We start from the raw sequence: 132,150 nt of genomic DNA on the forward strand, positions 1-132,150 counted from the left end.
ACACTAGAATCGGAAATTGGACCATTTGTGAAACTCGATTAATAATATTCACTCATTGATTTTACGTTGGCTGTTTTTTATATCTTTTTTGATGCCATGATATAATTAACATCATTCCAAGTCTGTTCTCTGGATGTCTGGTTTGGAGCTTGTGGATAAAAAAAAGGGACTAAAGGATGTCTATAGTATGAATGCCTTGTTAGAGTTTGGTTTTGGGGTTTTACACTGTTATTTACGAGTGTATGACATCTAGTGATTAGAACGGGCATACTCAAGGAGCACTTATCTTTTTTTCGAGTAACTGGTACAGAGGACCTGGTTGGAATGTTTTTGAAGCTCAATGGATACGATATGTTATTACAACCTCTAAAACAATGATTATTCACTTTTCACTTTATTGAATCACTCCCTAATGAATTTGATAGATAACCACTTTTCACTTTTTGACATCATTCAGTATAGGGCTGGAAAAAAATCAGAAAATCCCGACCCTACCCGTTTTCCATCCCGAACTCTACCCGAAAATTTCCCGACCCAAAATGTCGGGATTTCTCCCGTCCCGAAGTTGATCGGGAGAGGGATCGGGAAAATCAATATTACCCGACGGGAATCCCGACCCGACCCGAATATATTAAAAATATTATTATTTTTAAATTAATAATACTATTTTTAATATTTTATTAGTCATATTAGGGTTATCTTTCTTTTGTTTCCACTTTTTCATATCGGCATGTTCTCTAATTTTTTCCGCCGCCGTAAGTTCAAATCCTACTTCAATTCATTCATCGTTCCAGACTTTCAGGTAATCCATCTACTAGGATTTTGTATTTCTTGCTTATTTCAAGCTTTAATTTTGTTTTTAATGGGGTCGCATATTTTCATATTTTATTTTGGGTGATTATGCAGCCGGTTTCGACTTTTGAGGTATGTTTATCAAGGATTACAACAATTCATGCTTGAAGTGAAGCAATTCATAGTTGAGGTACGTGATTATATATTTATATATTGAATCGGTTTTTTTCATGGATGATTTTTTTGGGGGATTTTAAGTGACAAAAATGGTGTGTTGGACTTTGGAGATTAAATTAATTAATTAGGCATTTTTAGAACACCGACGACTCGTATGGTCACTGCACCAGTTCTACCAATTGCCAAAAAAATTGAGAAATTCAAAGCCCAGACACTAAGTGCATTTGAGAAGAATATCCACAAATTGAAGTGTATCTGGGTTCAGAATTCAGATTAGCAATTGAAAAAGGTAGTGCTTTGACTTGAAAAAGGTATTGCTTTGACAGCTTTCTGAAAATGTATATCAAATTGAAAATGGACCCAGAAGTGGAAGCTGATGCTGATAGCATCATTTCAAAACATGATAAATCCCTTAAAATATAGAAAATGTGCCGAAAAATCCATTAAAATATATTTTCCCAATGAATCATGATTACAAAAATAGTGTGTTTGGACTTTGGAGTTCAAATTAATTAATTAGACTTGTTTCTTCTTTATCATATAATTTATATATGTATATATAAATTATTTTACAATTGTATGGAAAAATTACAATTGTATGGAAAAAATTGTATGGAAAAATTACCATTGTATTGAAATTTTTATCCTTTATCATATAATTTATATATATACGATCTAATAATAATAGATAAATTTACAATTGTATGGAAAAATTAATATAAATATGAAATGACGCATTGTTATATTGTATATGCTTGGTTCAAATTTATATATGCATGGTACACAAGAAAATCAGTTAAAAATAAAACAAAATTGCACGAATTTCTCGACTTTTTTCATGCAATCTAATTATACTCATTCTCTGTGCTACTAAATATACTAAATTGTATTTATTCAATATGTTGTTTGTTTTTAATTAAGTGAGCATGGATGCATCTAACGGAAGCAGTAGTATTCCTTCCACCACTCAACAAACACAATCTTCATCCGTACCAACCATTCATGAGGAAGTAGTGGATGTTGGAACCAAAAAAAAAAAAAAGTAGCGAATGTGTGGTCACACGCCAAGAAAATTGTGAGAAAAAATGAAAAAAATGAGGTAATTTCTATTGTTGCTGTTTGCAATAATTGTAACATTGAAGTTCATGCTCATAGCAAAACACATGAGAATAATGGTATTGATGGGCATGTGAAGAAATGCAAAAAAAAATCCTCATAATGCGGTAAATTCAGGTTCTTCTCAACCTATATTGGCACAGTTGTCCATGAATAATTCTTTGACACCTCACATCTTTAGCCAAAAAAAGCTTGAAGATAAAGTTGTCGTATTTGTTGTTAAAGATGAGATGCCATTTAGAGTAGTGGAAGGGGCAGGGTTTGTAGAGATGATGAAAGAGGCTCAACCTCGATTCAAGATTCCTAACAGAAAGAAGATTGCATCACTTGTGTATGATTTATTTGCAGTTGAAGTGGCTAAGATAAAGAGTGTCATAGGTGATCAAAGGGTAAGTATCACAACCGATACTTGGACCTCAATTCAGAATATCAATTATATGGTAATCACTGCTCATTTCTTGGACGATAATTGGAAATTGCATAAGCGAATAATAAATTTCACCAAGATCACCTCTCACAAAGGAGATGACATTGGCAAAGTTTTAGAATCATGTTTGAACGACTGGGGGATAGATAAAATTTTCACTATAACAGTTGATAATGCTAGCACAAACGATAAAGCGGTGGAGTACATGGGAAAGAGGCTAAAGGAGATGAGCACACTATTTTTTAATGGTAAGTACTTGCATTTGAGATGTTGTTGTCATATTATTAATTTAATTGTCAAGAGTGGGTTGAAATTTCTCAATGAGTCAGTTGAGTCTATTAGAAACTGTGCGAAGTATATTCACTCTTCTGGGGCAAGGTTGGACCAATTTAGGGAGTGTGCTATCCTATTGAAGATGGATAAGATGTCAACCGTTCCAATGGATGTGCCTACGAGGTGGAATTTCACCTATACAATGCTTTCTGTTGCATGTAAGTTAAGAAAGTGTTTGGTAGGATGACAGAGAATGCACAATTTGCTGAATACTTTGAGGAGGTTGATGGTTCGGAGAGAAAAAAGAGGTTGGGGCCTCCTGTGGAAAAGGATTGGGAGAATGCACAAGTATTTGTTAAATTTCTCAAGAGGTTTTATGACACTACTACATTGCAACTTAGTGCTAGCAAGACAACAACATCGACCTTGAATTGGGAGGAAATAGTTTCGATGAGGACAATCATTGACGAGACAATGCTCGACTCTACGGATCTTTCATTGCAAGAAGTTTCTTATAGAATGGAGAGTAAGTTCAAGAAGTATTGGGGTGATCTTGAGAAGGTGAACAAACTTGTTTTCTTAGGTCATATTCTAGATCCTCGTTATAAACTCCAAATGATCGCTATACACTTGGGAGATATGAGATTGGATGCTGGTAAAATTCAATCATTTATCGATGGTTTAAAGAATTGTCTATTGGAGTTGTATCATGCATATAAAGGGAATTCATCTTTGGATACTTTTAATGGGATTGATGATGGTGATGTAGACAAAGAGTTGATGGAAATATATAAGAATGATCCGGTCAAATTGAACTTCCATCTGAAAATGGCTCAAGTAAGAAAAGCTCAGAATCAAGTTGAAATAACCAATGAAGTGGACAAGTACTTGTCAGATCCTTTTGTGAAATGGAGCTCAAGCTTTGATATTTTGGAGTGGTGGAAAGGAAATACAACGACATTTTCAGTCTTTTCAAAGATTGCCAAGGATGTTTTTTCAATCCCCGCATCTACTGTTGCTAGTGAGAATGTTTTTAGCCTTGGGAGGAGGGTTGTGGATCCATTTAGGGCATCGTTGCATCCTAAAATGGTGGAGGCACTTGTGTGTACTAGTGACTGGCTTAGAGGTGAAGAAATTAATTTATACAAGGAGTCAACAGAAGAAGAATTCAATTTTTATAAGGATTGTGAAGAAGTTGTTACAAGTAAGTTAATATTTAATTTATTTAGTAATTTTTATGAATACTTTGAATTTTGTGTATCATTCTTTATGTATCAAAAGAAAATTTAATTTTTACAAAATGATGATTTTTTTAACTGAAATGCATCTATTTAATTTAGTCATTGATCGAACGTGGCTCAATAAGTTGGAGTTGGGTAAGTTGGTGCTTGATATATATTTATGTTTTTATTTAATGGTTAATATATTTATAGTTTTATGTAATTGTTGCATTTATTGTTACTCATAACATTGTCCTAGAGTACTAAAGATTTGTCACTGTGTTTGTTCTTTTAAACTTTTCTGTTGCTTTAAGTTTGTGGATCATTATGATTTCTCATCGATTTTTTTAGTTAAGATTTTGATGAATTCCTTATGGGGTTGCATTCTAGGAGTTAAGCATCAACTCAAAAATAATCTGATGTATTATTACAAAAAAATCTTGCATGAAACATGTCACTTTACCTATATATGACTTGTTTTTGATGAGTTAAAATACCGGGTTCATTTCAAAGGTAAGAATTCAAAATCTAATGCATATATTTTTTATTGAAAGATGTAATTTCCAGATTATGATGCAGGTATATATTTGTAAATTTTAATCTTGTTAAATATTATGATTAATGATTACTTGATATTGATTTGTTGTTTGTAGGCACCCTCATACACAAGGAAAAATAATTCATCCTCCTCAAGTGTAAGCTCAAATGGTTCCATGCGTAAAGAATAGCTCGATGTAATGCACTAAGATATTTGTAATGTGTTAAGATATTTTATTTCTAACAAAGACATTGTGTCTAGTTTATTTGTAATGTATTAAGATATTTTAGTTTTTAATGACTGTTTTAATTTATTTTTAATGTTGTAAGAAGTTGTTTGAGAGTTTCAAAAAATTATGAAAAAATATTTATTCGGGATTTAGCTTCCCGACCCGACGGGATCCCGAATGTTCGGGATCTCGAACATTCGGGTCCCGACACTTTCGGGTGCGGGATCGGGATGAAAAAAATAATCTCAATTCTTATCGGGACGGGAATCGGGTAAAGGGGTTATGGGACGGGTCTCGACCGGATTCCACCCCTAATTCAGTATATTTTTTAATTCGCCATAGTTGATTGACAATTTACTTTAAATACATTATAATGTTTTGTATGTTGTTTCCCCGATAATGACACTCTCTGCAATATGCCACTTATTAGAATTGGTGTTTCCATTTGCTGCAAGTGAAGCCGAATTAGATTATTTTTTTCCCATGAGTCTCACGTATTGTTACTTAAATTTTTAATATGGAACTGAGCTGAATATATTTTTATTACTTTTTCCAGGTTATCCTCCTTTTGTTTTTCTCCACAACATATATATTGGTGAAGCGTAAATATTTACTAAATAGTAGTCAATATTTGAATGATTATCTTTCTTGATGTTAATCATATCCGGCAATGCCTTTGCAGGTCGGAGGATATTCTTACATCTTGAAGAAGTTGATTCTTGCTTCTTTGCATGGGTGAATGGACATCCCGTTGGATATAGGTTCGCCTTGACATTTGTTGAATTGCATGTACTTGTGGAATTCCCGTCCTCTGTTTTCTTTGGTTCCAACAATTGTAGTCTATGCATTAATTGGTCAGTAGATGTTATATTCTAACATTCCTGCTAATCTTTTAAAATAGTGGGGCTAACTCAAAATAATGCATAAAGCGAGTTGTGAAAGTGGAATGAAACAAAGAAAAGGTGGAGATGATAATCTTTTCCTAGTAATTTGTTTATATTTCATTATAAAAACAAAGACTTTTTTTCTTGAATCTTATAGGTACTTGGCTCCTGAATACTTCCTGCACGACAAAGTGTCCGATAAAACCGATGTTTAAGCCTTTGAAGTCGTTTTGTTGTAACTAGTTGTTAGGATTGGAAATACGTTGATCTGGAACTGATCTAGAGTTTAGATGGGTTAGTAAATGAACTCTTGTCTTTCTCGTGTGTCTATGTTAATCAATCAGTGCGGAAGAGATTGACTAACAGATCGAACACAGATCAAATGGCTTGGTCGAATTTGTGAAGTGAGTGAACGTGTTAGGCAGAAGAGAAATAACACAATAACTTGTTTCTGGATGTTCGGAGCTCAATCTCCTACGTCACCCCTTCTTCTGTTTCCAGAAGGATTCCACTAGAAGACTTTGATCTTATACAAACAATTTGCACAGATCCGATCCAAGATTGGACTTACACCTCTGCCTATCTCAGAACTCCTAGACACTCAAGAACTCAGTCCTCGACTGATCCTTGTTACAAAGATAGTGTTTTGACAGACCACTCAACTGATCTGGTACAGTATTACAACTGAATAAACTCAGCACAAATGATCCTCACTTGATCTGATATGATGCTAAGTGTGTGCTTGATTAATCTGATCTGATTGCTGTTTGAAGCTCTCAACTTTCTGATCGTGTATTCTCTTGCTCTTGTGTAGCTCTGTTCGTATGTTTTCTCTTTTCTTTGATAGCTCTGTTCGTTATTCTCTTCTTGCTTGTCTCTTGTATTTATAGCCTCCAGAAAGTAGCTGTTGAGTTGTCACATCTTCTAAAAAGAAGCCTCCAATATTTGACTTTGTCTCCAACGTTCAAATCTTCATTTAATGATTTTGTCTTCTAGTACAACGACTCTTTGATCTTCTAGGCTCTTCCATAATCATTTGATCTTGCTTGATTGATCTGCTTACTTGATTGATTTCCAGATGATGTTTCTTTGATCTGCTTTCTTGCGCATAGATCTGCTTCTTCTGCTTTCTTCTGCTTCCTTCTGCTTCTTCTCGTCTGATCTGCTTTCTTCTGCTTCTTCAATTGATCTGCTTTCTTCAATTGATAACTCAAGTAATTTTTCAAACACCGAAACTTAGATCTTGAATTTCTAACAATTTCCCCCTTTTTGGTGTTTGATAAAACTAAGCAATTTATCTGTCATTTTCCCTCTTTTTGACAATCGCATCAACTGATTATCTTTTCCCTTTTTAGTCGTTCTTTGATCTGCTCTTACTTTCTTTGAATCTGTTCCCCCTTAAAAGGTGATTCCAAATGAAGTGTTCACTTGGATGAGTTGATTGATCTGGTTGATTGATCTTTTCTGATGATATTGAACTGGTCCTTTGTTTCTGGAGATCAGCTCATCTCCAAGTTGATCTGGCTCCTTTTGCGTCTATTGATTTGCTTTGCTCAGTTCTTCTGTTCTTCTTTCTTCTTCTCAGTACTTGTCACCTGCAAATACAAATAAAAATATGCTACGGTACCCATATCTTATGTGGGTCCTCGATGGATTAGTCCTTTAGGAACCCAAACTGTGATTAATCTAACAGATCGATCATTGAATGTGTCCCATAAAGTTTGTACATTGTGCTGTGTGTGCTGGTGATATGAATGTGAATGATAAATATTATATGCATTGTGTCGTTTGTGCATTGAATATGTCTGTCTATATTGATTAGGCCTCCAATATCTCTTTTGAACGGATCTATTTTTGAAATAAGGTGGTCTATGTTGTACCTTCATAGAGTCTTGTCTTGCTTGACCATATTCAGAACGAACTGGTCTATTTTTGATCCGGCTTGAGTTAGAACTCTTTGGTTCCACATATCCCAATCCTTGATTGTAAAGAGTTTTTGGTTGAGATATAGGTGAGCTAACATGATTATCAGGTTCTATATTTTCATATATCGTGTTGGACTTGACAAATTTCACATAATTTGAAGTGTTCTTGTCCAGACAGGATTGAGTAATTGGCTCAGCTTGTTTGCAGTCCTTGTCACTAAATCCGAGACCTGTTTTGTCTCCAAAAGATTTTTGTGACTCTTGCATCTCAGTTAACAATGCTGATGACTTATTCTAGGTGGTGGTCAGCTCAGTCAGTCTTAAATTTTCTGATCTTAACCGCTGACTTTCAACTTGTAGCTTATCATTTTCAGTCTTAAGCTTGACAATCTCTGCTTCTAGACTGATTTTCTCAACTGATGTTTCCCAATTGGGTTCAGTTGAGCAGTCCGACAGATCATTTTGCTTGGCTTTAACTTTCTCAAATGCTAAGCACAGTCGTTGATACTCATTACTCATGTCATGTAATGCATTTGCTAAATCTTCACGTGTAAATTCATCTGAGTTGAAATTAAATACCTGTTCACTGGAGAAGAGTTGATCTGATGATTGATTGCTGATAGATGGTTGGTCACTTTTGGCCATGAGGCAGCTATCTTCATCTTTGTCATCAGACCTTGATGTGCTCACTGAACAACAAGATTCTTCAATAAAAGTGATTGGTTCAGTTGAGCAACGTTCGAGAAAGTCAGATGAATGAATTGGTTGACTTGTGCTTTCTTCATAATTTGATCTGGAACTATCTGAGCAGCAGAGTTCTTTAAGATCTTCAATCATTGGACTTCTGTTCTGCTCAGCCTCCTCATCTGTTCCAAGATTGATCAACTGCTGCCAAAGATCCTTAGCAGTGGAGCATGTTTCAATAGTTTTGGCAGTGCAGTTGTCCACGGTGGTGTACCAGAAGCTTTTAGCGATTTCACCGAATGTGGCCATTTGAATATGTTCAGAGACGAGAAAGTACCTCGCTCTGATACCACTTGTTAGGATCGGAAATACGTTGATCTGGAACTGATCTAGAGTTCAGATGAGTTAGTAAATGAACTCTTGTCTTTCTCGTGTGTCTATGTTAATCAATCAGTGCGGAAGAGATTGACTAACAGATCGAACACAGATCAAATGGCTTGGTCGAATTTGTGAAGTGAGTGAACGTGTTAGGCAGAAGAGAAATAACACAATAACTTGTTTCTGGATGTTCGGAGCTCAATCTCCTACGTCACCCCTTCTTCTGTTTCCAGAAGGATTCCACTAGAAGACTTTGATCTTATACAAACAATTTGCACAGATCCGATCCAAGATTGGACTTACACCTCTGCCTATCTCAGAACTCCTAGACACTCAAGAACTCAGTCCTCGACTGATCCTTGTTACAAAGATAGTGTTTTGACAGACCACTCAACTGATCTGGTACAGTATTACAACTGAATAAACTCAGCACAAATGATCCTCACTTGATCTGATATGATGCTAAGTGTGTGCTTGATTAATCTGATCTGATTGCTGTTTGAAGCTCTCAACTTTCTGATCGTGTATTCTCTTGCTCTTGTGTAGCTCTGTTCGTATGTTTTCTCTTTTTCTTTGATAGCTCTGTTCGTTATTCTCTTATTGCTTGTCTCTTGTATTTATAGCCTCCAGAAAGTAGCTGTTGAGTTGTCACATCTTCTAAAAATAAGCCTCCAATATTTGACTTTGTCTCCAACGTTCAAATCTTCATTTAATGATTTTGTCTTCTAGTACAACGACTCTTTGATCTTCTAGGCTCTTCCATAATCATTTGATCTTGCTTGATTGATCTGCTTACTTGATTGATTTACAGATGATGTTTCTTTGATCTGCTTTCTTGCGCATAGATCTGCTTCTTCTGCTTCTTCTGCTTTCTTCTGCTTCCTTCTGCTTCTTCTCGTCTGATCTGCTTTCTTCTGCTTCTTCAATTGATCTGCTTTCTTCAATTGATAACTTAAGTAATTTTTCAAACACCGAAACTTAGATCTTGAATTCCTAACACTAGTAACTGGTCGGAAACCTATTGAATCAAGAAGAGGACCGGGAGAAGAAAATTTGGTTTCTTGAGCTACAATTTGAGCTGGAATCCATGGGGAAGGTCTCCGGTGTTTATTTATTCCATTTAAAAATTAGATTTCTCATTTTATTGATTGCATATGAATTTTATTCAGAATTTTGTAAATATTATTTTTGTTTGATGGAAAATTGTGTATTAAATTTTATTTTCAAATTTTGTATTTTAAATGATTTATAATATTGAAAAATTATGTATTAAATTATTATTATTTTTTGTTTTTTATTTAAAAAAAACTACGTTTTTTAACCGTTGTCGTAGGCTTTTTAAAACCGTTGTTTTTAACGACAAAAAACTACGGTTTTATTTCTTAAAAAGACAACGGTTTTAAACCGTTGTCTTTAACAAAAGACTACGGTTTGTCACCGTAGTCTTTAACCGCACTTTTAATTACACGACTTTTAACATCGGTTTTACAGCCCCAATTAACTACGTTTTTTCACCGTAGTCTTTCAGCGTTTTTGTTGTAGTGATTGTTCAATCTCATATGCGTGTAACAACAACATGCTCTAAAAAAACAAATAAAAAAAAACAACATGCTCTAGCCAATTAAACTCTTATCAAAAGTCATGTTCATTGAATAATAAATTTATTAAAAAATAATATCTTTTGGCACAAATGGATATTTAAAAATGCCAAGGATGTCATCTTTTGTTGTTGCCTACTAATGCTAAGCATGACAGCCTCCATTTTGGACTTCATTAGAACCTAATCATCACGCTAATGTTAATTTCATGCACGCTTCTTCAAATGCAAAAAACATTGTAGTATATATATACATACATATATATATATATCATGTTAGTCGATGAGATCAAAATTCAAAACTATATATATATATATATATATATATATATATATATATATATATGACTGAAAGTTGATTTCAGACGGAGAATTATGATACGTATGCAATTTTCCGACCAGCTTTTAGTTGTATATGGATTTCAAATGACTACGTTGATGGAGAAATGATTTAAAATTGAGTTAGAAAAATATATATTCGAGTCAAATGAGTACAATGAATTTGAGATGTAAATTTGAAATCAGATCCACTTTCAAACCATCATGAAATTAAAACTAAGCCGCCTCATCTTCATTTGTTAGTCTACTCAATTGGCTAAGAATGTTGTGAAAATTTTATTTAAAATCTTAATTAGCTCTTTAGAAAAATTATTTAGGTAACACCTTAATTAGCTCTTCATCGTTTTTACGATGTTTTTTCGTCAATTAATAAGTGTTTCTGGTTGTGTGTAGCTTATGATCGAACTTTAGGATACATTATATTATTTCTAGTTGTTGATTAACTGATGTTTTTTTTCATTTATTAATTATAGTATATTATTGCCTACACTGGACTGAGAGTCTGACTCCGCCCCTAGTTCAAGTACTACGAGTACGACGACCCACGCTTCGATGCACTCAACACATACACACACATATATAGAGAAACACACATATGATTTTGTTACTTTGCACACTATATATTGTGCAGGGTAACATAAGCGTCAACTCAACTTGTAGCTAGCTTTTTTTTTTTTCGAAAAATAATTTCAGATGTTCATGCATGTTAACATTTGGGAAAAAAAACACCTTTTTCTTTTTTAAAGAAAAACAAGTTGAGCAAATGACCTTGTTACTAGGGGTGTTCAAACTTCGGATAAATCGAAAAAACCGTAAATTCAAACCGAAAAAACCAAACACCGAATCAAACCAAAATTTAAAATTCGGATATAAATGTTAAAACTGGAATTTATTTTGTTCGATTTCGGATTATAAATCTCAAAACCGAACCGACCGAAAAAACCGAAATTTTATTAAATTAATAATTTTTTATATATTTTATTTATATTATATATTTTATGAGATTATATCTAGTGAATAAATAATTATTTTTAATAATTTTTAGTTGATTGTTGTTTATATAGGTTTTTTAGAATTTGAATTTAAAAAGTTTTATACAAAAATCATTTAAAAGATAACATATTATATTTTAAAATATATTTATAATATTAATTAAAATAATTATATCAAAAACGAATTAACCGAACCGATTTAGTAGAAAATCGAATCGAACCAAATCGAAGAAAAATGATTCGTATATCAGATATATTATATATTTATAAAACCGAAATAAAAAATCGAAAAACCGAACCGAACCGAATCGACCGATTAACACCCCTACATGTTAGGTTGCTCACTGATGTATAGGGTAACAAATACCACGATTAAATAGATGCACCGGACAAGAAAGTTCGGTAAAAGCCAAACGAAACAAGCTAGCTTTATTATTTCTTTAAATGGTAACATTTATTTATTTAAATGATTAAAATATTATCATGTGGTTGTGTATCGATCTCGAATAAATATATTTTTGAATATTTCATCTTTTTCTAAAAACCAGTTAATTAATTATTATTATTTTTTGGAAGCTTCCTGCAAAAATTACACAAGTCAATATGGAGAGTAGAAATATTTGATGCAATTGGTCGACTCGTCAACCCACTAAGAACCAACCAATAAAGAAGCATTTCTAATCAACCCACTAAGAATAAATTAAATCCGATTTAATTTTTATATAACAAGTGTAATAATCTTTTGTTCAATTTATGTATGCAATATTAAATATCACAATTGCAAATATTTAAATATGAAGACTCTTTTCCCATTGCAAGTTTGAGATATCTAATTGTTGGTATATGTTAGGACTTAGGACAACTTGTTCAATATATCGACATTATATAATTGTATTATATTAGATTTAGTTATTTTAATTTTGAGAAGCCAAGCAATCCAGGCCTATATATTAATTTTCCATATGCATTCGTCTTCTTTTGTCGATGTTGAACTATTTTTTTATTGTCCTAATTTTACTTTTTAATTAATAAATATATCAATTTTGTTTGAGAAAATTAAAATATGAATTTTGACCCGTTCTCCTTCCTAACAATGGATGTGTGTTTTTTTTTTTTAAAAAAACTATAATTATTATACAAGTCGAGTCAAACACACGATGATTTAAATATGGGATATATATCTCATCCTTCACACGTATAAATAAGTTTATACACACACACACACAAATTAATGGTAGGAATTAATGACAGTTGCTAGCTATGAAAAGAATTAATGCCTTATAGCGGATCCTAATTTACTTAACCGTACGGATAATGCTATGTGTATATAGAGTTTTACAAATAGGGTTATATGCCCTAATATATTAGGAAAGTTTCTCAAAATTCTTTTAAAATTTCTTTCTTTTCAACCTACAATTATTTGTTTTGATAAAAAAAACTTTTCATTAAAATATTATTTTTTATTTTATTACTTACTTATAGCATTAATTTTACCAAGTTCAACATAAGTCATTATTTTATAAAATTTTAAAACATAATTATGAAAATATATATAATTTTTTATTGAATTCAACAAAAATAATAATTGTTTTTTTATAGTAAATATATTTTAAAATTTTTAAAATTAAACTTTCAAATTTAAATAATATATAAACGAGATTTTATTATTATGTATTTAAATTAAAATATATTATTAATTATGTATAATAATTAATATTTTGTTAAAAAAACTCATGTATAAATAAAACTTAATATTTTAAAAATAATTCTTTTAGAATTATCCGAACATCTAAATCGTTTTTGTTTTTTTTCCAATAAAACCATTTTAAAAAGTTGGACTTATTTTCATGTGGTTCGTTTAGATAAATGTCGTGAGTGTTTGGAGTAAAAAAGTTCAAAATTAATACGAACTAAAGTTTGAGTATTTGGGAAAAAAAATTGTTTCCAACTTTTATTTTTAGTAAAATGACAAAAATATTTTAACTTATATAACACGTATCTCTTTTAATTATCTAAATTTTGGTATTCACATTATGCATTTATATAATTATTAATATTAATTATTATCACACTTCGACTATTTTGTATGAAATTAATTTTATCTTATTATAATATGAGTGCTTGAAAATTTATGTAAGACTAATTAAAAAATATTTTTTTAAAAAATCAAATGACAAAATTTATATAAATGCATAAAATATATAAAAAAATTTATGAAAATGAAAATCATAAAAAAATGCAAATTTTTTGAAAAAAAAAATAAATGCTTGAAATTTTATGAATTCAAAACTCCTAAAAACTCATGTATAAATAAAACTTAATATTTTAAAAAATATCCAAAAATATTTATAGAAACAAGGGGTCGTGGATCCGAGAAAAATATACGTAATATGTTAAAAATAATTGGAGACGGTTATAAAATGCGATAAGTTTTTTAAAGGTACAAATATCAAAATTATAGTTTAAAAACATTAACAAACAAACAGATGCTAAAAAAAAAATCACAACCTTATTTTTTAATCTTTTCGTTAAAAATTATAGAAGTTGAATCAAAAATAGGTATTGTTGGGAAATCGATTATTGAAAATCGATTAAGAATTAAGTTTTGGAGTTTATCTATTAAATACTAAACTGACAAGCTAAACTGAAAAAACCCGAGCGCTAAATTGAAATGATTCAAAAGCATCAACTGATTTGAGAAACTGGTCCGATGAAAGCATCAACTGATCTGAGAAACTGATTTGAGAAACTGATCCGATGAAAGCATCAGTCGATCCTACCATGAAAAGCAGATGTCGATCCTACCTAAAATCGGTTTGATTAAAAATCTACCGGCAAGCGCACCAGGTCAAATTATAAATAGTGAATAAAAATCAGATGTCGAACCCACAGGGACTGTTATTTTGTAACTATCAAAATATATTTATTTCTACTTAATCTAGACTAATGAATAAGAGCAATTTCAGATTTTAAACTATTAAATAAATTTGCAAATAAAATTAAATTAACTAAAATGCAGCAAGAATATTTGGATTAAATTCAAATGTGAGAAAAGCTCGATAAAGGTCACTCGTAGGTACCAAACAAATCATGTAACATGTAGTCGATTCGGGATTCAGATTTAAAATTATATTACGGGAATTTTTCTAAATTGTTTAAAGGTATATTTCTAGAACAATCAAACCTATTCAAATATTGACGGATTAAATTTTCATAATTCTTATCAAATTTGAATGCATTAATTATTTGTGAAAACTCAGTTTATACCTAAACAACACATTGAAACCGAATACTATTTATAGTCGGTTTTACCATGTGTTGATTGTTAGAGTGATCGAAATCGATTTCTCCTCTGTCGACTTAGAACCGATTAACATGCAAGCAACTAATTGACCAGATTATTCACAAGACAAGTATAAATCTAATAATCAATAACATAAAATCATTTCTGAAAAATCCCAAATAAACATCCAAGTTTTCTACATAAATTTGTCCGGCCCAATCACGTGGCCTTGATCGATAAAAACTACTCACTAAACAAAATCATAATTCAAACAAAGTTTTAATCATGAATTGAAAATCAAAAGAAGAAAAGAAAGAAGAAAAGAGAAATCTTCTCTCCCAAGCTTGTAGTAGCCGCCTCTGTGTTGTGTGATCTGATGTTGTGATCCCGAACCCCCTCTATGCGTGTAAAAGTTTCTATTTATATGGCTTTTAAAAGCCCACAAAATAAAGCCAGTAAAATAAGATTTTTAAATTTTCGAAATTCTGATTTTTTTTTGCTTCCCGATCGCTCGCTCGAGCGCAGTAAGAGTGAGCTCCAGCGCGCACTCTTACTGCGCTCGAGCGAGATGATTTCTGCCCGAGATTTTATTCTACACACAACATAGCGCAACAACGCTTCTTCAGTTTCGCTATTGCGCAGCTGCTCATCTCTTTTTCTTTAAGGGCAAATCCTCATTCAACTCATCATGCGTGTTGTTCTTCTTCTTGCAACAATGCCGGGTTTTCGTCTATTTTTCTGAAAATAAACCAAGGAAAGTGACATGCATACACCTGAAATAAAACACACAAAAACACTTAAGAGACACAATGAATGAATGCAAAATAGGCATAAAAATGACACAAAATAATGCATACAAAATGCACTTATCAACACTCCCATACTTAAACCTTGCTCGCCATCGAGAAAGACATGCTAAAACAATTTGGAAACACAAACATAAGTAAGGACGAGTCATGTAAATTACAGCCTCAGATAAGTTCCAACACCAACAAAACAAAATCCCACATGCTCGTGATTTTCCATAATACACCATCAGTTTAGCGTGAACGTGTGTGTGTGTCATGTTATTCCAACTACATGCAACTTTAAAAGAATCCGTTCTATGACTGCTTAACGACCTATGACATATCATTGCAAGTCTCACAATCCAGTGATCCTTCCTCCCAAAAATCTCTAACAAAAATACAACTCCCTTGAGATATTTTACGCACCTCCGGATTTTACATCCGGTTTCTATTAATCCCCAATAATTACCCGCAAAATTAGATATAACTATGATAGGATTAGAATTTTAATTCCCTCGTCTATAGCCCGGATGGAGCTACAATCCCATTGAACCCGCAAACTTAGCCATGGATTAGTGATTAGGATTTCAATCCCTTTCCAGGCACGGATGGAATCGTTATTAATTCAAAATTTTAGATTTTTAAATTTGTAACCCCATTTAATCTGCATACTTAGTCAAGAACAAGGTAATTAGGATTTCAATTACTCGTCAATGACCCGGATGGAGTTAAATTTTTTTTCAAAAATTCATATCAATTTAAATTTTTCAAAAATTTTGGTGCGCCTAAGATTATAAGTGTAATGTTAGAAAATTATTGGAACTCCAAAGACACTATCAAGATTAACAAACACCTATTGTCGTGCAATGTTAAATAGACATGAACAAATAGACATGACCATCATCCAATACATCGCTACATTTCACCGGTATAACATGCGTGTTTTAAAAAAATATTCACTACACAACCTACGGTTCTCATGTCCAATCAAGAGCAAAAAAATTTCAAAAATCCATTTTTTCAAATCAACTTCATCATCATTGGCTATTATGACTCATCCTACTCATGCAAGACAAAACAAACAACAACATAAACAAACTAAATGCAAACAAACACGAAACATTACTAATGCAACACAAACATAACAAACAATGAAATAAACTAATCTACCCCCCCCCCCCCCAATACTTATCCAAAGCATTGGTCTCAATGCTTCAGAATAATGAACAGAATGCAGAACAAACACACAAATTCTAGACAAATAAAAACACAATGAAAACAAAAATAACACTCCCCTGGTTGTGTATTCGTCCTCTTTCTTCTTGACAGTATCAGCGGGGACGGTAGCAGCAAACTGGGTATATCGGCAGGCACGACAAACTGGAATGAGAAAGAAGCAAAAATAAAATAAAAAATAAAATAAAACTAGGCAAAAGGAAACTAAAAAGCAAGGTAAAGAACACTGGGTTGCCTCCCAGTCAGCGCTAAATTTATAGTCTATAGCCCGACTATATTCCTCTTTTTAGTTTCATGGCGGATAATCCACTATCGTGGTTGTATGTCCAGTACTATCCCGGCATCCTTCAACTCCTTTAGCAGGCGATTCTTGATCATGGTGCTGCAAAACTATATCGTGGTTGTCGTTCCCCTGCAACAATTTACCCACACAAATATCAACAACATCAATTGCAAAGAAAGATTTCACAATTGGGTTATTTCTAACCGACTTCAGCATATTAAAAACCACTTGCTTATCATTCATTCTCAACACTAGCTCCCCCTTTTCGATATCAATTAAGGCCCTACTAGTGGCAAGAAACGGACGCCCTAAAATCATAGGAACCTCAAAATCCTCATCTATATCAAGAACAACAAAATCAACATGAAAAATTAGCTTTTCCACTTTAACTAAGACATTCTCCACTACCCCTCTAGGATATTTGACAGAACGATCTGCAAGCTTAAGAGAGATGAGAGTGGGTTCAGTTACTCCTATACCTAATTTCTTAGCAAGTGAATAGGGCATCAAATTGATACTTGTTCCTAAGTCACACAATGCATTATCAATAGAAAATTGACCAATATTGCACGGTATAGAAAAACTCCCTGGATCTTGAGATTTTGGTGGGAGCCTATTTTGCAGCATTGCCGAACATTCCTCATTCATTGTTGCTTGCGCCAGATCATTCATCTTCTTTTTATTCTTCAATAAGTCCTTCAGAAATCTGGCATAATTTGGCATCTGAGCTAAAGCGTCTGCAAAAGGTATGTTAATATGTAGTTTCTTGAAAATTTCAAGAAACTTGTTAAATTGATGATAAAATAATAATTGCTTAGCTCGATGGGGGAAAGGTAAAGTAGAAATATCAACATCAACATTAACTTCAAATTTTAAAGTTTTACCTTTCTTACCTGCCGTGGAGGAATTTTCAGAACGCGCAAACTTCTTGATTTCTGAACTTTTCGGCCTCTCCAAATTCTTCTCTCCATCCCTCTTCTCAGGTTCCTCAGACTGTGATATCGTCACTACCATGATAGCATTTACGTCCCTGGGATTTGTTTCAGTATTACTCGGCAAAGCTCCAGTAGGACAAGTTGACAGTTGGGTTGCTATCTAGTCCATCTGAATCTCCAACTTCTTTAGCATAGCTTTCTGATTCTGTAACCTTGTCTCGGTTTCCTCAACATACTTCATCATTATTTCCTCAAATCTGGCTTCTGTACCTCTTGCTTAGGTTGAATCTGCCAGTTCTGATTATAGGTGTTGTTGTACGAGTTGTACGGCTGCTGTCCTTGGTTTTCTGCAAAATTAGCCGCCTCCACCTCAAACAACTGTTGTTCTTCTGGCATATTCCCCTGTGCGTGATTAACTGGCGCTGCTTTCATAAGTGTCATCTGGTGTGTCAGAGCGTCCATCTTCGCATTCAGGGCCATTAAAACATCAACTTCAAGAACTCCAGCCTTCCTCTCCTTTTTCACATCCGGCCACCCAATATTACTCTCTGCCATATTACAAATTATTTCCCAAGACTCTGCCGGTGTCTTCCTGAATACACTTCCACTGACTGCAGCATCCAACATAGAACGCACTGATGGTTCGGCTCCATTATAGAATGTCTGCGTCTGCTGGCTCTGAGTGAGATTATGCCGAGGACACATCCTCAACATCTTCTTAAATCTTGTCCATGTTGCATATAAGGACTCTCCCTCCTTTTTCCTGTAAGAAATAATGTCAGAAAATAACTGCGCCATCTTCGTAGGAGGAAAATACTTGTTCAAAAAAATTTGAACAAGCTCAGTCCAGGTAGTGATAGAACCGGTAGGCAGATCATCAAGCCACTCAACTGCGTCCCCCTGTAGAGGAAAAGGAAATAACCGCAGTCTCACTGCATCAGAAATTACCCCATTGAATTTAAAAGTGTCGCATATCGACAAGAATATATCTCTCCAGATGAGCGTAAGGATCCTCTACAGAAGTGCCCCCAAACCGTGCTTGAAGCTAGATCATCTGAATAATAGAAGGTTTCAGCTCAAAACTGTTCGCCTCAACTGCAGGACGAACTATGCTAGATCCATATCCTTCAAATGGCGGACGAATTAAATCCAAAACTGTACGATTGTCCGCCATCTCTTCCTCGGTCTTTGATTCAATTTCTAAGTTAATAACTCTTCTAGCTTTCCGAATTCTGCTTAGTGTGCGCTCGATCTCCAAATCAAGTGGTAGAAGATATTTGGTGCGTCTCTTGCTATGCATGCACAAGCAAAAAGTACCTGAAAATCAAAGACAAAGCAAAAGTTCAGAATTTAAAAACCAAAAAGAAAAATAAAAGTCTAGTCTCAAGTGAAATAAAAATTCTGATATCACTAACAGTCCCCGGCAACGGCGCCAAAAACTTGACCGCTAAAATCGGTTTGATTAAAAATCTACTGGCAAGCACACCAGGTCAAGTTATAAATAGTGAATAAAAATCAAATGTCGAACCCACAGGGACTGTTATTTTGTAACTACCAAAATATATATTTATTTCTACTTAATTTAGACTAATGAATAAGAGCAATTTCATATTTTAAACTATTAAATAAATTTGCAAATAAAATTAAATTAACTAAAATGCAGCAAGAATATTTTGATTAAATTCAAATATGAGAAAATCTCGATCAAGGACACACGTAGGTACCAAACAAATCATGTAACATGTAGTCGATTCGGGATTCAGATTTAATCATAGATTACGGAAATTTTCCTAAATTGTTTAAAGGTCTATTTCTAGAACAATCAAACCTATTCAAATAGTTACGGATTAAATTTTCATAATTCTTATCAAATAACATAAAATCAATTCTGAGAAATCCCAAATAAACATCCAAGTTTTCTACATAAATTTGTCCGGCCCAATAACGTGGCATTGATCGAAAAAAAACTACTCACTAATCAAAATCATAATTCAAACAAAGTTTTAATCATGAATTGAAAATCAAAATAAGAAAAGGAAGAAGAAAAGAGAAATCTTCTCTCTAAATCATGTAGTAGTCGCCTCTGTGTTGTGTGATCTGATGCTGCGATCCCGAACCCCCTCTATGCGTGTAAAAGTTTCTATTTATATGGCTTTTAAAAGCCCACAAAATAAAGCCAGTAAAATAAGACTTTTAAATTTCCAAAATTCTGATTTTTTTCTGCTTCCCGATCGCTCGCTGGAGCGCAGTAAGAGTGCGCTCGAGCGAGGAAACTTCTCTCCGTGCGCATTCTCCAGGCTCGCTCGAGCGCACTCTTACTGCGCTCGAGTGAGATGATTTATGCCCGAGATTTTCTTCTACGCACAACATAGCGCAGCAGCGCTTCTTCAGTTTCGCTATTGCGCAACTGCTCATATTTGTTTCTTCAAGGGCAAATCCTCATTCAACTCATCATGCGTGTTGTTCTTCTTCTTGCAACAATGTCGGGTTTCCGTATATTTTTCTGAAAATAAACCAAGGAAAGTGACATGCATACAAATGAAATAAAACACACAAAAACACATAAGAGACACAATGAATGAATGCAAAATAGACATAAAAATATCACAAAATAATGCATACAAAATGCATTTATCAGTTCATCAGAAAAAATCAAGAAGGATTCCACAGAAGAAGTTTTCAAAAGAAAGATGCAAATGAAGAATCTAGAGCCTGCTTCAACTGTGGCAAAACATGACACTTTATAGCAGACTGTCTCTAACAGAAGAAAGATGAGAAAAGATCAACAGAGAAAGGTAAGAAGAAATTTGAGAGAAGGAAGAGTTCAAAAGATGCTAAGTACACATCTAGAAAGAAGCATGAAACACTAGTTTCAGAGGAGAGCAAAGCCAAATGGGCAGAAACTGACAGTGAATCAGATAAATCAGATTGCTCTTCTAGCTCCAGTGATGATGAGGAAGAAGTAACGTGCCTAATGGCCAATGATCATGAACAGACATCTACAAGTGAACAGGTATTCGACTTCAGTTCTGAAAGATTCACTAGAGATGAACTCATCACGACACTTTATGAAATGGCAAATGAGTATCACAAACTGTCCATAGCATTTGATGAAGTCAACGCAAAGCAAAAGGATCTACAAGACATCTCAACTGAACCCAACTGGGAACAATCAGTTGAGAAAATCATTCTTAAAACAGAGATTGCTAAGCTTGAAACTGAGAATGAGCAACTTAAGATCGAACTCATGAAACTTACAAATGAAAATCATAGATTAAATGATTTGGTAAGTTCATGGAATAGATCCTCAAGCATGCTGATAGAGATGCAAAGTTTACAAAAACCCACAAATGACAAAAGTGGTCAAGGGTTTGGTAAAACTGAAAACATCGGTAAATCCAGTACTTTACCTAAACTGAATATGTGCAAAGGGAAGTATATACACTTGGTATGCCTGTCGCAAGCCAACAAACTAAAAATTCCTACTCCCTAACAAAACGAGTATAGTAGTGAGCAGGGTCGAATCCACAAGGAACGAGTATTTATTTCTTTCGAGGAATAACAACGAAAAAGGGGGATTTTTGGTTTGCAGTAATAAAATAAAATTTAATACTAATGCAAAAATTAAGTAAATAAAATGAACAAATAATTAAAAGATAAAATTTAATATATTACCAAACTCTGATTCAAGGAATTTCCGTATTTCAATTATATCACTGGTCATCGGCTAACAAATAATTTATTCATGCAATTCTAGCAATTAACCTTAAAATCATAGGGATAGCCACTAAGATTTTTGTGTTCTCCTATTTTAATTGACCAAACCCAGCATCCAGTCAAAATTTATCAATAACCAACTGGGCACGATAGCGTTCCATATTGATTAAAAATAGCTTTTCGATTTGTGAAAATAGTTAATCATAAAATCTAACAATCGAGATAGCTGCAACTGTTAAATCTAGTTTCATTGATTTATTTAGATCAAACATGCTATGATAGCACAACACACCTAATCTATCGCTACTCAAGTACCAATCATTCATGACAATTACGGATCACTGAATTCATGGATAGCATTCAAAAGACGTAAAATCAATTAATTTTTCAGATTAATCGACCTACAACTTTCATGAAATAAATCATAAATCAACAAATACTAGAAATAAGCAAGAACATCAATTCAAACTCAAAAACTCGCAGTGATAAATTGAAATACAAGAAAATATTCCTTGAATCAGAACTAAAAACTTAGCCAAGCATAGTTGGCTTCATAATTTCCTAGAAAAATAAAATATTAAACCTAGAAATTATGAAGAAGAAAAGAAGAATATTTTCTCTGCCTGTAGCCGTGCAAAAACGTGCAGAACGCAGGAACATAAATCTGTCTCCCAAAAAAAACTAAACTAACGTCTAAAACATGGAAAAAAAAGGAAAAAAGATAAAGTCTAAAATTAAAAACAAAAAAATAAAGCCTAACTAAAAGATAATGTGGAGATATTGTTTTGAATAAAAAATCTCCAACTATCTTTATTTATCTAGAAGAAAATCTTTAATTCAGAAGTCTTCCATAAATTAAATACCATATTTAGAATTCCTAAAATATGGTATTTTCTTCTCAAATTCTGAAATCTTAAATCTCCCATCAGACAGTAAAAACGTAGTAACACAGCGCGCCCACGCCTTGCTCCAGATCCTCTTCTAGTTTGCTCAATTCCTCAAGATTTTTCTTGGCAACTCCAAATGTGATAAAATTCAACTCTTTTAGCCCAAATTTTGTCTAAGATCATCAAAATTCCTCCAACTACAAAACACAACAAAAATACACCAATTAACATATGCAAAAGATAAAAACCCGAGAAATATGACACTAAAAAATATAAATATTATGAACCTATCAAAATCTCCCACACCTAATCCTTTCTCGCCCTCGAGCAAGTTATGCAAAAACAATATGAAACAGAACAAACACCTAAGCAAGGATGAGTCATGACGTCATAGCCTCAGAGAAGTTTTCCCACAAAAAAAACAAACTCATAACGACTCTCGATTATCAATGATACACTTTCAGTCGAATGCGAACGTGCGTGTGTGACATGTTACCTTAGCTACATTAAACTTCAAAAGACAAAGCTTCAAGACTATTCGCCGACCTAAAACAATTCGGTTCAAGTCTCACAATCAAGAACTCTCCTCTCAACAATCTATCAACACAACAAAACTCCCTTGAGAAATAATTACGCACCGTCGGATTTTTGCACCCGACATTTTAAAAGTCCCAATAATTACCCACAGACTTAGCTATAACTAGATAGGATTCGAATTTAAATCCCCTCGTCTATATCCCGGATGGAACTACAATCCCATAGAAACCGCAAACTTAGCTAGGAAATAGTGAATAGAATTTCATTCATATTCCAAGCCCGGATGGAATTGTTATTTCAAAAAAATTCAAAAGTTTAACCCCATTTTATCCGCATACATAGCCACAAAACAAGACGAATCGGATTTCAAACATCTCGCTTGCAGCTCGGATGGAGTCAATTGAATTTTTGTAAACATAGCATAAATTTTTTTTAAAAGGTGCGCCCAAGAGTATATATGTCATATCAAATAGATCATCAAGATTCAAGCACTATCAAGTTTCCCAAACACCTATTGTCGTGCAATGGTCCAACAGACATCCACAATATCTACTACATCGCTACAATTCATCAGGTTAAACATGCGTGCTTAAAAATATTCAACAAACAACCTACGGTTTCTTAAATCTGATCAAGAGCCAAAAAATTTCAAAAATTCATCATTTTTCAACTAACTCATCATAGGCTAAAATCTCATCCCCAACTCATGCATTCGAACAACGCAAACAACGACACAACAAATCACAAATTAAATGCAATAACACAACAAAAAAATTGCAACAATATGAATACACCCCCCACACCTAAATCTGGCATTGTCCTCAATGACATAAATAAATGCTCAAAATAAAAATAAAAAAAAAATGAAAAGCGCAAGGAAAGTTAGAGGACTCCCCTGACAGGTTTGAGCATCAACAAATGTGCCATCTACTGCTGAGGTGGGGGAAACGGCGGATCAAAACCCATGTGTCGATAAAATGCTAGAAGATTTTTCTCCATCCTGGTGAATTACTGCCGGAGATCAGAAATTTCCTCGCTGAAGCGCCTGGTAGAAGGTCGAGAACCGTATGGTGGTGTAGAAATCGGTGATGGTGGACGAATGTCCAGTGGCTCGGGCGAGATATCAGGATCAAAATTGGTCTGGCTAGACTTTGCTGTAGCAGGACCTGGTGCACAAAACGAGAAAACTCCCTGCACTTGTTTTACGAGTCCCATACTCTCTAAACAACGCAAATCCAAAGGATACATAGGACAAGCCAAATGCAAATTATTATCATTCAAATCAAGCAATTTGGCATTGACAGCTAGTGCAGTAATCAAGGAACCAAGAATCAAATGACGTTTATTTGCTACTACACTAGCAAATTGTGAAACCAACCAATAACCCAAATTTACTTTTTTCTGGCCTTCCATGCACCAAAGGAAAAAAAGTTCAGATTTTGTTAGCACACCTGCAGAATCTTTTCGACCCGAAAAATTAAAAGCCAAGAACCTATGAATGTATTTCCAAGCTGGATCATAAAGGTACGAGTCCTTGGACTTACTTGGGTCATAATATTTTTGGTTCGATGTAGCTCGATAAACAAGAATGGGAGTAAATTTGTCATCATAGTCACAAGCACTAGTCAAATAATCATCAGTTTTAGCAAATTCTTCGGTGATAAAACCAAAGGTCAGATTAAATTCAGTGATTGATAATTTGAAAGTGCGCCCCATCAAATGAAAACGAACTACTCCTGGGCTCGAGAGTGTAAAATTTTCAGGTTTGACAAATTCAAAAGTAGTATAAAACTCTCGAACCAACTCAATATATGCAGGACATGATATAGAGAAATATTACTCCCACCCAATGTTATGAATTAATTTCAACACTTTATCCTTAAGATTCAAAGTCTCCAAGGTGGGGTGATCAATATACTTACAGGGAATTATCTTCTTTTGACAAATCAATTTGTACCTATCCTTTTCCGCCTTTTTAGTAAAAACTAAATTACCATTCAAATCAGATTCAGAAGGCGGTAAGACATTCATTCCCTTGCCCATTCGAGCCCTTTTATACGCAGGAGACGAACTAGATTCACCGACTCTCTTTTTTGTAGCACAAGACTCTCGACCCATGATATCAAAAATATATTTTCAACAAAGTAACCGGCAACAATGCAATCACAGTAACACACAAATAAATAATCAATTAATGAGCAATCAAAAGATGAGAGATATCACCAATATGTCGCTGGCGGCAAAAGTAGGCGTGGAGATGACAGGCGCTGATGATGATTTCCGATGAGGATGATGATGTAGCAGCGGCGATTGGAAGATGATGCAGTGGTGTTCGTGATCGTTCGGCGCCCGATGAAGCGCTGGTGTTCCGAGGAATGGGACGGGCGTGAGGGTTGTGAACAGTGATGGAGAGACGCACAGGCGACGATGATCTTGAGGAGTCGCGGCCTTGAAGGAGAAGAACAGCAGCAGCGTCCTTGTTATTCGGCGATTCGGTGTTGATGATGCTGAAGGTAAGGGACGAACAGGGGTATGCAGTGGCGGAGTTCGTGTTGGACAGGAGATAAACGAGTTCGGCGATGATTTTGTGAGGAAGATGGCAGGGTGAAGCTGTGGTGTTCGGAGCAGTGGTGTGGGCGGCAGGCCACGACCAATGATGTTGAAGAACGAGCGGCGGCCTGTGATGGTGGTGATCGGTGATTGATGATGATGAATGGAAGTGGTTGTGAACGGACTATGATGGTGATGGACGCACAGGACTATGATGGTGATGGCAGCGGCGTTCGTGTTGTACAGGAGGAGAAAAGATGGTGATTTGTGATGGAGAAGATGATGACCAGTGATGACGACCAGAAACAGCGGCGATGGGAATTGAGAAAGGACAGAAGCGCCGGCTGTTTTAGAAGGTGGCGAGTTGCAGACGGTGATTCTCTGGTGTTGATGGTGAAAAGTATGCGGCCGCTTGCTGGGAGATGGAGGAGAAGGAAAAAAAAAATTTCGGGAGGAGGAAAGAAACGAAAAGGAAGGAGGCGGCCTGTACAAAAAAAAAAAAAAAAGGCGATAAACCCTATTAAATATTATTAACGTAATTATTAATTAAAAAAAACTAAAACAAATTATTAAGTGTTATTTTAAAATAGAAAATAATTTTTAATAGGGCGTGGGCACGCCTTGTAAAATATTATTTTCTGAAATTTTTATAGATTTAAAGAAGAAAATTTGATTTTTTTTGTACAAAAAATGATTTTTCATAGGGCGAGAAAAATATTTTCTGAATTTTTTTTTTTTTTCAAAAGTAAGCATAAAAAAAAAAACTAATAATAATAATAATAATAGTAATAATAAAACGTTGGGTTGCCTCCCAAAAGCGCAATTTTTTTAGCGTCGTTATGCTCGACGTTACCAATCCACTCAGGTTGTGGAATAATCAGGATTTGTCAACTCGATTTTCATGTACGACACACTCTCATCTTCAAGAAACACCTTCAGTCGATGTCCATTTACTTTGAAAATTTTCTCTGTATCCAAACTCTTAATTTCTACTGCACCATAAGGGAACACGTGAGTAACAACAAATGGACCAATCCATTGAGAACGAAGCTTACCTGGCATGAATTTCAACCGAGAATTAAAGAGCAGTACTTTTTGGCCAACAACAAATTGCTTCCTCAAGATAGAGTTATCATGAAACAACTTCGTTTTCTCTTTATAAATCCTTGAGTTCTCATAAGCCTCCAATCGTAGTTCCTCTAACTCTTGCAGGTGCAGCTTCCTAGTCTCTCCTGCCTCATCCAAATTCATATTACAGCGTTTCACCGCCCAATATGCTTTATGCTCAATCTCAACTGGCAAATGACACGCCTTCCCAAACACTAATCTGTAAGGGGACATCCCAATAGGAGTTTTGTATGCGGTACGATAGGCCCAAAGTGCATCATCCAGACGAATACTCCAATATTTTCTTCTTGGATTTATCGTTTTTGCTAGAATCGATTTGATCTCCCTATTGGAAACTTCTGCTTGACCATTTGTTTGTGGATGGTAAGCGGTGGCTACCCTGTGATACACTCCATATTTTTTTAGTAAAGCTTCAACAGTTCTATTGCAAAAATGAGTCCCTTGGTCGCTGATTAGCGCTCTAGGGATTCCAAACCTGTTGAAAATGTTAGACTTGAGGAAACCTACAACAACCTGCGAATCGTTAGTCCTGGTGGGTTTTGCTTCCACCCACTTCGATACATAATCAACCGCCAAAAGTATATAAACATAACCACATGATGAAGGAAACGGACCCATGAAATCTATACCCCAGATATCAAAAATTTCACAAACAAGAATGGGAGTTTGGGGCATTTGATTTCTATGAGATAAAGAACCCGTTCTTTGGCACTTTTCACAGTTTTTACAAAACAAATAAGCATCTTTAAACAGAGTTTCCCAGTACAAACCACTATCCAAAATTTTTCTAGCAGTTCTTTTCGGTCCAAAATGACCACCACATGCATAATTATGACAGAAAACCAAAACTGACTTGTACTCATTTTCAGGCACACATCTCCTAATGACTTGATCAGCACAAAATTTCCATAAATCAGGTTCCTCCCACACATAATACTTTGCCTCACATCGAATCTTATTCTTACGGGATTTACTAAGGGAAGAGGGAAAAATTCCACTAACCAAATAGTTTACTATATCCGCATACCAAGGAGCCATACCTTTAACTTGGAATAAATGTTCATCAGGAAACAATTCAGAAATAGGAATGGATTCCTCTTCTTTCACCAATCTGCTCAGGTGATCGGCCACTGGATTTTCGGTTCCCTTCCGATCTTTGATTTCAAAATCAAACTCTTGGAGCAAAAGTATCCACCGTATCAACCTCGGTTTTGACTCCTTTTTTGCCAATAGATACTTCAGCGCTGCATGATCAAAATACACCAACACTTTAGAACCAAGTAAATATGATCTGAATTTATTTAAAGCAAAAACAATTGCTAAAAGCTCCTTTTCAGTAGTTGTGTAGTTGCACTGTGCAGGGTCCAACGTCTTTGATGCATAATATATGACATGACTCTTCTTATCAATCCGTTGGCCTAAAACAGCTCCCACAGCATAGTTACTGGCATCACACATGATTTCGAAAGGCAAGGTCCAGTCAAGAGGTTGGATTATAGGTGCAGTAGTCAACATGTTCTTGAGTTTGTTAAAAGCCTCCTTGCATTTCTCTCCAAACTCGAAGGGCACATCCTTTTGCAATAACTTGGACATTGGCAAAACAATCTTTGAAAAATCTTTAATAAACCTGCGATAAAACCCTGCATGGCCAAGAAAAGCTCGAACTTCCTTAACGTTAGTGGGGAATGACAAGTGTGTGATCAAATCAATCTTTGCTTTATCAACCTCTATACCTCTTGAAGAAACAACATGTCCCAACACAATACCTTCATTCACCATGAAATGACACTTTTCATAATTCAGAACCAAGTTAGTTTCCATACATCTTTTCAAAATCTTGGATAAGTGATCCAGGCAAACCTCAAATGAATTCCCATAAACAGTGAAGTCATCCATAAATACTTCAATGCAATTCTCAATATATTCAGAAAATATACTTAGCATGCACCTTTGAAACGTACCTGGGGCATTAAAAAGTCCGAATGGCATGCGTCTGTAGGCGAATGTTCCAAAAGGGCACGTGAAAGTTGTTTTCTCCTGATCTTCCTGAGCAATGACTATCTGGTAGTACCCTGAAAATCCATCAAGAAAACAAAAATAAGTTTTTCCAGCTAGCCTTTCCAATGTCTGATCAATAAAAGGTAAGGGAAAGTGATCTTTTCTGGTGGCTAAGTTAAGCCTTCGAAAATCAATGACCATTCTCCAGCCATTTTGTATCCTCGTTGGTACCAACTCATCATTTTGATTTCTTACCACCGTGATGCCTGTTTTCTTTGGAACAACATGGATCGGGCTCACCCATTTGCTATCCGAGATTGGATAGATTATGCCTTCATCTAAGAGCTTGATGATTTCTTTCATTACCACTTCCTTCATTCTCGGATTCAGTTTTCTTTGGAACTCTCTTACCGGTTTGGCATCATCCTCCAAAAGAATTTTATGCATGCAAATTTACGGACTTATGCCTTTGATATCAGCTAAAGTCCACCCGATTGCAGTTTTGTGCTCCTTGAGTATTGTGACCAATCTCCTTTCCTGATCTTCAGTCAATTTCTTTGAGATGATCACCGGTAAAGTCTCTTCATCACCCAAATATATATATTTCAATTGATTTGGCAAACTCTTCAACTCTAGTTTGGGTGCCTGCAAAACGTAAGGTAGCAATTTTTTATGAGATAATGAAATTTCAACCTTTGAATTTGTTACCCTCGTTTGATCAATTTCTGGTTCTGAAATCTCATAAGCCTCAGCTAAGTCTCCTTCCACCTCCAACTGTGCATACATTTGAAAATTTTCAGTCTCACATTCTTCCTCAAAAACTTCCTGCACAATTGAATCAACAACATCAATAGAGCATATAGAATGATTTTCACTTGGGTACTTCATAGCATCAAAAATATTAAATTTTACAATCTCTCCATCAAATTCGACGGAGAGGGTACCATCATCGACGTCAATCTTAGTCCTAGCTGTCTTCATGAATGGCCTTCCCAACAGAATTGGAGGTGAATTCGACATGGAATCATCTTCCATTCGCAAGATATAGAAATCTGCGGGAAATATCAATTCTTTAACCTGCACCAAGACATCTTCAACAACCCCTTCCGGGTAAGCATTAGAACGATCAGCTAGTTGAATTACCACTCTAGTTTCTTTCAAAGGACCCAGATTTAGAGCACAATAAATTGAATATGGCATGACATTTATGGATGCACCTAAATCTAACATGGCACGCTCAATCTTCAAATTCCCAATAACACAAGGCATAGTAAACATACCTGGATCTTTGCACTTACTTGGTAATGACTTCTTTATCACAGCCGATACATTTTCTCCCACACTCACTTTCTCATCACCTTTCAGTCTCCTCTTGTTAGTGCACAAATCCTTCAAAAATTTCGCATACCTTGGAATTTGCTTAATTGCATCAATCAAGGGTATGTTAATTTCCACTTTTCTGAACGTCTCCAACACTTCATTCTCATAGTCAGTCTTCTTGGATTTTTCCAACCTAGAAGGAAAAGGAGGAACAACCTCCTTAGATATATCAGATGAAGGGAATGTGGTTTTTACCTTTGTTTGCTCCTCGGATGTGTTTTCAGTCTCCTTGTCCATGTCCTTTCCTTCACTATTCTTCATAGGGGAGGTAGACTCAATTTTGACCTTCTTTCCACTTCTCAACACCATTGCACTTGAATTTTCTCTTGGATTTACTACCGTTTGTGATGGTAATTTTCCAGAATTTTGAGTCTCCAAATTGCTGACAGCAGTAGCTAACTGGGTTATCTGATTTCCTAAATTCTGAATGCTGACCCTCGTTCCCTGTTGGAATTTTTGAGTGTTAGTTGCAAGGGCTTTAACAATTTCATCTAGAGACATACCGGAGTCAGAGGATTGTGCAGGTGCTGGTTGTTTGTTGTAGTTCTGTTGTGGAAATCCTTGTTGTCCTCCTTGGTTCTTGTAGCTGAAATTCGGGTGATCTCTCCATCCCGGATTGTAGGTATTGGAATATGGGTCATATCGACGTTGTGGTTGTCCAGGAAAACCGCCAATTGAATTTGCTTGTTGTGTTGGATCTTCTTGTAATGTTGGACACATATCCGTCGGATGTCCAACAATCGAACATATCGCACAAGATTTGACCTGTTGTGCTTGTCCTACAACCAGTTTTTCCAAAAGAGATGTTAAAGAATCTAATTTTTGATCAATGGGACTAACACTTACCTCTTTAACTTGTCGTGGAGCGTTGTCTTCTCTTGTTCCGAACTGTTGAGCATTAGCTGCCATGTTGGCAATCAGATCACTTGCTTCTTGAGGTGTTTTGTTCACTAATGCTCCTCCACTCGCAGCATCCACCATGTTCCTATCAAAAACTGAGAGTCCCTCATAAAAATACTGAATTAAAAGCTGTTCAGAAATTTGATGTTGCGGACAGCTCGCACACAGTTTCTTGAATCTCTCCCAATATTCATACAAAGTCTCTCCCTGTAACTATCTGATCCCACAAATGTCCTTCCTAATGTTTGCTGCTCTCGAAGCTAGGAAGAACTTTTCCAGAAATTTCTGCTTCATTCCATTCCAAGTTGTTATTGTTCCAGATGGCAAATAATAGAGCCAGTCCTTGGCCTTGTCAGCTAGAGAGAATGGAAAAGCTCGCAGTGAAATTTGTTCTTTTGTGATCCCTTGAGGTTTCATGGCAGTGCAAACAATATGGAACTCCTTTAAATGCTTATGCGGGTCTTCACCTGCAAGACCACGAAAAGTTGGCAATAAATGAATCAAACGAGACTTTAATTCAAAGTTGGCTTCTGTAGTAGGAAATTGAATGCATAATGGCTGTTGAGTAACATTAGGATTAGCCAACTCCCTGAGGGTTCTCTGCGCTGGTTCTGCCATTGTTTCTTCGTGCTCACTTTCTTCAGTTTCAAACTCGGGGTCAGATTCCCTTTCAGATTCGCTCGAGTTCAATTCCGCGTTCAAACTAGAAGATGGAATTGATGCTTGGTTACGTCGTAGCTTCGCCTCTTTCCTCAACCTCTTAGTTGTCTTCTCGATTTCTGGTATATATTCTAATTCACCTGTACGAGAAGAACGAGGCATAAAAAATAATTAAATAACAAGAACTCGAAAGAAATAATTATAAACACCGTTCCCCGGCAGCGGCGCCAAAATTTGGTATGCCTGTCGCAAGCCAACAAACTAAAAATTCCTACTCCCTTACAAAACGAGTATAGTAGTGAGCAGGGTCGAATCCACAAGGAACGGGTATTTATTTCTTTCGAGGAATAACAACGAAAAAGGGGGATTTTTGGTTTGCAGTAATAAAATAAAATTTAATACTAATGCAAAAATTAAGTAAATGAAATGAACAAATAATTAAAAGAGAAAATTTAATATATTACCAAACTCTGATTCAAAGAATTTCCGTATTTCAATTATATCACTGGTCATCGGCTAATAAATAATTTATTCATGCAATTCTAGCAATTAACCTTAAAATCATAGGGATAGCCACTAAGATTTTTGTGTTCTCCTATTTTAATTGACCAAACCCAGCATCCAGTCAAAACTTATCAATAACCAACTGGGCACGATAGCATTCCATATTGATTAAAAATAGCTTTTCGATTTGTGAAAACAGTTAATCATAAAATCTAACAATCGAGATAGCTGCAACTGTTAAATCTAGTTTCATTGATTTATTTAGATCAAACATGCTATGATAGCACAACACATCTAATCTATCGCTACTCAAGTACCAATCATTCATGACAATTACGGATCACTGAATTCATGGATAGCATTCAAAAGACGTAAAATCAATTAATTTGTCAGATTAATCGACCTACAACTTTCATGAAATAAATCATAAATCAACAAATACTAGAAATAAGCAAGAACATCAATTCAAACTCAAAACCTCGTAGTGATAAATTGAAATAAAAGAAAATATTCCTTGAATCAGAACTAAAAACTTAGCCAAGCATAGTTGGCTTCATAATTCCCTAGAAAAATAAAATATTAAACCTAGAAATTATGAAGAAGAAAAGAAGAATATTTTCTCTGCCTGTAGCCGTGCAAAAACGTGCAGAACGCAGGAACAGAAATCTGTCTCCCAAAAAAAACTAAACTAACGTCTAAAACTTGGAAAAAAAGGAAAAAAGATAAAGTCTAAAATTAAAAACAAAAAGATAAAGCCTAACTAAAAGATAATGTGGAGATATTGTTTTGAATAAAAAATCTCCAACTATCTTTATTTATCTAGAAGAAAATCTTTAATTCAGAAGTCTTCCATAAATTAAATACCATATTTAGAATTCCTAAAATATGGTATTTTCTTCTCAAATTCTGAAATCTTAAATCTCCCACCAGACATTAAAAACGTAGTAACACAGCGCGCCCACGCCTTGCTCCAGATCCTCTTCTAGTTTGCTCAATTCCTCAAGATTTTTCTTGGCAACTCCAAATGTGATAGAATTCAACTCTTTTAGCCCAAATTTTGTCTAAGATCATCAAAATTCCTCCAACTACAAAACACAACAAAAATACACCAATTAACATATGCAAAAGATAAAAACCCGAGAAATATGACACTAAAAAATATAAATATTATGAACCTATCAACACTTTGTACGAGCATGTGAGGAAAATGAACATATTGAAATCTGTGATAAACTCGTCCTAAAAAATTGGAAGTCAATTTAGAAAATGAACATGAATAGATTTGGTATTGGTTTCATTCCTGAAAAAATCAAGGTTGAAACTGTTAAAAGTCCTGATCGGACTAATACAAATCAATCAAATTCTATGAGAGAAAAACAAAATCAATATCACAATCAACGTTCGATTCAGAAGAGATATCGACAATTCAACAATTTGGGACATAGAAAACAACACTTTGTATCACAAGCACATAATTATTCACAACCTAGGGCACAAAATTCAGCACACACCTATAGGAACACTGAAACTGGTAAACTGGTCAAAGTAATCCAGATTTGGGTTTCTAAAGAATTAATCCCTCGTGGAACCAAATAGATATGGGTACCAAAATCATTCAAGTCTGTGACTGTAGGTAACAGGTGTTGAAGAAAGTATGGATGAATCGTGGTATCTAGACAGCGGGTGCTCAAGACATATGACTGGAAATGCTAAACTGATGTCTGAACTCATTAAAAGCAATGGACCTACAATTATCTTTGTTGATAACTCATAGGGTAGAACCGTGGATAAGGGTAAGATTATCCACGGTAACATAATCATCAAGGATGTCTTATTAGTTGAGAACTTGAAATATAACTTGATAAGTATCAGTTAACTTGTGATTACGAGCATATGGTTGAATTTCAAAAAACTCATGCCTTGTTAAAAATATTTCTGGTGATATTATCCTAACAGAAAACAGGTGTGGAAACATATATAAAGTATGTTGGAATGATCAGTCTAGCAAACCAATTTGCCTCGTAGCTTCAAATTCTAAGCGCAACTGGATATGGCACAAGAGATTGAATCACCTTAACTTCAAGGCTATTTCCAGACTGAGTAAGCTTGAGCTAGTATCATGACTGCCTAAAATCGAATTTTCAAAGGACAGAGTTTGTTCAGCTTGTCAGTTTGGGAAGAAAGTTAGGTCATCTTTTAAAAACAAGGGTTATAACTCGTCCACTCGATGTTTGGAACTGTTACATATGGACTTGTTTGGTCCTATACCAGTGACAACTTTAGGGGGAATGAGATATACTCTTGTTATTATTGATGACTACTCTCGATTCACCTGGGTCATTTTCTTAAAATCAAAAGACCAAATTGCTCCTCAACTGATCAAGATTTTCAAAATACTTTTTAATGAAAAATCTAATATTGACAGAATCAAAAGTGACAGGGGAACTCAATTCGTCAATCAGACGTTGTCTTCATTTTTAGAGCATTATGGAATCAAACATGAGTTTTCAGCAGCTAGAACACCACAGAAAAATGGTATTACATAAAGGAGAAATTGTACTCTAAAAGAAGCTGCGAGAACCATGTTAGCTGATTCCAAGGTGTCTCAAAAATTTTGGGCAGAAGCTGTGAACACTGCTTGCTATACTCAGAACAGATCGATGATATGTAAGAAATTTTTGGAAACACCATATGAGATGGAATGGTAAATAGCCTAATGTGTCATACTTCAAAATATTCGGATGTAAATGTTACATTTACAACAATGGTAAAAATCATATGACTGCATTTGATGCAAAGTCAGATGAGGATCTATTTCAGGAAATACAGTTGGAAGATGACAGTGAAGATGACTCATCTATGGTAATAAGATATCTTCAAACTCCAGAACCTGAACTGATAGATCCAGCAATTGCAAGTAACCAAACTGAACAAACAGTTGAAGATCAGCAAACTCAACCAACTGAAAAAAAATGAAGGACATCAACAAGAAAATTTGAGAGATCATTCTTACGTTGAAAACACAATGAATGATCGGGAAAACATAAATGATCAAGATCAAAGAGGACCATAGGATCCTGAAAGTGAAATTAGACCCAATCTCAAATGGTCAAAGAAGCATCCACCAAATCTGGTGATAGGAAATCCAACATCACCTCTGAGAACAAGAGGACAAATGATCAAAGAATTTCTTCATACAACATTTATATCACAAACAAAGCCAAAGAAAATTGATGATGCATTAAGCCATTAACCGACAGTTGATGGATAGAAGCAATGCAAGAATAATTGCCCCTTATAAATAATATTATTTATATTTTATTTATTGTTACGAGGACAAAATGATAATTTTGTATTTTTATATAAAATTCAATCAATCAAATCAAATAAACTATAATCTATCAATAAAATCAAATAATATATTCACTATCATTTCTTATTTATTTATTTATTTATTACATTACATTAATTATCTATATATTTTTTATCCTATCACTCAAACCAAACGGAGTCGCATAGAATAATATCATATAATTTGTAATAACAAAAAATATATCTTTATAAAATCATAAAAAAATTCATGCTAATTTAATAAAAAAATATTAAAAACCTATTTTAGTCAACTTTTTTTTTTATTTAACTATAAGACTATAGCTATCATATCTAATAATTTTTTTTAATCTTTATCTGAACGTCGGAATTTTTAAATGATTATATCACATTTAATATTAAAAAAATATTATAAAAACTATTTTTAAAATTTCTATTTTGATATCATCTTTAGAAATTTGACAAAAATATAATTATTTAGGATCTCTACTCTTAAATATTAAACATAATTTATATGAAAATACTTTTAAAATATAAATATATTACGTTCATGTCATATATGATACTTGTATATTATATTATACATATAATGCGATTGTCTCAACTATTAGTAATTATAATCAGAGTTGTCAAAACGAACTAGCAGACAGGATCGGCCCACCAATAAGCGAGGCAAACCGTTTTTTTAGGCAGGTTGAGAAAATACCAACACAATCCACCAATTTTAGGTGATGGGACGGATACATTTGATCTTAACATATTAATTAATTTTTTATCTGATTATTTAACGTATTATCTTTTATAAATATGTGTTTTATTACACTTACTTATTTGATTCATATCATTTTGCACATTAAATTTACAACAAAAAAAAAAACAATATGATACAAAATTAACTATCTATAATATATAATTCTGAAAAACAAATAGAAAAGAAAAAAATTGAATTTAATAACATTTTAATGGTTTTATTTTAACATTGTACGAAAATATTTCGTAATCATGTTTCCAATCGATAGTCACCCGTGATGCGGCATGCGACCTACGTCCACTTTTCTAGTTAATTTAAATACGCTAGTACTCAAATGAACTATTGAAATCAGAACAAAGTGATAAAAAATCAGAACATAACCTATTTAAATTTGGATCATGCTATATGTACAAATGAAATTATATGTTGTGTTACAAAGTACATTTGAAATTATAAAATTATCCTAAATGTAATTTTGAAAGATTTTTTCCAAATAAAATTTAGGAATAATTTTGTAATTTCAAATGCATTTTGTAACCCAATTTATAACCCTCATTGTACATATAGCAGTTTCCTTTAAGTTTTCGCTAACTCGTCTAATTACATACAAGAATCGGAATGATCAGATCAAAATAATCCAATCTTCCTCATCTATTTGATTTCAAGAAAATATTACTAAAATAACATAATAAAGGATTATCTCTCCCTTATAAAAAATTTTCACTTTAGACACCATTTTTTTCATTTGTTAAAATTGTCCTCATTTGATATAAATATTACACTTTATTTTTATTTATTTATTTTTAAATTTTGATATTTCAAATTTTATTTTTTTCTTAAAGATAAATTGATAAATAAATTTTAAATTTATTTTTATATTATTTTATAAATAAAAAAAAATAAAACATTATATATAACATACAATATTAAATATATTATATGATTTTATAAATACAATCAGCTCAGTTCAGTGTCTCCACACTAATCATATCCTGATGCTGTGTTCTCTGAAACCAAATTCACTACTGAAACTTGAAGCTTCAATTATGGCGGCGGCGTATGCAGCTCTTATGTCTCTTCTGAATACTTCAGAGCTCATCTTGCACCCTTCCCAGCACTGGCTACGTATAAACATAATACAGATCGAGTCCCTGCTACAAAAGGTCCGTCTCCTTCAAGAATTTCTCGAAGATTATTCACACAGAGACCACCAAGAAATGGCTGGAGTGGAGAGTCAAATTGCTGATATGGCTTATGAAGCAGAGGATGTCATTGAGTGCTACGTATTGGCTCAAATTCCAGCGCGATCTACGGGTAGCGAGGTGAAGTACTCGACCGCCTTCTCCCAATGTATCCATAAAGTGATAGAAGAGATGGAGGATCTGATCAAGAACAAGCTGATGAGGATAAAAGAGAGTATTGGGAAGTTTGAGGAAGATCCGACTTTCATAGATTTTTCGCCTGCTGTGTCGTCAAGATCAGCTCCCAGTGAGCAAAATACTATGGTGGGTTCTGATGAGAAGTTGGAGGAAATATTGGATATACTCACTGGACAACAATCAAATCGTCAAATCGTAGCAATTGTTGGAATGGGAGGAATAGGTAAGACCACTCTAGCTAAAAATGTCTACGAACATCCATATATTAAGAATCACTTTCATATTTGTGCTTGGGCTACAATCTCTCAAAAATATAGTGCACGAAATATTATTTATGAAATGCTATCAGAATTTGGACAGAGTAGATCAGAGAGTCATTTAAGTGATGATCATGAGTTGGGCCTAGCCAAGTGTGATACTGGTGAAGAACAATTGGGTGAACAATTGTACAAAAGCTTATATGGTAGAAGATATTTGATCGTGCTGGACGATTTATGGAGCATTGAGGCTTGGGATGAGATAAAACGATTCTTTCCAGATCATTGCAACAACGGATGTCGAATCATGATAACGACGAGGGAAAAGAAGGTCGCAGCGCAATTGAGCTCTTGTCGGCCTTTTGAAATGGATTTGTTAGATGACAACAGCAGTTGGGAATTGATGAGAGAAAAAGTTTTCGGACATCAACAAGGTTGTCGTCCTGAACTGGAAGAATTAGGGAAGACAATTGCGAAAAATTGCAATGGACTTCCTCTAGCAATTGTGGTGATTGGCGGACTCCTTGCCAAGTCTGATAAGACGATGAATTCATGGAAGCATGTCGCAGGAAATATGAAGTCAATCATAAATTCAGAGGACAACGAGAAATGCCAAAAGATATTATATTTGAGTTACAAAAACTTGCCTATTCATTTGAAACCATGCTTTCTCTACTTGGCTGTGGCTCGACAACCATATAATATTGATATCCCTACGCTCATCAAGGTATGGGTTTCTGAGGGATTTGTAAAACCGATAAGAGGTAAAAGTTTGGAAGAGGCAGCAGATGAATACATAACAGACCTTGTTGATAGAAACCTCTTTATCCTTCCTAGACGAGGGGTCCTTGGTAACTTACTACGTTGTGGTGTCCATGATCTCTTGATAGACCTATGCTGGAGGGAGATAGAAAAAATAGACCTGTTTCGTGTCATATTTGATCAGAACCCAAAATTCATGTTTCAACTCCGTATTCATCCATCTCCCTTGAAACCTGAATTGGGATCGGTACCCCGTGCCCTTGGTATATTGGGACCGGCATCACTAAGTGCGTCGGACAGCACGCTATTGTACGCTGTTCAATTACAATTGTTGAGGGTGTTGATAATGACTGATTCAATTCTACCTGATGAAAACTCGCAGCTAATGAACCTGCGGTTCTTGTCTTTCCATGGTCATTTGGATGGGAATTCGATTTTGAGGTTTTATTCTTTGATGTCTCTATTTTGGAATCTACAGACTCTGCATATTCACAATTCCTTACCCGAACCTTTATCTCTGCCACCGGAAATTTGGTGTTTGCCACACCTTAGGCATCTCCATATTGAAAGATGTGTTTTACCTGATCCTCCCGTTGATAAACATGATTCTCATATTTTGGAAAATCTGCAGACTCTCCTCGTGGTTGTATTTTTTAGGTGTAGTGAGGAGGTTTGTAGAAGACTTCCAAATCTGAAGGAATTACAAGTTATGTATGTTGATATACCCCAAGGAGTGGAGTGGCCCTTCTTCTGCCTTCACAATCTGGTCCACTTGCAGAAACTCCAATCACTGTCTTTCTGCACAAAAAGCCCCATTTCTTGGGAACACCTCAGCTTCCCACTCTCTCTCAAAGAGTTGGCTTTAATTGGATGCAGGTTACCTTGGGAAGATATGAGCATTGTGGGTTCATTGCCTAATCTTGAGCTACTTCAGCTCTGGTTCCACGCGTGTAAAGGGCAGACGTGGTGTCCGACACAAGGGCAATTTGTTAAATTGAAAGTGTTGGATATTGCGCAGACTGATTTGGTACATTGGAGAGCAGACAAGACACACTTCCCAGTCCTCGAGCACTTGGTTCTTCGATATTTAAATTTGGAGGAATTTCCTCAAAACTTTGGGGAACACCCAACACTTGCAAAAATTGAAGTGTTTGATTGTAGCGATTCCACCAAAGCTTGGGCAGAGCAAGTAGGTGAGGAACAAGAGAACTTTGGAAATGAAGTCTTTCGAGTCATAATACCTGAAAGAGAGGAAAACAAGACAACCATAATTACGAGCGTTGGCGGTTACACCTTATCACAAGGTATTTTCCCTTCCCTTCCCTTCTTAGTGCTAATTACTTTGACAACAAAATACGTAGATATAATAACATATTTAAATGAGTAATTTTTTTTTTTGAAACTATTTAAATGAGTATGTTACTTTGTTTATATATAAGTAACTTTAAAACATAGATAAATATATGATTGAAATATTTTGAGTATGTTTATTGTGCGACCGTTTTTTATATCCGTGAGATAGGTAGATCTGATCCTTATCTATTATGAAAAATAATAAGTTTTGCATATAAAAAGTAATATTTTCATGAGTAGATTGAATAAGAGATTTGTCTTAGAAAGTTAACATGTGAGAACATCTCATGTGAATTATTGTGTTAAAGAGAAAAATTATTTTAGGAAAACAATGAAAAATATTTATAGATAAAGTTATATAATGAAGCTATTATTGTAAGTTTAATTAAGAATTTACCATACCAATTAAGTAGAGAGCCTAAACTTTAATCAAGAGTAAATGTCTTGTCAGATGGGTCAAACTACCCATATTTATCAAAAAATAACATAGAACATAATATATTTTCATGGAAAACCCAAATAGGAGATCTGTTATACGAAATTAACTGTGAATTATTAAGTAGTAACTGTGACACCTGTGACACATGGTCTTAACCCGTAAGACCATCTCAAAAGAGTTTGAGTAACACTCATATGAGACAGTTTCATTCGTGAGACGGGTCAATCATACCCATATTTATAATAATAAGTAATACTTTTGACATAAAATATAATATTTTTAAATGGATAACCCATATAAGAGATTCGTCTCAAAAAAATGACCCATGAGTCCGTATCATAGGAGTTTTTATCAACGAGTTTTTGTGTGAATTAATAAGTAGTAACTGTGACACATGGTTCGTGACCATCTCACATCGATAATGATTTTTGTTGTATTTTTTCTGTTTTAGATGATTTTGTGGATTGTGACAAGAAAAAAATTGGAAAATAATTCGAACAAAAAGATAAAATTAAGTTTAAGATGTTGTGAAAAAGTAAAAATTTACGGTAAAAAGTAAAAACTCAAAAACTCAAAATTTATCAAATTCTACACTTTATAAAATTTTTCTCTCTTCACAATTGTGTTTTTCTACACAAATGGAGAGACCTATTTATAGATCTCAATTGGAGATTAGTCAAAAATTAATACATCATTAATTACATCATCACACACTAATTTTCAATATTTTACAACTCAATTTTCAACTTTCAACCTTCAACATTCAACAATAAATAATAATATATATTTATATATATTTTCAACACTCCCCCTTGTGATGATGATCATGATAGAATGACTATCTCCATTACGTGTTGTATACTGCCTCGTTAAAAACCTTACTAGGAAAAACCCATTGGGACAAAAACCATAGTAAGGAAAAAAGAGTGCAGCCACGTAAACTCCCCCTGATGTCAACATGAATTATTCTTCACATATTTCGTAGATTGCGCATCCCAATATTATAAATGTGTTTTCTGAATATCGCCGTGGGAAGTGCCTTTGTGAAGAGATCGGATGAGTTCTCACTTGATTGAATGTAACAGATATCAATATCTTTATTCTTCTCCAGCTCTTGAGTGTATGCAAAGAATTTAGGAGGAATATGTTTAGTTCTGTCACTTTTGATGTATCCTTCTTTCATTTGGGCAACACATGCGGCATTATCTTCATAAAGTGTGATTGGATTCTTGTCCACTGATAATCCGCAAGAAGTTTGGATATGCCGAGTCATTGATTTAAGCCAGACACATTCACGGCTTGCTTCGTGTAGTGCAATAATCTCGGCATGATTTGATGAAGTTGTAACAAGTGTTTGTTTCTGTGATCGCCAAGAGATTGCAGTGCCTCCACGAGTAAATACATATCCGGTTTGGGAACGTGCCTTATGTGGATCAGATAAGTATCCAGCATCAGTATAACCAATTATTCTCTGATTTGTATCTTTTGGATACAAAAGTCCCAAATCCGTCGTTCCTCGTAAATAACGGAATATATGTTTAATTCCGTTCCAGTGCCTCTTCGTTGGACATGAACTGAATCTTGCCAATAAATTCACTGCAAAAGATATGTCTGGTCTAGTGCAATTTGCAAGATACATAAGGGCACCAATGGCACTTAGATATGGTACTTCAGGACCAAGAACAACTTCATCATCTTCACATGGACGAAATGGATTCTTTTCTATATTCAATGATCTGACAACCATTGGAGTACTTAAAGGATTTGATTGATCCATATTGAAATGTTTAAGGACCTTCTCTGTATAATTAGACTGGTGAACAAAAATTCCACATTCTTTTTGTTCAATTTGTAAACCAAGACAATACTTGGTTTTTCCAAGGTCTTTCATTTCAAATTCTTCCTTCAAGTATAACATCACTTCTTGAATTTCTTTATTCGTTCCAATGATGTTTAAATCATCAACATATACAGCAATAATCACGCATCCCGATGTTGTTTTCTTGATGAAAACACAAGGGCATATTGGATCATTTACATATCCCTTTTTCATCAAGTGTTCACTTAGCCGATTATACCACATTCGGCCGGATTGCTTTAACCCATACAATGATCTTTGTAATTTCACAGAATAAAATTCTCTGGGTTCTGAACTTTGTGCTTCTAGCATCTTAAATCCTTCAGGGATTTTCATGTATATATCACTATCAAGTGATCCGTATAAATAAGCTGTAACAACATCCATTAGACGCATGTCCAAGTTTTCAGACACTGCTAAACTGATCAAATACCGAAACGTAATTGCATCCATAACAGGAGAATATGTTTCTTCATAATCAATTCCAGGTCTTTGAGAAAAACCTTGTGCAACAAGTCGAGCTTTATATCTCACTATTTCATTTTTCTCATTTCTCTTTCGAATAAAAACCCATTTGTACCCAACAGGTTTAACACCTTTAGGTGTAAGGACTATAGGTCCAAAAACACTACGTTTATTTAGCGAATTTAATTCAACCTGGATGGCATCTTTCCATTTTGACCAATCCTTTCGAGTTTTGCATTCACCAAAAGATTTTGGTTCATTATCTTCATTTACGATGTCACATGCCACATTGTACGAAAATATCTCATCAATATCTTGTACATTCTTTCGGTTCCATATTTTTCCAGTATTAATATAATTGATAGAGATTTCATGATTCTCGTCAGTTTGTGGTTCTGACAGAATATTTTCATCATCGTGTGTTTCTTCTGGAACACCATTTTCTATTTTCTGATCATCATTTTTCTCTATGTATTTTCTTTTCCGAGGATTTTTATCCTTTGAACCGACTGGCCTTCCACGCTTCAGGCATTTTATGACATCATGAATGTCTTCATTTTGTTTCTTTGGAATTTCAACTCGAGCAGGGGCATTTACAGCAGGTATATATGATTTTGTTACCCCTTTTGTGTCTGCAAATGCATCTGGCATTTGATTTGCTATTCTTTGCAAATGCACAATTTGTTGTACATCTTTATCACATTGTTTAGTTCTAGGATCCAAATGTAATAATGATGGTACATACCATGTGATTTCTTTTTCGATGTGTTTCTTTTCTCCCCCTAACATTGGGAAGTTATTTTCATCAAAATGACAATCAGCAAACCGTGCTGTAAACACATCGCCTGTCTGAGCCTCAAGATATCTAATGATTGATGGACTATCATAGCCGATATAAATACCATTCTTTCTTTGAGGTCCCATTTTTGTTCTTTGAGGTGGTGCAATAGGCACATACACCATACATCCAAAAATTCTCAAATGAGAAATATCTGGTTCTTTGCCAAATACAAGCTGCAATGGGGAGTGTTTATGATATGCACTTGGCCTGATGCGAATCAATGCAGCAGCATGTAAAATTGCATGTCCCCATATAGAAATAGGGAGTTTCGTTCTCATAATCATTGGTCTAGCAATCAATTGTAGACGTTTAATCAATGATTCAGCTAATCCATTTTGTGTATGAACATGAGCTACAGGATATTCAACAGTAATTCCCATCGACATAAAATAGTCGTTAAAAGTCTGGGAAGTAAATTCTCCAGCATTATCAAGTCTTATTTTCTTGATCGTATATTCGGGAAATTGATTCCGCAATTTTATTATTTGAGCCATCAATTTTGCAAATGCCACATTCCGAGTGGACAATAAACATACATGTGACCATCTGCTAGAGGCATCGATCAATACCATAAAGTATCGAAATGGTCCACATGGTGGATGAATTGGCCCACAAATATCACCTTGAATACGTTCAAGAAATATGGGTGATTCCTTTTGGATTTTAGCTGGTGATGGTCTTATAATAAGTTTCCCCAGAGAACATGCTTTACACTGAAACTTATTATTCTGAAAGATCTTCTGGTCTTTCAGTGGATGACCACTTGTATTTTCTATAATCCTTCGCATCATTATTGAACCAGGATGTCCCAATCGATCATGCCAATTTGTTAGTATTGAAGAATTTCCAATAACCATATTTGATTCGATTGAACTTATATGTGTATAATGCAATCCAGTAGGGAGCATTGATAATTTCTCAATTACATATTTCTTTCCTGATTTATATGTAGTAAGACACATATATTTCTCATTTCCTTCGGTTATTGTTTCCGTATCATAACCATGAGAATATATATCATTAAAACTCAACAAATTTCTTTGTGATCGTGGTGAATATAAAGCACTATTTATAAAAAATTTTGTACCATTAGGTAACAAAAATTGTGCTTTGCCACATCCTTCAATCAAGTCTACAGGACCTGATATTGTATTCACCATTGTTTTTGTTGGTTTTAATTCCAAGAAATATTTTTCATTTCTGAGGATAGTGTGCGTTGTACCACTATCTGGTATGCAAACTTCCAGTGCATTATTTCCATCTTTGATCATAGCATTTTCCATAATGATCTTCAAAAACAATATGCAATAAAATCAATTAAGAAAGATACATGCAAATTATAATATGTTACAATTTAATTGCAGAATAAAACAATACATGCAAAATATAATATGTTTTACAATATAAAAATTACATTGTTACATTCTTTTCCCACCAATACATTTAATCAATATCTTCGAAATCATTCAAAAAGTAGGCAGCATCTAAATTCATTGAACCACTTGCATGGTCAATGTTTTCAGTAAAATTGGTCTCTTTTTCTTTCCCCTTTATTGAATCTTTATAGAGCTTACACAGATGCTCAGGGGCTCGACAAGTTCTTGACCAATGTCCTGGAGTGCCACATCTATAACAAACACTCTCAGTTCTTTTTGGATGATTTTCATTTTCACCCGTATTATCATGCTGCCTCTTTTGTGGGTGGTTCGTGACGTTCCTTTGAGATGAGTTATTGAAATAACTATCTCTTTTATTTTCAAATCCACGTCCTTGACCACGACCGCGATCATTTCTACGCCCACGTCCACGCCCACGTCCTCGTCCACGACCTCGACCAAAATCTTTTCTATATCTTTTATTTTGGTTTTCATTTTTACTTACGACATTTGCTTCAGGAAATGCCGTTGAACCAGTAGGTCTGGACTGATGATTTCTCATGAGCAATTCATTATTCTTTTCCGCCACGAGTAAACATGCGATGAGTTCTGAGTATCTTGAAAATCCACGCACTCTATATTGCTGTTGTAGAGTTATATTTGATGCGTGAAATGTGGAAAATGTCTTTTCAAGCATTTCCATCTCAGTAATATTATGCCCACAAAATTTCAGCTGTGAGACAATTCGATACATCGCAGAATTATAATCACTCACCTTTTTAAAATCTTGGAATCTTAAAGTATTCCATTCATCTCGTGCGGTCGGAAGTATAACTTCCCGTATATGCTCAAAACGTTCTTTTAACCCTTTCCACAAAATCATTGGGTCTTTTTCGGTCAAATATTCACATTTCAACCCCTCATCAAGATGTCTGCGTAAAAATATCATCGCTTTTGCTTTATCTTGTGAGGATGATATGTTATTTTCTTTGATAGTTTCGTTAAGACCCAATGACTCGAGATGCATTTCTACATCGAGGGTCCATGACATATAATTCTTTCCGGTTATATCAAGTGCAATGAATTCGAGTTTCGCCAAGTTCGACATGGTGGTATTGTTGAATATTTTTGACTTCTTCTTGTATTTTGGAGCGTCGGAAAATATAGAGAACCTTCGAGCGATCGTGCTGATAACGTGTTGTGAAAAAGTAAAAATTTACGGTAAAAAGTAAAAACTCAAAAACTCAAAATTTATCAAATTCTACACTTTATAAAATTTTTCTCTCTTCACAATTGTGTTTTTCTACACAAATGGAGAGACCTATTTATAGATCTCAATTGGAGATTAGTCAAAAATTAATACATCATTAATTACATCATCACACACTAATTTTCAATATTTTACAACTCAATTTTCAACTTTCAACCTTCAACATTCAACAATAAATAATAATATATATTTATATATATTTTCAACATAAGAAAAATTGTTATATTAGGTATTAGGTGCTCTTCTATATATATATATATATAGACTGGCATCACATATCTCACACGTTAATGCCTATTATGTATAATATAATTATAAAATTAGTCACGATATTATGATATCAACACTGTGTTTTATTTCAAAAATATATTTGATAAGAATATAAATATTTATACAAAATTTTGTAATTACTAGTCTTTTTAATTGTGAATTTCTTTTCATTTTTTTTTGGTAATTATTATCATGATACATATGAGTTCTTCTAATCCTGATAATAAAGCAATAAATATGTGAATTGTTTTCATTGCCAATGTTTGATACATTTTTGTGTAATTATTATCCTTGATACTTAGGCTCCATTTGAATAAATACTTATAATTTTTTTTATAATTTTAAAAAAAAATCATTTATAAAATGTTTTAAAATTTGTTTTAAGAACAAGTATGTGCTTGGGTAATATATTCAATAAAAACAGTTTTAGAGCTAAAAATAATATATTAACAGTCAAATTTGGTTACTAAAGAAACTATAAGATGCAATTAATATTTGGTTACTTAGAAATTTGAAAATCTAAAACATGTATTAAAACTTCCAAACTATATATAATAGATTTGAATCATTTGATAGGATACATCAAATGGTGGAGTAACAGTACTCAAATTGTAATTCTACAAATAAGTAGCAATTGTATATTTAAATAACCAAAGAGACTATAAGATGCAATTAAAAAATAACTAAAGAAAATCATATTGTAACAAATCTGGTGAATAAAGCAAGCGTCTCTGATATAAATAAATTTTTGGCGAAGCCTTCTTTCATAATCTCAAACTTGCCCTTCATACATGTTAGATTGAATACATTAATTTTTTTAAAAAAAATTAACTTCAAAAATAGTTTTAAGGACAAAATATACAAAATACATAATATTCATATGATTATGTTACATACAAACATGGCGAATCATACCACTCCTTAATGAGCCTCTCTTTTTTGTCCGATTGCCGAGACGATTTAACAATATGATGCCAGATAATGTAATAAATTGTGTTAAAATTTTTTAGTTACAAAATAAATTTGTAGGAGAAATCCATGGCCATTGATCTTCTAAAGCCCAGGAAAAAAAAAAGTGATTTTTTCTTTGCAATAAATGGTGAACTTTATGTGGTCACGTGTGGCTATGTGATATATATGTATAAAACTGTAAGTCTGTAATGTGTTTTAATCACAAACTATTTGTTCTGGAACTTTTTCCAAATTAAATTACAAAGTATATGTTATTTGTTTATTTTCTTGTTGCTTAATTCAGATTGTTGATTTTTTTAGAGTCATTGCGCTCATGATTTCAGTAACATCATGTGCAGGCCTTATGATCTACGATTGAGCTCGAGCTTAATTTGTTGTATATATTTTTTTCTATTTCAGTAAGATCATCATTTTAGTGATGTTTTGTGGTTGTAAGATATACAAAGATATTCTAAAATCATGTTATACTTCAAAAACAAAAGTACCTGTTATATTGATCAGTGAAATTTTCACAATTGGGCATGACATCAAGTCTCATGTTTTACCTAACTCCATGAAATTGCAAGTGCCAAATATATAATGTGAAGTTATCTATTAATATAGAGCACAGACCGTGCATGCATGGTCGTTTTCTACTTTTCTATAATATATCAAAATAAGTTTTTGCTAGTAAAACTCAAATTTGAGTCAATACACACTGCATGTCTGCATTGATAAAACTCAAATCTTATTTCCGTCACATTTTTTCCAATTATAATGAAATCGACTTCTTTCCTTTTTTTTTTTGAAAGGTAAGACTTGTAATTTTATTCAACATCAGAAATATCTGCATTTACAAGATTTACCATCCAAAACGCAAAATTCTCAGTTTTTCAATATACCGGAAAACTAGAATAAAAAACAAAGTGAGCAATGGAATGAGCCACCACATTAGCTTGTCTTCGACTATGAAATAATTGAGCATTGTTGCACATACATAGAAGACAACAGACAGATTGTGCAATAGCGCCAACGTAGCTAAAATCCTCATCCTGACCAGCGACTGCTTGCACTGCCAAGAGAGAATCAGTTGAAATTTGGTGAATATGAATACCCTTACCAACAACAATTTGTAAATCCTCATAAATAGCCATCAACTCTGCATGAACAACTGATGGAGGTTGAGGCCCTTTTTTTCCAAATGCAATAACCAGCCTTCCCGAACAGCTCCCCCGATCGCAAATAAATTTGAATCTACATGATATGCTACATCCAAATCCATCCGCAATTGTCCCCTCGGAGGAGCCATCCATTTATGCGGAGCTAAACTTGTGATTTTGGTTGATGGAGAAAGAAGAGAAAGGCTGGCCATCTGAAATTCACGGATCATCACGGCACTCCCATCCAATGAGTTTACATCAAATCCTGAAGAGCTTCCATGCACAATTTTTAGTCTTTGATTCCAAACAGCCCATGTTCTCGATACAAATAATTCAAAATCTCTTCTGTCCAATTCTTGTTTCATCCATAGTATCACTTCCAAAGTACCAAGATGGCGGACATGCTTAAGCAAAGGCCAGAATTTGGTTTTCTTCCAGCAAATTTTAACTACTGGACACCAGAAAAGAGCATGAAAAGTGGATTCATTCCAACCTTTACATAACGAACAGAAGTCCTCCGTAGGAACATGATTGACTCTCAAGTTTGCTGCCGTCGGAATAATATCATGCATAACTCTCCACCAAAAGATCCTAAGTTTGGGAGGGATTGACAAATTCCACATATACTTCCACCATTTACTTGAATGAACTTCTGAGCTATGTGATGGAGTATCATAACATCCTATTTCCACACGATATCCATTCCGAACCGAATATTTACCTTTAGGATCAAAAGACCAGAATCTAGTATCCTTTTCTTGTACCGAATTGATGGGAATGGCTAGAATTTTTTCCTCAAAGTGCGGATCAAAAAGTGAGTGAATAAGGTTAGAATTCCATCTACCATGCTGCATTAACAAGCTTACTGTTCCGAAGCTCCCTTGGCCAAGTTTTTTTAGAGGTTTAGCATGCGTACCTGGGATCCATTTGTCTTGATATGTTCTAATTTGTTCCCCATTTCCAACTCTCCAACACAATCATTTTTCAAGCAACGATCTGCTCCATATGAAGGATCTCCAAATGAATGAAGGGTTACTGCCACATTTTGCTTCCATAACATCTTGGTGTTTAAAGTATCTTGCTTTAAGAACTTTAGCCACCGATGAGTCAGGTCGAGTAACAATACGCCAAAGTTGTTTAGCTAGGAGTGCCTTGTTAAAAGATTGAAGGTGTCTAAAGCCCAAACCCCCCAAGCACTTTGGTTTGCATAATTTTTTCCATGATTTCCAATGCATCTTCCTTCGACCATCTTCCATTCCCCACCAAAAATTGGCACATTCCCTTTCTATATCCTCACAAATAGAAACCGGTATTCGAAAACAAGACATGACATAGGTGGGGATCGCCTGTAATACAGATTTTATAAGAATCTCTTTCCCTCCTAATGAGAATAATTTGTTGCACCACCCCTTAATTCGCTTCACAACTTTCTCTACCAGATACCGGAATTGTAATCTTTTGCTTCTAATCGTGAAAGTCGGGAGGCCCAAATATACTTCGTGCCCCTGGACAATTGGGATGCATAATGATGTTTTAATCAAGTCCATCGTCCCACCATCGGTATTTGGGCTGAAGGAGAGTGAAGATTTTTCAAAATTGATAAGTTGTCCAGAGGCTTTCTCATACAAATTTAAACAAGATTTGATTCCATCACATCCTTCTTTTGTTGCATTAAAAAATATGAGGCTATCGTCTGCAAAAAAAAAGGTGAGAAATCGATGGAGCGGAGGAAGCAATTCTAACTCCAGAGAAAATGTTTCGAGCTTCATAAGTAATAAATAACGACGAGAGTCCATGTGCACATAGAACAAAAAGATAAGGGGATAATGGATCAACTTGTCGTATTCCTCTCTCCGGGACCAGCCGTCCACAAATATAACCATTAAGAGAGAACATGTACCTGACAGACCGAACACAACCCATCACTTTGCGGACCCAATCATATGTGAAACCCAAACGAAGCATGACACTTTCCAAAAAATCCCACTCAACTCTGTCATATGCCTTGCTCATGTCGAGTTTCAATGCTGCATATTTCCGCTTACCTTTTTTCTTACTACGGATCCAGTGTAATGTTTCAAAACCAAGGATGATATTGTCTGAAATGAGTCTTTCTGGGATAAAATCACTCTGAAACTCATTCACTGATTTTTTGAGTAATGGCCTCAATCTGTTTGTCAATGCTCGAGCAATTATTTTGTAGACAACATTACAGAGACTAATAGGGCAAAAATCTTTCAGTGTCATTGGATTTTTGATTTTTGGTATCAAAGTAATAATGGTGTCATTCCATTCAGTCAAAGGTTTACCCTCATTAAGCACTCCCAACACCATTTGAGAAACATCAAATCCAATAATATCCCAAAACTTTTGAAAGAAGAAAGCAGACATACCATCAGGCCCCGGTGCTTTGTCAGGATGCATATCAAATAATGCTTTTCTCACTTCTATAGCAGAGAAAGGAGCACAAAGTATGGCATTTGAAGTGGCATCCACCTTCGGCTCAATACAACTCAAGACAGAGTCCATATCACTAGTTGTAGGATTTTGTGACTTGAAAAGGTTCGCAAAGTAGTCCATCACAATTTCAGACATGCTATTCCTATCAGTGCACCAATCACCATGCGATGAAACCAAGCCACTGATAAAATTTTTTGATCTCCTAACTGAGGCCTGACCATGAAAATATTTAGTGTTCTTATCACCAAATGCTAACCAATTTAATCTGCTCCTTTGCTTCCAATATAGTTCTTCCTTCATACTTAGCCTTTCAATCTCACGCTCTAGTTTCAAAATCTGCTGGGTTGAGGCAGTCCAATTAGAAAGTGTTTTGAGCTTGTTCAATGTTCCCCTTTTTTCCTTGATTTGATTCGGTATGCTCCTGAAACGATCACCCGCCCATATTAACAGAGTTTCTTGACAAGCACTAATACGACTTTGAAGGGTTAGAACCGCATTCTCTTTCTGCCACCCTTTTTCAATTATCTCAAAACAATCAGGTTCTGTAATCCAATGAGTCTCAAAGCGAAACAACCTCCTTCTAATGATTGGAATTTGTAGGATAGTTCCAAGCTCGAGAAATATGGGGCGATGGTCCGAGTGATAGAACTCCAGAGACTGTGCACGAGCTGCTGGATACAAAGAACGCCATGCAAAGGTTCCCACATATCGATCAAGGCGTTTGAAAATAAGCTCCTCAAAAGGGCGGGGGTTCACCCATGTATAAAACTCTCCTTGACCATGTATATCATGCAATGAACAATAATCAAGTGTGTCACGAAAAGCCTGCATCTGGACATACGGTTTAGCATTCCCTCCCAACTTCTCACTATCATAGCATATACCATGTATATCCTGCAATGAACAATAATCAAGTGTGTCACGAAAAGCCTGCATCTGGACATACGGTTTAGCATTCCCTCCCAACTTCTCACTATCATAGCATATTTCATTAAAATCTCCACCGACAAGCTAGTAAATTCTATATTCATAAATATTTACATTTAAAGAGTATGTAGAAGTTTCATAACTAATACATGAAAATTAAATACAATGTTTTTTGAATGAGAATTTAACGATGCACAAAAAGCATTTCTATTTAAACCAAAAAAAGAGATAATATAACGATTTAGAAATTTTTTCAACCATTATAGTTTCTAAACTGAAACTATCGAGATGGTCATCTACGAGCTTCGAACAGTTGAATAGAACTTGAAATGAATAAAATCATTGATATCTTTTCCATGTTGTGAAAGATTTATTTTTGTGTTTTGCCTTTCTAGGATTGATAGTTAATATTGTGTTTTCTATCTATATATTTGATATATTTTAAACTATGAATTGTTTTGATTTGAATTGAGACAATACAATATTTCTAGATTTAAAATATGGTTGATTGAGTTAATTATATTAGGAGATATTATCACTTATTCAACTTTTATATCTATCTTCTAATTTAAATTACTTACCTTATCTATGCAGATTTCTCACGCTTAAAAGTAAGCAGATTGGCGTGCAGAACGTAGTGTGCATAATAGAGAGAGCGAGAGCAGAGAAACACATAGAATGCACAAGAGAGTTTCACGTAGAAAATTCAGAGACGCATTCACGAGAAATCAAGAGCTCTGAATTACATAAAAATATTGGAGATTTCACAGCCGTGGTTGCTGTGTTTCTGAATTGCCGTGAAGCTTGTCGAGAACACTTGAAGATTACACTTGCAAGAGTGTTGATCGAAAGACCGTTTGTGGTTCTCGAATTTCGGCAATCGGGATCAACTCCATCTGGTTTTATCGTTCTGTTTTTCGTGATTTTCGTTGATGCCTTACAGGTTTGAGAGCATTGAAGATTGGTGATCGAAGTCGTGTTGCTCTCGTATTTTGGCATCAAGGATCAACTCCTTTCTTTGGTTTTCTTGTTCTACTTTCAGTAGACTTTTAAGGGAGTTGTTTTATTCTTTATTTTCTCACATGTTTTGAGAAAAATGATTTTTACAATAATTCACTAGTTTTAGGATTTGTAAAACTCTTTGATTTATTTTTTAGTGAAAGTTTTTCCCTGAGGCGTTGCAAGAGTATTGTATACTCTTGCTTAAATATTTGAGTCAGTTTATTTGGTTGCTTATTTATTTACAATACTCTTGCTTAAATATTTGAGTCAGTTTATTTGGTTGCTTATTTATTTTATTCATGCTTTCATAAATTCTACTGCATGTTACTCAAGGTGTTATTCAAGATGTTGTCAACACCTTGTGACAACATCTGAATCTGTTTGTATGTACAACCTCTTATTACTTTAGTACTTGTGCTTATTTACTCTTGAGTATTTTTATTGTTGGTTTGCTGTTAATATTCACATTTTAATATTTTTGCTGCATGTTGTGTAGGATGTTGTCAACATCTAGTGACAACATCTGATTCTGATAATTTTTATGAACCATGATATACCTTACAAGTGGCATCAGAGACTACTCTTGATACACTAAGAGCTGATTCTGGATTATTTTTTCAGGAATATTATGGATTCAACAACAGCAAACTCATTCTTCAAACCTCAAGAAGTATTTTTTTTTTCTGATTTGGGAGATGACTCGATCTCACTATTCACAAAGAAGTTTGGTGAGTATCTGAAGAAGATGAGGGAGACAAAAAAGATCGATCAGAAACTCAAAGCTCAACTTTTTCCGGCTGCTAATAAACCGTCTCACAAAATACCTACTCGAAAATTAATTAACTTAACGAAAGATAATGAAAATAACATTAAATTTAAAAATTCATGTTAATTACTCATATGTGAATAATTTGAAAAAAAATTTAAAACATTGGAATACACAATTTTTTTTTCTCATATCTGATTTTATCGTATCATTTTTTTTTGTTATATTCTTATCGCAATTATCTATCATCATGTTTTATTAAAATAATTTATAAATATAATCCACAAGAAAGCGTTGGTTGGAAAAAAATATTACAAATTATAAAATTAGAAACCTAAAAAATATATCAAAATGATTTTTTATTTAGTTTTATTTAAGTAATTTATAAATAAAAATCATAAAAAATGTTAGTTGCAAAAAAATTTGATTTAAACACATAAGTTCAAATAGACACGAAATTCTCCCTAAGTGTAACAGAGTTTCCTGAGACATTCAATTTATATTTAAGTGTTTCTAACCATATTATCGAGAGCTAGCAAAGAGCAGTGTGCTACCGAGTTTGTAGCGAAATTGTGCTCAGTTGAGGCGCTCTCGACTTCTATGGACTAACTATAGATGAAATTATTGTCCTGAATCCTTAATAGTTATGTAGTATCTGCTGGATTAGCAAATACTTTTAGATTTTTTTTAAAAAAAAATAGTGATATGACATCCACTTATCTTTAGACTGGTACTTAGATTATGTGCTACCAGTTTTTTAGAGGTACATAACTATTGACATAGGTATCCAGCTGAATATGCATGTTTATGTATTGCATTATTATCTATCATATGATGTATTTTTATCCCGTAATGTTATGTATGAACATGTGATAAACATGTTGAGTCTGATATCCCTTGAGATAGTCAGTTTAGTTGGATCGCTTAGCTCTTGTTTCTTGTAACCGTGTGACACTCACTGGATCAATAAAATAGCGTGTGCGGTTACCTATGACAGTGTTTGTCCAAGATTACTGTCAGTACATTTGAGGACACCACATCAGTCACATACCGGCATAGTCTCAGACCTCTCTCATTTCGGTATAAAATCGGTTCATTCATGTTTTTCTTTACCTAGAAGTCTGTCAACAGCCGCTTCTTTTAATTTTTTGACAACGACGATTACTCTCCACCCTCTTGTCAGTCTCGGACGTCACAAGTACAGTCTATAACTTTGACTTTGTGCAATGATGCAACATAACTACGTAAGGTGAGTGAACTCTTTACACTAAATGAGATACTTGTATATTTGAGTTTTATACAACTTAACCCATTTAATATTTTCATTAGTTCACGTTGTGTTGCATCTTTTACTCCACTTACATTGTAGTGAGTCATTGTAGCTCAATCAAATGTTAATTTTTGAGATTTTTTTTTTAACTAAACGAAGCCTCACACTTTCCCCGATCTTCAATCTTCAGAATTCAATATTATTAAGCTATAGGTAATAGCCATGTTTTCAAAACCGGACCGGACCTTCCGATTCGACCGGTTCGATCATGAACCGATCACTGGTCTGGTCCGAATCACCCTTAAAAACCTCTTTAGCGGTCAAAACCGGTCGAACCGGTTAAAACCGGCCAAAAAACCAGTTCAACCGGGTTTTTATTATTATTTTTTATTTTATTTTTTTTTATTTTCAAAACTTAATTTAATATTTTATTATATATATATATATATACAAGATTATTTGGAATTTGTACTTCATTAAAAATATTATTTTAATAATATTAGAGTTTTTTTTAAAATTTATTTATTTATTTATTTATTCTTAAAAATATATAACTATGATTAATATTTTGAACATATTTATATGGTTATTTAGTTTTCAAACTATGATAAATATATTTTTTTTTCTATTTCTATACATTTTTAAGGTTTTTAAAAATTTTAAATATATTATTAATTATATTATATTATATAAATGGTTTTTCGGTCCGACCGTCCGGTTAAAACGGTCTGACCGGTTGAAACATTTTTTAAGGTAAACCGGTTCGATCACCGGTCCGGTTATGAAAACATTGGGTAATAGACAATTATTTAGTTTTTATTTGTGGTACTTTTTGTTTAATTGTGTAGTTTTTTTTCTATATCTTGTCTAGTTCATGTTTTATGGTTTTTTTTTTAACTTTTATATTAATGATTATATGTATTACATGCATACAATATACATCTAAAATTAATATTCTAAATATCAATATTTATGCGTCAAAATAAATTCATTGAATCATAATTTAAGAACTATTTACAAACTAAAATATACATCATAATTAAGATTCAAGATTAACATGCTGACATATAATTGTAATAAAAATATTAAGAATAAATGGCGTTAGTTCAAAAGACAAAATATGATAATTGTAAATGACTTTAGCTTAATTAATTTGAATTTTTTTAATATATTTGTTTAATTAATTATTAGAAAGTTTTCAATATAGTATGTTGATAATTGTTTTTTTTTTTTGTATGAGTTAGTGATTGAGTCCTGTATGATCATATTTTGAATTTTTTTTCCGCCTTAAGCTCTAATAATAGTGTCTTGTGAGTTAAATACCAAATGAACAAATTATCAAAACAAAAACTAATTATACAATTCAAGTAATTCAAATGGAAAAAAAGAAGAAAAATATAGCTCACAATAATTTCTTCACTATGTTTTATGCAAGTAATGTATACACATAAATCTTATAAATTAAATTAATTAGAAAGTCACAAATAAACACCATTAATTAAAGTCATTAAATAAATAAATAATTTTTTGTAAATTTACAATGAAACTTGCATATTTACATATAAAAATTAATACTTGGAAGCATAAGTTTTAGTTACAAATCACAATTAAAGAGATAAAAAATAAGAATTCAAATGAAAAAAATAGCTCACAATAATTTTTTCTCCATGTTTTATTCAAGTAAATGATAAATGTAATCCAACCAATTGGTGCAAAAATTTTTTTAAAAACACATTATAGTTGTAACGTCACAAAATATTGGTTGCAACAAAATTTATTTAAGCACATAAGTTCTAGCTTTATTTTTAAAATAATCAATGGACATAGAGACAAAGTGCGAAGAAAAACCAAACAAACAATGCCAAAAAATATTAATGAAAAAATGAAAAAAAAAACAATTAATTTTAGCTTTATTTTAAAAATAATCAGTAGACTTGTTAAAAATAAAGTGTTATGAAAAAACCAAACAAACAATGCACAAAATAATTAATGAGGAAATTAAAAAAACAATTAAATTAAATGGAGAATTAATTTCAACTAAAAAAATATTGGCTACAAAAAAAATTTATTTGAAAACATAACTTTTAGTTAACAACCACAACTAAAGAGATAAAAATAAGAATACAAATGAAAAAAAAAACAGATAGCTCACAATAATTTTTCATCATGTTTTATAAGAGTACTAATGTATAAACATAAACCATATAAATTAAATTAATTAAAAATCCAAAAAGAAACATCATTAATGTTAGGATCGGAAATGTCTTTCTTAGTTATATGAAGTTCAGATGGGTAAGTAAATGAACTCTTGTCTTTCTCGTGTGTCTATGTTAATCAACCAACTTAAATCAGTGCGAAAGAGATTGATTAACAGATCGAACACAGATCAAATGGCTTGGTCGAATTTGTGAAGTGAGTGAACGTGTTAGGCAGAAGAGAAATAACACAATGACTTGTTTTTGGATGTTCGGAGCTCAATCTCCTACGTCACCCCTTCTTCTGTTTCCAGAAGGATTTCACTAGAAGACTTTGATCTTATACAAACAATTTGCACAGATCCGATCCAAGATTGGACTTATACCTCTGCCTATCTCAGAACTCCTAGACACTCAAGAACTCAGTCCTCGACTGATCCTTGTTACAAATATAGTGTTTTGACAGACCACTCAACTGATCTGGTACAGTATTACAACTGAATAAACTCAGCACAAATGATCCTCACTTGATCTGATATGATGCTAAGTGTGTGCTTGATTAATCTGATCTGATTGCTGTTTGAAGCTCTCAACTTTCTGATCGTGTATTCTCTTTTCTTGTGTAGCTCTGTTCGTGTATATCCTTTTCTTGTGTAGCTCTTGTATTTATAGCCTCCAGAAAGTAGCTGTTGAGCTGTCACATCTTCTAAAAAGAAGCCTCCAATATTTGACTTTTTCTCCAACGTTCAAATCTTCATTTAATGATTTTGTCTTCTAGCACAACGACTCTTTGATCTTCTAGGCTCTTCCATAATCATTTGATCTTGCTTGATTGATCTGCTTACTTGATTGATTTCCAGATGATGTTTCTTTGATATGCTTTCTTGTGCATAGATCTGCTTCTTCTGCTTCTTCTCGACTGATCTACTTTCTTATGCTTCTTCAATTGATCTGCTTCTTCAATTGATGACTTAAGTAATTTTTCAAACACCGAAACTTAGATCTTGAATTCCTAACAATTTCCCCCTTTTTGGTGTTTGATAAAACTAAGCAATTTATCTGTCATTTTCCCTCTTTTTGACAATTGCATCAACTGATTATCTTTCCCTTTTTAGTCGTTCTTTGATCTGCTCTTACTTTCTTTAAATCTGTTCCCCCTTAAAAGGTGATTCCAAATGAAGTGTTCACTTGGATGAATTGATTGATCTGGTTGATTGATCTTTTCTGGTGATATTGAACTGGTCCTTTTTAATTGTTTCTGGAGATCAACTCATCTGTTCTGGTCAAATTTTGATATTGTCTGGTTTATTTTGATCTGGTCTGGTTCGAACTTTGATCTTTTCTGGTTTGATTGATCTTGTCTGATCTGGTTGAACTTTGATCTGGTCTGGTTTGATTTGTCTTCTCTAGTCCAATCTGATTTGATTTGACGTTGATCTGGTCCAATTTTAATCTGATCTGGTATGATCTTTGATCTGGTCTGGTTGATCTTTGATCTGGTCTGGTATGTTTCTTCTGATCTGATCTGCTCCAACTTATCTGGATTCTTATCTCTTGCTCTGTATCTTTGAGTTGATATGTTACCGCCAAGTTGATTTGGCTCCTTTTGCGTCTATTGATCTGCTTTGCTCAGTTCTTCTGTTCTTCTTTCTTCTTCTCTAATTAAGATGCCAGAGAAAATCTTCATTCCCCCTCAAACTGTTGCGTTTCTCTCCAAATTTTGGGTTGTGTGATGTATTCTTGTGATCTTCAAAATCTCTTTTATATGTTGATGAAATCCCATCGATCTTTTATTTTTCACAGTTCATCTGCAAATACAAATAAAAAATATGCTACGGTACCCATATCTTATGTGGGTCTTCGATGGATTAGTCCTTTAGGAACCCAAGCTTTGATTAATCTAACAGGTCGATCATTGAAAGTGTCCCATAAAGTTTGTATATTGTGCCGTGTGTGATGGTGATATGTATGTGAATGATAAATATGATATGCATTGTGTCGTTTGTGCATTGAATATGTCTGTCTAGATTGATTGTACAAGTTAGGCATCCAATATCTCTTTTGAACGGATCTATTTTTGAAATAGGGTGGTCTATGTTGTACCTTCATAGAGTCTTGTCTTGCTTGACCATATGCAGACCGAACTAGTCTTTTCTTGATCCAACTTGAGTTAGAACTCTCTGGTTCCACATATCCCAATCCTCGATTGTAAAGAGTTTTTGGTTGAGATATAGGTGAACTGACATGATTATCAGGTTCTATATTTTCATATATCATGCTGGACTTGACAAATTTCACATAATTTGAAGTGTTCTTGTTCAGACAGGATTGAGTACTTTTCTCAGTTGATCTACAGTCCTTGTCATCAAAGCCGAGACCTGTCTTGTCTCCAAAATACTTTTGTGACTCTTGCATCTCAGTCAACAAAACAGAGGACTTATTCCATGTGGTTATCCGTTCAGTAAGTTTTAAGTTTTCTAACTTTAACTGCTGACTTTCCACTAGTAGCTTATCATTTTTAGTCTTAAGCTTGACAATCTCTGCTTCTAGACTGATTTTCTCAACTGATGTTTCCCAATTGGGTTCAGTTGAGCAGTCCGACAGATCATTTTGCTTGGCTTTAACTTCCTCAAATGCTAAGCACAGTCGTTGATACTCATTACTCATGTCATGTAATGCATTTGCTAAATCTTCTCGTGTAAATTCATCTGAGTTGAAATCAAATACCTGTTCACTGGAGAAGAGTTGATCTGATGATTGATTGTTGATAGATGGTTGGTCACTTTTGGCCATGAGGCAACTATCTTCATCTTTGTCATCAGAACTTGATGTGCTCACTGAACAACAAGATTCTTCAATAAAAACAATTGGTTTAGTTGAGCAACTTTATTGTAAGTCAGATGGATGGATTGGTTGACTTGTGCTCTCTTCATCATTTGATCTGGAACTATCTGAGCAGCAGGGTTCTTTGAGATCTTCAATTAGTGGACACTTGATCTGCTCAGCCTCCTCATTATTTTCAAATTTGATCAACTTTTGCCAAAGATTCTTAGCAGTGGAGCATGTCTCAATAGTTTTGGCAGTGCAGTTGTCCACGGTGGTGTACCAGAAGCTTTTAGCGATCTCACTGAATGCAGCCATTTGAATATGTTCAGAGACGAGAAGGTACCTCTCTCTGATACCACTTGTTAGGATCGAAAATGTCTTTCTTAGTTATATGGAGTTCAGATGGGTTAGTAAATGAACTCTTGTCTTTCTCGTGTGTCTATGTTAATCAACCAACTTAAATCAGTGCGGAAGAGATTGATTAACAGATCGAACACAGATCAAATGGCTTGGTCGAATTTGTGAAGTGAGTGAACGTGTTAGGCAGAAGAGAAATAACACAATGACTTGTTTCTGGATGTTCGGAGCTCAATCTCCTACGTCACCCCTTCTTCTGTTTCCAGAAGGATTCCACTAGAAGACTTTGATCTTATACAAACAATTTGCACAGATCCGATCCAAGATTGGACTTACACCTCTGCCTATCTCAGAACTCCTAGACACTCAAGAACTCAGTCCTCGACTGATCCTTGTTACAAATATAGTGTTTTGACAGACCACTCAACTGATCTGGTACAGTATTACAACTGAATAAACTCAGCACAAATGATCCTCACTTGATCTGATATGATGCTAAGTGTGTGCTTGATTAATCTGATCTGATTGCTGTTTGAAGCTCTCAACTTTCTGATCGTGTATTCTCTTTTTTTGTGTAGCTCTGTTCGTGTATATCCTTTTCTTGTGTAGCTCTTGTATTTATAGCCTCCAGAAAGTAGCTGTTGAGATGTCACATCTTCTAAAAAGAAGCTTCCAATATTTGACTTTGTCTCCAACGTTCAAATCTTCATTTAATGATTTTGTCTTCTAGCACAACGACTCTTTGATCTTCTAGGCTCTTCCATAATCATTTGATCTTGCTTGATTGATCTGCTTACTTGATTGATTTCCAGATGATGTTTCTTTGATCTGCTTTCTTGTGCATAGATCTGCTTCTTCTGCTTCTTCTCGACTGATCTGCTTTCTTATGCTTCTTCAATTGATCTGCTTCTTCAATTGATGACTTAAGTAATTTTTCAAACACCGAAACTTAGATCTTGAATTCCTAACAATTAATTAAAGTCATTAAACAAACGAGAAAATATTTTTAAATTCACAATATATAGAACCTGCATATTTATATATAATAAAAATAAAAAGTAATGTTTGAAAAGATAAGTTTAACTTGGCAAACAACCGATACTAAAGAGATAAAAAAATAATAATTCAAATGAGAAAATAAATAGCTTACAATAATTTTTTCACCATGTTTTATGCAAGTAATATTTAAATAAACTATATAACTTAAATTCATTAGAAAATAATTATAAAGAAAGCTCATTAATCAAAGTTATTAAACACACAAGGACAACCATATAATATTTATAAATTTACAATAGAACTTGCATATTTATATATAATAAAAATAAAAATTAATATTTAAAACATAAGTTTTAGCAAACAATCACTACCAAAGATATAATAAATAATAATTCATATGGAAAAATAAATAGCTTACAATAATTTTTTCATCATATTTTATGCAAGTAATGTTTAAAATATGAAATCAAATGGAAAAAAAATAGCTCTCAATAATTTTTTCATCATGTTTTATGTAAATAATGTTTAAATATAAACCATATAATTAAATTCATTAGAAATTAATAAAGAAAAAGATTTAATATAATATAATATAAATAATAGATATTAATATTTATTATAAATTGGTTCAGTTTTAACAGGATATATATGTATAAATTTGGTTTAGTTTCTGTCATTAAATAATAATAATAATAATAATAATACGTTTCAATTTGTAACCGAACCGATCGACTCTCATCCCTCGTTAGAAGTTCAAGAGATGTATATAAATAAAATATATCAAAAACACATATAATTTGAAACAATGAATTGGAAAAATAAAAGATAATCTGAAAGATTGTCGGTAGTCTCAAGATCAACCAATTAACATTAACTGTTCAATTTTTTTGAGAAAAAAATGTATATTTAAAAAATAAAAATATTCGTTGAGCAATTAACAAAAGATCATTATTTTTTTTTTTATATAAACAAAAAATCATTTTAGTACCTATATAGGCTATAACTTGTACAAACATCAAGTTTCTCGGTCTCTCTGGTTTTATATATCTCATATTTAATTTAAAAACTACGTATATGATTATTGAATATTTGTAATATTTACTAGATATTAATAAATAGATATTTAACTTTGTTCATCGTGCGTACGTGTAGGGTGAGCAATTTTTCGGTTAAACCAAATTAACCGACCTAATCAAGCCAATTCGAAGATTCGGTTCAATTATTTCGAAAATTTGGTTTTAACATTAAAAAAAAGCGATCATATCGATTAATTCGATTCGGTTACGGTTTTCAAAATTTTACATTCGGTTAACCAAATTAACCGATATATTAAATACTATTATTTTACAATATTTATAATGTTGTACATTATTTTAATTTTAAAAACCTGAACCCTAATTTCTAAAACACTTTCCCTCATTCAATCGTTCTCTAATCTCTCCATTCTCCAATATGTGTACAGTGTACCTTACTAGTTAATTAAAATTGGTATGTGAGGAGAACATGTTATGTGAGTTTTTTTTTTTTTTTTTTAAAAAGAAAGTTAATTTAAGAAAATAACAAAAACAATGCAGCCTGAAAATGAGTTTTTCTTTTTCCTTTTCTTTTTCAAAGCCTTTAATTAAGTAGGGTCTCGACACTATTCATATTACATAAATGGCAAAAACTCATATGAGACGGTCTCAATGGTCATTTTTGTGAGACGGGTCTATTATATGAATTATCCATTAAAAAGTATTACATTTTATGCCAAAAGTATTAATTATTATTACAAATATGGGTAAAATTGATCCGTCTCACGAATGAGACCGTCTCACAAGAGTGTTACTCTACATAAATAAACAAAATAATCTTTTTTTACTTTTCAAAGCAATAAATGTGCAAAAATGACAATGGTCCATAATCCTACTGAAGTATATCTGCAGAAGCCAAATTCACTAATGAAACTTGAAGCTTCAATCATGGCGGCGGCGTATGCAGCTCTAATGTCTCTTCTGAATACTTCAGAGCTCATCTTGCACCCTTCCCAGCACTGGCTACGTATAAACATAATACAGATCGAGTCCCTGCTACAAAAGGTTCATCTCCTTCAAGAATTTCTCGAAGATTTTTCACACAGAGCCCACGAAGACATGGCCGGATTGGAGACGCAAATTGCAGACATGGCTTATGCAGCAGAGAAAATCATTGAGTTACATGTATTGGATCAGATTCCAGCACGATCTACGGGTAGCGAGGGGAATAGCTCGACAAGGTTCTCTGACGATATCCATAAAGTGATAGAAGAGATGGAGGATCTGATACAGAACAAGCTGATGATGATAAAAGAGACTATTGGGAAGTTTGAGGAAGATCCGACGTTCGTAGATTTTTCGCCTGCTGTGGCGTCAAGATCAGCTCCCAAGGAGCAAAATACCAAGGTGGGTTCTGATGAAAAGTTGGAGGAAATATTGGATATACTCACTGGACAGCAATCAAATCGCCAAATCTTAGCAATTGTTGGAATGGGAGGAATCGGTAAGACCACTCTTGCTAACAATGCCTACCAACATCCACTTATTAAGCATCACTTTGATATTTGTGCTTGGGCTACAATATCTCAAAAATATAGTGCTCGAAATATCATTTATGAAATGCTATCAGAAATTGGACAAAGTAGATCAGAGAGTCATTTACGTGATGATCAGCTGGGCCAAACCAAGTGTGATACTGGTGAAGAACAATTGGGTGAAGTATTGTACAAAAAGTTATTCGGTAGAAGATATTTGATCGTGCTGGACGATTTATGGAGCATTGAGGCTTGGGATGAGATAAAACGATTCCTTCCAGATTTTGGAAACAGAAGTCGAATCATGATAACGACGAGGGTAAAGAAGGTGGCAGAGCAATTGAGCTCTTGTCCGCTCTTTGAACTGGATTTGTTAGATGACAACAGCAGTTGGGAATTGTTGAGCGAGAAAGTTTTCGGACATCAACAAGGCTGTCCTCCTGAACTGGAAGAATTAGGGAAGACCATTGCGAAAAATTGCAAAGGACTTCCTCTAGCAATTGTGGTGATTGGCGGACTCCTCGCCAAGTCGGATAAGACAAGGGATTCATGGAAGCATGTCACAGGAAATTTGAACTCAATAATAAATTCGGAGGACAACGAGAAATGCCTGGAGATGTTATATTTGAGTTACAATAACTTGCCTATTTATTTGAAACCATGCTTTCTCTACTTGACTGTGGCTCGACAACCATATAATATGTATATCCCTATGCTCATCCAGGAATGGGTTTCTGAAGGATTTCTAAAACCAATAAGAGGTAAAAGCTTGGAAGAGGCAGCACATGAATACATAGCCGAACTTGTTGATAGAAACCTCTTTATAGTTAGTAGCCGAGGGGTCTCTGGTAACTTACTACGTTGTGGTGTGCATGATCTCTTGATAGACCTATGCTGGAGAGAGGTGAAAAAAATAAACCTGTTTGGTGTGATATATGATAAGAAACCAAAATTCATCTCTCACCTCTTTACTCGTCCATCTATCTTGGAACCCCAAGGATCCGTCCCACGTTCCCTTGATATATTGGGACAGGTATCACCAAGTCAGTCTATAACTAGTGGGTCGTATAGCGCGCCATGGTACGCTAGTCATTTACAATTGTTGAGGGTGTTGATAATGACTGATTCAATTCTACCTGATGAAAACTCGGAGCTAATGAACCTGCGGTTCTTGTCTTTCCATGGTCGTTTGGATGGGAATTCTATTTTGAGGTTTTATTCTTTGATGTCCCTGTTTTGGAATCTACAGACTCTGCGAATTGATAGTTCCTTATCTGAGCCTATATTTCTGCCACCGGAAATTTGGTGTTTGCCACACCTTAGGCATCTCGTAATTGAGAGATGTGTTTTACCTGGTCCTCCCATTCAAAAACATGATTTTCATATTTTGGAAAATCTGCAGACTCTGGCCACGGTTGTATATTTTAGGTGCACTGAGGAGGTTTATAGAAGACTACCAAATCTGAAGGACTTAGGAGTTCTGTATGGTCGTCTACCCCCAGGAGTGGAATGGCCCTTCTTTCAGCTGCACAATCTTGTCCACTTACACAAACTCCAAATACTAAATTTCCAAGTAGATAGCTCGATATCTTGGAAATATCTAAGCTTCCCACTGTCTCTCAAAGAGTTGAATTTAAGTGGCTGCAGGTTACCTTGGGAAGATATGAGCATTGTGGGTTCATTGCCTAATCTAGAGGGACTTCAGCTTTGGTTCCACGCATGTAAAGGGAAGACTTGGTGTCCAACACAAGGGCAATTTGTTAAATTGAAAGTGTTGCTGATTGGGGAGATTGAATTGGTCAATTGGAAAGCAGACAAGACGCACTTCCCAGTCATCGAGCGCTTGATTCTTGGATATTTAAATTTAGAGGAATTTCCTCAAGAATTTGGGGAACACCCAACACTTACAAAAATTGAAGTGGTATCTTGTGGCGATTCTACCAAGGGTTGGGCAGAGGAAGTAGGTGAGGAACAACAGAGCTATGGAAATGAAGGCTTTCGAGTCATAATACTTTGACGAGGTATTGTGTTTTTCATCAATCTATTTACACTTCTTAATGTTAATTACTTTGACAACAAAACACGTAGCAGCTATACATATGATGGTGGTGATCGTCTGAAAAATGAGACTTGTCCAGTATTCTTTTTGAACTATCAACTTTCTTCATAATTTTTTTTTTTTAAAAATGACTTTCAAACATATTTAAATGATTAGTTACTTTGTTTATATATAATTAATTTTTAAAATATAGATAAAATATACGATTGAAAATTTTGAAAAAAATAAAAGTCTTGTGAGATGGTTTTCTATATTCGTGAAATAACTCGATGAGATATATATCTGTTATGAAAAATAATAGCTTTTAAGGGTGTTCATCGGTCGGTTCGGTTCAGTTCGGTTTGATTTTCGTTTTTTTATTTCGGTTTTTCTGGTTTTCGGTTTTAGAAATATATAATCCGATATCCGAACCATTTTCCTTCGGTCTGGTTTGGTTTTCTATTAAATCGGTTCGGTTACTTCGGTCGGTTTAATTCAATTTTGATATAATTATTTTAATTAATATTAAAAATATATTTTAAAATATAATATATTATCTTTTAAATGATTTCTTTGTATAAGTATGTGTTTGGATAAGTACTTATAAAAAGTTTTTTAAAAAAACCGTTTATAAAATTTATAAAAAAATATTGTAAGAATAAGTATGTGTTTGGATAACTTATTCAATAAAAACATTTTTAGAGTTAGGAAATAATATGTTTTCCCCTAAAAAAAATAATTTTGATTTTCATCATTGTATTTAATTTTAAAAAAAGCATGAACACGTCTAATTTTTTTTTATTTAAAAAACTATACTTTAACAACACTTTTTAACAAATTTGGTGTATAAAGCAAGCGCCTCTAATATAACTAACTTTTTGGTGAAACCTTTTTATAATCTCAAACTTGTCCTTCACGCATGTTAGATTGAATGCATACAATTTGTTTTTATTTTTTTTTTTATTTTTTTATATTTGAAGAATACCTTTCCAAAAAAAAAAAGAACAAAATGTATAAAACACATAATATTCATATGATTATGTTACGTACATACAAAGTGACGAATCATACTGCTACTTAATGAACATCTCTTTTCTGTCTCAGTGCCAAAACATATTTAACAATATGATACTAGATAATGTAATAAATTGAGTTAAACTTTAGTTAGAAAATAAATTTCTAGGAGAAATCCATGGCCATTGAAAATCATGGATTAATGAACACAGAGACACCTTTTAAAGTCCATGCTAAAAAGTGAAAAATTTCCTTCGCTATCAATGGTAACTTTATGTGGTTACGTGTGGCTATGTGATATATCTATTCTATCTATTATCTATTACATCTATAACGCAGTGTTTGGTACAAAGGATTAGCTAGGTAGGTTTGTGTACGTGTGATTTTTTATTTAATCCATTGTTTGGTAGGATTTTTATTAAACAAGCTAATCTAACCTAGAAATGATAAAATTGTTTTATAGTAGGTTAACTAAACCATCCTCTCACCCTAGTATTATTTATCCTTGTTTTTATCTCACTCACAAATTCCATAATTACCCTTTCCCTCCAATCTAAAAATCACCCATCCAATAAAATATAAATGGTATTTTTGGCAAAAAAATTTAAACCATTATTTAATCTTATTCCTAAAAATCAAACCAAACACAATACTATTTTTAACACAAATTATCAATCTTTATTTATCATTTATTTATCATTCATTTAATAATCATTCAATAATCCTATCAATTGAATTTTTGAGAAGACTCATTTCTCCTTGTTGAATTTACTGATGTGTCTTCAATATTTACCACTTCCTTGATTGTCTTATCTGGTGTTTGCCCTTAACCGTCCATTTGTCTTATAACTGTGAAGTATATGGTTGACTTTACAATTAGTTGTCATTGGATGGCTCAGATTTAATCTTAGCTTTAAAGCCTAATCCAATGGTTGAGATCTAATTGGGAGTTGGTTCATGATCTATTAAGTTAGTTAGCAGTTGTTAGCAGCTTAATTGGGGTATTAAGCCTTGACAGATCTCGAGAACACTAGAGAGAGCGATTGAAAGGAAAAGAGAGTATCGTATCCTCTGGGAAATTCGAGAGCATCTCTTTTGGAATCAATCTTGAAGTTTCTTCTCTTAGCTCGGACGCCGAAGATCATTCGATTCCAGATTTCATTAGAGAAGCATTTTACTTGTTCTGTTCTTGACAAGCTTGTTGTAGTTCTGGTGTGAGGGTTGTAACGATTCATACTCTTCGTTTATGGTGAATTCATATGGGATTTATCTCAGATACTTGGATGTAGGATTGATATCAATTCAAACCAAGTAATTGTCTTGTTCTTGCATTTTGTTCTGCTCATCTATTGCTTTCCGTTTATTTCTTTTGGTTTCTGGAGTTTGAGAGTGGTTTTTGTCTGGAAGTGTTAGTCTTGAGTTTTGAATCACAACAAGTGGTATCAGAGCCTCAAGATTAAGATCTTGGGGCGGAAAAGTGATTGGGGGTTCAGTCTTCGTTCACACCTTTGTTTCTTGTCGATCTCTGCATTTTCTTGTTTGTGAAGCTTCTCGGTGAAGGATGTCTACTGGCCAGGGACATTCTTTAGCAATGCCCACATCAAGGTTTGAGGTGGAGAAATTCGATGGAAAGAACGACTTTAATCTGTGGAAGGAGAAGATGATAGAACACCTTGGTAATTTAGGCCTGGATGATGCTTTACTAGGTGAATCCAAAATTCCAGATACAAAAGAAAACAAAGCAGAAATTCTGAAGAAGGCAAGAAATACAATCATCCTTAGTGTAAGCGATCAAATTCTGAGAAAGGTTGTAAGAGAGAAAAGTGTTGCTGATATGTGGCTGAAGTTGGAACAACTATATATGACAAAGACCCTGCCTAATCGAATATATTTGAAGCAAAAATTCTACAGCTACAAGATGGATGAAAGTAAGACAATAGATGAAAATATTGATGAATTCACTAAATTGTTGTCAGATCTTGAAAACATGGATGTGAAGGTTGAAGAAGAGGATCAAGCCATTTTTCTGTTAAATGCCCTACCTAAATCATATGACCAGCTGAGAGATACTCTTAAGTATGGAAGAGAAACACTCACTCTTGAGGAAGTTACTGGTGCAGCATATTCCAAGGAATTAGACTTGAAGGCAAATGGTAAACTTAAAAAACCAGCTGGTGAAGAATTAAATGTGAGAGGCAGGTCTTTAGAAAGAAAGGAACTCAATGGTAAATGGAGACCTCGATCAAGATCAAAGTCAAGACCAAAACGGGTATGCTGGTCTTTTAAAAAGGAAGGACATATTATAAGGTTTTGTCCCTCCAGAAAAAATTTCCAAGGTCAAGAATCAGCTCCAATCACTGACACATCAAATATATTGGAAGAATATGAAGTCGCTGAGGTTCTAACCATATCATCAGATGACACAAAAGAAGATTGGATACTTGATTCAGGTCGTTCTTATCATATGACTCCAAGAAAGGACTGGTTTGCAGATTTGAGACAAGTTGATGATGGTTATGTATTGCTGGGCAATAATGAATCTTGTAAGATTCATGGCATCGGATCCATAAGATTAAAAATGTGGGATGGTACAGTAAATATGATAACAGATGTGAGATACATCCCTGACTTAAAAAGGAATCTAATTTCCTTAGGTACACTGGACCTTAAGGGGCTTAGTTATAAAGCTCAAAATGGCATCCTTAAGATAATTAAAGGCTCACTAGTTGTAATGAAAGGAATCCTGAATCAAAGCCTCTATGTACTTCAAGGAACTACTCTAAAAGCAGAGGTGAATATGTCTATACCAGCAAAGGACATTATCTTTGGCACCAAAGACTCGGCCATATGAGTCTTAGAGAACTACAAGAGATAAGTAAACAAGGGCTACTGGATTCAGAACAGATAAGTGATCTCAAGTTTTGTGAGAATTGTATACTGGGAAAATCTCACAGGCTCAAGTTCAATAAGGCCACTCACAATACAAAACAAGCACTAGATTATATTCATGCAGATTTGTGGGGATCACCTACGGTACCATTTTCACTTTCTAAATGTCAATATTTTATTTCCTTGATTGATGACTATTCTAGAAAAGTGTGGATATACTTCCTGAAAACAAAAGATGAAGCTTTTAATAAGTTTGTGGAATGGAAGAAATTAGTTGAAAACCAATCGGGTAATAAAATTAAAACTTTGAGGACCGATAATGGTCTTGAGTTTTGCAATCATGAGTTTAATGATTTCTGTGCTAAGAATGACATTATTAGGCATAGAACTTGTACATATACTCCGCAACAAAATGGTGTTGCTGAACGCATGAATAGAACTATAATGAAGAAAGTAAGATGCATGTTAAATGAGAGTGGCTTACCTTCGAAATTCTGGGCAGAAGCTGCTTCAACAGCTTGTTACTTGATAAATTTTTCCCCTTCTACTGCCATTGATTTTATGGTTCCTGTACATAAATGGTCTAAACAGAAACCAACTTACAAACACCTTAGAACTTTTGGTTGTATTTTCTTTGTTCATTCTAACCAAGGAAAGTTAAATTCTAGAGCAAAGAAGGGTGTTTTTCTTGGCTATCCAATGGGAGTTAAAGGCTATAAAGTGTGGTTGCTTGATGATCTTAAATGTATCATTAGTCGGGATGTGGTTTTCAATGAATGTGAATTCTATAAAACTAACATACATATGCAGAAATAGCCAGCTCTAATCAAGCTGAGCAGAATCTCCTTGACAGGAATTTTTTGCAAAATTCTGGGACTAATGCAGATTATGGTTAAGGTGGAGAAAATCAAGATACACCAGAAGGATTCTATGATATTCATCGGCATGAGAGTCAAGAATCTAATGGTGCTGATACTAAAACTTATGCAAGACAAAGCGATCATGAAGACTCTAGTCAAGATCAATCACTCGATGAATATCTTCTTGAAAGAGATAGAGTAAGGAGAGAAATTAGACTACCATCAAGATTTGCTTCATCTGATTTTACTGCTTTTGCTCTCAATGTGGCTGACTTAACGGAATTAGAAGAGTCAACTTCTTATAAAGAAGCTGTGAGGTGCAAAGAATGGAATCAATGGAAGATAGCTATGAAGGATGAGTTTACATCTCTGATGAAAAACAGAACTTGGGTACTGGTTGAGAAGCCTAAGGATAAAAGGATCATAGGGTGCAAGTGGGTGTTTAAAAGAAAACCAGGTGTACCAGGGGTTGAAAATCCAAGGTACAAGGCTAGACTAGTAGCAAAGGGATTCTCACAAGTTGAAGGAGTGGATTATCTTGAGGTGTTTTCTCCAGTGGTTAAGCATACATCCATCAGAATTTTGTTAGCATTACAGCTATCCAAGACCTGGAGCTCGAGCAATTAGATGTGAATACTGCGTTTTTACATGGAAATCTAGAAGAAAGGATATTCATGTCTCAACCAGAAGGTTTTGAAATTGATTCACAATCTGGAAAAGTTTGCTTACTACAGAAATCTCTTTATGGTTTAAAACAATCTCCTAGACAATGGTATAAGTGTTTTGATGACTTTATGTTGTTGCAAGGTTTTACCAGGTCCAAATTTGACAGCTGCGTATACTTTAGGTTGTTACCTAATGAGTTACATATCTATCTTTTGATTTATGTTGATGACATGCTTATTGCATGTAAAGACCCTAAATAGATATAAAAGCTGAAGCATCAACTCAAACTGAAATTGAGATGAAGGATCTTGGATCGGCTAAACAAATTTTGGGAGTTGAGATTAGCAGAAACATGAAGGACAGTAGATTAACATTGTCTCAAGGAAAGTATGTCAACAAAATTCTGGGTATTTTTAATATGACAGAGGCTAAGGCAGTAAATACTCCAATTGTTGCTCACTTCAAATTAATGGCTGTGAAAGGTGAACAAGAGGAGCTGGAATCAGTCCATATGATAAATATTCCATACTCAAATGCAGTGGAAAGCATTATGTATTTGGTGGTATAAACGAGGCCTGATATCTCTTATGGACTGGAGCTTGTAAGTAGATTTATGAGCAAACCAAGTAGAGAACATTGGCAAGCTGTTAATTGGTTATTTAGATATCTAAAGGGATCTACAAATCTGAAATTGGAGTATTCAAATCATTCTGCAAATACATGTGAAGTTAAAGGATATTGTGACTCTGACTATGCTTCTGATCTTGATAAAAGAAGATCGATTTCTGGTTATATTTTTACTGTTGGTGGGAATATAGTGAGCTGGAAATCAAGTCTTCAGAATGTTGTAGCTTTGTCTACAACTGAAGCCGATTATATCTCTATTACTTAAGCCGTAAAGGAAGGCCTATGGATTAAAAGTTTTTTTTCTGAATTGGGTTTGGATCAAAAGACTGTTACAATCTTTTGTGATTCTCAAAGTGTGATACATCTGTCCAAGAATTCAGTAATTCACGAGAGAACAAAACACATTGATGTTAGGCTACATTTTGTGAGAGATATCATTGCTCAAGGAACTGTTAATATCCAGAAGATTGATACATTGGTCAATCCGGCAGATATGATGACAAAGATAATACCAGTAAGCAAACTTAAAGGAGCGCTTAGTGTGCTCTACATGATAGAGTAAAATAGAATCTGTTTTGTTGGGATTTCTTTTATGAATCTGCTATAAACATCTAATTTCAGTCAAAGGTGGAGATTTGTGAAGTCTATGGTTGACTTTACAATTAGTTGTCATTGGATGGCTCAGATTAATCTTAGCTTTAAAGCCTAATCCAATGGTTGAGATCTAATTGGGAGTTGGTTCATGATCTGTTAAGTTAGTTAGCAGTTGTTAGAAGCTTAATTGGGGTATTAAGCCTTGACAGATCTTGAGAACACTAGAGAGAGCGATTGAAAGGAAAAGAGAGTATTGTATCCTCTGGAAAATTCGAGAGCATCCCTTTTGGAATCAATCTTGAAGTTTCTTCTCTTAGCTCGGATGCCGAAGATCATTCGATTCCAGATTTCATTAGAGAAGTATTTTACTTGTTCTGTTCTTGACAAGTTTGTTGTAGTTCTCGTGTGAGGGTTGTAACGATTCATACTCTTCGTTTATAGTGAATTCATATGGGATTTATCCCAGATCCTTGGATGTAGGATTGATATCAATCCGAACCAAGTAATTGTCTTGTTCTTGCATTTTGTTCTGCTAGCTCATCTATTGCTTTCCGTTTATTTCTTTTGGTTTCTGGAGTTTGAGAGTGTTTTTTGTCTGGAAGTGTTAGTCTTGAGTTTTGAATCACAACAATAACGTGGGTTAGTCTCTTGGCATTCTGAATGCCTATCGTAATGAAGGGTTTTGAATGGGTTTTGAATGCTGCTTCTATGCTCTATAAGTTCATCCGTTTATCTCTCGCTGTCACTGATCATCATCATGGCTCGTATTTTCTTCCGTTGCAACTGCAGTTGCTCCCCAGTTTGTTCCATGCACGTCGTCATCGTTTGCAGATCTAGGGACACCTATCATTTGTGATATTTTCTGCAGCATTAATTCCCCTTCAATGGGTTAATGATTCGAACTTCTGTTTGTCCACGACCAATGGGCTTGTGCATGGTACTATGTTGTCATGCTTATTGTTAGGTTTTCGTAGTTTGTTTGTGCATCTATCAATCTGTTTTATTTTGGTGGTAGCAGCTTAACATTTTTTTGCATCTTGCCACCATTAGTTTTTGTGTGACACAAAATGATGAACATTAACTACAAAAAAAATCATCAATTCACAACAGTCAATAGACAACGTTTTTAGGAAAAAAATGTTGTCTTTAGGAATTTTTTTTTGTAGTGATTAGACTGGGGTTATTAAAATGTGTGTGTGTTTTTTTTGGTAATAATTCAGGTTGGTTTTCTCCTTGTCCAAAACAAATGTGTGGGTCAGCGGTTGAAATCTAACCTCCCTGAGATTTTCATCATGTTTACCAATGGAAGTTGATCATTGGTTATCTAACAATCAATGAAAGATTAAGAGAGACGATTAACAAAAACAGACGGGAACCAACGATGCGACATGCATGCAGGAGTGGTGCAACTTATATTTTAAATTGTTTTCTAACTAAGGAAGAGACCAGATATATGTACTAGATAATATTGCGATAAGGAGTCACTGCATCACTACACGGTGAAGGAAAATTTAGCCCAAACAATGAACGAAAAAGACAATTACGAATAACCAGGAGACAGCCAAGTGGATATCCACAAATTAACGTGTCGCATGTTCTCGATCCCAAATTGAATTATAGTCGAGCCATCTTTTACATTAGTTAAGTCATAAAATTGATGATCGCATTACGTGTTTCCATTGATTAACAAAATTATATTGATTTTATGAGAAATTGTATATATTACCCTTGTGAAATCCCGGATTTGCTGATAACCTCCTATGAAAGTTTTTTAAGCTGATAGTCCCTATTCCCTTGGGATTCTAGCTATGTAGCAAGCAAACCTTTACAGCTAAAATGACGAAAATACCCCTACTTAAAAAATGATTAAATTATTTTTTTAATAATTTTTTATATTTAATTGAATAAAATAATCAAATTTTAGTTAAATAACTATGAAAATTATATATAATTATTTTATATTAATATTTTCATTTTTAAGCACGGGTATTTTCGACATTTTTTTCGTTATTTGTAGCTGGAAAGGGTGTACATGATACATATCTAGAATCACAGGGGGTTATGAGCTTAAAAAACTTTCATACGGGGTTATCAGCAAACCTGTAATTACACATAGGTAATATATGCGATTTCCCCTTGATTTTAAAAAGTGTTCTATGTATTTAATTTTGATGTTCTTGACACGTAATATAAAAAAAAACCAATGATAGATAAGCAATAAACAACTAACGTAACTAAAATGAGATATTGTATTGCTTTTTATTAGCGGAGACTTGTATGCCTATGCGCGCAGCAGTAGCGCTCTCGTTGAATCTCGATGAAGAACGGTTAAGCGCTGATCAAACCAGATATTTTTAAGGGAAAATTGCATATATCACCCCTGTGAAATCCCGTGTTCGCTGATAACCCCTTGTGAAATTTTTTTGAGCTAAAAACCCCCTGTGTTTCCGGATCTGTAGAACGCGCACCCCTCCTGCTGTGTTTTGTGGCTCACGCGCTGTTAGATGCGAAAATGCAAGGGTTTTTTTTATAAATTGGTCCAAAATACCCTTAAATCATACCCATTCAGTTCGGCCATTGAACTCGTCACCTTCATCTTCTCCGATCACGACTCCGACCAGCCGTATTTCCGACATTTCTTGCTTGCTTTAGACTCCTCTTCACCTTCCCTACAAGCCTCGACATTTTTCTCTTCATTTTTCCCCTCAATATGTCGAGCTAAAGATCCAATCTTACGTTGGTACTCACCACGAAGCTGACTAGTTTTTCTTAATTTTCGACCAACTCCGACCACCAATCTTCCAAAGAAACCCCGATCTGTGACCCTCTTTTCTATACGAACAAAACACACACATCAATTTCCCCGATTCGTACTTCCTTTGGGAAGATAAGATATGGGCAATTTCGTCATTTTTATGGTAAAATTCTGAATGGTATGCGTGTGCTACAAATCCAAAAACACAGGGGGTTTCTAGCTCAAAAATATTACACAAGGGGTTATCAGCGAACCCGGGATATCACAAAGGTGATATATGCAATTTTCCCTATTTTCAATGGTGGTGATTACTCTCGAACGAAAAACTTTGTTTACAAAAAAACACACTATATTAGAAAGAAAAAAAATACTATGCATGTTATTCTTTAACCCATCAAACATAATATTTTAATATTTTATTTTCAAAACATCAAATTACTATTTTTTTTAACCAATCAAACACAATATTTTAATTTATTTTCAAAAATATTGAATTTATAAAGTTTTAAATTTTTTATAAGAAAATTTGTAAAGTTAACTCTCTATACTATTGTAATATAATTAAGTACGTACAATCAATAAATAAACTATATAGATAGAGAGTATCACCGCACACACACACACACATATATATATATATATATATATATATATATATATATACTAAGAAGGTGCACATGCGATGCACGTGATAAACTTAGAATTATATATATGTTTATTAATTTCTAATAAATATTATAGATATTTGATCGACAATAGTCATTGACATTATTTTCAAACTAAACAAAAAGATAATAAATCCTAAAACTGAAAAACCATAATGTTCATTATAAGTACTATAATCATTGTTTGTTAAGTTTTCAAAATTAAACATAAGAGAAATAAACTCAAAAACTGAAGATTCGAAAAATTTACAATTTTAGTCTAAAAGTTATCTATTTTGGCTTTTAGTTATGTGACTTGTCAAATTTTGGTTTTTTGGGTCTTTTTTTTTTTTTTTTTTTTTGCTTGAAACCTCTAAATCTATAGAATATGGTTTATGTTGGGTTACAATAATTGTTCCTGCTTGATCGATCGAACCATGACGCTTGGGCTGCTGTGTAGTTTAACAAGATTTGAGTTGCACCATTACCACCAGCTATAACTTTTGGTAAAACAGCAAGCACTCGGTCCTGGTCATAGATTTGATTCTCATTGATTGCAAGGAGTGTAATTGTTGAGAGGGTTAATGAAATCTTACATTTAGGGTGTTGCCCAAATCATGGATCCAATGCTCTATATTGGGAGGGAGATTTTTTTGGTGCAATAATTGTTCCTGCTTGGTAGAGCGATCGAACCATGACACTTGGGTTGCTATGCGGTTAAAAGATTTGAGTTGCAATATTACAACCAGCTATAGCTTTTGGTAAAGAAGCAAGTGTTCGGTCCTACAGTTTATTTGAAACCGGTGGTTTCCTACATTGCACGTGTGTTGAGGATAAAATTTAGGTTGCACACATTAAAATTCATCTGGGTAAAAAAAAATGAGGAAAATAAAGCAAAATGACCTCAAAACATGCATCAAAATGAGAGGGGAAAAAATTGTTGTTTCCCTTATTTTTGTTTGGAAAAATTGCATTTTTGATTCCTTAAGTTTGCCACTTATGATTTCGGTATTTTATGTTGTTATAAGATTTCAGTTTTAGTCTGCTATATTTTATTTTTTATTTTTTAAAGCAATTTTAGTCATTTTTTCGAATGTGACGCTAATGTGTCACTAATGCAGCGCTGATATGGAGCTGGCGTGTACAGTGTCACACCAGCATTTTCAACAAAAAGGGACTAAAGTAGCCAAAAATCGAAACACGCAAGACTAAAACTGAAATGTGAAAAATAGAGGACCAAAATCACAAAGTAACAAAATTAACGTACGCAAACTGCAATTTTTCCTTTTTGTTTAGGTAATTTTTTTAAATTTGTAATATAAACTTTATTTTTATCACATTAGCCACGTAAAAAAGCGTCGGTGTGAAATAAGAAATCTTTAGTGTATTTAGTGATTTCGAGTAACCAAAAGAAATCAACTTATAGGATGAAATCCAAACTTTAACAAGCTATATGATAAAATCAAAACAACCCAACTTACAAAAAAAATTACACTTTTTCCTTCAGTCTAAAGCTCTTGCTTAATTTTAATTATATAGCGTAGATACTGTCATGATTTCCTATTTGAATGAAAAACACTTGAAAGAATTGAAGTAATTAAAGTAAATGTAGATAATAATTTCAAAATTATTTATATAAGTGCTGGATATAAAAAAATAGGTGAATCTAAATGACAATTCAAGAGCAGTTAATTAATAGATTATAAAAAACATTGTCATAAAAAGAAGTAAATGGACATTATTTGAGAGGAGACAAAAAATATTCAAATTAATTCATAATTGAGAAATTCAATAAAAATAAGTGTAGTTTCTTCTTGCAAAAAAATTAATGTGACACATCATAATCATTAGATGCACATATTAATATTTCTAAAGTTACTAAAAAGTTGCCGTTTAGATTTAAGCTAAAAAAATAGTACATACATGACAAAAGATGCATATATATATTTACATAATTCAATAACTAATTTTTTTTAGGAAAAAGTTGTAAAATTATTATTCCACACCGTCTACTACAAGTTTAACCAACCAAGAAAGAAAAATCATCATTCACCCAAATAAAAAGAGAAGGGATATAACCAATGTTTTCATAACCGGACCGGTGATCGAACCGGTTTACTTAAAAAAATGGTCCAATCGGTCGGACCGTTTTAACCAGACGGTCGAACCGGAAAATCGTTTATATAAATTAATATAATAAATAATATATTTTGGAATTTTAAAAACTCAAAAATTATATAAATAAACATAAAATATATATTTAACATAGTTTGAAAGCTAAATAAATATGTAAATATATTTAAAATATCAATTATAGTTATAAATTATTAAAATAATAAATTATTTATTTTTAAAAAAATCAATAATTATTAAAATATTTTTTTAAAATTAAGTAGAAGTTTCAAATAATAATGTATTTATATATAAAAATATTAAATCTAAGGTTTAAAAATAAAAAAAATTAAATTTTCAAAATAAAAAAATTCAAAAAACCGGTTCAACCGGTTGAATTGGTTTTTCCGTTCTTTGCCGGTCCAACCGGTTCTTGACCGGTTTTGACCGATTCTGACCGGTTGGACCGGTTTTCCGGTTTTTGGGGTCGGACCGGACCGGTCCGGCGACCGGTTTCCGGTCAAACCGGCCGGTCCGGTTCCGAAAATAGTGGATAGAACAAGCAAAACGAGCAATACAATGGGCTACTCTGTTAGCCGAACGATGAAGCGTGACCAATTATATTCAACCTATATCTACAACAACATTACATTGACTTATGATAGATAAATAAATCCAACTTAATTTTTTTTATATATATATTTCTTATTATTTATTTATAATTATTATTGCAATTATGCTAGCTACATTTTTTTCTAAACTTTATATTTTTGAATGTGCATCATTTTCAATATTGAAGAACTAACAAATAATATATAACTTGAGTGATATAATTTTAGGGATGAGCCGAAAATGAAAAACCAATAAGAAGAGATTCATTGTTTTTTTTCTCCCAAAAACCGTCTTTTGTGGTGGGGGGTTAGGCGAACCCCTACCCGTTTATTAAATAAAAAGAGAAATACAGAGGGGGACCAGACCAAAATCTCTCTAGAAATTACAAGATGAAGATGCCAAAATAAGAAACAATAGATTTAATTCTAATGTAAGGCAGACCAGATTTATGTAGTCTATAAATCCCTTTAAGCTTCCCAGAAATATCTGTCGGGTGAAGTATGGCCGATCCAAGGCCAAGCCGAGGTTAGCTAATTCATCTACCGCTCCATTAGCTTCCCTATAAATATGTGATTTCCGCACCACAGAATCCAGAAGAATAGCCTGAATCTTAGTCACAATCCCAGTGAGTTCCCAAGAAGAAAATTCCGCAACCAAAATAGATAGAGCTGCTAAAGAATCCACTTCGAGCCAAAGGGGAAACAAATTATACAGCTTGCAAACCTACAGGCCCATTAAAATAGCTAGAAGTTCTGCTCTCATATTAGAACCAATCCCAATATAATCGTGGAAAGCAACAACCACCAGCCCATGATGATCCCGGATAATTCATCCAATGCCAGATTGTCCTCCCACTTTAGAACATCCATCAGTATTCAGTTTGAAAAAACCGATCTCCGGAGCCAACCAACGTACTAAACGAATGGTAGTAGTCCTCGAAATTGCAGGGTTCAGACCCATTGATGTAGCCACATCCTCAAAACCAGCCCAATGACTCACCTTCAGCAAGCCTGCTCGGCTAATAGAAAGAATAAACTCATTAATAAGCAGCATAATCCTCTTCGAGTGAATTCTGGTACCCTTATGCTTGTGTTCATTTCTCGCCTTCCATATAAACCAAATAATCAAAAACGGAATAAGTTCCCTAATGTGGCCACTCTTACTCCAGCCATTCGAAATCTTCCAATTAGAGAAGAGGCGAAAATTCTGAACACGGAAGAGCCGACCAAAGTAAAAAAATTAACGTACCCAAATTGAAATTTTCCCTTTTTGTTTAGGTAATTTTTTTTAAATGTGTAATATAAGCTTTATTTTTATCACATTAGCCACGTAAAAGAGCATCTGTGTGAAATAAGAAATCTTTAGTATATTTAGTGATTTCGGGTAACAAAAAGAAATCAACTTATAGGATGGAATCCAAACTTTAACAAGCTATATGATAAAATCAAAACAACCCAATTTTCAAGAAATTATTTATTTATTTATTTATAAATATTATTGAAATTATGCTAGCTACATTTTTTTTCTAAACTTTATACTTTTGAATGTGCATCATTTTCAATATTGAAGAACTAACAAATAATATATAACTTGAGAGATATTATAATTTTAGGGATGAGCCGAAAATGGAACAACTAATAAGAAGAGATTCGTTGTATTTAATGTCTAAAAGTTAATGTTAATAATTACTATTAGTCATTTAAGATGACAATTGAAAGTGGTATATATATTTTTATTTGGAGAGAAAAACTCGTAAAATTATTATTGCACATCGTCCACTACAAGGTTAACCAACCAAGAAGGAAAATCGCTATTCACCCAAATAAAAGGAGAATGGATAGAACAAGCAAAACAAGCAATACAATGGGGTACTCTGTTAGCCGAACGACGAAGCATGACCAATTATATTCAACCTATATCTAAAACAACATAAAGTTGACTTATGATAGATAGATAAATCCAACTTAATTTTTTTTATATATCTTTATTATTATTTATTTATTTATAAATATTACTGAAATTATGCTAGCTACATTTTCTTTTCTAAACTTTATACTTTTGAATGTGCATCATTTTCAATATTTAAGAACTAACAAATAATATATAACTTGAGGGATATTATAATTTTAGGGATGAGCCGAAAATGGAAAAACCAATAAGAAGAGATTCGTTGTATTTAATGCCTAAAAGTTAATGTTAATAATTACTATTATTCATTTAAGATGGACAAAAAAATTACTAATGAACCCACACAAAAAACATTTATTTATTTATAAATAATATTGAAATTATGCTAGCTACATTTTCTTTTCTAAACTTTATCATTTTTAATGTGCATCATTTTCAATATTGAAGAACTAACAAATAATATATAACTTGAGGGTCGATGGACAAAAAAATGACTAAAGAACCCACACAAAAAAAGTATATTTATAAGATAGATAGATAGATAGATAGATAGATAGATAGATAGATAGATATGTATATATTAAGAATAAGTTTCACATTAATATAATAATAAAAGCACACTATATTAGAAAGAAAAAATACTATGATATTTTTTTAACCCATCAAACATAATATTTTAATATTTTATTTTCAAAACATCTCATTGAATTTGTAAAACTAACTCTATGTACTATTGTAATATAAGTGCAATCAATTAATAAATTCAAAACATCACATTGAATTTGGAAATCTAACTCTCTATACTATTGTAATATAAGTGCAATAAATTAAAAAAATATTTTGATATAGGTCTTTTATTATTATTATTAAAATTTTAAATTATTTCTCACTATCACAATAAAAATAACTAATATTTTTTTAGCAATATTTACACTTATAAAAAATTTGTATCAAACATATATATGAAAATTTAAAATATTTGACAATATAAAAAAATTGTGGCCAAATATTGTTCGTGGAATTTTATATTATTATATATATTATACATTGTCTACAAATAATTAATTTTGAGATGATAATTGATTATAAATGAAAAATTTAATACACATTCATCACTCGTGATACAACAAATTTCTCCTTAAAGTTTGACTAAAATTTTAATCCCTTTTTTGCACTTGTTTTTTACATAATTTTTCCGTAATTGCCTATACATGTTTTTTGATCCAAAGACAATTTGAGGGCAAAGTTATAATTAATTCACAATAAAAAAAACTTTGCACATCATTCATAGTTTTTTTAGTAAAAATAGATATTGTTCAACCTCCGATGCGAGTAACAACAATACATATGCTCTAGCAAATTGATCAACTCTTACAAGAAGTCATGTTTATTAAATTAAATAATAAAATTGTTAAAGAAATAATATCTTTTAGCGCAAATTGATAATTAAAAATGGTAATGATGTCATCTGTTGTTGTTGCTTAATGGTTCAAACCATTATTATGAAATTAAAACTAAGTCGCCTCATCTCCATTTGTTAGTCTAATCAATATTGTTCGCCCTCGTACGCCAAGTGACAATAATGCCACAACAAATTCAACTCCTAGATCAAGTCATAGTCATTTGATGATATAATTAACAAATAATGTCGTAGCTTAGTTGATATATAAAACATCCTAACGCATATCATTATGCCAATGTTTAAATAAAACGAAATCAGACAGCAAAGTCAACTATGCCAATGGTTAAATATATCAAACGACCAAGTCAACTGCAAGTATATCATCTCCATGTGTTTATGTACATGCATAGGAAAAAAATGTTGTGAAGGTTTTATCCAAGATCTCAACTCTCAGAAAAATTATTTTGATAACACTCTTATTTGTAGTTTGCAATCAAGTCAAGAAGCATTTGCTATCAAGTGGAATATTGATTTCTATATTTCAGGCGTGGAAGTAATTAAGCTCTACAATGGAGGAGCAATGGACTTTCTAACGGCTAGCTCATGTTTGGTATGACACTTTCTTGAAAGTAACTAGCTAGTTTTGAATCATACAACAAAAGCCATACCATTAAAGAGAAACCTGCAAAAAAAAGAAAAAAAGAAACAGTACTTGTAAAGAGTGGCCTCATAGGTAAGCATTGTCTAATATTAATGTAACCAACAGTTGTTATGATCTTGAATGAAGTGGTGACTGATGTCAATATTTCTTGTTCTGAAAACCTTTGAGAAAAGTCAACCATGCTTATATTTTCAAATAAAAATAATACTTTTGAAATAAAGAATAATAATTTTCATCGTCTCTCAAATATAAAATCCGTCTCGTAAAATTGACTCGTGAGATCGTCTTGCATGAATTTTTATGTTAATTTTGTTTCGAATTTTAATTATTTCATTGTACGATTTCCACGTGCAACGCACGTATATTTTTTCTAGTATACATAAGAAATTTAAGATTAACCAGAGAAAATATTAGCTAAATAAAATTACAAACGATTGTTTTATAGTTCAGTACCTGATTTTACCAAAAATGTAGAACCAATTTTCTAGATTAAACCAATTTGATTGCTTACCGTTTACTTAATCAAATATATTGTTCGCCCTCGTACGCAAGTGACAATCAGGGCCGGTCCTTCCATGAGGCTGAAGATTCAATGGACTCAGGTCCCAAAATTTAAACTTTTTTTAAGGCCCATTTTTTTAAGGTTTATATAGGTATATAGTAGTAATAATAATAAATACAAGTACCTCAAAAAAAAATTACAAGTCCATTAATTTTGTGATTGTGAAAAGACCCAATTATGTTAAAATAAATTGTAGTCCCAATTCAATCGGCCCAGATTCTTTCTCATTCAATCATTGTCATTTTACATGAAGGGTGAACTGCGGAGCTTCTTTTCTGCCTTTTCTTTCTCTGAGAAAATTTCTCTGCTTTGGAGGATTGCAACTTTAAGTTATTTATCATAATTTATAAAGATTAGTGGAGAAATTTTGTGCATAAAGAAGTTTTCAAAGTTGAAGCTTATCAAAACATTTTTCGGATCGACTATGTCGCAAGAAAGATTGAATGGATTGGCTATGCTATCAATTGAAAATGAAGTTATTGAACAACTTGATTATACAGATTTGATTAATATTTTTGTTACCAAAACTGTTAGGCGAGTTGTGTTTAAGTGACCATTTTCAATATGTTTGACATGATTGTTTAGTTATAATAGAAATATTGCATTGTGATAAATATTGTATTTAGTTTTGTTTATTTAATTTAAGAAAATTGTTATGAAGTATTATGATTGTTCACAGGGGCCTTTTTTAAAGTTAAACTCAAGCCAAAAAACTAATAGGATCGGTCTTGGTGACAATGATGCTACAACAAATTCAACTCCTAGCTAGATCAAGTCAACAATTAAAAATCCCCACCTAGGCGGTTGGCGGCGGCCCGCCTAGGCGGCTTGGTCACCGCTTAGGCGCCTGCTGTCTAGGCGGTTTACCCATTAATAAAACAAATCTTAAAACTTTTTTAAAACTATAGAGCAAAATTAAAAGAAGAGAAAGGGCCACAACCCACAAATTTTTTTAGATTTGATATCAATTTAATATATTTTGGAAATTTGTTGAAGATGTTTAAATATCATGTATGAAGACTTGATATTTATTAATAGAGAAAATTGCATATATCACCCCTGTGAAATTTTGGGTTCACTGATAACCTCCTGTGAAATTTTTTTGAGCGAAAAATTAACCCCCTGTGTTTTCGGATCGATAGCACACGCACCTCAACTTAATTTTTAGTTAAATAAAAAATAAAAATGACAAAATTACCCCAACATAAATAATAAAATGAAACTGATAAAGGGGTGATATATGCAATTTCCCCTTATTAATTTTGTCATTTTGATTTTTTATTTGACTAAAAATTAAGTTGAGGTGCGTGTGCTATCGATCTGAAAACACAGGGGGTTTTTCGCTTAAAAAAATTTCATAGGGGGTTATCAGCGAACCCGAAATTTCACATGAGTGATATACGCAATTTCTCCTTATTAATATCTATGACTATTGACTATATTAGTATATTACTATATTATTAAAATTATAAAATAATTTAATAAAAAAACTGAAAAATATAAGAAATAAAAATTATTTTTTATAGTAGAACTCATAAATATCTCAATATATTAATTATTTAAGTTTTATAAAAAACCATCTAGGCCCCACCCAGGTGGCTAAGTGTTACGCCCGCCTATCACTTTGCTTTTTAGAACATTGTTAATTGTCATTTAATGATAGAATTAACAAATAATGTCTTTGCTTAGTTGATATATAAAATATCGTAATGCACATCATCCCAACTTGTTACTTAATGGTTAAATAAAACGAAATCAGGCAGCAAATTAGTCAACTAAGGCAATGGCTAAATCAAACGACCAAGTCACCTGCAAGTATATCGATCATCTCCATTTGCTAACGTAAATGCATAGACAAAAATTGTTGTGAAGATTTTAATTTGTAGTTTACAATCAAGTTAAGATGCATTTTGCTATATCTTGATTACTAAATTTCAGGTGTGGAGTTTAATTTTTAAAGCTCTAAATTGGAGGATCAATTGGCTTCCTAGCGGCTTGCTCCGGCTTCAACTCATATTCGGTATTGCTTGCACCAACACTTTTCAAAAATTTCTAAATTTCTTGAAAGTAACAAAGTTTCATAGATAAGCACCAACACTAACACTATCAATATCCTGATACTGTGTTCTCCTACATTCACCCGCAGAAGCCAAATTCACTACTGAAAGTTGAAGCTTCGAATATGGCGGTGGTGGCGTATGCAGCTCTAATGTCTCTTCTGAATACTTCAGAGCTCCTCTTCCACCCTTCCCAGCAATGGCTACGTATAAACATAACACAGATGGAGTCCCTGCTGCAAAGGGTTCATCTCCTTCAAGAATTTCTCGAAGATTATTCACACAGAGCCCACGAAGACATGGCTGGATTGGAGACGCAAATTGCAGATATGGCTTATGCAGTAGAGGAAACCATCGAGTCCTATGTATTGAATCAAATTTGAGCACGATCTACGGGTAGCGAGGCGAATAACTCTACCAGATTCTCCCAATATATCCATAAAGTGATAGAAAAGATGGAGAATCTGATCGAGAACAAGCTGATGATGATAAAAGAGACTATTGGGAAGTTTGAGGAAAAATATCCCACATTCATAAATTTTTCGCCTGCTGTGCCATCAAGTTCAGCTCCCAAAGAGCAAAATACTATGGTGGGTTCTGATGAGAAGTTGGCTGAAATATTGGATATACTCACAGCAGAACAATCAAATCGCCAAATCATAGCGATTGTTGGAATGGGAGGAATAGGTAAGACCACTCTAGCTAACATTGTCTACCAACGTCCATGTATAAAGATTCACTTTGATATTTGTGCTTGGGCTACAATATCTCAAAAACATAGTGCACGAAATATTATTTATGAAATGCTATCAGAAATTGGACAGAGTAGATCAGAGAGTCATGATTTAAGTGATGATCAGTTGGGCCAAGCCAAGTGTGATACTGGTGATGAACTATTGGGTGAACTATTGTACAAAAAGTTATTTGGTAGAAGATATTTGATCGTACTGGACGATTTATGGAGCATTGAGGCTTGGGATGAGATAAAACGATTCTTTCCAGATCATTGCAACAATGGAAGTCAAATCATGATAACCACGAGGGTAAAGAATGTGGCAGAGCAATTGAGCTCTTGTCCGCCTTTTGAAATGGATTTGTTAGAAGACAACAGCAGCTGGGAAGTGATGAGAGAAAAAGTTTTCGGACATGAACAAGTTTGTCCTCCTGAACTGGAAGAATTAGGGAAGACCATTGCGAAAAATTGCAAAGGACTTCCTCTAGCAATTGTGGTGATTGGTGGACTGCTCGCCAAGTCTGATAAGACGATGGATTCGTGGAAGCATGTAGCAGGAAATATGAAGTCAATCATAAATTCAGAGGACAACGAGAAATGCTTGGAGATATTATATTTGAGTTACAAGAACTTGCCTATTCATTTGAAACCATGCTTTCTCTACTTTGCTGTGGGTTTAAATCCATATAATATGCATATCCCTAGGCTCATCAATTTATGGGTTTCCGAGGGATTTGTAAAACCAATAAGAGGTAAAAGCTTGGAAGAGGCAGCACATGAATACATAACAGACCTTGTTGATAGAAACCTCCTTTTCCTTCGTAAACAAGGGGTCCTTGGCAACTTACTTCTTTGTGGTGTGCATGATCTCTTGAATGACCTATGTGAGAGGGAGGTGAAAAAAATAGACCTGTTTCGTGTGATATTTGATAAGAACCCAAAATTCATGTCTCAACTCCGTATTCATCCATCTCCCTTGAAACCTGAATTGGGATCGGTACCCCGTGCCCTTTGTATATTGGGACCGGCATCACTAAGTCGGTCTATTACCAGTGCGTCGGACAACACGCTATCGTACGCTGGTCATTTACAATTGCTGAGGGTGTTGATAATGACTGATTCAATTCTACCTGATGAAAACTCGCAGCTAATGAACCTGCGGTTCTTGTCTTTCCATGGTCATTTGGATGGGAATTCGATTTTGAGGTTTTATTCTTTGATGTCCCTGTTTTGGAATCTACAGAGTTTACTAATTCATAATTCCTTATCTGAACCTTTATCTCTGCCACCGGAAATTTGGTGTTTGCCACACCTTAGGCATCTCCAGATTGATAGATGTGTTTTACCTGATCCTCCCATTCACAAACATGATTCTCATATCTTGGTAAATCTGCAGACTCTCTCTATGGTTGTAAATTTTAGATGCACTGAGGAGGTTTATAGAAGACTTCCAAATCTGAAAGAATTACGAGTTATTTATGATCGTCTACCCCAAGGAGTGGAATGGCCCTTTTTCTGCCTTCACAATCTGGTCCACTTGCAGAAACTCCAATCACTATTTTTCTGCACAAAAAGCCCCATTTCTTGGGAACACCTCAGCTTCCCACTGTCTCTCAAAGAGTTGGCTTTAACTCGCTGCAGGTTACCTTGGAAAGATATGAGCATTGTGGGTTCATTGCCTAATCTTGAGCTACTTCAGCTCTGGTTCCACGCGTGTAAAGGGCAGACATGGTGTCCAATAGAAGGGCATTTTGTTAGATTGAAAGTGTTGGACATTCGGAAGACTTATTTGGTACATTGGAGAGCAGACAAGACACACTTTCCAGTCCTCCAGCACTTGATTCTTGGATATTTAGATTTGGAGGAATTTCCTCAAGACTTTGGTGAACACCAAACACTCACAAAAATTGAAGTGATTTCTTGTGGCGATTCTGCAAAGGGTTGGGCAGAGGAAGTAGGTGAGGAACAACAGAGCTTTGGAAATGAAGGCTTTCGAGTCATAATACCTCAAAGATTGGAAAACAAGACAACCACAATTACGAGCTTCCGCGGTTACACCTTGTCACAAGGTATTTTCGATACAGCTATTTACTTTGACAACTGAATACGTAGCAGCTAGCTGTACATCTGATGCTGGTGATTGTCTGAAAAATGATTTTTGTCAAGTATTCTTTTTGAATTATCAACTTTCTTCAAAATTTTTATTTTAAAAAAATTGATCTTCAAACATATTTAAATAAAACTGTAATGTGTTTTAATCACAAATTATTTGTTCTGGAACTTTTTCCAAATCAAATTACAAAGTATATATTATTTGTTTATTTTCTCTTTGCTTAATTCAGATTGTTGAGTGTTTTGAGTGTCATTGTGCTCATGATTTCAGTAACATATATCATGCAGGTATTGTGATCTACGATTGAGCTCGAGCTTAATTTGTTGCATTTTTTTTTCCTATTTCAGTAGCATCATCCTTTTAGCGATTTTTGTGATTGTAAGATATATACAAAGAGATTCTTAAATCATGTTATACTTAAAAACAAAAATATTTGTTATCTTAATGAGTGAACTTTCACATTTGGAATTGGACATGCATGACATTAAGGCAAATGTTTACCCAACTTCATGAAATTGCAAGTGTTTCTTTTGTTTGTACTAGTAACACATACGTGCGTTGCACGTGGATATCGAACTTGAATGCACTATGAATGGTCACAAAATTGTGCAAATGAACGTTATACGCAATTTTTTTCATCTTCTATTCAACTATTTTAAACAACTGTTATTTTTTCAAACATTTTTGTTTAATTTTCTAATCATTCAATTTTTTTTATCTTTTATTTTTATTTTTCCTACTTTATTTTCGATTAAATTCATCAATCCTATCTTTATCTCTTATTTCCATGTTTCTTTTTCATTATCGAATTTGATGTTATTTAGTTTCTTTGACACTTACCTGTTTTTTTAATTGTAATATTATTGTTTTATTTATTTGAGTTATTGTAATATACTTTTTTTTAAGTTAACTTTTTGGGTTTTATTTCCTCAAAACCAACACCCCTCCTTTTGTCTTTTGTGTTTTATTAAGAATCACTCGATTTTATCATTTTTTTCTACCGTAACTTAAAATACATAATTTTTTTTAGGTAATAATTTGTCAAATTATAAAAAAAATTATTGTGTGATTTGTTGTTTGGTTCTTTAAAGTTTTTTCATGTTTAGACATGCATTTTTCTTGTAAATGAACCAAACGTAATATTAAATAAATTTTCAACACTCTCCTTCGATACATTCTAAATTTTTTTTACGCGATATATATCTTCGTGAAATATTATTATTATTATTATTATTATTATTATTATTATTATTATTATTATTACTAATGTATAGTTTTTCGTTTAATGACATTTCCTAATATATTTATTTATTTATTATTAGTACTACTAATACTAATACTTATTATATGTATTTATTATTATTATACATTAATTAATGTATATATGAAGCTATTTTTTATGAGAATAAACCATTTCATTATATATTAATCTTTATTTTTACGTGCAATCAGATTTTCTCATTTATTTATTATTATTATTATTATTATTATTATTATTATTATTATTATTAACTATTATATTTATTTATTTGTCATTATAATTATTATCATCATTAATTGGTTAATATTGTATAGATTTTCGTGCAATGACATTTTCTAATTTATATATTTATTAATATTATTAGTATTACTAAAATTTATTACACTTTTATAATAGTAATAGATATATTTATATTATTAGACGAACAACATACAATTAAACTAATTTACACTTTGTTTTTTATGAAATATATCTACACACAATCACATTTTGTATTTATTTTTATTATTATTATCACTAATAATTATTATATGTATTTATTATTATTATTATTATTATTATTATTATTATTATTATTATTATTATTATTATTATTGTTGGAGATCAAACTTTCGGTGATTACAAAACAAAACCAAGTAAATAAATTGGACTCATCATATTTTAAGGACTCAAGAATTCGATGAGAGTCTTCCAGATCAAAGATCAGATCAGATGTTCAGCAACCAGATCGAAGTTTCATTTGGAATCTATTCGTTGAAGAAAAACGACAAAATCATTTAATGAAATTTTGAACGTTAGTCGGTCTTCTCCTTAAAGTCAAAAGTCTGTAAACTTTTGCTGACAGCCCAAAATTCAGAAACTGTTGACGGCTCACTGACGGCTCACTGTCTACTTCTTGAAACTATAAATACCCAAGCTTTTCGAGAATTGAAGATGAGAGATTAAGAGTGAAAATCACAAAGCAATCAAAATCAAAGTTGAAAAAGCATTCTCTCTGTATATCAACTCAGATACTTATTTCATCAGATCAAAGTCTCGATATTCTGAGTTAGATTACAACACAGATCGATCAAGCTAAAAGATACACTTCAAATCGATCCAGATAAAAAGTTACAGCTTTTCAGATCAAACCATCATAGCATACCCTGTCGTTTCACATTGTAAACTCTAAGTAGAAAAGTAGTTCTGCTTCGAGTTAGAGTATTGCTAGGAGTTCCTGTCAAAGAATTGATTGGATTGGATTTGTACAAAGAAGTTGTATAAATCAAAGTATTCTAGTGGAATCCTTCTGGAAACAGAAGAAGGGGTGACGTAGGAGAATTCATCTCCGAACATCCAGAAACAACTCTATCTCCTTATTGCTTTTTAAATTATCAACATATTAAATGATCCACATAAATTTATACAATGTTTTTCTACTTTATCTCAAAGCTCACGTGTTTTTTTAGTAATAATTTTTTGCATTGTTTTTCAAATAATTAATAACTTATTAATTTTAATAAAAAAAATAATATAGTTACCTAAATATTATTAAATAAAAATTTGATATATTATAAATATTAAATTTTAATAATGCATGTATTTTATTAGGGATGTAAATGAGACGAACAGTTCGCGAACTGTTCGGGTCTCGGCTCGTTAAAAGCTCGTTCGAGCTCGTTTAATGAGGCTCGTTAAGGCAAACGAACCAAGCTCGAGCTTTACAATATTCGGCTCGTTAGCTCGTGAACATGCTCATTAACAGGCTCGTTAACAAGCTCGTAAGTCATCTCTTAGACGAAAAAATAATAGTATTGATATTTAATTTATAAATTTACACTTTACTTATGAAAAATATTGAAAAATCTATAAAAATTAATTTATTAGAATAAAATTACAAATTTTAATAATAATATTATATTTTTTTCAAATATATAATTTAGTTTTTAATTAATTTAATGAATATTTAAATTTATAGTTTAAATATATTAAGCTCGTTTAGGCTCGATAAAAGCACGAATAAGCTCGTGAGCCATGAATATATTCGTTAAATAAGCTCGGGCTCGGCTCGTTTATAAATGAACCGAGCTTGAACATTCAAAAGCTCGGCTCGGCTCGGCTCGTTTACATCCCTATATTTTATATATGCTGTAATTTTTTAAAATAAAAAAATTGATAACATTGTCATCATAATTTTAATTATTTTTATGCTATCACTATTTTTTTATCCAATTAAGTTTTAAATGATTACTACCAAATTTATAATTTTGCATTCTATCTCCATTAAACATGATTAAAATCGAACAAATAATTTTTTAATTTAGTAAAAATAAAATGAAAAAATTTAGTAGATACATAAAAAGTCACAAATTTGGATACAAAGATCAATTTAAGAGAATATTTTAAACATTAAGACAATTCGGATAATAATAAAAAATTATTTAGACATTGAACTTAAAAACACAATTTATTTTAAAGCATGGCAAAAAACATTAATTGAACAGTGAGAGGCATAATATATTTGTAGGATAAAAATTCATCTAAGAAGACAATAAATTAATAGGAAAGCATTTAAGAGGAAGACTCACAATTAAACTATCACAATTTTAATGTTATTAAATTCAAACCTAAACTCTCATCATTTTAATGTTCACACAAGTACAAAGTGGACATTTAACAATTAAACTCACACTTTTTAATAAAAAAATTATTTAGACAATGAACTTAAAAACACAATTTATTTTATATTTACACAATAAATCAAAGAGAGCATAAAAAAAAGTTAATTGAACAATGAAAGTCAAAATATACTTGTAGGATAAAAATTCATCTAACATGACAATAAATTAATAGGAAGACATTTAAGAGGAAGACTCACAATTAAACTCTCACCATTTTAATGTTATTAAACTCACATCTAAACTCTCATCATTTTAATGTTCACACAAGGACAAAGTGGACATTTAACAATTAAACTCACACTTTTTAAGATATATTAGATATTTGAATTATATTGCCTGCATATATCATAAGTTCAGTGAGTTAGGCCAAATATATAATGTGAAGTTATCTATTAATATAGAGCACAGATCGTGCATGCATGTTCGTTTTCTATAATATATCAAAATAAGTTTTTGCTAGTAAAACTCAAATTTGACTCAGTCCACGCTGCATGATAAAACTCAAAATCTTATTTCTGTATCATTTTTCAATAATAATGCAATCGACTTCTTTAAATCCTGATATACGTATCAAAACCATTGTTTGAACTGAGAATTTGACGATATGAACAAAAAACATTTTTATTTAAACAAAAAAAATCAGATAATATAACAATTTATAATTCTTTTAGATATATTATAGTTTTTTATTATCAACTACTATTTATTTGAAACTAGAAGTTCTATATTCATAAATATTTACATTTTTTTTAAACCTATAAATATTTACATTTAAAGGGGGTGTATTCAATTCAGAGTTTTAATGACTTTCAATGACTTTTTAAAATGATAGAATTTTGTGGAGTTGATGGATTTTTATTGACTTTTATAGAATCTCACGGATTTACAAACACATTTGCATGAATTTTTTTAGACTTTTATTTGAAGGACTTTTATAGAGATTTGTAAACTTTTCTTACAATTACATGAATTTTTATCTTTAATATATCTTATTATTTTTTCTCTTTTTTTCTTTGAAATAATAATTATTTGACATAAATAATAAATTTATTTGAAATATTTTTTTTAATTTATTGATGAAAATGGATTTCATTTATTTTAAATGTATATATATATATATATATTAACGTAACAAAATTATAAACTAACAAATTTGCGATTTTGTAAAGTTATTTTTTTTAAACAAAACATATGATAAATTATAAATTATTTTATCAATTATATCATAAAAATTTATTTGTCAATTTTTATTTTTTATCATGTCTGTTATCCACTATTCAAATATTTGAATTAAATCATATTATAATTTTTTGAATCATATATTATTATCATTAAATATTATAATTATTGTTATAAATCATAATTTAAATAGCAAAAAATATTTTGAAAATTTCAAATATTTAAATAATATTTTTTATTTTGATTTTAGGAAAAGAACGAATATATATATATATATATATATATATATATAGAGAGATATATTAATTCATTTTGAATATGGGAGAGAGTGAGATAGAGAGGAGATTCATTTTGAATATGGGAGAGAGTGAGATAGAGAGGAGATTCATTTTGATTATGGGAGAGAGTAAGATAGAGAGGAGTGAGATAGTGAGGAGTGAGGAAATGTGAGAAAAAGAAGGAAATTATGAGTTTTATTATTTTAAAAATCCATCCAAATCTTTGGGTTATACCAAAGACTTTTTTTTACAAAATATAGTTGTACCTTAAACATTAATGTTTGTATGTCCATGATTTTCATGGAGTTATTAAAAGTTCATTGACATTTTGAATAACACTAGACTTTTATAGAGTTTTTAAAAGTCAAGGTTGAATACCACTTGACTTTTAAAACTCTATAAAAGTCTATTTTGAATATCACTAGACTTCTATAGAGGATATAAAAGTCATGATTGAATATCACTAAACTTCTAAAATCCATAAAAGTCAATAATTCTCCAGATTGAATACACCCTCAAAGAGTATGTGGAAGTTTCATAACTAATACATGCATGAAAATTTAATACAATAGTGTTTGCGATGATAATTTAACGATGCACAAAAAAAACATTTCTATTTATATATCAAGAAAGACAAGTTAAACAAATTTTCAACAATTAGAGTTTCTAATTTTCAAACAGTTATTTGAAACTATAATGATACCCCGTGAAATTATTTTAACTCGAACCCGTTCATTATGAGTTTATGAGGGTTGGCCCAAAAATGGGATTATTATTGTTAAGTACGGTCCAGCCCAGTTTTCTACCTCTTAGATAGGGGTGGGCATCGGTCGGTTTGGTTCGGTTTTACTCTATTACGGTTCGGTTTTTTTGGTTTCGGTTTTCAAAACCTTTGGTCCGAAACCGAACCATTTTATTACGGTTCGGTTCGGCTTTTTTTTTATACGGTCCGGTTTTTTTGGTCGGTTTTATACGGTTTATGTAATGAATTAAATTTATTTTGCACGATAGCAAATATTAGTTTAGGGACAAAGAAAATTATGAATTGTTTAAAATAATTATGGATTTAAAACTAAAATGAAAACCAAAATATAAAAAGATTAATACTAAAAAAAATTAAGAACTAAAATGATATCTCACTTGATGCATGTAATAAATAATAGAGAACTAATAACTATAAAACATAAATTATTCCATTAGAATTTACAATATGGACTTCAATTAAAATAATAAAGAGACTATTAAGTTCCATAAAAACCATATTTAATTAAAATAGGCTTACATCTTGTAAGAAAAAACATAGAAGTGATAAAAAGGCCCATTTGTCAGGCTCAATGGTCAATATCCATAAAATTCTTATTTTAATCAAAATTTGGCCAGTTCGGTTTTTTCGGGGCATAAAACCAAAAACTGAACCGAAAAACCGGTTTTCATACATTTTAAAACCGAAACCGGCCAAAAAACCGAAAAAACCGAACCAAAAAAACTGAATTTTTCGGTTCGGTCGGTTTTTTCGGTTTTAACCAAATTATGCCACCCCTACTGTTAGGTCTTGTCAAGACCTGGGCTGCTGTTAATGGGCCGACCCGAGCTGGGGCCCAATGGGCTGGGTATAAATTCCGAGTTCAAGTAGGATTCGCATGCCTTGAAGATAAGGTTGATCATTCTACTGATATTCATTAGATAGGGATAAACTCAAAGATGATCCAATGAGTGAAGAGTCCTACTACAGGACGTGTTATAATTCGACTAGGTAACTTACTTTATTTTCTCTATAAATACAGGTACTGTTATGGTTGTGTTCATTCATTACTCACTACTCATTATTCATCACACATTCACTCTCACTTTTACATTCACGCACCCATACTTTCTCGTTTTCGTTTTAATCATACCCTTTGTCTTCAAGACACTGAGTTAGGCATCGGAGAGGTCACGTCGAAAACACCTTCGGCGCCCCTTGACCTAGCTGTTGCTTGTGCAGATTTTAGTGGTGCCCGACCCGACCTGTTTCATAAAGGATTTGGAGGATCCATTCTACCAGACCGAACCCGAGGTAAAAAATCGACATCATCAATCGGCGCCGTCTGTGGGAATTTGAAGAAAAAGAGTTTCGATGGCTAATCAGAATGAAGATAACCCAAATTTGGATCAGTTGATAAATCAAGCCGTCCAGAGGGCTTTTGCAGAAAGGGGTGGGGTTAATCCTTTGCACCCTGATCAAAGCACTCACCTGGAGGAAATCAAAAGGTTGAAAGAGGAGATGGAGCAGCTAAGGAAGAAACAGGTCGGGTACCTAGCTACCACCACCAGAAACATTCCTTTCACTCAGGAAATATTGGATGCCAACCTCCCCAATCATTTTAAATTACCTCACGTTGGGGAGTATGATGGGAAAGGAGATCCAGAGGAACACCTAGCACGCTTCGAGAATGCAGCCCTGTTGCATAAATACTCTGACCAAATTAAGTACGGGTCTTTCCTTACTACTCTTGTAGGACCAGCTCACAATGGTTCAATATGCTACGCCCTAGGGAGATCAAGGAATTCAAGGATTTTAGTAAATCCTTTTTGCATCATTTTTATAGTAGTAAAAAACATCATACTACTACTTTCAGCCTCTTTGCAATCAAACAACGTGAGCACGAAAATTTGAAAGCATATATTCGCAGATTTAGTGGCTTGGCTCTTGAGGTACCCATGACTACTCCAGACCTGCTTATTAGTGCCTTCATGAAAGGGTTGTATACAAAAGACTTTCTTAAATCTCTAATAAATAGGCCGCCGGAGACATACGAGGAATTACTCGCCCGAGCTGAGAAATATGTCAACATGGAAGAAATACAGGTTTCACGAGCAGCTGTGAAGAGGGAACGACCAAAAAGTCCAAAGAGCAATAGGGTTCCGAGCAGTAATTCAGGGATGGGACAACCATTCCGACCTGCGTTGTTGGGATTCACCTCTTTCACTCCTTTACGCATGAGCAAAGTCCGAGCTCTACAAATTTGTGACGATCGGAAACTCACACAAAGGCCTTCATGCTGATAAGGGACCTTGAAATAGGGAACCGGATAAATATTGTCACTTTCACAATGAGTATGGGCATACTACGGAGGACTGTCGTCAATTAGAACAAGAGATTGAAAGGATAATACAGCAACATTCTGAATTAAAAAATATATTGACCCGTCAAGAGGGGTATCACCCGAACAGGAGACACCAAGAAAGATCGAGACAAAGAGCCAGGACTGCTCCTCCCCACAAAGATTTCAATCGCCCAAAACAGGACCAGACCAGGGATGACAGAGCTCATCAAAGATCGGCCCCGCCTGCTCGAGGAATTATCAACATGATTTTTGGAGGCCCTACTGATGGAGATTCCAATCGAGCTAGGAAAACTAGCAGCAAAAAATTAATAAATATGGAGATTGCCAATCAGATTGTCCATACTGGCCCGACCCTCTCTTTTGGGCCGGAAGATTTGAAAGGGGTTTCTAGCAACCATAATGATGCTCTGGTAATAAGGGTCATGGTCGCAAATTATGATGTAGCTCGGATATTTGTGGATTCAGGCAGTTCTGTCAACGTTATATTCCAAGAAGTAATAAATCAAATGGACTTGACAGTACAAGATGGAGCTTGTTGTGACATCACTGATAAAGGGATGATATATGCAATTTCCCCTTATTAATTGCCCCAACATAAATAATAAAATGAAACTGATAAAGGGGTGAAATATGCAATTTTTCCTTATTAATTTTGTCATTTTGATTTTTTATTTGACTAAAAATTAAGTTGGGGTGCGTGTGCTATAGATCCAAAAATTAACTTCTGAATGTATCCATATAGTTATAGAAGAGATGGAGGATCTGATCCAGAACAAGCTGATGATGATAAAAGAGACTATTGGGAAGTTTGAGGAAGAAGGGGAGGCGGCTAGGGAGATAGAAACGTAGGGTAGGTTTGATGAATATTAGATTTTAGGTTAAAACTTTGATAATTAATTAATTAAGAAATAATTACCTAATAAATATAAATAATACATATTAAAACTCCTAATAAAAATACAAGTCTGATAATAAAATAAAAAATCCCGAAATTAAAAATTAAGAGATTTTTAAATGTCTTTAAAAGTCATTAAAATGATTTATTTTGGCTAAAAATAAACTTGCTAAAATATATATATATATGAAATGCCATAAAATTTCATTAAATAATACCTTAAAAATAATATTTTATGGCCACTAAAAATCTCATAAAATAATTTGGGTGAAAAATAAGTATCTCGTCCGTCCACGGTCCCGTATACGCGATAAAATAAATTATTTACTCAAAAATCCAAAAATACATTAATTGCGGGTTAAATGCTAAAATAAATTTAAATCATGCATATAATTCACATAATGACACATAAATATCATTTAACCCAAAATACTAACTTTTAAATAATTATTTTTCCTAATTATGCATGCGATTTTACGTATAAAAATTTTCGGGTGCTACAATTCCCACCCCCCCCCCCCTAATTTGAATTTCGTCCTCGAAATTTGACTGATCAAACTCTAATAACGGAGTCTCTAAAAATCCAAGTTACTAAATCCACGATTACCTATCTAGTTCACAAGTCTCAGTATCCCAAAAGTCATGCTTCTACTGTGCACTCTGATAAACAAAATATTTTATTCTTCCCAGGTGTCCTCTTCATCTTCATCAAACCTACATTTATAAACTTCCGTTGCTGAAATACCTCGTCAAGAGAATCATTACAATTTACTTACATTCCACTGTAAACAAAATCTGACATTTTATACAAATCTTAGTACTATAATGAAAGTACACCCACATACTTACCTCAACTTATATGTAAAACTCAATTAATTCTATTATTCATCTTCCTAAACACAAAAATCGCACTATGCCAAAACCTGACTGATTTTATATGCTTATACACTCTACTTATCAATCCTCCAACATTCGTAAGCCGAACTTTTGTTCCTAATTTACTTATTAAAGCATAGGATTACAATATAAACACCAATAAATTCAACTTGTAAAGTTTATCCACACACTAGCTTTTTATAACAAGTTAAACATCTTTGAGTTGAACATCTGCCATTCATCGCAATTTTTCTTCAACTTATCCGTTTACCACTACACTTCCAACTATTGAACATTTGAAAGTCTTAAATATCGAGTGCTATAAATCAATGAAACCCAAAAATTGAATTTAGTGTCAAACTTCATGTACAACATAAATTCTCCTAACGTCAGGAATATGCTTAAAATATATGAATTCTAATTCTGTGGTTAGTTTAGGCTTAAGGCACTTAGATTTACCTATTGGAGGAGTGAAATTCCCCGAACAGTATTTACATGTCATCGTCTCTAAATAGCGTAATCATATAACATTCAGTAGTTAATTCCATATCATTTCTTAGTTGCCTCTACTTATAGTCCATGGAATCTGAACTCCTCAAAATCAAAATACTAAATCAATTACCTAATAAACTGAATAATCCGCTCACAAGTAATACATGTTGGTCTCAAGTACAGTCAAAACACAATTAGTACCTTTTTGCTCATGCATCACAAAAATCTTGGTGGAGACACTCCTATAACATGACCCCGTAATTCAAATTTATACAACCCAAGGATATTGAAAGAACATCAATACAAATACTTATATAAAATTAACCCCAACGTAAAACGAAAGTATCGAGATAACATTTATAATATCAAGTCATTACGCTGACTCGTGATTATTCCAAGTGCTTCAAATACCCATATGTGCGTAGAATCAACAACTCAAATTCTTAAACGACTCAACTCTTAACAAAAGAACTTACTCCAAATATATATATATATCTATCGTCAACTCTTAGACATATCTAAAGCTTATATTATACTTGACATCGAAACCAAAATTTATAACAATTGTGTTATGCCACACCTGACCAATTACACATGCCTATAAAAATTTACATCTTCATCATTTAGTCATCACAACATCTATAAGTCAGGCTGACAAGTTCCCAAATCTATTTATTTAAAGGTAAGTGACTTGAACGTCAAACCCAATACAGCTTACTTGGTAGCACCAACCATGCGAACCCTTAAGTCTTATCAAAGATTATCCAATTCTTTATCAAACTAACTCCACGATTATTCTTATTCTCAAAGATTCAAGAACCTAATACAAAACATATTTATCATCAATTTATATCTCATATAATTAATAGTACAAACTTAAAACCACAACTAGCATAATTTGACACATGCAGACTTAATTCCCAAAAATATATACTAGCCTCTATAAAGTAACATTTTAAATTCACTAAAGAAGAAAATGATACAACCCTCGATTAATCATTCTTGCGAGGAATCCTACTATCGCCTCAAACAATAATACTATTGCTATCACATAAACTTAATACCTCTTATCGAAATTTACCTTTATTGTTCTATCTTTCGCTATACCTTCATAAAAATTTTCTAGATAGGCCCGCTAGCTTTTACCATCACAAACCCAATAATTTACCAATGAAATCATTCTAACTTAAAATCAATACGTTACTACAAAAATTCAAGTGACAACCCATATTTCATAAATATCAAACTTAGTTTCAACAAAATAAAACCGAATTCCCAAATTCGAAATTCCTTGTGGTCAACCTGTCGTATAACATGTCTTGGGGCATACTGCATCACCACACATTCTTCACGTAAATCGCAATGCATAACTAAGTATTTTAAAACTTTGCTAACATAAAGTCTTAAGTCATAACATATGCTCCTGATAAATCATAATAAAACATTTAAAATTTACAGACCGGTAGTGAGATTTCTGAGCTTCACGTGGCAGATGGACGCCCTCCAAGAACCGCGTCCTGATACCAAATGAAATTCCTACTACTAATAGAATGCGGAAATTTTTTTTTAAAAATAATAACTATACATATACGCCCATACATATATGTAAAAACATGAAAAATAATACTACAAATAAATTCTTTTAACAATAACTTAAATAAATAAAAATCTCGAGACATGCAATAATAATATTAATATGTAACTCCAAAATCCATAACTCATGTATGCGGAAATAATCATAAATAAAGATTTGAAACTTGTTTTAAAAACCCTGATAAAAATGTCTCAAAACAATAATAACTCTCTACTGCGACGGTCACGGGATCCACTGCCAACGAAGTCATAACTCCTCACCACCAGTAGGAGCTACAAAAGAATCATCTGCTCACCTGCATCATATAAGTGTAGTGAGCGTAGAGGTTCAACATGTCTAATCCTTTATAACAAGGGTTAAAATAACGGTAAAGTAGCATTCAGTACCTAAACCCAAACAAATATACATGTTCAGTCCCACGTAAGAAAAATGTTTGTTTAAACTCCCTGGGCCCACATTTTTTTCTAGGATGAAAATCAGTACAAAACATTGAAAATAAGGTACAAATACATGATATTCCAGTACAAAATATTGAAAATCTGGTATAAATGTATGATTTTTGAGTACTCAAATATATAGATAAATATTGACATTAATGACAAATTGTATGTTTTGATGAAAATGGGTACAAAATATCAGAAATAGAGCACTAATATATGTTTTTTGAGTACGAAATGTGTTAGATCTGGTACAAATATATGATTTTTGAATATTAAAAATATTAATATTAATGACATATTTTTATTATTAATAAAAATGTTCATGTTAATTTTATACTCAAAATCTTAGTTTTTATACCAGATTTTTAATGTTTTGTACTGGAATATCATATATTCGTACCTTATTTTCAATGTTTTGTACTCATTTTTATCCGAGAAAAAAATGTAGGCCCAGGAAGTTTAAACAAATATTTTTCTGACAGGGGACTGAACATGCATATGTGTTTGGGTTTAGGTACTGAATGCGAATTTACCTAGAGATGACAATGGGTCGGGTATGGGTAGGATATCGTGTCTCCATCCCCATACCCATTTATTAAACTCATCCCCATACTCATACCCATACCCATCGGATATTCAATTTCATCCCCATCCCCATACCCGTCGGAGGATCGGATATCCATACCCTACCCATATACTCATTTATCGTATCTACTCCGTACAAATACATTTTTTCAAATTTGAATTATTTTGATAAAACTATACTTTTTTACTAGATTTTTATACCAAAATTTTTAAGAGAACAATAAAAAAAATAAAACATGGAAGTGTTGGAGATCAAACTCTAAAGTTTTGGTAATAACAAGTCAAAACAAAAACAAGTAACAAAGTAATTAAGATTTTAAATACAGATCAAATTGGACTCATTCGGACCAAAGCTCAACAACGCTGCCAGATCAAATGTCCGATGAAAATTGAGTTCCAGATGAATCAAGTATTCGATCCATGTTTCTTTGCGAAAAACATACTTCAACGGATCAAATACACTAGACCTCCACTAGAACAATCTATATCGTTCGAACCAGATCATACGAATAATTTTCATTGTTCCATCAAACTAACATAATTCAACAAAAAAATTAAATTAGCATTTAATTAATATAAATTAATAAGTATGTGTGTATATATATATATATATATATTTAATCGGGTATCGGGTCGGGTATGAGTAGGATATTACTACATCCTCCTCCATCCCCATATACGAGATTCCCATACCCATTTACCCATTTATTTAATCCGGTCCAAAACACACCTCCATACCCTCCTCCATTCGGGTCGGGTATCGGATTCCCCATCGGATTCGGAGGAAATTGCCATCCCTAAATTTACCCTTAAAATAATGCATCACATAATCATATTAATACATATATGTGTACATGCATGCATGAATAAAAATATTGCATAATAATGACATAAACATCACTGATCCTGATTCTTAAACATAAGCATAACTTGACATCATAAGCATACTTAATATAGTTGAGCATGATATTTTGAAACAGTCTATGGTCCTATCAGTAAGTGTGACTAAATCTATGCCGACTGATCAGTCTCCTGAACCAACGTACGTGGCGGTGATAAATCACTTCTTGTTGGTAGTAAACTACCTCTCAACTTAAATAGTGGATAACCACCTCTGTGCTGTCACACTACTTCAATTTCCATCATAAAATATTTTATAGCTCAACAATTATCATAATCATAACATGTAACATTTCATGAATGCATGCACTAAAAATATGTCTGTAATATATATTTAATTGATTTTCATAATAAATAGACTTATACTTAAAATACTTTCATGCATAAAATAAATTAAATATATATTCTGGACTTAGTAATTTTCATGGGTTGGTCCAGACTGCTGATCACTCACTCTAAACTCATTAAATCTTAAGGTGGCCCATTAATTAAATAAAGTCCAATTGCGAATTAATTCATAAATAAAAGCCCATGATCATAAAATGGACCTAATTAAAACATTTAAGCCCATTAACTTAAACTAAGCCCAAAAATCACATTTTAGCCCAAATAACTTAATTAAACTAAACTAGGCCTAAATAAAAATATTTAAGCTCATTAACTTAATTAAAACCCAATAAATTCCTAGACTGGCTTAAAAATTCCCATGGACTGCCAATCCCATAAAAATCATTGGGCTAACTTAAATAAATTATTTGAGGCCCAAATAAAATTATTTGGAGGCCCAAATAATTTTCTAATTAAATATTTTGGCTCAAATAACACTTAAATCCTTAATAACTTAGAAAATAAAATACCCGAGCCCGACCCACCTAACCAGAACCTGGACCAACCTGACCCGACCCACTACTAACCAGACCCGACCCAGGCCCCAAGACCCGACTCGGACCTTCCCAATACCCTGAACCCGATCCCCCTCCTCTCTAGCCTCTCGGCCATGAGCAGCCTTAAAGAAGGCCGGCGGCCGCCCAACTTCGGCCTCCGGCCGGAGTCCACCTGGTGAACCTAGACCACATCCAGAAGTTTGCATCAAGCCAAGAATCAGCCCAAACGGTGGTCCGAGGAAGGAGAACAAAGCCTTGCAACAGGCTATTCCCCCAGCTCACGCCCAGCCCTGAGCGGCTGCCGTAAATCCAATCGTTCTCCCTACTCTGGCCATATTTTTCCGTGAAACCACTTCTCAATCCTAGACAACATCTAGGGGGTTCAAACCCTTTAAACCTCACCCCAAACCGTGGCCTGAGGAGAGAGAACGAATCCTTCTCCCTCAGAACCCAAATCTGTGCGATCTGGTGCACCAGAGAAGAAGTTCTTCGTTTCAGACCCTTCCAGCCCCAAACCGACCACACCACTCGACCCTAAGGACCCTCAAGCATGCTGCTAGATGGCCATCAACAAGCTGGACCCTTCCATGACTAATAAAACGTGTCTATGATCAAGAACCAATCAAAAGTATGAAAAAGGAAGGAAGAAACATGCCAGCCTTGACAATTTCAGAATTTTATACGTATGGATCCTAGTATTTCTGAGAAAAACATGAATTAATAGCTTATATGGTGTATAACAAAAGAATTATACATGGCTTCAATAATTTTCCTTGAAGATTTTGCGTGTACGGGACACCGGGACGACGAACGGATGACAAACTCTAAAAATCTTGAAGGAAACTTGAAGAACAGATCGATGGCTGCTGCTAGACGTGAGGAAGATGATGAAGAAGGTGGGGGAGGCGGCTAGGGAGATAGAAACGTAGGGTATGTTTGATGAATATTAGATTTTAGGTTAAAACTTTGATAATTAATTAATTAAGAAATAATTACCTAATAAATATAAATAATACATATTAAAACTCCTACTAAAAATATAAGTCTGATAATAAAATCAAAAATCTCGAAATTAAAAATTAAGAGATTTTTAAAAGTCTTTAAAAGTCATTAAAATGACTTATTTTGGCTAAAAATAGACTTGCTAAAATATATATATGAAATGCCATAAAATTTCATTAAATAATACCTTAAAAATAATATTTTATGGCCACTAAAAATCTCATAAAATAATTTGGGTGAAAAATAAGTATCTCGTCCGTCCACGGTCCCGTATACGCGATAAAATAAATTATTTACTCAAAAATCCAAAAATACATTAATTGTGGGTTAAATGTTAAAATAAATTTAAATCATGCATATAATTCACATAATGACACATAAATATCATTTAACCCAAAATAATAACTTTTAAATAATTATTTTTCCTAATTATAAATGCGATTTTACGTATAAAAATTTCCGGGTGCTACATGGAGTGTTTAGAAGGCTTCAACCGGAGGAAAATGAGCTTACTTACAGATTATTCAATGGCCGGAGGTAACGCTCGATCTTGCTTCCACATATTGTTTATCATGTTCATATATTTGTATAAATATGATTATTGAGAAAAACTCTAACATTTGGTATCAGAGTCATGATATCTCTGTCTTAAAATATTTGTTCTTGATTTTTCTTGATCCTTCGTACGGTGAAACTTCGGAAAATTGATTCTCAAATTTTGATATGCAATTTTTTTTTTTGAAGCATGTATTGAGAATAGAAATTGGACAGAAGATTCTGATAAATTTAAGAAAAGAAAATTTTGAAATTTTCTTTCTGGATTTTTCGAAGGAAGAAGAAAATTTTTTTCTGTAAACTTTACAATGAGTTCGAAAGGTTGAAGAAGATTCATGTACCGCACGTATATATTGCAAAATGGAAATGTTGACATAAATGCATGACATGTATTGATTATAAAAAACATGATCAATAGCCATTTCAATGGGAATATAAATTCTCATTTCAAATCCAAACCAAACATGGTTATAAAGAATGATCAGCTCATTCCCTCTTACCAATCATGCTTTAATTTCTAAAACGTTTTCCCTCATTAAGTCGTTCTCTAATCTCTCCACTCTTCAATATCTCTACAATAACCAGAAATTGTTATGTGAAAGCATGGTATGCGAGTTTTTTTATTATTATTAAAAACAGTGTTTTCGGAACCGGACCGGACCGGCCGATTCAACCGGTTCGACCGGGAACCGGTCGCCGAACCGGTCCGGTCCGACACAAAAAACCGAAAAACCGGTCCAACCGGTCAGAACTGGTCAAGAACCGGTTGGACCGGCCTAGAACCGGAAAACCGGTTCCCGGTTTTTTGAATTTTTTTTATATTTTTTTTAATTTTTAAACCTTAGATTTAATATTTTTATATATAAATACATTATTATTTGAAATTTCTACTTCATTTAAATAATTATTTTAATTATTATTGGTTTTTTATAATTAAATAATTTATTATTTAAATAATTTATAACTATAATTGATATTTTAAATATATTTACATATTTATTTAGCTTTCAAACTATGTTAAATATATATTTTATATAATTTTTGAGTTTTTAAAATTTCAAAATATATTATTTATTATATTAAATTATATAAACGGTTTTTCGGTTCGACTGAAAAAGAAAGATATTTTAGGAGAATAACAAAAAATGCAGCCAGAAATGAGTTTTTTATTTTTGTTTTTTTCCTTTTCAAAGCCATTAATTAAGTAGGTCTCAACACTATTCATATCACGTAAATAACAAAATTAATCATTATTTTTTGAACTTTTCAAAGCAATAAATGTGAAAAAATGACAATGATCCATAATTCCAATAATTAACTAAACTCTATCCTAATGCTGTGCTCTCTTAAATATATCTGCAGAAGCCAAATTCACTGCTGAAACTTGATTTAAGCTTCAATCATGGCGGCAGCGTATGCAGCTGTAATGTCTCTTCTGAATACTTCAGAGCTCATCTTCCACCCTTCCCAGCAATGGTTTCATATACACAGAAACCAGATCGAGTCCCTGCTACAAAAGGTCCGTTTCTTTCAAGAATTTCTCGAAGGTTATTCACACAGAGCCCACCAAGAAATGGCTGGAGTAGAGAGTCAAATTGCTGCTGCAGCTAATGAAGCAGAAGATACCATTGAGTCCTACGTATTGGCTCGAAATCGAGTACGATCTGCGCTCTTCGAGGCGATGAACTCGACCCGCTTCTCCCAATATATCCATAAAATTATAGAACAGATGGAGGATCTGATCGAGAACAAGCTGATGAGGATAAAAGAGACTATTGGCAATTTTGAGGAAGATCCCACATTCATGGATTATTCGCCTGCAGTGCCATCAAGATCAGCTCCCAAAGAGCAAACTACAATGGTGGGTTGTGATGAGAAGTTGAATGAAATATTGGATATACTCACTGGACAACAATCAAATCGCCAAATCATAGCAATTGTTGGAATGGGAGGAATAGGTAAGTCCACTCTAGCTAAAAATGTGTACGAACATCCACTTATTAAGCATTACTTTGATATTTGTGCTTGGGCTACAATATCTGAAAAACATAGTGCACGAAATATTATTTCCGAAATGCTTTTAGAAATTGGACAGAGTAGATCAGAGGGTGGTCATTTAAGTGATGATGATCATTTGGGCCAGGCCAAGTGTGATGCTGGTGACGAACAATTGGGTGAACAATTGTACAAAAGCTTATGTGGTAGAAGATATTTGATCGTGCTGGATGATTTATGGAGCATTGAGTCTTGGGACGAGATAAAACGATTCTTTCCAGATCATTGTAACAATGGAAGTCGAATCATGATAACGACGAGGGTAAAGAAGGTGGCAGAGCAACTGAGCTCTTGTCCGCTCTTTGAACTGGATTTGTTAGATGACAACATCAGTTGGGAATTGCTGAGTGAAAAAGTTTTCGGACATAAACAAGGTTGCCCTCCTGAACTGGAAGAATTAGGGAAGGACATTGCGAAAAATTGCAAAGGACTTCCTCTGGCAATTGTAATGATTGGGGGAGTGCTCGCCAAGTCTGATAAGACGATGGATTCATGGAAGCATGTCGCAGGAAATTTGAACTCAATCATAAATTCCGAGGACAACGAGAAATGCCAAAAGATATTATATTTGAGTTACAATAACTTGCCTATTCATTTGAAACCATGCTTTCTCCACTTGGCTTTGGCTCCAGATCCATATAATCTTTATGTCCCTAGGCTCATCAAGGAATTGGTTTCTGAGGGAATTGTAAAACCGATAAGAGGTAAAAGCTTGGAAGAGGCAGCACATGAATACATAGCAGAACTTGTTGATAGAAACCTGCTTATAGTTCGTAGACGAGGGTTCCTTGGTAACTTCCTACGTTGTGGTGTGCATGATCTCTTGAGAGACCTATTGAGGAGGGAGGTGAAAAATATAAACCTGTTTGGTGTGATATATGATAAGAACCCAAAATTCATATCTCACCTCCGTATTCGTCCATCTAACTTGGAACCCGAAGGGACCATCCCACGTGCCCTGCATATAGTGGGAGCGGCATCACTAAGTCCGTCTATTACCAGTGGGTCGGATAGCACGCCATGGTACGCTGGTCAATTACGATTGTTGAAGGTGTTGATAATGACTGATTCAATTCTACCAGATGAAAACTCCGAGCTAATGAACCTGCGGTTCTTGTCTTTCCATGGTCATTTGGATCGAAATTCGATTCTGAGGTTTTATTCTTTGATGTCCCAATTTTGGAATCTACAGACTTTGGAAATTGATAATTCTTTATCCAAACCTTTATCTATGCCACCGGAGATTTGGTGCCTGCCACACCTTAGGCATCTGGAGAGTAATGAAATTTTTTTACCCGATCCTCCCATGGACAATCATGTTTTGGAAAATCTGCAGACTCTACACGGAGTTGTATATTTGAGGTGCACTGAGGAGGTTTATAGAAGACTTCCAAATCTGAAGGAATTATCACTTACGTATGATGATCTATGCTCAGGAGTGGAATGGCCCTTCTTCCACCTTCACAATCTTGTCCACTTGCAGAAACTCCAATCGCTAAGTTTTCATCCACATTGCCCGATATCTTGGAAATATATGAGCTTCCCATTGTCTCTCAAGGAGTTGACTTTATGTAGATGCTGGTTACCTTGGGAAGATATGAGCATTGTGGGTTCATTGCCTAATCTTGAGCTGCTTCAGCTCTGGTCCAACGCGTGTGAAGGCCTGACATGGTGCCCAATACAAGGGCAATTTGTTAAATTGAAAGTGTTGCAGATTGCGGAGATTGACGACTTGGTACATTGGAGAGCAGACAAGACACACTTCCCAGTCCTCCAGCACTTAATTCTTCGATATTTAAATTTGGAGGAGTTTCCTCAAGACTTTGGTGAACACCCAACACTCACTGAAATTGAAGTGGTATCTTGTGGCGATTCTACCAAGGGTTGGGCAGAGGAAGTAGGGGAGGAACAACAGAGCTTTGGAAATGAAGGCTTTCGAATCATAATAAGGGAAACAATGGAAGAAAAGAGCACCATAATTACGAGCATCAGCGGTCTCACCCTTTCACGAGGTATTTTCAATGCAACAATTGCCTTTTTCATCAATACTAGTAAAAAGCTCGTGCACATCAGATCATTTATTTTATGACAAATTATTTATATAATTAAATTAAAAAGAATACTAATAATAAAATATACATTAACATTTTATATATATATATATATATATTGTAAATAATGTCACATATATATTTCAATATGCATCCACTTCACTATCTAATTTTAAAAAAAATATTGACTCCGGAGTCTATATATATAACTTGAAACATGAATATATCATAAGTCAGAAAATCAAATACCTTGTAAGAACATTTAACATTTTGGAAACAAATAATATATTGACGTAATTATAAAGAGTTGAAAATAGATATTTTAAAACATTGATTCAATATTAAATGACAAAAAACAATACGAAATCAAATCATATAATATAATGGTAAGAATTAATATTTAGATATAATAATATATGAAATTAGTGTTTAAATAACATAATAAGTAAAATTTCTAAGTTGATAATTTTTTTCATATATTTTATTTGAATTTTTCAAAGTTTTATTTTATATAATAATAATAATTTTGTAATTATGTATTGTATTATAATATGATTAATTTAACATAAAAATATAACAATTAAAATAAACTTTCATAAAATAAGTAAAAAATTTATAATAATAACTTAAAGTATTGATTTTAAACTTATTATATATTATCACTTTGTTGTCTTCTATAATAATTACTTAGAGTGTTAAAATAATTATATGATTAATTTAACATAAAAATATAACAATTAAAATAAACTTTTATAAAGATATTTTAACAAATAATTTTTATATTAGATATAATATAGAATTAAAATAACTTTAAATTTACTCATATTTTAATAGGAATAAAATAAGTAATGATCAAATTATATTTTTGTTTGAGATGTATTATTTTTTAAATAATAGTTAAAACTCTTATGTTTGGATCTTAAGTTTCTTTTGATATATGTGAATTAAGTTTTAAGCTTTACTTTTCAATAATTATCTTCGTATTAATTATTCTGCTAAATTTAATATTTTATTTTTTTGTTATATACCAATTTATTTCAATATTTTTGGCACTTAATATCATGCCAATTTACATCCCTACAATTTTTTTTTACATTTTTTAAACTATAATTTATTTTTAAATTTAAATAACTAACATAATTTTAATAGTAGTTAATTTCAGTGCATTACATTAATTGTCATTACATTCAAATGCATCAATATATTTCTTATTTTCATACCATTTACATGTATATTAAGAAGAAATATCAAAAAAATATTATCTTCAACAAAAATTTTCGGTACGGTTCAACATATCTTATGAGTTTTACCTTAATAATAGATCTAATGTCTCATTATTTGTCACGTCAACAATATATCATTAATTACGTCTATGTGTAGATATATGAATCATTGGATGCATGATTTGTGTACCCTTAATGTAGAATCTCATTAATTAAATTTTTCTCTCTTTTAGTTTATTATATTTTAAAAAATAATATTTTATATTAATTAATAGATATATCATATCATTATCTTAAATAAACATTTTCTTAATCATTAGTATATATAAATAATATTTTCACTATGTATTATTAATTATTGGTTTTAATTATTATTTTAATATTCGTTCTAAACTTATCATATGTATTTAATTAACATTTTATTTTATTTTTCTTTTATCAACTAAAAATTAAACATAACAATTATAATAAAGAAAATTTAATTATAAACATTTCATTAATAGGCAGTATGATTTATTTTATTTCTTTTATTTATTTTATGGAAAGATTTGATTATGACGTATGACTCAACCTTATCACTATATTAAAAAAAAATACATGTAAACATAAATAAATGAGGAAATATTTTAACAAAATAGTTTTATACAAAAGTATAAAATATAATGAATTAATCTCCTTGCCATAATAATTTACATGCATATTCAAAGTATTATTTGTAAATAATTTATTTTTGCTCAGCTTTTTTACTAAGTATTATTTAATGATAATTGATAGTTTTATTTTGAATCATTTGAATTTTTTTATACCGAGTAGATAAATTATTTTTATCTAATCATTTTATTTAACTCTATTAAAACTTTAAAAGTAATGTTTGTTTATAATTTGCTATGTTTTTATTAATCTATTGATTTTTATATCAATTCATGTATATATATAAATATATACATATATATAAATATATAAATAACATTTCATTTATTAAAGTGATCATCTAAATGCATGATATTTTATTTTTATGTTAGAATGTATCTTTCGTAAAGAAAGATTAACAATTATTGGTTTATAAACTATACAATAATAAATTTAGATGACCAATGTTTTTCTTTGAAATAATGTAACCATTTTTAAAACAACCAAATTTATACCATATTCATGAAAAAAATAATATACGTATGGAATATATTATTAAAAACATGAAACTTTGAAATAAATCATCATAATAAATAATTGAAATGAAAAAAAATCATATAATAACATATAAATTTTATGTGTGTAATTTTTGAGACAATTTGAGACAATCAATAGTAAAATGGAAGTTATAAAATTAAATAACTTCTATTAAGATTGAAGTTAAATATGAAAATCATTACACCCAATCAATTATTACATTCAATCAATTGTCTTGTGTATTTTTCCATCTTTGTCCCTATCTTTTTTATAATTTTACTTATGTAACCATCATTAACATCTCATTCATATAGAACAAAAGGGTAAACATGTATATACACAATACAAAAACGTTGCCCCTATATTCATACTTTTATAGTAGAGTAGATGTAATTTTTGAGACAATTTGAGACAACCAATAGTAAAATGGAAGTTATAAAATTAAATAACTTCTATTAAGATTGAAGTTAAATATGAAAATCATTATACCCAATCAATTATTACATTCAATCAATTGTCTTGTGTATTTTCTGATCTTTGTCCCTATCTTTTTTATAATTTTACTTATGTAACCATCATTAACATATCATTCATATAGAACAAAAGGGTAAACATATATATACACAATACAAAAACGTTGCTCCTATATTCATACTTTTATAGTAGAGTAGATGTAATTTTTGAGACAATTTGAGACAATCAACAGTAAAATGGAAGTTATAAAATTAAATAACTTCTATTAAGATTGAAGTTAAATATGAAAATCATTACACCCAATCAATTATTACATTCAATCAATTGTCTTGTGTATTTTTCCATCTTTGTCCCTATCTTTTTTATAATTTTACTTATGTAACCATCATTAACATCTCATTCATATAGAACAAAAGGGTAAACATGTATATACACAATACAAAAACGTTATCCCTATATTCATACTTTTATAGTAGAGTAGATATAGATTAAACACATGGAACTTTGAATTAAATAAATCATCACAATAAATAATTGAAATGAAAAAAAATCATATAATAACATATAAATTTTATGTATGATAATTTTTTAGACAATTTGACACAATCAATAGTAAAATGAAAGTTATATAATTAAATAACTTCTATTAAGATTGAAGTTAAATGTGAAAAATCATTTCACCCAATCAATTATTACACCCAATTATTCTCTTGTGTATTTTCTCATCTTTGTCCCTCTCTTTTTTATAATTTTATTTATATAACTATCATTAAATAGATATATAGATATTTTCCCTTCTCTTCTTGGTTTATCTTCTTGATGTCGAGTAGGTATGTTGTGACACAGTCTTATTCGTGAAACGGATCAAACATTTTTACAATAAATAATAATATTTTTAGCATAAAAAATTATACTCTATCATGAGTTACCCAATTCAAAGATTTGTCTCACAAAAAATTTTGTCTGCTTAATACTAAGAACTTATCATAGATCTGTCTAACAAAAGATTTTGTTTACTTAATACTAAGAGACACAAGATTTTGTCTACTTAATACTAAGAACTTAATTTGACAACAAAATACGTAGCAGCTATATATCTGTTGGTGGTGATCATTTGAAAAAATGATTTTTGTCAAGTATTCTTTTTGAATTATGACGTTCTTCATAATTTTTTTTTAAAGAAATGATTTTCATACATATTTAAATGGTTATGTTACTTAATTTGTATATATATACTTAACTTTTAAAATATAGATAAATATGATTGAAATATCTTGGGTAGGTCAACGGTTTATGAGATAGATAAATATGATTGAAATATCTTGGGTAGGTCAACGGTTTATGAGATAGGTTGATCCGTTTGATATCTATGAAAATAATATATTTTGTATAAAAACTAATATTTTTTCGTGCTTCAGATTGAATAAGAAATCTAACTCAAAAAAGTGACATGTGAGAATATTTCACATGAATTTTTGCGTTAAAAAGAAAGTTATTTTAGGAAAAAAAATAAAAAAAATATTGATAAAGTTATATAATGAAGATATTAATCATATTATTGTAGGTTTAAATAAGAATATACCAAACTATATAAATTTAAGTATGACTAAATTTTAATTAAGAGCAAGTTTTTTATGAGATGAGTCAACTTATCTATATTTATATATAAAGAAAAACAATATTATTGGTATATAATGTTATATTTTTTCATGAATAACTTAAATAAGAGATCTGTTGTACAAAATTGACTTGTAAGATCACTTTATATGAGTTTTGTGTTAATTAATATCTAGTAACTATGACACACATGTTGTGTGTCCACAAAATGTAAAAATAGATTCGATATAGTTGTATAAATCCATAAAACAATAAACTCGATTATGATTTTTGTTGGACCTTTTCTGTTTTGGATGTTTTTAGGATTGTGATAAGAAAAAAATGGTTAATGATTTGAATAAAAAGATAAAATTGAGCGTAAAAAAAGAAACTAATTAAGGACAATTTAGAAATATTGAAAAATGTTTAACCAAAACTTAGTTATATTAAGCGTTCTTACTTTATTGACTGTATAGATATTATGGACTAACATCACATATTCACACATGAATGCCTATTATGTAATATATAATGATAAATTTAGATAGTCACAATAATTGGATGATATCAATACTGTATCATTTCAAAAATATCTTTGGTAAGAATATAAATGTATATACAAAATTTTGTAATTACTAATTTATTTTTATAGTGCATTTCTTTTCATTTTTTAATTATTATCATTGATACTTACGAGTTCTTCTAATCCTGATAACAAAGCAATAAATATGTGAATTTCTTACATTGCCAATTTTTGTTACATTTTTGTGTAATTATTATATATCCTTGATACTTAGGCTCTATTTGAGCAAGTACCTAACAAAAAATGAAAAAATATTTTTTTAGTCCATTAACTTGTTTATTTTTTTGTTTTGGTCCATTAACTTTTCAAAATTTTGTTTTGGTACATTAACTTTTAGTTTTCGGATATTTTGGTCCAATTACTGATTTGACAGTGGAAAATGCTGACGTTTTTAGCTGTTAGTGTACCTAAAGCAAAATTTGAAAAGCTAATGGACCAAACCAAGAAATGGACAACTTATTGGACCAAAAAAACATTTTTCTTAAAATAATTTTATAAAAGGTATTTTTAAAAATAATAAATTTTTATTTGTGTCATTGCAGTCAACTCTAAAAGACAAAAAGTACTCCTGTGAAACGTTTTCACTTATCAATTTTGTGTAACGGGTATCCTATTTGAGTCACCCATTAAAAAATACTACAATTTTATACCAAAAATATTACTTATTATTGTAAATATAGGTAGGGTTAATCCATCTCATAATTAAAGATCCTTAAGACTGTCTAACAAGAGGTCTACTCATTCAGTCATTCTAAAAACATAATGAACACATCTAATTTTTTTTTTAAATTCTACAAAAATCTACTCTAACAACACTTTTTAAAAAATATGTTTCAAAAACATGTCAAAAAAATCTTGTCCAAAATATATTTTTTAAATATTTTGCTCATAAATCACTCAAAACGTATTTAAAGTATTTGTCCATATGGAGCCTTTAATTTATTTGAACATAATGTTTGGTTTACTTAGAATTTTGAAAATTTAAAACATGTATTAAAACTTCCAAACTATATATAATAGATTTGATATGATACTTCAAAGTTCGAATGGTGGAGTAATAGTCAAAATTGTAATTCTATAAAACCTTATATTTGAACTTAATATTTGGTTACTTAGAAATTTGAGAGTCTAAAACATGTATTAAGACTTCCAAACTATATATAATAGATTTGATAGGATACTTCAAATGGTGGAGTATTAAATTGTAATTTTACAAATAAGTAGCAATTGTATATTTAAATAACCAAAGAAACTATAAGATGGAACTAAAAAGTAACTAAAGAAAATCATATTGTAACAAATTCGGTGAATATAGCAACCGCCTCTGATATAACCAACTTTTTAGAGAAACGTTTTCATGATCTCAAATTTGCCCTTCACACATGTTAGATTGAATACTAACAATTTGTTCTTAAACTTAACTTCAAAAAATATTTTAAGAACAAAATATATAAAATACATAATATTCGTATGATTATGTTCCATACAAAGTGTGAATCGTATCACTCCTTCTTGAACATCTCCTTTTGTCCCAATGCCTTAACAATATGATTCCAGATAATTAATGTAATAAGGTAGTGTTTAGGGAGAGCTTTTAGCATGCACTTCTCAATTTTTTTTAACAAAAATTTACAAAATTTCAAAATTTTGTTAAAAAAAAGCTGATAAGTGTTTCTTAGAAACTTTTCCAAATACTTACTAAATTATGTCAATTTTTTTTAGTTAGAAAATAAATTTCTAAGAGAAATCATGGAATGAACACACAGATACCTTTAAAGCCCATGCTAAAAAGGGAAAATTTTCCTTTGCAATAAATGGTGAACTTTATGTGGTTATGTGATATATGTGTATAAAACATTAAGGAAAAATAAGTTTTTTGGTCCATTAACTTGTCAATATTTTGGTTTTGGTTCATTAACCTTTCCGATATGGGTTTTGGTGTACTAACTTTACATTTTCAGTGTTTTTTGGTCCAACTACATACGTGTCAGTTTTTTATTGGTCCAAAATGATGACTTGGACCAATCAGAATTCAGAAGTTGACACGTATGCATTTGGACCAAAAAACACTGATAATACAAAGTTAGTGTATCAAAACTCATATCGGGAAGTTAATGGACCAAAACCTAAAGAGGATAAAGTTACTGGACCAAAAAGCTTATTTTCCCAAACATTAATGTGTTTTGATCACAAACTATTTGTTACGGAACTTTTTTTCAAATCAAATTATAAAATATTATTTGCTTATTTTCTCGATGCTTAATTCATATTATTGAGTGTTTTGAGAGTCATTGCACTCATGATTCCAATAACATCATGCAGGTTTTGAGATCTACGATTGAGCTCGAGCTTAATTTGTTGCTATTTTTTTCTTCTATTTAAGTAGCATCATCCTTTTAATGATGTTTTGTGGTTGTAAGATATATACAAAGAGATTCTTAAATCATGTTGTACTTCTAAACAAAAGTACTTGTTATCTTTCTTGATCAGTCAAATTTTTACATTTGGGCATGATTTAAGGCTTGTGTTTACCTAACTTCATGAAATTGCAAGTGTTCTTTTATTTTTGTATTTTTATTTCCTGCATCACAAGTTTTATTATTTAGGCCAAATATATAATGTGAAGTTATCTATCAATATAGAGATCGTGCATGCATTGTCGTTTCTATAATATATCAAAATAAATTTGACAGTATAACATGAAATAATTGAGTCAATCCATAATGCATTGATAAAACTCAAATGTTTTTTTCCGTCGCATTCTTTCAATAATAATGCAATCGAGTTCTTAATTTCTATCTTGATATATATATATGTGTGTGCACGCAAGCGCGTGTAAACCATTTTTTGAAATGAGAATTTGACGATACACAAAAACACATGCATTTCTATTTAGACAAAAAAAAAAAAACAAATAATATAACAATTTATAATTCTTTCAGATATTATAGTTTTTACTTTTTGTAAGGTTTATTTACGCAGGTTATGGATAAAAACATATAAATAAGAATGCTCTAATGTTGTCCCACGATATCAGCAACATCGAGATGCAATATTTTTCAAAACTTAATAAAATAACTTAAGCAATTAACTCAAACAATTCATAAATACCGAATAATTATTATTAATTAAACATTATTATGCAACAGGAATTTCTACACAAAATTTAATATGCATAAATGCAAGTTTCTCTTTAAAAAAAATGCAAGTACTTATGCGATGCCCCATGGCAAAAATATCTTTAGGACAAAGTAATAGTTAATTACAAAACCAATCCTAGCAACACTATCAAAATTAGATTCTCAACACTTTGAGAAATTTAACAACACTCTATATTCAATCCAAGATTGAAACAAAAATTCAAGTGTAAAATAAGAAAAACAATTTCGAGACTTATTGAGGCGATATCACTCCGACTCTAAACGATCATTAAAATTGTAAAGATTAAAGGGCGTAGTGATCATGAACAAATCTGCAGCAACACCAAAGATCTTCTTCAAGTAATGACTCGGACCTCTCTCCTTTGCATCGAACGTCCTTGAAGCTTTTTTTCTTTTCTGCTTAATCTCTCGGTATCTCTTTTTGCCCAACACTCTTCTCTCTTATCTTGATCTCCGAAGATACTAGTTTCCATTTATGCGAATGATCCTGTAAATATGGAAACATTAGTCTTAAGAAATAAAATCAAGATCATTTAATCCATGGCATATAATGATCACAGAAAGGCAAAACACATATTATCAAATATTATTTTATAAGGAAAGAATCCTAGTCTATCCAAGGTATTCCTTTCAAACTCACCTTTTTTGCCTTTTTGGACAAAACATACTTTGTTACTCCCCCTGAATTGAACAAGTCTGTCTCCCCTTATATTGATGCATATATTTTCTTACAATGTTGTTAACGTAATGTCAGCAACACGAAAGTACCAGCATTTACTCTGAACCAAACAACACCAATGGACAGCAAAACCTGTTATCATTTTATAAACTAAACAAAGACAATCAACACAGATCACACAAAACAGAACAAAGATAAATTTGTAACTAATAATAACTATAACACCAAGCACATAGAAGATCACACTAAGTTCTAAGTATCTCCGTCCGCATCATGAGCAGTGCCTGAGGGACCAACTTCATTTTGAGGATCACTTGGTTCCTCAACTTCATCATCAACTCCCTTTTTGTTGTCCAGAAGAGGACACCTCTAAGATCAGCTTATACTCAGAAACTTGTTCTTCAAAGTAAGCAATAACCATTTGAGCATGCAAGATCTGAGCTTCAGCAAACTTAATCCTCGTTTTTAGGTCATGAGAGACCAAAACAAAATCAAGAGGCGAAGGTTGAACAGTAGGAACTGGAGCTGTGGTTGAACCACTCAACAAGGGTAGATCTATTGTGCGATTTCCCTTAAGTAAAGGTGGAACAATCTTAATTGGATGACCCTATACAGACAAAGAATGATTAGCATCATGTACAAACCCTTGAGACTCCAGAAGACGAAATATCAACGAAAGATATGGAAGACTAGTAGATTTGATGCTTTTATCTGCAGAGGCCATTATAGTGCAAAACACTTGGCGTTCAAAGTTGAAATGCGCAGATGTCCCAAAGATGTACAAAGCAGTAGCTTGACCCTGAGTTACAACAGTTGAATTTGTTGACGGAGTTCAATTCTTGACAGCAAACTTGTGTAGCACAAAGTAAAAATAAAATGAGACAAGCACCCGAAGTTGTTGAGGAGCAGTAGGAAAGATCATGACAACTCCTTCAGTAATGACACTTGTAATCGTGTTTAGGTTAGGGACCTCACCGAGTTCTTCAACATTAGGAGTACCAAATACATTAATTGAGGCAGGAGTAATGTCATACAATTGACCTCGAACAAACACTTGTCCATATTTTTGAGACTCAGTTGTATTGCCTATGGAGGCAGTGAGATTCGTATAGAACTCAAGGACAAGAGTAGTGCAGTAAGAGACAATATTTGAAACAGTGGACAAGAGACCTCGATCCATAAAAAATGACCCTATATGATACTTATCAAATGAGTCATGATCAATATTGCGTTCATCCACAAAACCACAATTTTCATACAGAGTCCAAAGTCCAGCAGCTTTACTTGAATAAAACAGAGGAGAAAAAGAGAGCGAAAGATCATACGCAACATCAAGTGGAATGTCCTAATTGGAAGTATCAGCAACATCATCTTCATCAGCATGAGATGCGGAAAGAGACGCAGACAAGGACTCATTCGTTGCAGCATAGGATGATGTAAAGGACGAATCAGAGGTGGATGATGGAGAGTGACGGTTGTTGGCAAACTCCTGAGCCATCTTAGCATCAGGCTCATCATTCGAAGGTGCATGAGTGGTTTGAAAAATGTGAGCACCAGTCTTTTTTAAACTGATTAAAAATTGAGCCAAGAACATCTCAAAATCATCCGAGGACTCATTACAAGTAGTTTCACTAACAGATTCCTCAGCAGGTTTAGAAGTTTCATGTGCAGTAACAACCTGAGGTGGAGAATGACATAAAGATAGAAAAGTTCTTTCTTTCTACTTGAGTGTACCCCTGTGTTACCAAAAGGGTTTTATTTCTAATTATATTTCCAGACTCATCAGTTTTATTCTTAAAAATCCATTTAATACCAATTATATTTAAATGATTAGGAGCAGGGACAAGAAACCACACATCATTTCTAACAAATTGCTCTAGTTCTTCGTGCATAGAATTTATCCAAAATTCATCTTTCAATGCTTCATTTATGTTCTTAGGTTCTATGTTTGACACAAAACTAGAGTACCTTACCTGAGAAAACTTAGAAGTATTGCACAGTAACCCGCTCAATTTCCTATATTCTACCTTTTCTTTGCTACAGGTTTTTTTGTTTTCCTGTAATTCTCCAATTACCTGTGATGTTGGATGATCTTTCTGTATCTTTCTTGGTACTTATTTTTAAGAGTGTGTCACATCATCAGTGTATTCTTAATCAGATTGAACTACCAAGGACTCAGATGTTGTCTCCTCAATGTTTGTAACATATGGTACAACAACAACATTTGGTACAGCAACAGGTGTTCTCTGTAGCGACCCGACCCAGATCCACTACCTAATCAGAGTTAAGAGCATAATTAATCATGCATTAAATAAATCACTGCGGAAGACTTAAATACAAGTAGACCGGCGGAATACAACCGGTTAAATAAATTCGATTATACAACCCAATCGAATAACTTAAATAAAACCTATAGCTAATATTGCTGTCTTCAAGGGTCACTGGCCTCTCCAAGCTCCTGGTGCTCAATCCTGCACCTAAATCTACCCTGTCGAATGGGGTGTCTAGATACACAAAAAAGACTGGACGTGAGCTCTAAGCTCAATACGCAAATACGAATAAACATACAATATGATGCATGAAAATGACAAGGTATCCATATCAGGGATAACTGTATGCAAACTGCTCAGACTGGCGCCTGGGGTATGAGCTCGTCACATCGGGGTAGCTAACCACTGTGTGCGACCACTCACTCCCGAATCTTGGACGCGGACCACGGAGTCCTCTAGGTACCAATACCTAAGGGTACTCGATATCAAACGTCCAAACAGGGCTGAGTAACTCTAACTGGCTCATCTCAAAAGATGTACAGGTGTACAGGCACAAGATGACATGTACATGCCATATATCAATAACAATAACATGCAAACACATAAATGCAACATATAAGCATGCATATCCGCTGACAATCTCAGTCAGTACTTACGTACCTTACTACAAGCAGTCCTAGTAGTCCCACTCTAGGTTCCAAGCCTATCATCAACTCTACAATGCAAATACCCATGCATCATTCATTAAGCTTTAAAAGTCTTAACTAAGCTATTGCATACTCCTAAATAATTTAAGGAGACCATAGCTATACCTGTGTCCGTCGTCAGCCCGCTGATGCCGACTATCCTGCAACTAGGGGCACACCTCTGCTGCAGCTCCACAGCCTCGAGCACGGCTCTACTACACGAGCACTGCTCTGCTACTATGTCAGACACTGTCTGACTACGCTAATATATATTCCTTACTCCAACTTTAAAATAAGAGTACCCAAAGCCCTAAAATAGAGCCACGTGGGCGAATGAGAGGAATTCGGAATTTGCACAAATGATTCTCCGCGACCCCATATTTATAGCACACGATCGGGCCGTCCGATTCTAAGTTCGGAGCGTCTGATCTGCTTCGGACCGTCCGATCACCTCATCGGATCGTCCAATCTCTGCCACGCGTCCAACCAATCGCATGCAATCATACACCTATCCAATACACTGTTCGGATGGTCCGAACTGGCTCTTCGGATCGTTCGAACTCAATATTGCATCATCCGTGACGTCAGCCATCCGATGATACCAACACACGTGTCCCTGCTCAAGTTCGGATTGTCCGATCGGACTTCGGATCGTCCGAACTTCCCGGGGCCTCCGATCCTTGGCTTCGTTTGCGTTCGGATCCTCCGAACTCAGTTCGGATCGTCCGATCCTCCCGAACCTTTCCCACCATTTTTTAGTGTCCTGGATTCATTTTCGAACTCCATTAATCCCTTGGGAATTTTCTTAATCTTTTTTTAATTAATCTAAACATGATTGTACGATTAAGTACTCATTAATCATTAATTTTGGATACGAGCTACTACATTCTCCCCCTCTTGAAAGATTTCATCCTCGAAATCTAGGGTAAACCTCGAAAACATAACATAGACCACTTGTTTACTCCACCCATAGTTCCAGTTTGAAACATCTGGTCGAATAACCTTCGACAATACCAAACCTCGCTAAACCTGCAGGGTCTGTTCAATCACTGAACCATATCAGAACGTAAACTCGGTTTAGAATCCGTACTGATTCCAAACTCGCATGCTTTTAACGATCACTCTGGAAATCATTGCCATCTTATCAGCAATTCTGCGAGAATTGAGTAACACTACTGACTACCGTCAGTTATCCTTCGTTAACCGCAAACGACACGGCACCTTCGATCTAAATTGCTGACTGTATTAGCCGGACTGACTACAAATCTTAGCGATGACACTCCTGCTAAGATCGTAACTGTAACACCCGAAAATTTTAATACGTAAATTTTGCATGCATAATTAAGGAAAATAATTATTTAAAATTTATATTTGGGGTTAAATGTATTTATGTGATATTATGTGAAATATATGCATGATTTAAATGTATTTTAGCATTTAACCCGCAATTATGGTATTTGTAGATTTTTAAGGAATTAATTGTTTTGATTGCGTAGACGGGACCGTGGACGGACGAGATACCAAAATTCTTAGCCAAAAATATTTTATGAGTTTTTTGAGCCTTAAAATAATATTTTAAGATATTTTGTCAAGAAAATTTTAGTATTTAGTTATATATTTATTTTAGGATTGATTTTTAGCCAAAATAAGTCATTTTAATGACTTTATTTAAATTTTAAAAATCCCTTAATTTATAATTTCGGGATTTATGCTTTTACATCAGATTATTATTATTATTATAAGAGAGTTTTAATTATATTTTTAGGTATATTATCTAGATACATATTATTTTTTTTAATTATTAATCTATTATTAAACTTAAACCTACCCCAAACCCCACCACCATCTCCTTAGCCGACACCACCTCTTCCCACCCCCATTCTCACGTTCATCAGCCCCCTCCACCATTTTTGACAAAAAACTTCAAGCCCCATAGCCGATCAAGCTCTAGTTTTGAAGGTTTTTGGTCCGTTCGTCGTCCCGGAGACCCGTAAACGCATCAACTCTCGTCAAATAAATTCAAGGCATGTCTAAAACTTTTCTTTGGCCACCATATAAGCTATATATCATGCATGACATCTTTCTTAAGGATTTATTATTGCTTGGTTCGAATTTATGCAAGATAACGTGGTTTGATGCATGCTTTTGGAGATTTCTTGTTCATGCTCATGTTTTATCCATAAAGGTTCAGTCCAAGGCAGTTAGCTGAGGGTCAAGGGGTGTCTTAGGGTCCTGATGGTCGAGTGATGAGGTTGGAAAGGGTCTGGATGGGTCAAAGTCGAAGCAATCACTTCTGGTGCATGGTTCGCTCAGGTTTAGGCTTCTGTGGAAAAAAGGTTCGTTCTCCTTCCTCAGGACACCATTTTGGGTGAGGTTTGTTGGGTTTGAAAGCTTTAGATGTTGTATAAGATTGAGAGGTGGTTTCGTGGCCTTTGGTGGTCTGAGTCGTTGGCACGAAGCAAAACTCTGGGACTGCTCGCGTCTACGCGCGAGCTGAGGACGGGGCGACTTGCAGGGATTCGTTCTCCTTAGTTAGGACTCCGTTTTGGCTGGTTTTTGGCTTTCTGGAAACGTCTTGAAGTCCTATAGGTGTAGATGGTGGAGCTCCGGCCGGTAGATGGCCAGAGCTGGCCGGCAGCAGGCCACAAAGCCTGCTGCTCACGGCTGAGGAGAGCTGGGAAGGGGGGGCTACGGGTTTAGGGTCCAGCAGGGGTTCCGGGTCGATTCTGGGCTCTGGGTCGAGTCTGGGATGTAGTGGGTCGGGTCAGTAGGGTCTGGGTCTGGATTAGGTGGGCCGGGCTCGGGTATTTTAATTTTTAAGTGTTTATGGATTTAAGTGGTTTTTGGGCTTTAATAAATAGTTAGAAAATTATTTGGGCTTCCAAATATTTTTATTTGGGACTTAAATAATTTATTTAAGTTAGCCCAATGATTTTTATGGGCTTGGGAGCCCATGATAATTTTTGGGCCAATCAGTGGATTTTTGGGCCAGTCTAGAATTTTATTGTGTTTAACTAAGTTAATGGGCTTAAATATTTTATTTGGGCCCAGTTAAGTTTAATTAAGTTATTTGGGCTAAAAATATGATTATTGGGTTTTATTTAAGTTTAATGGGCCTAGATAAGTGACTAGCAGTCTGGACCAACCCATGAAAAATAAATAAGTCCGGAATATATATTTAATTATTTTTATGCATGAAGTCTATTTTAAGTATAAGTATATTTATTATGAAAATAAATTAAATATATATTACGGACATATTTTCAGTGCATGCATTCATGAAATTTCTTATGTATATAATTATGTAAATGATGAGAAATAAAATATTTTGGTGGAAATTGAAGTATGTGTGACGTATGGGTGGTTTTTCACCATATGATTCGGTAGTTTTACTACCATAGGGGTGGTTATCCACCATATGATTCGGTAGTTTACTACCATAGGAGGTGATTTATCACCGCCATCGTACGTTGGTTTATGAGACTGATCAGTCGACACATGAGCGTCACACTTATGGATTGGACCATCTGCAGGTTTCAAAAACATTGCTCAATTATGTTATATATGATGAAGAAATAATATGTTTATGATTATGGTTATAATTCAGTTTATGATTCAGCAGTTTTATTATGTGATGAAAATATCTCCATGCATGCTCATGTACATGTATATGTATTAATAATTATGTGATGCATTATTTTTAACCTTGTTATAAAGGATTAGACATGCTGAGCCCCTAGGCTTACTACGCTTATATGGTGCAGGTGAGCATGATGACGTTTATGTAGCTCCTACCGGTGGTGAGGACCTATGAGCTCACTGAGCAGTGGACCCCGTGACCGTCGCAGATTTTAGTTGATGTTTAAGAAACATTTATTTTATTATGCTAAGTTTTTTTTGAACAAGTTGTTCTTTTTATTATTTAATTATGGGAATGTTGAATTATCAAACTTAGTATTTTTAATTCTTGCATAAGGATATTTTCAGCAATTAATTAAGTTATTTTTATGTAGTAAAATTATTTCTTTTATGTTTATACATATATGTATGGGCGTATATGTATAATATTATTTATAGATTATTTTTTTAAAAAAAAAAAATTTCGCATTTATTAGCACTAGGCGTTTCATTTGGTATCAGAGCGCGGTCCTTGGAGGGTGTTCTACTGCCACGTGAAGCTCAAAAATCCTAATACCGGTCTGTAAGTTTTAAATTGTTTTCTTATGATTTATAAGGAGCATATGTAATGATTTAAGATTTTCATGTTAGAAAAATTTTAGAACCCTTAAGTTATGCATTGCGATTTACGTAAAGAAATATGTGGTGGTGCAGAATGCCTCCGAGACAGATGAATAGGCGATGGGGACCTCCACCTCCACCTCCGCAGAATCCGCTTGCAGCATTGGAGCAGGCCAATGCGAATATGATGGCTGGGATTACTGCTCTGTTGGAGCAGCAGGCGGCACGTCCTAGGCTCACCCATGATGAGGATGTTGCCGAGCGGTTCCAGAAGAAGGGACCTAAGGATTTTGTCGGCACCAATGATCCACTCATTGCTGAGGGGTGGATTCGATCACTGGAGTCCATATTTGACTACATGGGGATCACTGATACTGACAGGGTGAAGTGTGCAGTGTATATGATGAGAGGTGATGCAGCCTCTTGGTGGGAAGGTGCGGTTCGAGGTGTGAATCTACCTACATTGACTTGGATAGAGTTCAGACGCATGTTCTATGCCAAGTATTTCACTGAGGATGTGCGCAGTCGCATGATCCGGGAGTTTATGAGTCTCCGCCAGGGAGACAAGTCTGTGGTGGATTACATCACCCAATTCGAGAGAGGGTGTCGTTTCGTGCCTCTTATTGCTGACAGTGCGCCGGATAAGTTGAGAAAATTTGTGGATGGTTTGCGGGCTGACATCAAACATGACGTTCGCATGTTGGATGTCACTACTTCTGAGGCGGCAATTAGCAGAGCATTACGTTCTGAGGAAGGGAGGCGAGAGATGCAGCGAGAGCAGCAGAGTAAGAGGCAGTTTCAGCCAGGGTATCAGAGGGCGACTTCGCAGCCTCCTGCGAAGAAGCCGTATACTAGGCCGTCTAAGGGCCCGAATCAGCAGGGACAGCAGCAGAGGCCTCAGGGGCGTCAGCTACAACAGCAGCAGAGGGGCGGGGCCCCTAATGCTGGAGGAGTTCCGATCTGCCCACAGTGTCAAAAGCCGCACACCGGGAAGTGTCTAGTGGGGTCCAATGTATGCTATGTTTGCAAGGAGCCAGGGCATGTTTCATATAACTTCCCGAAGAGGAAGAACACCACTGGGCTGGTGTTCGTCATGCAGGCTGAGGAGACAGACCCAGATACCTCCTTAATCACCGGTATTTCCTAAACTTCTTCTTTTAAGAAATTTTTGGGAATTTACTTCATGATTTTAAATTGCATGAATTATCTGTTTGTTTGGTTAGAGTAGGATGCTCATTTTATTCGTTTTTAATTAAGAGAAATAATTTTGTAACTTGTATTGGGATAAAAGTAAGTTTAGTATGCGATTGTTGGGATTTTCTGCGTGCAGGGAGAATTCTAATGGGAGAAAATTCCACGTTTGCATTGCTAGATTCAGGAGCCACGCATTCGTTCATTTCCCTAGAGTTTATCAGGCGGGTAGGCATCAAGCCTGAGGTTGCTGTTACAGGTTGCGATGTCACTATGCCGTCTGATCAGATTCTTACTACCACTAGCATCTGCAGAGATTTGGAGATGGAGTTACAGGGACATACTATCAGAGCAGATTTTGTGGTTTTACCGTTGACTGGATTCGATCTGATTTTGGGTATGGATTGGTTGTCAGTCAACGGAGCAGTGATTGATTTTCGGCAGAGGACAGTGGAAGTGAAACCAGTGATAGGCGACCAGTTTGTTTTCTATGCATCTTCGAACAGTGAGATCTTGCCTGTTATCTCTTATACACGTGCGAGGAAGTTATTGAGACGTGGTTGCCAGGGGTTTCTCGCCAGTGTAGTCACTTCATCAGAACCACCTAGCAGATCATTGTCAGATATAGAAGTGGTTTGTGACTTTTCAGATGTCTTTCCGGAGGACGTTTCGGGAGTCCCACCAGCTAAAGAGGTGGAGTTCAGTATTGATCTGATACCAGGTACTGTGCCTATCTCTAAGGCACCGTATCGACTTTCTCCTACTGAGATGAAAGAGTTGAAGGAGCAGATTCAAGAGTTGTTGGAGAAGGGCTTTATTCATCCTAGCTTTTCTCCTTGGGGAGCTCCAGTGTTGTTTGTGAAGAAAAAAGATGGTAGCATGAGACTTTGTATCGATTACCGAGAGCTCAACAGGGTCACTGTGAAGAACAAGTATCCACTGCCGAGGATTGAGGATTTGTTTGATCAGTTGCAGGGAGCTTCGGTTTTCTCTAAGATCGATCTGCGATCTGGCTATCATCAGTTGAGGGTCAGAGATGCAGATGTGACCAAGACTGCTTTCCGGACACGCTATGGGCATTACGAGTTCTTAGTAATGCCGTTTGGATTGACCAATGATCTAGCGGTCTTCATGGATCTCATGAACCGCGTATTTCAGCCGTACTTAGATCAGTTTATCATAGTCTTTATTGATGATATCTTGATCTACTCGAGGAGCATTGAGGAGCATAGACAACACTTGCAGACAGCATTGCAGACTTTGAGGGAGCATCGATTGTATGCGAAATTCAGTAAGTGCGAGTTTTGGCTAGAGCAGGTGGCATTTCTTGGCCATATAGTTTCGAAAGATGGGATAGCGGTGGATCAGACGAAAGTGCAGGCAGTGCAGGATTGGGGAATTCCGAAGAATGCTTCGGAGATTCGCAGTTTCTTGGGTTTAGCAGGCTACTACCGGAAGTTCATCAAGGGTTTTTCTTCTATTGCAGTACCCTTGACTTCCTTGACCAAGAAAAATGCGAAGCTTATATGGAGTTCAGACTGTCAGAGGAGCTTCGATCGGCTTAAGGAAACACTCACATCTGCGCCAGTGTTGGCGATGCCTGTTCCACACGAGGAGTTAGTGGTTTACACGGACGCGTCTAAGCTTGGGTTGGGCGCCGTATTGATGCAGAGTGGCCGAGTCATTGCCTATGCGTCGAGACAGTTGAAGATTCATGAGCAGAACTATCCGACGCATGACTTGGAGCTAGCAGCAGTGGTTTTTGCTTTGAAAATCTGGAGGCACTATCTGTATGGTGAGAAGTGCAAGATTTTCACAGACCACAAGAGTCTCAAGTACTTCTTCACACAGAAGGAGTTGAACATGAGACAGCGCCGATGGTTGAAATTAGTTAAGGATTATGACTGTGATATTAGCTACCATCCGGATAAGGCTAATGTAGTGGCTGATGCGTTGAGTCGGAAGAATTCAGTGGTATCTTGTGTGACAGTTCAGGTGCCACTTCAGGAGGAGATTCAGAGATTCGAGCTGGAGTTGTACTCGAGCGGTCAGGCACCGAGTTTGGCAGTGTTAGTGGTACAGCCGAATCTTCGGAATCGTATCAGAGTTGGATAGCCTGTAGATGAGGAGTTGCAGCGATTGAGGCAGAGAGATGAAGCCAAGGGCGGGCTTCTTTATACAGCTGTTGATGGTATCGTTCAGTACCGTGGTCGTATGTGGGTACCGAACGTTGATCAGTTGAGGATTGAGATCTTGACAGAGGCTCATACATCTCCGTATTCCATTCACCCCGGAAGTACGAAGATGTATAGAGATTTGCAGTCATTGTATTGGTGGCCCGACATGAAGAGAGATATTGGCCGATTTGTATCAGAGTGCTTGACTTGTCAGCAGGTCAAGGCAGAGCATCAGCGTCCTGCAGGGTTACTTAAGCCTCTACCCATTCCGGAGTGAAAGTGGGAGAACATCACGATGGACTTTGTAGTTGGCCTTTCAAGGAGTACTAGAGGATGTACAGCTATTTGGGTGATCGTGGATAGACTCACCAAGTCAGCTCATTTCTTGCCGGTGAGGACTACTTACTCATTGACGCAGTATGCAGAGCTTTACATCAAGGAGATTGTTAGACTGCATGGCATACCAGTGTCGATTGTATCGGACAGAGATCCGAGATTTACGTCTGCATTCTGGAAGAGTTTGCACACAGCTTTGGGGACTCGGATATTATTCAGTACAACGTTACATCCCCAGACAGATGGTTAGTCGGAGAGGGTGATCCAGATTCTTGAGGATCTACTGAGAGCTTGTGTCATTGATTTTCAGGGCTCTTGGGAGACTAGACTGCAATTAGTGGAGTTTACCTATAACAACAGTTTTCAGTCATCTATAGGTATGGCTCCTTATGCAGCTCTCTACGGGAGGAGATGTAGATCGCCAGTGCATTGGGATGAGGTTGGCGAAAGGATTTTACTTGGTCCCGAGATTGTACAGCAGACTACCGATATTGTGACACAGATACGGGATCGTATGAGGACAGCTCAGAGTCGTCAGAAGAGTTATGCTGATACTCGACGACGAGATCTTGGGTTTGTAGTAGGTGATCATGTGTTTTTGAAAGTATCACCTATGAAAGGGGTGATGAGATTTGGTCGCAGAGGCAAGTTGAATCCGAGATATATTGGGCCATTTGAGATCTTGGAGAGAGTTGGCACTTTGGCATACCGTTTAGCACTACCGTCAGGGCTTGCAGCAGTGCACAACGTATTCCATGTATCCATGCTTCGGAGATACATCTCTAATCCGACGCATGTGTTGGATTACGAGCCTTTGCAGTTAGCACCAGATCTAGCATTTGAGGAGAGGCCTGTTCGGATCTTAGCCAGGGAAGAGCGGAGATTGAGGACGCGGGTCATACTGATGGTCAAAGTCCAGTGGCAGAATCATTCTGAGGAGGAAGCCACTTGGGAGACCGAGGCAAACATGAGGACTCGCTACCCGGAGTTATTCGAGTAAGCACTTTAATTTCGAGGACGAAATTCAATTTAAGGGGGGGAGAATTGTAACACCCGAAAATTTTAATACGTAAATTTTGCATGCATAATTAAGGAAAATAATTATTTAAAATTTATATTTGGGGTTAAATGTATTTATATGATATTATGTGAAATATATGCATGATTTAAATGTATTTTAGCATTTAACCCGCAATTATGGTATTTGTAGATTTTTAAGGAATTAATTGTTTTGATTGCGTAGACGGGACCGTGGACGGACGAGATATCAAAATTCTTAGCCAAAAATATTTTATGAGTTTTTTGAGCCTTAAAATAATATTTTAAGATATTTTGTCAAGAAAATTTTAGTATTTAGTTATATATTTATTTTAGGGTTGATTTTTAGCCAAAATAAGTCATTTTAATGACTTTATTTAAATTTTAAAAATCCCTTAATTTATAATTTCGGGATTTATGCTTTTACATCAGATTATTATTATTATAAGAGAGTTTTAATTATATTTTTAGGTATATTATCTAGATACATATTATTTTTTTTAATTATTAACCTATTATTAAACCTAAACCTACCTCAAACCCCACCACCATCTCCTTAGCCGACACCACCTCTTCCCACCCCCATTCTCACGTTCATCAGCCCCCTCCACCATTTTTGACAGAAAACTTCAAGCCCCATAGCCGATCAAGCTCTAGTTTTGAAGGTTTTTGGTCCGTTCGTCGTCCCGGAGACCCGTAAACGCATCAACTCTCGTCAAATAAATTCAAGGCATGTCTAAAACTTTTATTTGGCCACCATATAAGCTATATATCATGCATGACATCTTTCTTAAGGATTTATTATTGCTTGGTTCGAATTTATGCAAGATAATGTGGTTTGATGCATGCTTTTGGTGATTTCTTGTTCATCCTCATGTTTTATCCATAAAGGTTCGGTTCAGGGCAGTTAGCTTAGGGTCAAGGGGTGTCTTAGGGTCCTCATGGTCGAGTGATGTGGTTGGAAAGGGGCTGGATGGGTCAAAGTCGAAGCAATCACTTCTGGTGCATGGTTCGCTCAGGTTTAGGCTTCTGTGGAAAAGAGGTTCGTTCTCCTTCCTCAGGACACCATTTTGGGTGAGGTTTGTTGGGTTTTAAATCTTTAGATGTTTTCTAAGATTGAGAGGTGGTTTCGTGGCCTTTGGTGGTCTGAGTCGTTGGCACGAAGCAAAACTCGGGGACTGCTCGCGTCTGCGCGCGAGCTGAGGATGGGGCGACTTGCAGGGATTCGTTCTCCTTCGTTAGGACTCCGTTTTGGCTGGTTTTTGGCTTTCTGGAAACGTCTTGAAGTCCTCTAGGTGTAGATGGTGGAGCTCCGGCCTGTAGATGGCCAGAGCTGGCCGGCAGCAGGCCAGAAAGCCTGCTGCTCATGGCTGAGGAGAGCTGGGAAGGGGGGGCTACGGGTTTAGGGTTCAGCAGGGGTTCCGGGTCGGTTCTGGGCTATGGGTCGAGTCTGGGGTGTAGTGGGTAGGGTCAGTAGGGTCTGGGTCCGGATTAGGTGGGCCGGGCTCGGGTATTTTAATTTTTAAGTGTTTATGGATTTAAGTGGTTTTTGGGCTTTAATAAATAGTTAAAAAATTATTTGGGCTTCCAAATATTTTTATTTGGGACTTAAATAATATATTTAAGTTAGCCCAATGATTTTTATGGGCTTGGGAGCCCATGAGAATTTTTGGGTCAGTCAGTGGATTTTTGGGCCAGTCTAGAATTTTATTGTGTTTAACTAAGTTAATGGGTTTAAAGATTTTAATTGGGCCCAGTTAAGTTTAATTAAGTTATTTGGGCTAAAAATTTGATTATTGGGTTTTATTTAAGTTTAATGGGCCTAGATGAGTGACTAGCAGTCTGGACCAAGCCATGAAAAATAAATAAGTCCAGAATATATATTTAATTATTTTTATGCATGAAGTCTATTTTTAAGTATAAGTATATTTATTATGAAAATAAATTAAATATATATTACGGACATATTTTCAGTGCATGCATTCATGAAATTTCTTATGTATATAATTATGTAAATGATGAGCAATAAAATATTTTGGTGGAAATTGAAGTATGTGTGACATATGAGTGGTTTTCCACCATATGATTTGGTAGTTTTAC

At 33.6% G+C, this 132,150-nt stretch overlaps 9 protein-coding genes across 11 annotated transcripts; 5 read left to right on the top strand and 4 right to left on the bottom strand.

The window, feature by feature from the left end:
* Positions 1-17,170: 17,170 nt before the first annotated feature.
* Positions 17,171-18,175, bottom strand: LOC140862037 (uncharacterized). The gene is made up of 2 exons (XM_073265043.1): positions 18,055-18,175; positions 17,171-17,898 (listed from the first exon to the last, which is right to left on the bottom strand). Exons 1-2 carry the CDS (start codon positions 18,173-18,175, stop codon positions 17,171-17,173), a joined length of 849 nt encoding a protein of 282 aa, XP_073121144.1.
* An 11,191-nt stretch (positions 18,176-29,366) lies between these two features.
* Positions 29,367-31,274, bottom strand: LOC140862038 (uncharacterized). The gene has a single exon (XM_073265044.1). It carries the CDS (start codon positions 31,272-31,274, stop codon positions 29,367-29,369), a length of 1,908 nt encoding a protein of 635 aa, XP_073121145.1.
* Positions 31,275-37,430: 6,156 nt separating this feature from the next.
* LOC140864424 (putative late blight resistance protein homolog R1B-16) lies at positions 37,431-48,195 on the top strand. 2 transcript variants are annotated; one of them, XM_073268600.1, is made up of 2 exons: positions 37,431-40,140; positions 48,019-48,195. In XM_073268600.1, the coding sequence occupies exons 1-2, from the start codon at positions 37,434-37,436 to the stop codon at positions 48,036-48,038; spliced, it is 2,727 nt and encodes a 908-aa protein (XP_073124701.1). In that variant the 5' UTR covers positions 37,431-37,433; the 3' UTR covers positions 48,039-48,195. The 2 variants fall into 2 exon arrangements, with proteins under 2 accessions (XP_073124701.1, XP_073124702.1); XM_073268601.1 differs by lacking the exon at positions 48,019-48,195 and having other exon boundaries at positions 37,431-39,277; positions 39,713-41,242.
* A 617-nt stretch (positions 48,196-48,812) lies between these two features.
* LOC140862039 (uncharacterized) lies at positions 48,813-49,673 on the bottom strand. The gene has a single exon (XM_073265045.1). The coding sequence runs from the start codon at positions 49,671-49,673 to the stop codon at positions 48,813-48,815; it is 861 nt and encodes a 286-aa protein (XP_073121146.1).
* A 123-nt stretch (positions 49,674-49,796) lies between these two features.
* Positions 49,797-60,580, bottom strand: LOC140862040 (uncharacterized). Its single transcript, XM_073265046.1, has 5 exons — positions 60,358-60,580; positions 59,776-60,276; positions 59,543-59,697; positions 50,563-52,173; positions 49,797-50,324 (listed from the first exon to the last, which is right to left on the bottom strand). Exons 1-5 carry the CDS (start codon positions 60,578-60,580, stop codon positions 49,797-49,799), a joined length of 3,018 nt encoding a protein of 1,005 aa, XP_073121147.1.
* A 2,968-nt stretch (positions 60,581-63,548) lies between these two features.
* On the top strand, positions 63,549-82,930 carry LOC140865211 (putative late blight resistance protein homolog R1A-10). Of its 2 annotated transcripts, none has more exons than XM_073269776.1 (2): positions 63,549-66,190; positions 82,836-82,930. In XM_073269776.1, exon 1 carries the CDS (start codon positions 63,562-63,564, stop codon positions 66,184-66,186), a length of 2,625 nt encoding a protein of 874 aa, XP_073125877.1. In that variant the 5' UTR covers positions 63,549-63,561; the 3' UTR covers positions 66,187-66,190; positions 82,836-82,930. The 2 variants fall into 2 exon arrangements, with proteins under 2 accessions (XP_073125877.1, XP_073125876.1); XM_073269775.1 differs by lacking the exon at positions 82,836-82,930 and adding an exon at positions 74,078-74,399.
* A 2,377-nt stretch (positions 82,931-85,307) lies between these two features.
* Positions 85,308-88,875, top strand: LOC140866455 (putative late blight resistance protein homolog R1A-10). The gene is made up of 4 exons (XM_073271446.1): positions 85,308-85,355; positions 85,452-85,533; positions 85,660-88,372; positions 88,704-88,875. The coding sequence occupies exons 3-4, from the start codon at positions 86,026-86,028 to the stop codon at positions 88,721-88,723; spliced, it is 2,367 nt and encodes a 788-aa protein (XP_073127547.1). The 5' UTR covers positions 85,308-85,355; positions 85,452-85,533; positions 85,660-86,025; the 3' UTR covers positions 88,724-88,875.
* Positions 88,876-95,910: 7,035 nt separating this feature from the next.
* LOC140862041 (uncharacterized) lies at positions 95,911-97,485 on the top strand. The gene is made up of 3 exons (XM_073265047.1): positions 95,911-96,263; positions 96,413-96,739; positions 96,858-97,485. The coding sequence occupies exons 1-3, from the start codon at positions 95,911-95,913 to the stop codon at positions 97,483-97,485; spliced, it is 1,308 nt and encodes a 435-aa protein (XP_073121148.1).
* An 8,963-nt stretch (positions 97,486-106,448) lies between these two features.
* On the top strand, positions 106,449-116,751 carry LOC140864239 (putative late blight resistance protein homolog R1B-16). Its single transcript, XM_073268283.1, has 2 exons — positions 106,449-109,191; positions 116,596-116,751. The coding sequence occupies exons 1-2, from the start codon at positions 106,527-106,529 to the stop codon at positions 116,613-116,615; spliced, it is 2,685 nt and encodes an 894-aa protein (XP_073124384.1). The 5' UTR covers positions 106,449-106,526; the 3' UTR covers positions 116,616-116,751.
* The last annotated feature ends 15,399 nt before the right edge of the window (positions 116,752-132,150 follow it).

Source organism: Henckelia pumila, chromosome 4, assembly GCF_033568475.1.
Source record: "Henckelia pumila isolate YLH828 chromosome 4, ASM3356847v2, whole genome shotgun sequence".
Classification (NCBI taxonomy): Eukaryota; Viridiplantae; Streptophyta; class Magnoliopsida; order Lamiales; family Gesneriaceae; genus Henckelia; species Henckelia pumila.

Bases quoted from the DNA above. Each gene is read 5' to 3' on its own strand.
- LOC140865211 (XM_073269776.1), top strand. From the start codon at position 63,562: ATGAAACTTGAAGCTTCAATCATGGCGGCGGCGTATGCAGCTCTAATG.
- LOC140864424 (XM_073268600.1), top strand. From the start codon at position 37,434: ATGCTGTGTTCTCTGAAACCAAATTCACTACTGAAACTTGAAGCTTCA. The intron at 40,141-48,018 runs GTATTTTCCCTT...CATCATGTGCAG, and splicing joins CGGTTACACCTTATCACAAG to GCCTTATGATCTACGATTGA.
- LOC140864239 (XM_073268283.1), top strand. From the start codon at position 106,527: ATGGCGGCAGCGTATGCAGCTGTAATGTCTCTTCTGAATACTTCAGAG. The intron at 109,192-116,595 runs GTATTTTCAATG...AACATCATGCAG, and splicing joins CGGTCTCACCCTTTCACGAG to GTTTTGAGATCTACGATTGA.
- LOC140862040 (XM_073265046.1), bottom strand. From the start codon at position 60,580: ATGGCTGCATTCAGTGAGATCGCTAAAAGCTTCTGGTACACCACCGTG. The intron at 60,277-60,357 runs GTCAACCAATCC...CTTGTTGTTCAG, and splicing joins AAATGATGAAGAGAGCACAA to TGAGCACATCAAGTTCTGAT. The intron at 50,325-50,562 runs GTTAGAATTGCT...CCAATTGTCCAG, and splicing joins CTCGAAACATTTTCTCTGGA to GGGCACGAAGTATATTTGGG.
- LOC140866455 (XM_073271446.1), top strand. From the start codon at position 86,026: ATGGAGAATCTGATCGAGAACAAGCTGATGATGATAAAAGAGACTATT. The intron at 88,373-88,703 runs GTATTTTCGATA...TATATCATGCAG, and splicing joins CGGTTACACCTTGTCACAAG to GTATTGTGATCTACGATTGA.
- LOC140862039 (XM_073265045.1), bottom strand. From the start codon at position 49,673: ATGCAGCATGGTAGATGGAATTCTAACCTTATTCACTCACTTTTTGAT.
- LOC140862038 (XM_073265044.1), bottom strand. From the start codon at position 31,274: ATGGTGGATGCTGCGAGTGGAGGAGCATTAGTGAACAAAACACCTCAA.
- LOC140862037 (XM_073265043.1), bottom strand. From the start codon at position 18,175: ATGGTAGTGACGATATCACAGTCTGAGGAACCTGAGAAGAGGGATGGA. The intron at 17,899-18,054 runs GTAAGAAAGGTA...TACCTTTTGCAG, and splicing joins TGAAAATTCCTCCACGGCAG to ACGCTTTAGCTCAGATGCCA.
- LOC140862041 (XM_073265047.1), top strand. From the start codon at position 95,911: ATGGCTAATCAGAATGAAGATAACCCAAATTTGGATCAGTTGATAAAT. The intron at 96,264-96,412 runs GTACGGGTCTTT...TACTACTTTCAG, and splicing joins AAATACTCTGACCAAATTAA to CCTCTTTGCAATCAAACAAC. The intron at 96,740-96,857 runs GTTGTTGGGATT...ACCTTGAAATAG, and splicing joins GGACAACCATTCCGACCTGC to GGAACCGGATAAATATTGTC.